Source organism: Schistocerca nitens, chromosome 1 (genome assembly GCF_023898315.1).
Source record: "Schistocerca nitens isolate TAMUIC-IGC-003100 chromosome 1, iqSchNite1.1, whole genome shotgun sequence".
Classification (NCBI taxonomy): Eukaryota; Metazoa; Arthropoda; class Insecta; order Orthoptera; family Acrididae; genus Schistocerca; species Schistocerca nitens.
The window spans coordinates 1,001,067,331-1,001,184,972 of record NC_064614.1 but is presented as its reverse complement, the minus strand read 5'-3'; the positions used below and the strand labels follow the sequence as shown (position 1 = coordinate 1,001,184,972).

General features: G+C 42.2%; 1 protein-coding gene across 4 annotated transcripts; it reads left to right on the top strand.

Annotated features, from left to right (window-relative positions):
• Nucleotides 1–21,965: 21,965 nt before the first annotated feature.
• LOC126195417 (uncharacterized) lies at nucleotides 21,966–107,152 on the top strand. 4 transcript variants are annotated; one of them, XM_049934023.1, is made up of 7 exons: nucleotides 21,968–22,417; nucleotides 40,406–40,491; nucleotides 61,016–61,052; nucleotides 62,381–62,425; nucleotides 78,844–78,929; nucleotides 87,815–87,964; nucleotides 106,611–107,152. In XM_049934023.1, exons 2-7 carry the CDS (start codon nucleotides 40,411–40,413, stop codon nucleotides 106,737–106,739), a joined length of 528 nt encoding a protein of 175 aa, XP_049789980.1. In that variant the 5' UTR covers nucleotides 21,968–22,417; nucleotides 40,406–40,410; the 3' UTR covers nucleotides 106,740–107,152. The 4 variants fall into 4 exon arrangements, with proteins under 4 accessions (XP_049790004.1, XP_049789980.1, XP_049789995.1 ...); XM_049934038.1 differs by having other exon boundaries at nucleotides 21,973–22,417; nucleotides 87,815–87,968; XM_049934030.1 differs by lacking the exon at nucleotides 21,968–22,417 and adding an exon at nucleotides 25,166–25,286.
• The last annotated feature ends 10,490 nt before the right edge of the window (nucleotides 107,153–117,642 follow it).

Sequence of the window (117,642 nt, the reverse complement as noted above, 5' to 3'; positions counted from 1 at the left end):
CTACATTTCTAAATTTCTTTCCTCTGCCTATTTGTGCATTGAAGACGCCTAATAGTAATATGGTGTTCATCTTTGGAATTTTAGGTATTTTAGTTTCTAAACGATCCCAGAAATCCTCAGTTTTTTTGAGGGATTTCCGGTTGTCTTCATTTACTGGTGCATGGCAATTAACAAGTGTGTATATCTTGTTTTTGCATTTAACTGATAGGAGAGTTACTCTTTCTGGGGTGGATTTACTTTCTTTAACATTTCCTGTTATACTTTTGTGGACATATAAAGCTGCACCCAATAATGTCATCTGATTCAGACGTAGCAACTAACAGCCGAAACTATAAAAGTCAACTAACATTAAGAGCTTCTTCAGATTGTAGTATTCCTGCTCAGTAACACTTATAGAAACAATAATATTTGTGAAGTGCTTAATTTTATCTGATGTTGGTGAACTCGACCTTGAGCCAACTGAGAGGTCAGAAGATGTGGGAGTTGGGGGGAGGGTGAGGGCTGTGAGGAGTGTTTTTTGATTGTCTTCCACTGCTGATAGTTCGTGGGAATGTGTGTTTCATACCGATCTGCTGCTGTTCTACAAATTTCAAACGAAAATAACATGGATCCTGGAATGTGTGCCATTGGGACAGCGACCTATTTATTTTAATATTTTTATTACTTATTTATTTATTCATCCGTGGAACTATATATATTTTATGGATGTCATCAGTTTATAATACATGAGCACACATTTACATTTACAATGAAAGAGATTTCTCATATTTTGTGTAGTTTTTATAACTAGTCATACACACATTTATAAATACATCGTATTTTGGTGATAATGTCATATGTTGCTGATAATCTACATCTATGTTAAATATTCTTTTACAGTATGACAACTTTTACTTACTAAGAAGGTTTTAAGCTTTTGTCTGAAAGTGAGGGGCTCATTTATTTCTTTAATTTCCTGTGGTAATTTGTTATACAGTTTTATCCCATTATAAAATATAGTTTTTTGCATCTTTGCCTTGTTCTTTTTATCTAGATGGAGGTGGTGACGAGATCTTGTTTCATGGTCGTGTATTAGGCTGTTTGTGTTATCCACGTTGAGACTTTTCTTAATGAACATTATGTTCTGAAAGATATACTCACAAGAAACAGTTAGAATGCCTAGCTTTCTAAATAATTCTAGACACTGGGCCCTGTTGCTGTTTGTTACTATCCTTATTGCTCTTTTTTGTACTTTGAACACAGTTTGTATGTTACTGGCACTTGTTCCCCGAAACATGATCCCATACTGAGGACTGGGTGTAGATATCCGTAATATGTTATTTTAAGACAGGTATTATTGCATAACGGTGCAAGGATTCTAAGAGCATAGCATGCTGTGGATAATTTCTTTGCCAAAATGTTGACATGGTTTGTCCATTCAGTTGGCTGTCTACATTCATCCCTAAGAATTTTCTACTTGTTACACATTCTAATTCATTATTATTAACTTTTATTCTAGTGGCATTGTGTTTTTTGTTCAATTGGAAGTTAATATAGTTAGTTTTCTTTACAATTAGGGTTACTTTATTTTTTAATGACCAGTTGTGGACATCATTGAGAGCTCATTTGCTCTTTCTGACAGTTGTGTTGGATTTTCACCTGTTATTACTATGTTGCTGTCATCAGCAAAAAGTATTTTTTCTCCATGTCTTATACTTTGTGGGATGTCGTTAATGTATATAAGAAACATTATTGGGCCTAATACACTTCCCGTGGGACGCCTATATTCACATGTTCTGGGTCAGACAGGTGTTTTACAAGGGAATTGTTTGAAACTTGTGATATCTCAACTCTTTGAACTCTGTTTTCGAAGTATGATTTGAACCACTTCTTTGTCACACCTCTTATTCCTATTTGCCCTAATTTATGAAGTAAGATTTTGTGGTCAACTGTATCAAAGGCCTTTGACAAGTCTAAAAAGATACCACTTACATTTTCACCTTTGTCCAGTGCTTCTAAAATTACTTTAGTGAATTGTGCTATAGTAGATTGTGTGCCTTTTCCGCTCCGAAAACCAAATTGGTCATTGGAAAGAAGGTTATATTTATTCAGGTAATTTAGCAGTCTCTTTTTGACTAGTATTTCTATTATTTTAGAAATGATAGACAGTATAGAAATCGGCCTGTAGTTCTCTACATTTTCCACATCTCCGTTTTTAAGGATAGATATAACTTTTGCTTGTTTTAGGTACTCTGGAAAGTATTCAGATTCGCAAGATCCATTAATTATGTCTGTTAATGGGCCCTTTATGGAGTCTATACATTCTTTAATTACGCAGACTAGGATTTCATCAAGTCCTACTGAAGTTTTATTTTTTTAGTTGGTGTTCTACTAGTGCCACTTCCCTTTCTGTAGTTGGCAACAGCACCATTGAGTTTGTTGGCTGGTTCTGAGTAGGTAAATCATACGTATCTGGAAATTTCTGCTGTAATTTTTTTGCAATACTACTGAAATATTTTACAAAATCAGCTAATTTTTTTTGGGGATACCTACTGTTACATCTTTCTTTTTAATATGTGGACTGATGTCCTTTTTAGCAGATGTGATACTTACTTATAGGGAGGAATACGAAATTAAATTAAGGGTGTTGTAATAAAACGCAATAAGTTGAAGAAAAATGGCATTCTAAATATTTGGTAAACATTAGTGATTGTCTCTAACATTGCACTTAAATATAAGAGCTAGTGATGGGCTAAACTGCGATTTTCCGATATCAGTGATTTCTGTATCTGTTATTCTTAACTGTGATTTGTCGCAGTTAAGAGTCGCAGTTAAGGAACCTAAGTCGCGTATCCCTCCGCCACTGCTATTTCTGCTACCTCCGCGATTTCTGAGACTTCTGCTACTTCTGCGATTTCTGTGACTCCTGCGATTTCTGCGACGTACCACCATATGAAAAAGTTACATCTGTCCACACAGCAAATTGCATCTCAACAAACCTGTCATTGGTAAGTATGTTTTACGTTTATTCTTCCGTTGGCTTTAATTTTGTATTAAAGAAACAACTGTGAAAATATTAATAGTGTAATTAATATGTAAGTAGCCGCACAGTACCGTAATAGTTCGCGTTTAGAAAATGAATTCTAACATATTGTTATGTTCATAGGTACCTGAACTACATTTCAGTCACTCAGTAAAGTGATTCAAAATATCATTGTCAACAGATCTGAAGAAATTGCCAGTCTTTAGACCGTTTTCGTCAGACGAGAGGTTAGTTTCTAAGCGTTTTGATGGACTTAATTACTTCAGTGAGATCGTTCTTGCGAATGTGATATAGCAAATATTAGCAAATGTGATATAGCAAATATTAGCAATCTACTCTGTCAATTATATTGCTAGTAATTAGTGACAGCAAAAATTGTTTAATAATCCTTGTGTTTTTGCAGACGCAGTTCTGACTGATTACTGGTTGCTGTACATATCTATCCACATCAAGACTGTTGAGAGAGACTCGTGAAGATTCAAGACAGCTCTTAGAGGATTTGCAGTTTAAAAGTGAAATAATTATGAAATAAGTGTGTGACTGATTAAAGTGTTTTATTGAAGTTGTTGTGCGATTTTAAAGGAATAATAAATGTTAAATACATTGAGTGAATAATAAAAATCTCATTTTCCACATGTTAAGCCGTCCTATACCCGTAATTTTCCGCCACTTATTTATTGGTAAACACTTGTTGGATACCAACGTGCCGCCCCCCCCCCCCCCCCCCTTTCTCCACAATCTTGGTGTGACACTGACCTGTAACATATCCCGAAGTCTACAATATGCATTTTGAGGCTGTTGATATGAAAGTGGGAAGTACAGATCTTCCAGTTAAATCAGGAATAGCTTAAGTGCATTACTTGAAAGTGACACAGGAAAAGCTTACTTATGTAGGTGGTAGTAGTGTCGGCAAAAAGTTCTTGTGTGTGACGTTGCCATGTAGAACACCAGGTGTAAAACTTTTCTCCCGAGTCTTGAACTGTGTCTGAACAAAAGTGAGGCATTCATATGACTGTTTTCATTTCTCTACACTTATACAGATGTCTGAGTTCTGCTGTGTTAACATTGCAAAGTCCTGTAGGCATGTGGAGTATTAACCAAAACTGTCATATTGGAAGCAGAATCAAACACATCTGTTACGTTACTTGATATTTTCAGGAGAAAAAGGCAATGTTGCTTCTTATTAATATAATACATTCAGAGCCACAGCAGTATTTGACCAACCATAACTGATGCTGAATGTGCATGTTGTCATATAATATGAAGGGCTTATTTCAATAGTGGTACAAGTCCATTACCTACACTTTTCTGTCTATAATGCTTCTGAAATTAGTGATCCAAACAAACTTAAATAAAGGTTCATCTCTAGCAAGAAGCCATATGCTTGAATATTTCTGGTATCTCAACTGCAGATTTTTCAGCGCTCATTTAACTTTACGACTCTATATCTCAAAATTAACAAAAATGGACTTGTACCACTATTGAAATAAGCCCTTCATATGCACACACAGCACATCGATCTCGTGAGGCACAAGGCTCTCATAACGAAGTACGTACGTCGGTCAACAGATGACACTAGGAAAAGTATGTTAACTGCGCTTTTTAGTTGCTACTTGCGACTCTTAGTTGCGATTTGTCACAGAAATCGCAGTTTGACTCGGTAGCGAATAGCGTAGTATGAACTTTGCTCAACAGATGGCAGTGCTAACTGCGCTTTTTAGTTGCTACTTGCGACTCTTAGTTGCGACTTGTCACGGAAATCGCAGTTAGACTCCATAGCGTACCGCAGAGATGGGCGTAGTACGAACTTTGACCCACAAATGGCACTGTTAACCGCGCTTTTTAGTTGCTACTTGCGACTCTTAGTTGCGACTTGTCACGGAAATCGCAGTTAGACTCCATAGCGTACCGCAGAGATGGACGTAGTACGAACTTTGGCCAACAGATGCCACTGTTAACCGCGCTTTTTAGTTGCTACTTGCGACTCTTAGTTGCGACTTGTCACTGAAATCGCAGAAAGCAGTGCTAAATTAGACCAATAGATGGCTCACGTCTTTGAATGTGAAATGCTACTTGCGACTGCTAACAGTGACTGAAATCGCAGTTAGATTCTGTAAAGTTGCTACTGTGATATCTGTGACTTCTCAGTCACTGCGATTTCTAACAGATACGCGATTTCCTGCCCACCACTAATAAGAGCAGTTACTGTTATTAATCAGTTAATCACGTGCTCGCTCAGGCAATAACACTTCGTCAAGCAATTACAATGTCACAGCTTTGAAGTCGATGAGGTTGGCAATATCTGAAACAGGGAACAGTAGACACAAAATGTTCCTAATAGTCATAGTGCCGACTTTTAAAGATTAGTACGTGCAGAGGGCAGGGGGAGACGGGTCAACTTATAACGCCCTTAATGTAGCTAGTGTACTTGGGGCTCATTACATAATAGATTACAAGTCAATAATAAGATGGGTGCGTATGCTGCCCGAGGTGCTGCCCCTCAAAGTCAGTATTTGCTCTCGAGTAAAAATGGTTGACGATCTTTTTCTCTTGTCATTCACTGCAGTGCTGGTTTCATCACTCGCTTGAATGGATTTCGAAACAAACAATAACCTATAAATATTCATCTTGTGGTGTTGCAGTTCTTCATATATCCGTGCTTGCTAAGAAAATTTGATGAGGAACTCCGTCTTATGCAAGACACCTTTGAAGCTTTGTTGTACCCAGGCTTCTTTCAAATACTTTTTGTACTATCTTCAATGGGTTACTTTATTTCCTTTCTGTAAATTTGTTATTACACATTAACATTTAGAGTAAACATTTGGCACAAAATATTTATATTTGTAAATGAAGTGATTGTTGAAAAATATTGTACATGGTTTGTTTACAGTTCGCTTTGAGATATGTATTGTGGGCTGACGCATTGTATGTTGGTTATTTCAATATGTCTAAAGTTATGGTTTTTCAGCTTCTTTGGAAAAGCGGGTGTATCTATGCATTAGTTTACACACCTTACATGAAGCAACTGAATATTTACGTTGGTAGCTGTAAGTCTGCTAACCAATGTACAACTTATCATCACAGCACAACAAAGGAACAAACACCACAACATCAAAGCCACAAGTAGCATGCAAAATAGCGCGTTGCATACTCATTTTCGTTTGGAAATGTGTAATATACAAAAATAAAATTACGTTTTGCTGTTTGCAGTTGACAAGTTGTAGATTGGTTAGCAGACTTACAGTTACCAGCACAAACATTCAATAGCTTCATTTAAAGTATCTAAACTAATGCATACATCCACCCTTTTTCCAAATAAGCTAAAAAACAATAACTTTAGACATGTTGTAATAAACAACATACGAGGGTAATCCCAAAAGTAAGGTCTTCAATTTTTTTATAAGTACATAGACTTGTTTATTTCTACAATGGTTTACATCAGTTTACAGCTGGAACATTTAGCTATTTTTCGACATAATCACAATTTCTGTCGATGTAGTTTAGTAGGCGCTGTGGTAGTTTTTGTATGCCCATGTCATACCAGCTCGCCGCCATGCTGTTCAGAAAGTTATGAATCTCTTCTTTCACCTCGTCGTCGGAGCTGAATCGCTTTCCGACCAAATGTTCTTTTAACCTACGGAACAGGTGATAGTCACTGGGTGCCAAGTCAGGCTTATAGGGTGGGTGGGTGATTATGTTCCACCGAAACGGTTGCAGGATAACAATGGTTTGCCGAGCGATGTGTGGGTGAGCGTTGTCATGGAGACAACCCATTTGAGTTTTTTCAGAGTCTTACAGCACCTGTCAGCTTTAATTGTGGTCCCAATGGGCATAAAGTGGACAAACAATACCCCTTTCTGATCCCAAAAAACGGTTGTCATGACTTTACCGGCAGACTGTGTTTGTTTGAATTTCCGCTGCTTTGGCGAAGAAGGATGTCGCCACTGGCGTGATTGTTGCTTGGTCTCAGGTGTAATGTGGTATGCCCAGGTTTCGTCACCCGTGACAATTGAGTCCAGAAAGTTCTCCTGTTCGGCTGCAAGGCGGTGAAGCAATGCGCGGGAAGCATCAACTCGTTGCCGCATGTGGTCCTCAGTCAGCATGCGTGGCACCTATCTTGCGCACACCTTCTGGTAGTTGAATGTTTCCGTTAAAATTCTGTGAGCGGTGCTTCGGGAAGCCTTTGGAAGCAACGAGCAGAAATCATCCAGGGTAATCCGCCGATCTTCACGAATGCTTTGCTCAACCTTCCACACTGTCTCCTCAGAAACTGAGAGTCTCCCGCTCCTTTGTTCGTCGTGAATTTCGGTCCGATCAGCTGCAAACTCTCTACACCAATTACGAACATTTTTGACATCCATGCACGACTCACCATACACTTCCGTCAATTGGCGATGGATTTCAATCGACGCAGTGCCCTTTGCGGTCAAAAACCGAATAACAGCGCGCAATTCGCACTTGGCGGTAACATCCAACGGGAGCTCCATTCTCAACGGCTGCCAAGCCAAGACTGAGCGCCTCAGCGCGGCGTGCGCATATTTACACAAAGCGCGAGAAGCACTCTTCGTAACAGTGTGACCAACTGCCACACAAACGGAGTTCTGTACTTATATATATAAAAAAAGGAGACCTTACTTTTGGGATTACCCTCGTACAATGTATCAGTCCAGCAATACTTATCTCAACTGTGAGCTGTAAACAAACCATGTACAATACTTGACAACAATCATTTCATTGACAAATGTATTTTGCATCAAATGTTTTCTCTAAACGTTAATATGCAATAATAATTTTACAGAAAGGAAATAAAGTAACTCACTGAAGATAGCACAAAAAGTGTTGAAACGAGCCTGGGTACAGCAAAACTCCAAAGGTGTCTTGCAAAATGCGGAATTCCTCATCGAACCTATAAACCTATATTGCCTCACATCTTCCGCTATAGTTTCTTCCTCCTTGTAAAGGACTTCAGGGTGCTCTTTCCACTTATCCTTTCTTTCACCAGAGGTTGTTTTGACTTTTCTAGAACACTTCTTTCTCGATTTCTTCACATCTGTGCTTCATCAAAATGAGTTTTCATTAGAAGCTTGCCTTTCTAAACTGCTGTGAAATGTATTATGAAGCTTTGGTTATCTTTAGTTTGCTGGTGTTAACATATGTAGTATCTAGAGGAGCCATGTTGGTCACACTAAAGCTTTTTTTACTCTAGTTGTGGCCACCATATTTTCCAGTTCTTCAGAAACCATAATTTGACGTTTTTCCTTTTCTCTGTATTAATAAAGTCTCGAAGGAATGTAACTATGAAAAGACATTAAAAACTTGATTTCAACACTGTCAAAGATAACTTCTGCAACAAGAAACATTAAAGCTATCAGCAACATACGATTTTTGTTCTGTCCGACACAGTTATCACACCGCAAAATGAGTTTATACAATATTCAAAGTACTGCTACGGCAGGTGCTCACACGAGGCACGGCTTACAACAATCACTGCCATTAGGCGCGTGGCACGTTCAGTATTCATCGTGCCGCTGCCGATGGAACATCCATTCTCCTGCACCTCTCGGACGTCTTGTGAACTAAAAGGAAACCTTTTCGATACTTTCGACGTTTTCTATGTAACACGCCTTGGGACATGCAACGGTTTCCAACTAAAATCTAATATTGCACAATTTTGGCACTTTCAGCGTTTCCGATTTCCAGTCATCTATTGTGCTTCCTTCTTTCGTGTTTCTTCTTTCACCGAATGTTTCTTCACAGTTTTCTTTCCAACTTCTGCTCTTTTCGGAGATGTCTATTTCCTATCAGTTGAACAACCTACTGTGATATTCGTTGTAGCAGAACGGACAACTTTACAGAACTTGAAATACGCCTCATCACTGCTCACTACTTTAGTACCTCGTTTCTTTCCACATTGATTTTCCGGTCGATTCTCTTAAACTTCGGTCTACTCCTCATCATTACTAAATTCTGATCTGAATCTACAGGGTGTTACAAAAAGGTACGGCCAAAGTTTCAGGAAACATTCCTCACACACAAAGAAAATATGTTATGTGGACATGTGTCCGGAAACGCTTACTTTCCGTGTTAGAGCTCATTTTATTACTTCTCTTCAAATCACATTAATCATGGAATGGAAACACACAGAAACAGAACGTACCAGCGTGACTTCAAACACTTTGTTACAGGAAATGTTCAAAATGTCCTCCGTTAGCGAGGATACATGCATCCACCCTCCGTCGCATGGAATCCCTGATGCGCTGATGCAGCCCTGGAGAATGGCGTATTGTATCACAACCGTCCACAATATGAGCACGAAGAGTCTCTACATTTGGTACCGGGGTTGCGTAGACAAGAGCTTTCAAATGCCCCGATAAATGAAAGTCAAGAGGGTTGAGGTCAGGAGAGCGTGGAGGCCATGGAATAGGTCCGCCTCTACCAATCCATCGGTCACCGAATCTGTTGTTGAGAAGCATTCGAACACTTCGACTGAAATGTGCAGGAGCTCCATCGTGCGTGAACCACATGTTGTGTCGTACTTGTAAAGGCACATGTTCTAGCAACACAGATAGAGTATCCCGTATGAAATCATGATAACGTGCTCCATTGAGCGTAGGTGGATGGACATGGGGCCCAATCAAGACATCACCAACAATGCCTGCCCAAACGTTCACAGAAAATCTGTGTTGATGACGTGATTGCACAATTGCGTGCGGATTCTCGTCAGCCCACACATGTTGATTGTGAAAATTTACAATTTGATCACGGTGGAATGAAGCCTCATCAGTAAAGAGAATATTTGCACTGAAATGAGGATTGACACATTGTTGGATGAACCATTCGCAGAAGTGTACCCGTGGAGGCCAATCAGCTGCTGATAGTGCCTGCACACGCTGTACATGGTACGGAAACAACTGGTTCTCCCGTAGCACTCTCCATACAGTGTTGTGGTCAACGTTACCTTGTACAGCAGCAACTTCTCTGACGTTGACATTAGGGTTATCGTCAACTGCACAAAGAATTCCCTCGTCCATTGGAGGTGTCCTCGCCGGTCTAGGTCTTCGGCAGTCGCGAGTCATAGGTTGGAATGTTCCGTGCTCCCTAAGACGCCGATCAATTGCTTCGAACGTCTTACCGTCGGGACACCTTCGTTCTGGAAATCTGTCACGATACAAACGTACGGCGCCACGGCTATTGCCCCGTGCTAATCCATACATCAAATGGGCATCTTCCAACTCCACATTTGTAAACATTGCACTGACTGCAAAACCACGTTCGCGATTAACACTAACCTGTTAATGCTACGTACTGATGTGCTTGATGCTAGTACTGTAGAGCAATGAGTCGCATGTCAACACAAGCACCGAAGTCAACATTACCTTCCTTCAATTGGGCCAACTGGCTGTGAATCGAGGAAGTACAGTACATACTGACGAAACTAAAATGAGCTCTAACATAGAAATGAAGCGTTTCCGGACACATGTTCACATAACATCTTTTCTTTATTTGTGTGTGAGGAATGTTTCCTGAAAGTTTGGCCGTACCTTTTTGTAACACCCTGTATATCTGCTTCTGGTGTAATTAGCCAGTTGATAAGAGTATCGAAATCCTAGTAATTAACTGCTGAATGATTCGCAACAGAGTGCCGCGATCCTAAAAAGGCTGCGGAGCTCACTTTGTGTGAGGCACAGAAAGACGGTTAAAACCCGAAATTGGTAGCAGTGAGACACTTGGGGAAAGTTTAAGTATACTCGTATACCGAAAGGATAGGCTAAAGGTAAATGGGGGTGGTGTATTTGTCGTAGTAAGCAAGAAACTCAAATCCATCGATATAGGAATTGAAACTGCGTGCGAGATTGCTTGGACAAGACTCACTGTTCAGTGAGGGCATAAACAATTGGATCCTTTCATCGACCATCAGACTCACCTCTAGTTGCAATCGGATCTTTAGAGAAAACCTAAGATTAGTCAGTAGTAGGAAGTTGTCCAATCATACGACCATCATTGGAAGAAACTATAATCGCCCAACAATGAGTTGGAAAAATTATAGTTATTTAAGTGGAGGGTGCCGCGTGAAGCATTACTGAACACGTTCGCTCAGAACCAGCTAGAACAGATGGATGTGTAATGGAGCCAGTATCAACAAACAGACCTGACCTCTTTGAGATTGTCCGCATATAAACTGATATCAATGACCGGGCAACAACGGTAGAGGTAAATGAGCATAACTATGACAACAATGATTATTAAAGTGCAAAGGTCAACTGAAACAAGTAGGAGGTTTTATATGTTCAGTAAGCTAGATAAAGAGGTAATAACGACATATCTCAGCAAGGAACTCGAAACATTTAACTCTGGGGAGGAGTATGTAGAACTGAGGCTGAGATTTGGAAGAAGACCATGCACTTTACAGACATGTACCTGGTAGAACACTTCATGAAGGGAGGGGCCCTCATTTGTATACAGTCACTGTAAGGAAACAGAGACTACTGTATCATAGATGTAAAACAAAACGTAGGGCTACGGATAGGGCGATGCTGAATAAAACGCATTATGTCCGAAGAGGGCCATGTACAAAGCCTTCAACGACTACCGTAGCAGAATATTGTCGAAGAATCCCCCACAAAAACCAAAGAAAATCTGGTCGTATGTAAAGACCGTTAATTACCATAGTTAGTGTCCAGATACTCATGGACAAGAAAGCGACTCCTCCTCTCGTGACATCCTTCTGGTAGTACCTTGTTGTGCCCATGGTGCAGGCCGTTGCTGTTGTTGCTGCATATAGGCGATGCGTCGTTGCGTCAGAGGTGGCTTTCCATTTTGCTGTTCTTCTGCATAGCGCTGGCTGGCTGGGGTGCCTCTGACGACAGTTGTTCTTCTGATTCTTTCCCTGGAGCTGAGTGGAGGCAGGACTCTCATCTGTCGACTAGCATCTTTATGCTTCGGACCAGACTTGTAGCTTGCAGGGTGGTTACCCCCGCAAAGTCCACATTTCGCAGGTTGCTTCTTAGGAACCGTGCACTGCCTGCTGTCGTGGGGTCCGCCATTTTTAACGCACACCCAGTCCATTGTGCAGAGTGTGGCGACATGGTTGAAGCCTTGACAGCGGAAACACTAATATTTCCTCAGAGACTTCCAGAGCGAAGAGTCTGTTGATCTGGAAGATTTTTCTGCTGTCTGGGGATTCGGGAAGGGCGACAACCGTTAGGCCAGACTTCTGACTGGTGCCAGGCATCCTGTGAAAGTCTACTACGTGAACGGTGTAGTCCAGACGTTGCAATTCTTCTTTGACTTCCTCATTTTTGAGTGAAGCGACGACTCCTCGTAGTACCACCTTCAGTGTGGGTGACCGAACAGCTGGGAAGGCATACATGGGTACACCCCTGGCGCCGACAAGCTCCATCACGCGGACGTAATCTTCAGTAGAGGAGACAGTTAGTTTCAATTTGTCCTCTCCAGTCTGTTTGGCAGAAAACGACTGCTTCATGTTTTCCTTTAGCCAGTCGTACAGTTCCTTATAGGTGTCGGGGAACTGCATCACGATAGATGGAGTTTTCTGTACCGGTCGTGGAGGTTGCTGCGGCTGTGACGTCATGCTGTCGTCCGCTGCTGTAGTCGCGTCCGCGATAACGTCGTATCTGTTGCTGGTTTCGAGCCCTTGCGGCATAGGCAATTCCTGCTGCTTCGCTTGCCGCTTCCTCGGCGGGTTGCGGAGACCGTCGTCCATCAAAGGTTGCTGCTGTGAGGGGCGGCTATAGTCGCCTCTTTTGCGGCTCGTGCAACTGCCGCCATTTGCATTGTCGTGTTCCATGACTTTCGTGAGTCGGCCGCTGTGTCATGCTGCCGTCCCTGTTCGACGTGTTGTGAGTGATGGAAACATCTTCAATCTCCATACTCTCGTCAGCTAGTTGAGATGCTGCCAGTTCTTCTTGCTGTTGAGATGCAGCCTACGCGGGTACAAACAATTCCGGAAATGGTTGCCTTGCTCTTGACCTTGTCAAAAAAAAAAAAAAAAATGGTTCAAATGGCTCCGAGCATCTATGGTCATCAGTCCCCTAGAACTTGGAACTACTTAAACCTAACCAACCTAAGGACATCACACAACACCCTGTCATCACGAGGCAGAGAAAATCCCTGACCCCGCCGGGAATCGAACCTGGGAACCCGGGCGCGGGAAGCGGGAACGCTACCGCACGACCACGAGCTGCGGACTTGACCTTGTCGATTGCTGTGTCGTCATATGCTCGTTATCCTGCCTCCTTTGCCTGTTCGTCATCATTGGGGGTCGAATGGGGCCACCGACGAAGCGAGCTCCGCCGGACGGCGATCCGCCACACCCTTCGCCGAGTTGCCGCCCGTAATCATCGCAGCGCAAGCGTCACGCGTCTGCTCGCAACGGAATACTAACTCGAACTGACATTGTATTCAATGGCCCTTGAATATCCAATGGTACGTGGGACCTCACCTCAGTCCTGCGAGGGTAGAATAGGCCAGTATTTCATAACTTCTAATTGGAAACCCCATTCGCAATGTTGTATTGCTCCAACATATCGGACAGGAAACTACTCAAGGCGCCACCGTGGCCATATAGCGAACTACGAGGTATCATCACTGGCTGTACATTGCGACTGGAGTGCACTTATCATTCAGACATAGAACAGATAGCGGCTCTAGCGCAGTGTTTGTTGCCTGCACACATGTCATTACATTCTTGCACACGCTATAAACATCGCATTTTTAAAATTACTTGATTGTCGTAAAGTTTCTACAGAAAAAGAAAACTTGTTTCACAATCATAAGAGGTTCGTTCTCATAGTGCAATTTGCCAGTAAACCACGGGTAGCGCATCATTTAGCCGAATATTACTCTTCAACAATCCTGCCGAACATCTAACCCTCAGTCTCTTCTTCCCCACCCTTACCGTCACCTGTGCCACCACTTATGTCCGCCGGCCAGGGTGGCCGAGCGGTTATAGGTGCTGCAGTCTGGAACCGCGTGACCACTACGGTCGCACGTTCGAATCCTGCCTTGGGGATGGATGTGTGTCATGTCCTTAGGTTAGTTAGGTTTAAGAAGTTCTAAGTTCTAGGGGACTGATGACCTCAGAAGTTAAGTCCCATAGTGCTCAGAGCCATTTGAACCATTTATGTCCGCCCTAGTACCCCCATCCCCTAAGATTTCCTGGCCCACGTTGACCGCACCTTCTCCACCTACGTGACTGCCGCTGACCTCAATATCCACAGCCGTGCTCCTGCCGAACTCCAGTTGTGGCTTCAGTTTTTCACCACCCTCCAGGGAGGCCTGGTTTCCTCCCCACCCCCCACCCCCAGCACTCGACCCGTATCCAACACCACTCTCGACGTGATCCTCGCCTCTCCCAACCTCCTTGGGCGCATCGCCGTGGATGTACTTGACCTCATTGGCAGTGACCATGCTCCCGTCCTCCTCACTATCTCTGTCAGTCGCCATCCATGACCTGCTCCTCACCCTGACATACCTCCTAAATTTGGTCATGATTACTCCTGCGCCAACTGGGATGCTACTGGGACTCCATACACACCCAGGTCGAACGCCACGACCTTACCCTCCAATCTCCTGATGACGTCTCCCGCACTGCTGCCTTCCTGCACCAGACCTTGTCTTGTGCTGTCGCCACCCATATCCCTACCAAAGCCATTAACCCTCACCGCCCAGCTCTGCCCCCACAGGCTGTCCTTCTCCTTCGCGAATCCCTCCGCCTCTACTGCTCTTTCTCCACACTCGTAAACAGGACACACTCACCTGCCACTGGCAATTACAACGACACGTCCACAACATGCTTACTGCAAAGAAACGCCGTGCTTGGCGACAGACATGTACGTAACTCAACACCACGCTCCCAATAAACTCTTCCAAGTATTGGTCTGGTTTCCACCACCTTACAGGGAACCACCCTACCTCCCAGTGCCCTCTCCTCCTTGATGACTGCCCCTTTCCTGACCACCTCAGTAAGGCCAACCACTTTGCCTTCCACCTATCAGATGTTTTTCCCATCCCAGATGATCCCCAATTTGATTATTCCCTCTTCCCTGATGTCATTTTACCATTCGGATACCTCTGTTCCTCCCCTTGCTCCTACCTTCCAGTACTTGGGCCAAACGCCACCATCTGAACTTAACACTCCCATCACTACACAGGACATCAGCTTACACTCCGCACTAAACGCAACACTGCTCCCGTCCATGATGTGTTACCTACCGCTATCTCAAACACTACCCTCCCTCCTTCCTTGCAGTCCTTGCCACCCTCTACAATGTAATCCTTGCCACCGGCTTCTACCCCGACCTGTGTAAAACCTCCGGTATCCTGATGTTCACCAAACCCAACAAGCCTCCATCTGATGCCTCTTCCTATCGCCCTATATGTCTCACCTTGGTGTTCAGCAAGCTCTTGGAATCCATCCTTACTCGGCGCATCCATCACTACCTCCACTGACACCACCTCTTCCCCAACACCCAATGTGGCTTTCGACTTTCCTTCTCTGTTGATGACCAACTCCTATGTCTCACTAATCTCCTCTCCCTCCGGCTAAACTCCTGTTGCTCCGCCATTTTTGTGTCCCTCGACCTCGAAAAGGCCTATGAGCATGTCTGACATCCCGGTCTCCTGACCTATGCCCTTCCTATCAACTTTGTCCATCTGATTGCCTCCTTCCTCTCCCACCGTCCCTCCTATGTTATCATCCATAATGATGATTCCCACACCTTCTACTCCTCCACGGCCAAGTACACAAGTGACGAAAATTGACAAAAGTAGGGTCTATTAAATACTGGAATCGGTAACTGGAATTGACTTAAACAGGTAGATTCTAGTTACCGATTCCAACAAGTCCACGGTTCGTTATTTAGACAGTTTTAACAACAAGTATGTGCGCTAAAGTATTACAGGATTCCTACATATGGTATTTCTGTCTTCACTTCTATGAAAAAGAGAAAAATTTGGAACCTGCACCTACAATATTTATTACTTTTTCGTAGTAGTTCTGAGATCAATAAGAAATCTAGAAACCCCACAAAAACATAGTCCACAGATTTACTGCAAATATGTCCAGAATTATGAACCATCTAATAGTTGGAATCATTAACTAGAACTGACCTCCTATATAGGTCAGTTCTAGCTACCGATTCGAGGCATTTGATGATGTATTTATTAGATCGTCTTTTCAGTGCATACAACAGCAATAATAATTTACATATGAATCATGGAGCGGATGGAGTCTGTAACCGGAAGTTACCTACATAGGTTAATTCTAGTTATCGATTCCAATTTACTTTATTTTTTGTAGATATTCGTTAGCCACGTACTGGTTTTTCTTTTAAAATTTAGTGTGTCGGTTTCTCCACATTTCATGCTACTGTTTTGTATTTGATGTCATTCACTTAATTTTCAGTTTTTTTGTTACACTTTAGTTTCTCCCCGCTCCAAACCCCAACTTTCGTGCGCTTCTCCCGTTAGGTTCAATAATTAATAGTAAAATTAATGCTCTTTTATAGCTATGATTTCACCATGCGCTTTACTACAATGCAATTTAAAGGTTCTCTGTGCTTTTCCACTCGAACAACTTATGCGAATACTTCTTATCAGACATAAAAATTTGTTTTTAATTCTCGTTCTTAATTATTTTCATTATCTTCAATCCATTTGGATATAATTCATGACCAAGCAAATAACTGCGTGAATATGATTGTTTAGGAAAGAAATTAAACAGCGCAGTTTAGGAAAGAAATTAAACAGCACAATTCTAGCACATTGGATTACCAATCACAGCTGTCAATTATAAATTTTCACCAATCACCAGAAATTTTATCTCCACGAAGTTGTAGCTCAGTCCTAGGTAATTGCATTGATGAATTAAAGTCACCCAACCCAGTTGACATAATCTGCCTCTCTGAACACCATGTGACCACTGGTATAGGAACTAGGCCTAAGCACAATGAGAAACTCAGACAGGAGAGTACTGCAAATGTTAGAATAAGGAAAGGTTCTCATAAAAGTATAATTAAAAGTACTGTAAGTATATTTCATCAAAATATTGGGAGTTTAAAGAATAAAATAGATGAGCTTCTGGTTTGTTTAGAAGATTTAGAAGCTGAGGATGAAATAGATATACTATGCCTATCTGAGCATCACATTGTTACTGATATGGATAACGTAAACGTAAGTGGATATAAGCTCTCTCCACATGTAATGAGAGAAAGTATGGAGAAAGGAGGAGTAGCCATATATGTCAAAAGTTATCATTGAGCAAAAAGTATAGAAACAAAAAAGTTTTGTGTAGAGAAACATATAGAAGCATGTGCCTGTGAGCTTAAATTAAAGAAAGGCACATTTATAATTGTAACTGCATATAGGGCCCCATCAGGAAATTTTCATCTATTTCTGAAAAATTTGGACTCCTTGTTGTGTTGTCTGTTAGACAGGGGGAAGCAAATTTTTATTTGTGGGGACTTCAATGTAGATTCTCTGAAAGAGGTAATAGGAAAAATGACCTTGAAGTATTACTCGAGTATAGATTTAAGTTTCAGGAAGTCTTTTCTGAAAGTATATGTATGGAGTGTAGCCATGTATGGTTACAAGTGAAACATGGACAATAACTAGTTTGGACAAGAAGAGAATAGAAGCTTTTGTAATGTGGTGCTACAGATGAATGCTGAAGATTAGATGGGTTGATCACATAACTAATGAGGAGGTACTGAATAGGATTGGGGAAAAGAGGAATTTGTGGCACAACTTGACTAGAAGAAGGGATCGGTTGGTAGGACATGTTCTGAGGCATCAAGGGATCACCAATTTAGTATTGGAGGGCAGCGTGGAGGGTAAAAATCGCAGAGGGAGACCAAGAGATGACTACACTAAGCAGATTCAGAAGGACGTAGGTTGCAGTAGGTACTGGGAGATTAAGAAGCTTGCACAGGATAGAGTAGCACGGAGAGCTGCATCAGACCAGTCTCAGGACTGAAGACCACAACAACAACAGTTTTAATATTATGCACATGTAGTTGGCATAATATGTTATCGTTTTGAACGTAATTCTAACATGAAATCTGCGAAAGAAAGTACAGAGTTTATAAGAAACGCCGCCCCCCCCCCCCCCAAAAAAAAAGGAAACGAGACGAATTTTATTTATTCTGACACATCCTCAGTAAGTACGTTGCCTTTGTTTTGAAGAACCTTATCAACTATGGAAGAATGGTAGCCATTTTTTGAGGCAATCTGGCACAGTTTATGAGTAGCAAAACCATGGGCCCAACACTTCGGCCGCCGGCAAGGTGTTCATGCTGTCACAATGCAGCAACTAGATTTAGCTGCTTCAGGGAGACCTCTACTGACCTTCGCTTGTCACCGGTTGCTATTGACGCAAAGGGAAACGTTTAGTTTACGTGGGTACATTAAAGTTTGTACAGCAACTTTCTATCTCCATTCACGTATGACATGGGTGGGCAACTGGCGGGCCTGCGACTGATTTCAGCCCAGCATGCGAAACGAATTCGGGGGAGAGAGCGTGAGGACCTCGCCTTGTACAACGCAGTGGACACATTTTCTTTTATTTCCTTCGATTTGCGGCTCGTCTCGGGTTTGCAGCTCATGACGCAGACTAGTGAAAGTTTTGTCGACTCCTCCAAAAAGTAAAGTTACGCAATAAATTATTAGTCTGTTTGCAATTACCTATCTGCAGTTCTGGTGCATATCGAAATCCCCGCTCCAGTATCGTAGCACACCGACAGAGGAGCCGAAACAAAATGGCGGGACACATGGATAAAGTTTCTTTAGTCTCCTCTGTCGACGTGCAACGGTACAATGGGGTGAAGATTTCAGCGTATACCTGCAAATAAACAAAGAATTTATTCTGAGGAATACCACTTCATCTACATCTACATCTACATGGATACTCTGGAAATCACATTTAAGTGCCTGGCAGTGGGTTCATCGAACCACTTTCACAATTCTCTATTATTCCAATCTCGTAAAAAGCGCGGAAATCTTTCCGTGCGAGCTCTGATTTCCCTTATTTTATCGTGGTGATCGTTCCTCCCTATGTAGGTCGGTGTCAACAAAATATTTTCGCATTCGGAGAAGAAAGTTGGTGATTGGAATTTCGTGAGAAGACTCCGTTGCAACGAAAAAGGCCTTTCTTTTAATGATGTCCAGCCCAAATCCTGTATCATTTCTGTGACACTCTCGCTCATACTTCGCGATAATCCAAAACGTGCTACCTTTTTTGAACTTTTTCGATTTACTCCGTCAGTCCTATCTGGTAAGGATCCCACACGGTGCAGCAGTATTCTAAAAGAGGACGGTCAAGCGTAGTGTAGGCAGTCTCGTTAGTAGGTCTGTTACATTTTCTAAGTGTCCTGCCAATAAAACGCAGTCTTTGGTTAGCCATCCCCACAACATTTTCTATGTATTCCAGTTTAAGTTGTTATTACCGTGTCTGACATTTTGTCCAGCGTAGTGCAGCAACTCGACGTGACATGGACTCAACAAGTCGTTGGAAGTCCCCTCCTGAAATATTTAGCCATGATGTCTCTATAGCCGTTCGTAACTGCGGAAGTGTTACCGGTGCAGGATTTTGTGCACGAAGTGACACTTCGATTAATTCCCGTGTATGGCGATCTGGGTGTTCGAGTCATTCGCTAGCAATGTCCCGATGTCCTTCAAACAAATGTGAACAATTGTGGCCCGGTGCCACATTGCATTGTCATCCATAAAAACTCCATGAATGGCTGCAAATGGTCTCCAAGTAGCTGAACATAACCATTTCCCGTCAATTGCTGGTTCAGTTGGACTAGAGTACCCAGCCCATTCCTTGTAATCACAGCCCACACTATTGTGGAGGTGCCACCAGCTTGCACAGTGTCTTGTTGACAACTTTAGTCCGTGGCTTCGTGGGGTCTGCGCCTACTCGAACCACACTACTAGCCCTTATCGACTGAAATCGAGACTCATCTGACCAGGCCACGGTTTTCCAATAGTCTAGGGTCCAACAGATATGGTCACGATTCGGGAGAGGCGCTACAGGCGATGTCGTGCTGTAGCAAAGGCACTCGCGTCGGTCATTTGCTGTCATAGACCATTAACGTCAGATTTCGCCTCATTGTTGTAACGGATACGTTCATTGTACCTCCCACACTGATTTCCGTGGTTATTTCACGTACAGTCGCTAGTCTGTTGGCACTGACAGGTCTACGCAAACGCCGCACTCATGATTGTTAAGTGAAGGCCGGCGGCCACTTCGTTGTCTGTGGTGAGAGGCAATGCCTGAAATTTGGTATTCTCGGCAACTCATGGCACTGTGGATGTCTCGACATTACGGATACGTTCGTTGTACCTCCCACACTGATTTCCGTGGTTATTTCACGCACAGTCGCTAGTCTGTCGGCACTGACAGGCCTACGCAAACACCGCACTCTCGACAGTTAAACGAAGGCCGACGGCCACTTCGTTGTCCGTGGTGAGAGGCAATGCCTGAAATTTGGTATTCTCGGCAACTAGTGACACTGTGGATGCCTCGACATTGAATTCCGTGACGATTTCCGAGATGGAACGTCCCATGCGTCTAGCTCTAACTTCCATCCCTTCTGTTAAACGCCATCGGTAATAATCACGTCGGACACCTGTTCACCTGAATCACCTGAGTACAATCGACAGATCCGCCAATACACTGCCTTTTTACACCTTGAGTACGCGATGCTACCGCCATCTGTATATGAGCATATTTCGAGCACATGGCTTTTGTCAAGTCAGTGTATCTAAGGTACGAGCATATGGGATTGGTTCCCAAATATGCGACTGGCTCGAAGACTTCTTAAGTAATAGAACCCAGTACGTTGTCCTCGATGGTGAGTGTTCATCGAAGGTGAGGGTATCATCTGGAGTGCTCCAGGGACGTGCGGTGCCGGCCGGTGTGGTCGAGCGGTTCTAGGCGCTTAAGTCCGGAACCGCGCTGCTGCTACGGTCGCAGGTTCGAATCCTGCCTCGGGCGTGGATGTGTGTGATGTCCTTAGGTTAGTTAGGTTTAAGTAGTTATAAGTCTAGGGGACTGATGACCTCAGATGTTAAGTCCCATAGTGCTCAGAGCCATTTGACCCATTTTTTGAAGTGTGGTAGGTCCGCTGTTGTTTTCTATCTACATAAATGATCTTTTGGATAGGGTGGATAGCAATGTGCAGCTGTTTGCTGATGATGATGTGGTGTACGGGAAGGTCTCGTCGTTGAGTGACTGTAGGAGGATACAAGATGACTTGGACAGGATTTGTGATTGGTGTAAAGAATGGCAGCTAACTCTAAGTATAGATAAATGTAAATTAATGCAGATGAATAGGAAAAAGAATCCCGTAATGTTTGAATACTCCATTAGTAGTGTAGCGCTCGACACATCACGCCAATTAAATATTTGGGAGTAACATTGCAGAGCGATATGAAGTGGGACAAGCATGTAATGGCAGTTGTGGGGAAGGCGGATAGTCGTCTTCGGTTCATTGGTAGAATTTTGGGAAGATATGGTTCATCTGTAAAGGAGACCGCTTGTAAAACACTAATACGTCCTATTCTTGAGTACTGCTCGAGCGTTTGGGATCCCTATCAGGTCGGATTGAGGGAGGACATAGAAGCAATTCAGAGGCGGGCTGCTAGATTTGTTACTGGTAGGTTTGATCAGCACGCGAGTGTTACGGAAATGCTTCGGGAACTCGGGTGGGAGTCTCTGGAGGAAAGGAGGCGTTCTTTTCGTGAATCGCTACTGAGGAAATTTAGAGAACCAGCATTTGAGGCTGACTGCAGTACAATTTTACTGCCGCCAATTTATATTTCGCGGAAAGACCACAAAGATAAGATAAGAGAGATTAGGGCTTGTGCAGAGGCATATAGGCAGTCGTTTTTACCTCGTTCTGTTTGGGTGTGGAACAGGGAGAGAAGATGCTAGTTGTGGTACGAGGTACCCTCCGCCACGCACCGTATGGTGGATTGCGGAATATGTATGTAGATGTAGATCTACTTGTTCCAGTGTGACCAACTTGCGCTCTGCAGCGTCGTCTGCCTGTCCTGACAGTAGTGGCTGAGACGAACGTAGCAGAAGTTGCGCCGAGTCTGAGCGCCAAAGCGGAAACTCGGCACGCGTTCACCGCGGACGCTACAGAGGACGTTATCGGGAAGTAGCCTGGAGAGGCGTTTAACGGTGTGATTGGTGAGCGACGTTGCTGCCCCCTTTACAGTTAGTGCTCGTACTCGCTCATGCGGGAAGGCTCATCTCTCGCTACGCCACACTTTGCCGCCGGCGGCCTCCGCGCTTGTCTCCAGGGAGCTCCTGGCTACCTCGCCTGCTCCCGTCTGAGCCTCCGTCTCCGTCACCGCCACTGCAAAGTAAGTCGCGCAGAAGGCAGCGACGCGCGCGCTTCTTGTGATGGTCTGAGGTCATCGCGACCCAGCAGCTGCTGATAGCACAGACGGCCGGCTGAGTTTTTCCTCTGCTGTGCGTCCTTGGCTACTGTTTTTCTGCTGCTAGTGTTACGAATACTAGCAATTATAAAGCGGCGGCACAACGACTTGTTTCTTTCTTTCCGCATAGCAATGTGAGACGTGACTGTCGTACCCTAAAACTGGGAAACTGTATTACACATTTAACAATTTTTGTAACATAATCTTTTAAAATGTGCATGTATTGCGAAATTTAATTTCCACGCAAAGGGCATTTTCTAAATTTTATTGTTTAATTACGATGGAGATACAGTTTTTTTATGTTCAGTGAGATATTTAGATTTGGAATATTAGTTGTCACAAAGTCCTCCGTCCCCCTTCCCCTAGCCCCACGACGCAGGACAAGATTGTGACATGAAGTCTAAAACAGGGAAAGTAGATTTAAATTAATCCACCACAAAGATAAGCTGATCAAGCGTTTCTTTACGACACACAGTTATGAGTTCGTTAGAAATTTATCCAGTGTTTCATCTACTTGCAGAAAAACATACGTCACAAATTTTGACAATATGGTGAATTTATTTTTAAAATTTTCTTAAAATCCAAATGATTATAGGCCTATCACCATTGAAATGAGATAGGAAGAAAAAGTCCTGAACTGCATTAAACAAGATAATAAAACAAAATATTACACACTGATTTACGTTATCACTTCAGTGGAACTGCATGAAAAAAAGACACACATCACAACACTTACATTTAACACAATATCCCCCAAGTAACGTAATTAATTCATACTGTTAGGCACTTTCTTCCACGTTCAGTAGTATGAGGAAAAACCAACTACTGACATTTAATACAATATTCTGATCAAATGTATCTTGTATATACATTGAAAAATAAACCTTTAACTCTTCTACTAAACCATTCAAAACTGTCCCTAATTCCAGTAATGAGGCTTGATGTGCTGTAACGAAGTTAATCCTATGACCTAAGGCATTTGCTTTTTCCGCTCTGCAGTGGCTGAACAAAATTATAGTAAAATTTAACTCTTATAGAGACTCAGTCAGCTCTTCAAAGTTTTCGGCAGCAGAAGAAAGTTTCCGAGAAATCCGCAAACATGTTTTTCACCTATGAGCATAATGGCCTTGTGGCCAGCTCAGGTGTGTTCATGTGCTTGTAGTTACCACTTCTACTGGCAGCGTTATGGAAGAACATACTGTAGCAGAGCCATCTGTTGAATGTTACTGCGACCTATAGTGGATAAGAAGATATAGCTACAGCGCTCTGTTGCCACAAAGTAGTACCTCAGTCACGAAGTTTCCCAGTTTTATGTTACGTTTGTCGTGATGGGTGTACTTTCTCTAGTTAACTATAACATTTTTTCATTTTTTTCTTATTGAAGTTGTTACCTATTTAATATACAATGAACATTTCAGTTGGCGATAGTTTTGATGCTGTCGTGATAATCACTGATAGATTGAAACTGTGTCGAACTGGGGCTCAAAACTCGACCAGCGTTTTTCATGTGTTTTCCGCAGAACAGCGAGTCCAGCTCCAGGACACGGCTTTAATCAGTCAGAGAGATATCATTAATAACTTGAAGGTATGCATCAACGTGGATAAAGTTTCATTTGCGCATTATAGTACGTTGTACACATACTGCAAGGGAGAATATGGACCATCCTGATGGTGACGAATGTCATCTTCGGTAGCGACTTGATGATGATGATGGCTGTTGTGTGGTCATCGCTCCCTTCGAAGACTGAATGATCAAAAACAGTCGATGATGCGGAGGAAACAGATTGCTGGTAATGAATAGGAGAATAACTAGCTACAATTACGATCTACTCGATAAGAAATAACACATAATAGTGCAAAGCAGTATTTTTCCTAAATTTATATATTTAAACGGATATAAAAATGCCATTTAATAAATAAGCATTCAAGATTTTGATATTCTGATTTTGACTCTTCCTTAAGTGACTGCCATCTCACCCATCTCACCTCGGATCACCGGCAGCAGCATCAATACTTGTACACAGCTGACTCATTATGTCCATCCTGTTGGCCAGTTTATCTGAATGGCTTACTACCCTCCCACAGACGTGCTATACCATCATACTGAAATGTAGCTGTCTGTCAGGATTGTGCTCGCTTTCCTCTTTGGAGCGTTTACTAAGTGGGGTACAGTTTTTGGGTTCAGAGTTTCCGTGCTCAGTACCTGGCTCCTAGTCTGCCCACAGCACGGCTTAATAGCCTCTACCGCTGCCCCACACGGATATGGCTTTTGTACACGACCGTTTTAGAGCTATGTGTTTGTAATTTCCACTGTCGTACTTGCACCCTGAATTAATATTTAACGATATAAATTTAAAAGCTCAGTAATTTCAACTAAAGCTCAAGATCAACCTGAAGAAATGGAAAAACTGAAAAAAAAGGGGGCGGTGAATTGTAGCTGTGTTACAAGAAGTTCCTAGAAGCCTGCCGCCGTCGGCTCTCCTTAACTCTGCCAGTGTGATATTATTTAGGTTTACACACATTTTTACGTGATAAGATGAAACAGTAAACATAAACTCAAATTTAGTTGTGTTTCCTTGTGGCTTCTTATCGTTCTGACTCATATCTTGGGTTGCGTCATCAGACTTTGGTTATTTTGCTGTTCTGGGATGGAATCTACATAGTGGAAAAAAACTGAGTGAAGCGTATTTCCCTAAAAGGAGACGCATCGAGCAACAGCGTTTTTTTTTTTTACCCAAAAAGATACTGTATCCCGCTGCCAGCCCGGGTTGTGTTGACGCTGTATTTGTAACGTGTAAGTGTTTTTAATGCTTCTTATGAACATTTCAAACGTTTCTTTGCTCTTCTTCTAAGAGAAGATGTTTTGCTTTTCTGTTGATGCATTCTGAATGATATGAAACACCTTCTTTATACCTAGCTTAGTATTTGACCCCAACAGATTTTGTTAACTGAAGTGTAGTTACATCATCAGATCTACTATGCTCTTTCTGGTGTTTTTATTCTGATAGCCGCCTGTCATGTCTTTCATTAATAGCAAGATGCGTTTACAGCTACTACCTAACTCACTGTTTTTGTGTTGCACTTTACTGTAGCATCTTGTACCGTCATCCATAATTTCCGTTTTTCCCTCTTTATCCTTCAATCGAAGTCTTTATTAATAGCAAAATGCACTTACATCTACAGCCTCTCTCCCTGTTTGGATGATTCACGTTACTATCCCATCTCGTACCGTCATTCATAATTTCTGTTTTTCTTTATCCTTCAGTTAAAGTATTTATTAACCTGATTTACCATTCTTTTGAATTCCTTCTCTAAGTTTTCCTTTCTTTTAGTTATATTTGCTGTAAGTTCATCAAAATTCCATAGACTTATACTTCTGCTTTCCATTTTTACTCCTGTTCTGAAATTTTCTTTTACTCGATCATTTTGTATACAATTGAACAATGTGATAAGTTTTGGACATCTCTACCTTACGTTTCCCGTGTTAACTATTTTTCTTTCTTAATTTTTTGTTTTATTGCAATAAATTTTTGTAGTATGCACCATAAATTACTCATTCCTCACTAAAGTTAATTTCTATTTTATCTTATTCAATTTTACATTCCTCACCTTTTCTGTAGACCTATAAACAACAATGGAGGTATCCAAATATTTTTAAAAAATGTTCAAAATGTTCAAATATGTGTGAAATCTTAAGGGATTTAACTGCTAAGGTCATCAGTCCCTAAGCTTGCACACTACTTAACCTAAATTGTCCTAAGGACAAACACACACACACCCATGCCCGATGCCCGAGGGAGGACTCGAACCTCCGCCGGGACCAGCCGCACAGTCCATGACTGCGGCGCTTCAGACCGCTCGGCTAATCCCGCGCGGCAAATATTTTCAAGCCACCTTTGTAACTGCATACAAAAATCTTCTTTTTCCGCTGTGAAACTAACATTTAACCATTAACTTTTAAGTTATACTTTTTATTTTTGGATATATGATTACAGCTAACAAAAAATGAGTATGATTTAAGATTGGTGATACGATGACTTTAATGTTTATCTTCTTGTGTTTCTTCTCTCATTATTTACTGGAAAAGAATTGTTGATGGAAACAGTTTTCCGCATTCCACATTGAATAAACTTTTCCTTCCCACATTTCCAATGGCATAATGTAATTCTGAAAATAAGTTTTGTCTCTCACGCCTCACTTCAATCTTTATATGCTATTGCTACTGCACGGTTATAGAAGATGACAAGAAGAGGAAGAAAGGAAAAATGTCAAGAATTGTAGATAAATGTCCTTGTATATCAGCAAATCATTGTGAAGCAGTATTAGAAATCTATTGCAGTATTCTTCTCATTTACCTTTTCTGTCTTTTACTTGGACTGAAATCAAAAAACTGCATGGCCAAGATTAGTGTGGAGAGTTGCATCAAACAACTTTTAGGACGACATCACAATAACAAGTTGTACAGATCGACACAATTATATATCACACGTTATTAAATGTAAATATGGAATATATTCTGAGAAATATTGTGCGGCATACCCTTAAATACCATGCATTTGAATCTACAGGTGTTATCGCTTCTTTTTTAAAATTATTGTGAATCTGACATAAGAGATGATATTACAATTTTTGCATGTATGGAACACTTTCAAAACAGAAGTAGCAGTCATAATCATTCCCACTAATATGATGTAGAATCTGTGAGACTGGAGACATATTATCAGATTTTCGAAAGAAAATCATCACCTTAATCCTGAAGATGGCAAGGGAGCTGGTAATAAAAATAATAATCAGAATAACAAAAAAGAAGACTGAAGATCTGTTATATAACTGTTAGGCCTTAGCAAAGGCAAAGGCATTAGAGAGGCAGTTACGACGTTGCAATTTATAATGGAAGCAACACTTAACGAAAGTCAAGACGCGTTCATAGGATTGTCGACCTAGAAAAAAGAGGTCGACAATGTAAAATGATGCAAGATGTTTCAAAATCTTAAAAAAATAGGTGTAAGGAAAAACTGGTAGTATGCAATACGTACCAAAATCAAGAGGCAGCAGTAAGAATGGATGATCAACAACGAAATACTTGGATTAAAAGGGGTTTAAGAGAGGGAAGCAGTCTTTTGCCCTCACCCCTTCTCCCACCCCCAACTCCTCCATCGCTCACTCTGTTCATCGAAGAACCAATGGCGGGAATAAAAGAAAAGTTTTGGAGTGGGACTGAGATTCGGGGTGAAAGGATATCAGTGATGAAACGAAAAGTGTGTGTGGCTAGCGCCTCTCGTCAGATAGACCGCTTGCCTGGTGCAAGCCTTTGTAGTTGAAGCCACGTCGGCGACTTGCCTGTCGATTAGGATGGAATGATGATGGAGACAACGCAACATCCACTCCAAGAGCTGAGAAACTTTCCAATCCAGTCAGGCATCGAATCCGGGCTCCTTTGCATGGCGGTCTGCCACGGTGGCAGGTCAAATGTGGAGGTGGACATACCAACGAAACGGCTCGTTGATGATATTGCTATCCTCAGAGAAAGTGAAAAAGAAGACTAAAAATTTATAAGGTATTGACGAGCAATATCAACAGCAGTCCAGCACTTGTGACGTCACAGGGGATAAATACAGTAACCAAATCGATTTTATTCTGGTAGTAGAAAGATACAGGAATGGAATCAAGAAGGTGCAGATATTAATAGCGACCACAACTTACTTATGGCAGAAATAGAAATAAGAATGAAAAAACTGAAGAAGGTGACCATGGTGAAGAAGTGGGATCTAGAGAAGATAAGACCCGACATAGAACAAATTACAGAAATGCTGTCACTTGAGTTTCTAAAGACACAACAAGACAAAGAACCACCTGATAATGTCAATGAGTACTGGAATATGCTGAAAGAAGGAATCATTAAAGCAGGACAGCAAAATGTAGGATATATAAAAGGGAAAGGGGCAAAAAACCATGAGTCACACAAGAAATGATTTCCAAGATGGAGGAGAGAAGAAAATTTAAAAGCAAGAACACTGAAGATGCAAGAAATGGGTACCGAAGGTTAAACAGTGAACTGCGAAGATAAACAGAGCAGGCTAGGAAAAAATGACTAAAATAGGACTGAAGAGCTGGACAGGAAGGGGAGATACGGCTTACTATCCGACAGAGTAAAGACTATGACATGGGATCAAAGCAGAGCAGGAAGTACAAGTATGGAAATTTTGAGTAAAGACGAAGAGGTAGTGTACAAAGATCGGACGATGTCCTCCAGAGATAGGAAGAATATCTAAAAGAACTATAAGACACAGATCGTAAACCAGAAACTCTGGAACTTGAATCACTCAACAGTGTAAGTGATGACGAGAAGGGACCAACCAACATAATGGAAGAAGTAAAGTCTGCCATAGCTGCAATGAAAAATGGCAAAGCAGTAGGTGCAGATACGATACCGGGAGAAATATTAAAATGCTTGAACCAAATGGAATAAGAGAAATATTGAGGTTATGCAATAAAAAATATGACACTGGTGAACGGCCTGAAGACTTTCTGACAACAGTAATGATTCCATTACCGAAAAAACAAGGAACGAAGACACGCAGTGAGCACAGGACAATCAGCATCATTTCACATGCAGCCAAAATGATGTTAAGAATAATTAATAAGAGACTTGAAAAATTAATGGAGAAGAATCTTGGCGAGGAGCAGTTTGGCCTTAGATGGAATACGGGCACCAGAGATGCAATAGGGCTCCTACGAATCTTGGGACAAAGGTTTATTGAAAAAGGAAGAGACCTCTGCATGTGCTTCATCGATCTAGAAAAGGTATTTGACAATGTGACTTGGGAGAAGCTGGCGGCTATAATGAGGGAAAAGAGAGTGGACTGGAAACCAGAAGACTTATAAACTTATTATATCTGAATCAAAAAGCCTCAGTTAAAGTGGGAGGTGAAAGTACAAACTTTATCGGACTAGGAAAAGGAGTAAGACAAGTATTATCACCTATCCTTTTCAACCTCTACATGGAAAATATGACTGACCAATGCTCATTAGATGACATAGTAGAAATTGGAGGAAAAAGAATAGGTTGTTTGAGGTTTGCTGATGACATGGTCCTTCTAGCCGCAGGGGAAAAAGAATTACGGGATTTAGTGGACGCCACTGAAGCTAACGGAAAAAAATTATGGAATGAAAATTAACACAAAGAAAACAAAAGTATTGGCACTAGGAGGAAATAAAGAAATAAAAATTAAGCTGAATGGACTAAAATTAGAAAAGGTGCAAAATTTTAAGTACCTTGGGAGCGGGATAGACACCGACTGGAAGTGCAGCACAGAAGTTAAAACAATGATGGCAATTGCAAAAGAGGCATTTTATAAGAAAAGGAGAATTTTCTGCAGCAATCTGGACAGAGAATGGCTCATAAAATGTTTTGTATGGCGCGTTCTTCTGTATGGCGCTGAAACATGGACTTTGAGGAAGGAAGACAGAGAAAGGCTTGAGGCTTTTGAGATGTAGACAATGTGGAGGATGGAAAGAACAAGTGGGGTGGACAGAGTAAAAAATGAAGAGGTACTGAGAAGAGTGGGAGAGAAAAGATAGTTACTAGATGTAATAAAAAGAAGAAAAAGAAAGTGGATTGGGCATATATTAAGAAAGAATGAGGGACTGACAAAAACAGCTTTAGAAGGCTATGTAGAAGGGAAAACGAAGCGAGGAAGAAGAGATTTCAGATATCGGATGACGTGAAGGACGGTACAACATACAGAAGCCTTAAGAAGGCTGATGATGATGATGATGTGCTACAGAAGTAAGCCGAAAATTTTGTGGACTGATAAGATAAGAAAAGAGGGGAATTTCCGTAGAATCGGCGAGAAAAGAAACATACGGAGAACAATGACAAGAGGAAATGACAGAACGAGAACACATATGTTACGGCGCCGGGGAATAACTTCCAAGGTACCAGAAGAAGCTGTGGGTGGTAAAACTTGTAGGGGAAGACAGAGATTGAACTGTATCCAACAAACAGCTGAGGACATTAGGTGCAATTTCCACTGTGATATGAAGATGTTGGCCAAGGTGAGGAAGTCGTGGCGGACCGCATTAAGCCAGTCAGAAGACTGATAAAAGCACATCTCTTCTCCTCCTGCACAAAACACGGTGTATCGTCGCTGCGAATGAACAACACTGGTTCTCACCAAAGTAATAACAATAAGTTAATGAGAACTTACAATGGACCATTTGACCTCGCCGAAATAAGAGTTATATCAAGTCCTAGGATAATCGTGGTAGGTGCAGTACGGCTTCCAAGCGGATCTTTACCAAATTCAGCACGACTCAGGTAAGATGAGCGCCGTGGTATACGAGTGTTGAGCGTGCCTTGTGCCTTGTAGTAGTATGTCGTTGACTACCTTTACATGAGGCTTTCGTAAGAAGCAGTTTGTCGTCAGCGGCGTGAGCATACGACAGGAGAGCAGAACATACTGTCTCTCCACATAAGTGCCACAGAAGCACTTACAGTTACGTTACTTAGTTTACGAACAATACTCTACACACTCTAATGTGATTTGCTACTGCGTAGCTCGGTGAACAGTTCAAAACAACCCCAGTCATTTAATAAGCTATCAAGTGTACAATTGTACGGTAATTTTTGGGTGGTGGGTACTTGACAGTCTGCTTGGTTGTACAAGTAGCAAGGATAGGAAAAGAATGCCAAGAGTCAAAAAATGGTTCAAATGGCTCTGAGCACTATGTGACTTAACATCTGAGGTCATCAGTCCCCTAAAACTTAGAACTACTTAAACCTAACTAACCTAAGAACATCACAAACATCCATGCCCGAGGCAGGATTCGAACCTGCGACCGTAGCAGTCGCGCGGTTCCTGACTGAAGAGCCTAGAACCGCTCGGCCATCCGGGCCGGCCACCATGAGTCAACTTACACTATTTGATCAAAAGTATCCGGACACCAGGCTGAAAATGACTTATATGTTCGTGGTGCCCTCCATCGGTAATGCTGGAATTCAATACGGTGCTGCCCCATCCTTAGCCTTGATGACAGCTACCACTCTCGTAGGCATACGATCAGGTGCTGGAAGGTTTCTTGGGGAATGGCAGCCCATTATTCACGGAGTGCTGCACTGAGGAGAGGTCGGTCGGTGAGGCCTGGCAAGAAGTCGGCGCTCCAAAACATCCCAAACGGTTCTGTAGGACTGAGGTCAGGACTCTGTGCAGGCCAGTCCATTACATGGATGTTATTGTCGTGCAACCACTTCACCACAGCGCGTGCATTATGAACAGGTGCTCGATCGTGTTGAAAGATGCAATCACCATCCACGAATTGCTCTTCAACAGTGTGAAGCAAGAAGGTGCTTAAAACATTAGTACAGGCCTGTGATGTAATAGTGCCACGCAAAATAACAAGGGGTGCAAGCCCCCTCCACGAAATACTCGACCACACCATAACACCATCACCTCTGAATTTTATTGTTGGCACTACACCCGCTGGCAGATAACGTTCACCGAGCATTCGCCGTACCCACACCCCGCCATCGGATCGCCACATTGTGTACCGTGAATCATCACTCCACACAACTTTTTTCACTATTCAGTCGTCCTATGTTTACTCTCCTTACGTCGTTTGGCATTTACCGGCTTGATGTGTGGCTTATGAGCAGTCGCTCGGCGTTGAAATCCAACTTTTATTACCTCCCACCTAACTGTCATAGTACGTGCAGTGGATCCTGATGCAGTTTGGAATTCCTGTGTGATGGTCTGGATAGATATCTGTCTATTACACATTACGACTCTCTTCAGCTGTCTGCGGTCTCTGTCAGTCAACAGACGAGTTCGGCCTACGCTTTTGTGCTGTACGTGTCCCTACACGCTTCCACTTCACTATCACATGGGAAACAGTGGACCTAGGGATGTTTAGGAATGTGGAAATCTCGCGTACAAACGTATGACACAAGTGACACCCAATCACCTGAACACGTTCGAGGTCCGTGAGTTCCGCGGAGCGACCAAAAATGGCTCTGAGCACTATGGGACTCAACTGCTGAGGTCATTAGTCCCCTAGAACTTAGAACTAGTTAAACCTAACTAACCTAAGGACATCACAAACATCCATGCCCTAGGCAGGATTCGAACCTGCGACCGTAGCGGTCTTGCGGTTCCAGACTGCAGCGCCTTTAACCGCACGGCCACTTCGGCCGGCGCGCGGAGCGACCCATTCTGCTCTCTCACGATGTCTAATGACTACTGAGGTCGCTGATATGGAGTACCTGGCAGTAAGTGGCAACTCAATGCACCTAATATGAAAAACGTATATTTATGGGGATGTCGGGATACTTTTGAACGCATTGTGTACCTGTCTGGCAGCTGAGCTAGTTTCCCTGTGAATGTTTCGCTTTCTGACGATACTTGTCGTATCAGCGGAAATATTATTTGGAGAAGGAAACACAGTCGATTTTAAGTTATTGCTTAAATTCATTGTCATACTCGAGAATAGCCCTTTCTGTTATTTCTTTTTAGTGTGTTGTCATGCATCTACTTTCACATTTCAGACTTACAAAAATTGTCAACGTTTCACTTTAACGTTTGTGTACCTGCATTATTCCAGTGGTTTCGCGTTGTTTTTTTCATATCAGTTAACTGGGGGTTGTGTGGACGCTTACACTCACACACACACACACACACACACACACACACACACACCCGCGCGCCGGCAAATGTGTGTGTGTGTGTTTGTACGTGTGTCTGGCCCAATGGTTGCTTCTCGAGAACCACACGCGAAGCACACTACATTACAAGAACAGCTCTGACAGAAACTAAGTTAGAAATAATGGGCTAGAGACTCAGGGTGCTGCAGAAAGCTAAACAATCTTTTATGACTTCAAACTTCACATACCAAAAAGTCTTACGTAAGTAGATAAAATGTAGCAGTACCCTAAAATAAAACAAAAATAATGAATGATCATGTAAGGAGATCATCGGTCAAAAGGAAATTTTTGGGTGTGATGTAATAGGTAATAGAAAGTAGAAAAAAAGAGTAGGAGAAACTAATTACGATATCTATTGCGTGTTAAGTCTATCATAGCGCTAAAGATCACATAAAACTTTAAACAAGTGAAGAGAGGGCGATACGCATTTGTTAGTCGAAATGGTGGTCTCTTCATTGCTTATTCGGAGAGCGCAAGTGATATATTGCCTGACGGCAACGGAGAGGAAGCGAGCAGTATAGCGTCATGCCGGCGTATCAGATGTTGTTTACATCCGGCAAGACCGCGAACTGTGTCGAGATACACGGCATATATTGAGTTCTCTCCGTCAGTTACTAGTGTATGTAGCAACGGCCCTTCAAACGGGAGACATCCAACCGTTTATTTCCTATCGTTGATTAAAATGTGAACATGCGTGTAGACATGGGTAGAGAAGTAGTGTCTAATACACCAAGTTGAACAAATGACTGTGAATACGCAGACTCATGTCATAGTGTCAAGGAACAACAAATAAACTCTAGGGGTTATAGAATAACTTAATAATAAAATCCGTCTACTGCCTTCTCAATAGAATTTATACTTAGTCAGTATACATTTCGAACCACAGCTTTATCATACGAGCTCCAGTTGGTACCGAAGAATGCAATGCCCGCACAACAAAAGGTTTGTGAGTAACAAATGAAATACAGCCAACCAGTTACAGAATAAACCATTCGTTTCTGCGACTGACTGATTGTATTTCACTTTATCCTCATTAGCTGCATCCAGTCATGTTCAAGATTTAAACATAAATAAATAAAAATGCGTGTCTGTAAGACTTACAGTACTTTCTTAATTGTAATTTGCCAAGCTGTGGCGTAAAATATACAGGATAGAGAAAAATAGGTGTCGATTTTTCCTAACACTAATAGTATTGGTATATCTGAGGATTTTGCTGATTGTTGTACAGTATTTGATCAAAAGTAAACGTTAATATGAGGTGTGTCCACGTTTTGCCTTTATGAGGACTTGAACGCTGCTGCGAACATTTTCAGTGACATGTCTAAATGTCTCAAGAGCCGAAACCAGAGAAGAAACTTATCAAAAAGATGTTCCATTGCGTTCAGGTACGGACTCTGTGCAGGCCAGTCCATTTCAAGAATGTTATTATCCATAAACCATCCATAAAACATTGCCTGACAGATGTTGCTTTATGAGAGGAAACGCTTACATGCTGATTCAATCGTCGTTTCGAAACTGTTCCTCTATTTTATGCAGTACACAATACTGTAAAAATGTTTTCATATCCTTCTACATTCAGCGTTTCCTTGAGCGCAAAAAGGAAACCACACCCCAATTACGACAAACACGAACCGAGCGAGGTGACACAGTGGTTAGCACACTGGACTCGCTTACGGGAGGAAGACGATTCAATCCCGCGTCCGGCCATCCTGACTTAGGTTTTCCGTGTTTTCCCTAAATCACTCCAGGCAAATGCCGGGATGGTTCCTATGAAAGGGTACGGCCAAATCCAATGAGACCGATGACCTCGCTGTTTGGTCCTCGTCCCCAAAGCAACCCAACGAAAAACACGCCCATGACGTAACACTGCCTCCTTTGTACTTCACTGTAGGCAGTATACATGATGGTAGGTAATGTTTTCCCGGCGTTCGTCAAATACATACTCTTCCGTCGGCTTGTCACAGAGTATAGCGCAATTCATAACTCCTAATTACGCTTTTATAGTTATCCTCTGTCCAGCAGCACCACGTCAAGCGCCGTATACCAGTGACTGTAGAAGTGTGCGTTGTTATAACGTCCTAGGCAGAGTCATTGTGCTAACTAGGTTGCTGGTAGCACTTTGGAACTCGTGCACTTTTTTACAACCAACATCCGCAATACTAGACGGTCCCTGTTCCCCAGTATGTGAGACGTGCCTGGTCTTGCTACAGCTGTGGTTGTTTCTCCACTTTTTCACTTTACATTCGCATCATCAACAGTCGACTAGGGCAGCTTTAGAAGGACTTAAATGTCGTGAGGAATTTGTCACTCAAGTGATGTGCAATGGCTTGTCCATTTCGGAGGTACTGAACTCAAGTGACCGTGAGATACTTCTGGTATTGCTTCTCTACTGATAACACGGCACTCCCCGTCTCCTTTTATACTAGATACAGATACGCTTGACCAGGTAGACTATATGACATGACATGACATGACAATCAACAATGTTTACTTCATTCTGTGAAGATACATTGCTTTCAAAGGTGACAATACAAGCATGAAACAAAATCGCAAATTGCGTAGATATTGCAGTGGAACAAATAATAATTAGCATACATGTTATACAATTTAATATTAAAAAAAATTTCCTTACATATTCGATGAAAAAAGTGATAATGTCGTCGATTCTTCTCAGTTGTTGAAACTAAACATGAAAATTACTATTACCGCTCGCAAAACATATAACGTGAATTATCCATCAGAAAATGCTCGAACAAGTGCACTAACGGAGACTGAACGTGAATTGAGTTTACAAGGTCTGAAACGCTTTCGGAATCGTGAAGAAATAGTGAAAATGTGCCTTGTTAGGATCGAGAGTCAACAGATATAAGAAAGTACAACATAGAGCAAGTGAGAGAGATGATAACATAAAATCATCGACTATCTCAGAGACTGATAAAGGAAGGGTTGAGAAGCAGCAAAGAATGTTTACCACATCATTCACTCAGATTTTGGAAAATGTGGTAGCAATGTCCGATTTGTATTTCACAAATTAGTAAACGATCGGGACGCAATACGGCTGAAAATTGATAAAGATGTAATAGATACTGAGATCCATATTTTCTGCAAATCATCATTTCAGCCAAGAAATGGTAGGCAATATCAAAAGGGTCCGAAGAGTGGTCGGTATTTCTTTACAATGTAATCTAAACTGCAGAGAGATTATTCGATATTGTAACAGACACCATTGGGTGTGAGAGCCGTAACAGCGACGAGTTGTTAGTCTAGAGCTGTAATGTTGGTCAGTGGCAGCAGAGGGTGGTTCCGAGCCCGCTTTACGTCGACCACCAGGTAGGAGATGCAGTGACTCAGAGCTGATGCCGCCAGATTGATTCAGAGCCTGACAATTAGTGGAATAGTGTCCACCGGCTTCCTCGAATCCGTAAAAGAGTAACCCCCAAATGTCGACGATCCAAAGAAAGCGATAACGTGATACAATGTGAATTCATGCTAGAAAGTACTTCAGCTACCCATTCCGGACACCTATACGGCGCTACTTTAAAACTGTTCATGATAGGCATCTGTTATAATCGACCGTCGTTCTAAACGACAGCTAAGTGCGTCTCCTGCACGACAAAACCCGACCGCATCCTGGTACCTTTGGGCTCGACTTTTTGGCTAAGTGCCATTTCTGGAACGTTGGCCATGACTCCCATGTATGGTAACGGCAGACTTCTTTTGGTTCTCCTAAAGAAAAGGAACCCCGAAAAGAGTACATGCTTGAAACACACTGCACCTCCAAAGAATCGAGCGAAGTGGCGCAGTGGTCGACACTAGTCTCGTTTTTGGGAGGACGGCATTTCAAACCCCATGTAGCCAGCTTCACTCAAGATTTCCGTGCTTTCTCTAAATCGATTAAGACAAAATATCGGAATGGTTCCCTCGAATACGACATGGATGATCTCCTTCCCTGTCCATCATCAGTCCGAGTTTGTGCTGTATCTCTAATGATCTCATCGTCGACTGATGTTACTCCATAATCCACATTCTTTCACATCCAGACATGTGTTACGTCGGATGCCTCGAACGACTACACAAGAAGGCCTTCGCTGAAACATTTATAAACGTTAAGGAAGTGTGTTGTGGCTACTGGAAATAATTATTTTAAGATATAACCGACAGAATTTTTCAGATGTACATTGTGTGTAAAATACTATCCTCATGAAGCAAACTACTAATTTAATCGAATAAATTTACAAAGAAATTTGTAACTTCCTGGCAGATCAAAATTATGCGTCGGACCAGGGCTCGAAACTGGGACCTTTCCTTCCTACTCAACTATCCAAGTACGAGTCACGATCGGCCCTCACAGCTATAAGGCAAAGTATTAAATCCCTCACAGCTGTGAGGTAAAGTATTAAAGAAGGGTGAGTAGTGATGGGATAGCCCGCTCGGTGGAGCACTTTCTCGCAAAGGCAGAAGCCCAGGTTCGAGGCCCGGTCCGCCACATAGTTTTCATCTTCCAAGAAGTTTCAAATGAGCGCACATTCTGCTGCAGAGCGAAAATCCATTCTGGAAAGAAATTTGTTTTGACAGGACGCTTTAGGTCTGGGCAAAAAGCTTGATATGAATTTTTGGAATCTGTAAAACACCATTCAACATTTAAATACACGCTTCTTCCACACATATCTTTCCGAAGTTTATTTGCACGGAACATAAAAGAGTTCTTGTTTTGTAAATAAAACTGCCTTTTGCTGCTGCTAGTTAATTTATTTATTCCATACGCGTTTCGCCTTTTCCTGTTCTAAGGCATCATCAGTGGGACCTACAATGATACAGTTTTGTTAGTTTTAGATTATTAAACAGTTCACGTCACGATTTTGTTTGTAAAAAATTAATTACTTACGATTTGCTGATCTGCATTTCCTCACGTCTGCTCTGGAGGTCGCACTACCACTTTTATTACTGCCACATAATCACAACTTTGTGTTCTAGCCTTCATGACACTGTTCACCATGTTTCTCAATCTTTTTGTGGTGTACTATTGTCCTTTTGTCACTCGATACAACTATTTCGCCGGACAGTGCTTTTCACAAAGTAAATATTGTGACTCCATTACGTGTTTCCTCTTCTTAGGCATGTTTTCTTATTTGTTGCCTACCTAACGAAGTATGTGTTCGAGACTAAATTCTGTTCGTGACGTTTATATCGTGTGTGTGTGTGTGTGTGTGTGTGTGTGTGTGTGTGTATGAGAGAGAGATGTGATACGAAATTCATTTCGAGTCTGGGACAAAGCTACTCATGTTTAAAAAACGTATGATTGATGGCACAAAAACTGGCAGGCGGAAATCGCAGCCAGAGATAAACTCCGGTACAGCAGAGATGTGAAACAAATTCAGTATGCCATAATTTTTTATTTTCCGCGGGAGCATCGATATGAGAAAATATTACTTCAAAAATTACAAGAAACCGAGCTTGTCAGTATTCTAGGTCTGTTCCGAGAAGGCCTAAAATCTTTTGTACAAATAAAATATGCTGGTATGGAAGTTTGGCTACAAACCAAAGAGAGTCGCCCTGTGTTTGATTTGATTGATATTACACGTAACAGACTGATAGTCTGTTGCGGATAGGTCTGCAAGCGCAAACATTTGTTCTATAATTACCAGTGACAGTACACGAGGGACGACAAATGCCTCTACCCCATCGCTTTCAGACAAGTCATATTTTTCACGCACTATGCCTCATCGTCAACAGGCTATTCGTGGCTGCGTCATTGCTCCTACAGAGGAAGGGGATCGGACACCGGGTCATGGTATGGCATCCTGAGCGCACCGCGTGAGGATAGGTAAAACATTATCGAGATGCTAGAGTACTCAGTAGGCGTGTGAGAACTGGACTTTGGTGCATAATAACATCTGTCAATCATGAAGATCTTGTCAACGCATCACGGCAAAATCTGTTTTTAAACGTGGTGCAACTGAAACATACTGGCGGAACGTGACATTTTCCGACGACTCAGTATTGTCCTCAGCGAATGATGGTCCCGTACGGGTATACAGACCGAGAGGTGGCTGTTTCGACCCCGAATACATCCAAGAGGCATGTCGCAGAGGCTGTGTATCTGTGGCAGGGGCTGGATATGTTCCTGTGGAGTTGCAGTGGTTCTTGGCTCCACATCACGAATTGAACTGCCCTTACTGGATTTGCAATTCTACAAATGACTCGGCGCAGTTTTCTTCCCTGCCTTTAGAGGTACGTCCTTAGGTTAAGCGTGAAACAGTTGTTAATCCTTCTACCGCACAGACACACACACACACACACACACACACACAATTACAAATGTTATTTACGTTTATGAGCATATCTGTACATCCGGAATGTGACTGACAACGTCATAACATGGTGGGTAATTTAAATTTTTTGCCATTTTTTTGTGCTGTTAGTAATATATCCTATAACGACCTCTTCAGCTTGTGTGTTGCTTCATTAAGAGCTTGTAAAATCTGTTACACAAGTTTGCCACAGGTTGACACTTGGGTTCTGCAGAGTTGTTTATAAAATACGCGGATCATGATACACGAACCACAGCTGGACAGTTGTTCTCACGTTCTTTGGGTCGTTGTAGTACAAGATGAATAAATCTTCTGCAGTTGTCGACTATACTTTTTGTAACTTCTCTTGCAGTATCTTAACGTACTGAAAACAAGTCACAGTCCTCTACACGAGAGGCTGTCATGACTCCCCTTATCACCTCGGCACCATCTCCCGGCTTCACTCTCCCTTGTATTTACATACATATATATTTGTACACAACGTAAAGAAAGAAAACTCAGAGTTTAACGTCTCGAGGATGGCATGGTCATTAGATATAGATAGCCGAGTCCATTGTCTAAGTTGCATGTGCCTCTTTGCCAATGATAGCTATTTATGTTTGCACCCCAGTCACAAATTTGGAAGACATTCTTACCAAGTCTCGTAAGAGTTCGGGGAATATATTTGCATTTAGAAAACTTTTCCATAGACCTTTCTGGGCCATAGACCTCCTTATTCTGTAAAATGAAGTGATATTTCGCTTCAGTTTCATTATTTTCGTCAGGAACGTCATGTCTGTAATCTACACACGAGGTTCTGTGAGTGTCAGAACCTTTTGTACATGGTTCCTGCCTTAACCTTGCTATGGTGTATGTAGAAAAATATTTTATGACATATTGCAAGCGAATTTTATCTTGTTGCAGGAACGATGGTGGTGATGTTGAAGAGATGCTGTTGCCACGGGTGTTCTCTCAAGACAGGTGCCATCATCATCGGCGTGTCTGGCATTGTACGTAACGTTACGTCATTACATTTCTTGCACCGTTAACTAACTGATATTGGCTGCCAGGCTATTGGCCTTCACATCTTTTCTTTATTATGTTGATGTTCACAGGGAGGTCCTCACACTGGTTGAGATCAGGAAGCCAAAGCATTTTCGGTATTGCCCAAACTGACAGCCAAAGACAGAGTATGTTTATACACTCCTGGAAATGGAAAAAAGAACACATTGACACCGGTGTGTCAGACCCACCATACTTGCTCCGGACACTGCGAGAGGGCTGTACAAGCAATGATCACACGCACGGCACAGCGGACACACCAGGACCCGCGGTGTTGGCCGTCGAATGGCGCTAGCTGCGCAGCATTTGTGCACCGCCGCCGTCAGTGTCAGCCAGTTTGCCGTGGCATACGGAGCTCCATCGCAGTCTTTAACACTGGTAGCATGCCGCGACAGCGTGGACGTGAACCGTATGTGCAGTTGACGGACTTTGAGCGAGGGCGTATAGTGGGCATGCGGGAGGCCGGGTGGACGTACCGCCGAATTGCTCAACACGTGGGGCGTGAGGTCTCCACAGTACATCGATGTTGTCGCCAGTGGTCGGCGGAAGGTGCACGTGCCCGTCGACCTGGGACCGGACCGCAGCGACGCACGGATGCACGCCAAGACCGTAGGATCCTACGCAGTGCCGTAGGGGACCGCACCGCCACTTCCCAGCAAATTAGGGACACTGTTGCTCCTGGGGTATCGGCGAGGACCATTCGCAACCGTCTCCATGAAGCTGGGCTACGGTCCCGCACACCGTTAGGCCGTCTTCCGCTCACGCCCCAACATCGTGCAGCCCGCCTCCAGTGGTGTCGCGACAGGCGTGAATGGAGGGACGAATGGAGACGTGTCGTCTTCAGCGATGAGAGTCGCTTCTGCCTTGGTGCCAATGATGGTCGTATGCGTGTTTGGCGCCGTGCAGGTGAGCGCCACAATCAGGACTGCATACGACCGAGGCACACAGGGCCAACACCCGGCATCATGGTGTGGGGAGCGATCTCCTACACTGGCCGTACACCACTGGTGATCGTCGAGGGGACACTGAATAGTGCACGGTACATCCAAACCGTCATCGAACCCATCGTTCTACCATTCCTAGACCGGCAAGGGAACTTGCTGTTCCAACAGGACAATGCACGTCCGCATGTATCCCGTGCCACCCAACTTGCTCTAGAAGGTGTAAGTCAACTACCCTGGCCAGCAAGATCTCCGGATCTGTCCCCCATTGAGCATGTTTGGGACTGGATGAAGCGTCGTCTCACGCGGTCTGCACGTCCAGCACGAACGCTGGTCCAACTGAGGCGCCAGGTGGAAATGGCATGGCAAGCCGTTCCACAGGACTACATCCAGCATCTCTACGATCGTCTCCATGGGAGAATAGCAGCCTGCATTGCTGCGAAAGGTGGATATACACTGTACTAGTGCCGACATTGTGCATGCTCTGTTGCCTGTGTCTATGTGCCTGTGGTTCTGTCAGTGTGATCATGTGATGTATCTGACCCCAGGAATGTGTCAATAAAGATTCCCCTTCCTGGGACAATGAATTCACGGTGTTCTTATTTCAATTTCCAGGAGTGTAGTACGATATTGCATCCACGTCCTGAGGAAGGCCGCTGCAACAAGACCGAAACGTCGGTTGTATTTTACCATTTTAAGATTTTTATAAGATGGCGGCCAACAAATTCTGAAGGATTTTAGCTAAAATGTTATTGGTGGCAGAGATATACGCGCTTATAACAGTGTATATACTAGTTAACACCCTCCACGTTTAACGACAGGTGGCACCGTTAATAGTATTACGGTTACTTCTATCCTACCTTCTTACAACAAACATAATCATTTGATACTTATAGTCCAAGTTACAGCAGGGGTGATTTCCATATGATGATCAAGTATGCTGTTATTGAAAAGAATCAGCTAGTACTACATTTTGTGTTTCGTGCAGTATTTGTTGCTTCTAGGATAGAATACATTAGTACACACAACTGCAGCTTGCTAGAGTACTTGGGACTGTTGTTCGACGTAGCCCTAAGTATTGTGATATCACGCTGAGGCGCGCAAGGTGTGCCACGTTAGGGTGAGCTTTACTCTATAATGAGTACAGAAACAAAAATGAAATTTGTGACTAAGGGGTGAGGAGAAGAGGAGAGGGGGAAGGGGGAAAGGAAGGAGGGGGAGGAACCTGGCAATGCTATACCCTACCCTACAGAAGCTGAAAATCTGCGACAGGAAGATATGCGAGCAGTTTCCGCAGATCGTCACATAAATGGAATACCACACCGTGGTCGTGATGTGACATGAAGCTGGTAACCCTGCTGAGCTAGACTGGCTTTAGCTGTCGCAGCGGTCGCACGCTCCTCAAGTTTGGTCCGTGAACGTTCAGTGTTTACGCCAGTGTTTTCGTGTTTCGTGATCGTTTATTGGCGTTTTGCACGTGAATTAAGCGTCATCAATTGAGCATTTGGTATTCGTTCGTGTCGTCTTTCTACGTAGTGCCGTTGGGATTTCGGCGTTGTCCGAGATTTCTTCGCTGCAGAACACCATGGCAAACTCCGTGAGAAAAAACATCGTGATTTTCACCTTCGACAAGTACACCCGTCGAGTACAGCCCTCTGCACTTGAAATACACGACTGGATTACCGAGGTAATTGGCCTTCATTCTGAATCTGTTCATACCATGCAGCTAGACTCTGATGAATACTGCATTTTTGTAAAGTTTAACGATTCAGTGAATGTAGACCGCTTTCTGGCAAAATTTGGTTATGAAACGGAATTTATACACCGTGATGGTACTAAAAGTACTGTAAAACTCCGGAATTCCGAGTCTGTAATTAGGAATGTTAGGGTTTTGAATATTCCCATAGAAGTAGACAACTTGAAAATTAAAGATGTCCTTTCAAAGTATGGGGTTGTCAGGCAAATAGTCAACGAAAGGTGGGCTTCGCATTTCAAGCTGCAGTGCTTTAACGGCATTGCCAGGATTTCAGGATACTTTTCTTCTCAAGCTCTTTGTTTAAAAGCAGTGAAAATTTTTCTAGGGAGCACACAGCTTGTAAAGATCGTGACTTGTAGAGAAGCACGTTGCTGCTATAAATATACCGATCCTCATCCCAAATAGCTTCTTCTGGTATGTCTGTGATGCAAGCTTATGGCATTACTACTATTAACATTAATAAAATACAGTCACCCTTGAAATTGGCAGCACTAAAAGAATTCTTGTACCAGTCTGGGACAGATATCGCGTTGCTACAAGAAGTTGCGATAACTGAATTTCGGATCCCAGGCTTTTTTGAAATTGTTAATGTTTCTACGGAAGTCAATATCGGTACAGCCATTCTTATAAGGGAAGGCATTCCGGTGACTGAAATCGAACGACTAGAATCAGGAAGAGCCATAGGCATAAAAATTTTCAATGTGACAGTGCTTAACCTTTACGCCCCATCAGGAAATTCCCACAAATTGGATCGTGCGAAGTTTTTTCAAGATGAACTGATTTATTTATTGAGGAGAAATCCGTGTTCTCTTATACTAGGTGGAGATTTTAACTGTGTTTTGAGCCAGAAAGATCAACAACCCAATTTCAACTACTCGCCACAGTTAAAAAAGTTAGTAAGTGATCTACACCTTAAGGATGTGTGGGAACTTCAGCACCCGACGTCAGTCGGGTTCACGTATATAACCAACCACTCCCGCAACAGACTAGATAGAATTTACGTGTCACCAAATTTGCAAAATTATTTATTAAACGTTGAAACTATTCCCGTGTATTTTAGCGATCACTGTACACTTTTAACTTGCTTTAATTTAAGTGTACAGCCAACCCGTCGATTCAGAGGCCAATGGAATTTAAATCTCTCTGTTTTAACTGACGAAGAACTGAACAGGAAATAAGAGTAGCGTGGACTATGTGCCTCCGCACAGTAGACAAGCACCCAACAGTCATTGACTGGTGGACTAGGAGGGCCAAACCAAGGCTGCGGAAAGTTGTCATGCAGTTTAGTGCAGGGAGGCACAGGGAGTTGAGGAATACAATGGAGTTTTATTATAAAGTTTTAAGAGACTTATATCAACAGGCCCATAATGACGAAATTCGTCTGAAAGATATAAAAAAAATAAAAGCCAAGTTATAAAGCATTAAACGGCAACAGATGGAGGGACTAAACATTAAATCGAAAGCCACATGAGTTGTAGCAGATGAAACAGCTTCTCTGTATCACTTGGTGCGGCATGCTAAAAACAGACGTCAAACTTTTATTGATGAAGTCGAGACGCATACTGGTACGAGGCTCACATGCCAGAAAGAAATAATGGACGAAGTCCACAGGTACTATGAAACCTTATATGCCCCTACCGAAGTGGAAGATGCAGCTCTCGAGGACTTTCTCACTATTTTAGGTCCACAATTGTCGGGAACAGACAACGCTGACATCCTGTCACCTACACTCCTGGAAATGGAAAAAAGAACACATTGACACCGGTGTGTCAGACCCACCATACTTGCTCCGGCCACTGCGAGAGGGCTGTACAAGCAATGATCACACGCACGGCACAGCGGACACACCAGGAACCGCGGTGTTGGCCGTCGAATGGCGCTAGCTGCGCAGCATTTGTGCACCGCCGCCGTCAGTGTCAGCCAGTTTGCCGTGGCATACGGAGCTCCATCGCAGTCTTTAACACTGGTAGCATGCCGCGACAGCGTGGACGTGAACCGTATGTGCAGTTGACGGACTTTGAGCGAGGGCGTATAGTGGGCATGCGGGAGGCCGGGTGGACGTACCGCCGAATTGCTCAACACGTGGGGCGTGAGGTCTCCACAGTACATCGATGTTGTCGCCAGTGGTCGGCGGAAGGTGCACGTGCCCGTCGACCTGGGACCGGACCGCAGCGACGCACGGATGCACGCCACGACCGTAGAATCCTACGCAGTGCCGTAGGGGACCGCACCGCCACTTCCCAGCAAATTAGGGACACTGTTGCCCCTGGGGTATCGGCGAGGACCATTCGCAACCGTCTCCATGAAGCTGGGCTACGGTCCCGCACACCGTTAGGCCGTCTTCCGCTCACGCCCCAACATCGTGCAGCCCGCCTCCAGTGGTGTCGCGACAGGCGTGAATGGAGGGACGAATGGAGACGTGTCGTCTTCAGCGATGAGAGTCGCTTCTGCCTTGGTGCCAATGATGGTCGAATGCGTGTTTGGCGTCGTGCAGGTGAGCGCCACAATCAGGACTGCATACGACCGAGGCACACAGGGCCAACACCCGGCATCATGGTGTGGGGAGCGATCTCCTACACTGGCCGTACACCACTGGTGATCGTCGAGGGGACACTGAATAGTGCACGGTACATCCAAACCGTCATCGAACCCATCGTTCTACCATTCCTAGACCGGCAAGGGAACTTGCTGTTCCAACAGGACAATTCACGTCCGCATGTATCCCGTGCCAGATCTCCGGATCTGTCCCCCATTGAGCATGTTTGGGACTGGATGAAGCGTCGTCTCACGCGGTCTGCACGTCCAGCACGAACGCTGGTCCAACTGAGGCGCCAAGTGGAAATGGCATGGCAAGCCGTTCCACAGGACTACATCCAGCATCTCTACAATCGTCTCCATGGGAGAATAGCAGCCTGCATTGCTGCGAAAGGTGGATATACACTGTACTAGTGCCGACATTGTGCATGCTCTGTTGCCTGTGTCTATGTGCCTGTGGTTCTGTCAGTGTGATCATGTGATGTATCTGACCCCAGGAATGTGTCAATAAAGTTTCCCCTTCCAGGGACAATGAATTCACGGTGTTCTTATTTCAATTTCCAGGAGTGTATTACTAAAGATGAAGTGCATGAGGCAGTGCGTAACTCACCTCTCAAAAAATCTCCGGGACTTGATGGCCTCCCTGAGAGTTTTATGCCCGCTACTGGTCTATAATTGGGGACAAGATCACTTCCATGGCAAATGAGGTCCTGAACGGAAAAACGGTCCCTGCAGAGTTTATGGAGAGTAAAATAGTACTGATTCCTAAGAATAAAGGCAAAACCAACTTAAACAATTTTCTGCCTCTTTCGCTACTAAATTCTGATTACAAAATAATTTCGCGTATTATCAACAAAAGACTCTCTTCCTTTTCCAACAAAATATTGAGTCATCATCAGTGTTGTTCTCCGACCAGAACGATATTCGAAAGTCTATATGCATACTGAGACGTCATTGCAATTACCTCAGTGACAAGTATAAAATGTGCTTTAATCTTTATAGATTTCAACAAAGCTTTTGACCGCGTTAGTCATAGAAACCTCTTTGCGACGCTGTCAAGAATGGCTTTCCACCCCCAGATTGTCAACATGCTAAGAAATATTGCAACAGGTATAAATGCGAAAATAGCAATCAATGGCCAAACATCTAAACCCATACAGATAAGGCGAGGGGTTCCACAGGGGAGTTCCTTATCTATGCTTCTATTTTCCGTATCTTTAGAGCCCTTCCTCCGCACTGTCCACGCAAGATTAACAGGCATAACATTGAGTGGTGAGAAAACTGTCATTCGAGCTTATGCTGATGACGTGGGCGTTGTAATAAGGAATAAGGAGGAGACAGTTACACTGGAAAGAGAAATCCAAAGGTATTGTCTAGCGTCGGGGGCGACAACAAATGAAAACAAAAGTAAAATATTGAATCTACGGGGCCTAGATCATCTCCGACTGGCATGGGCAAAACAAGACAACAAACATAAAACTTTGGGAATAACCTTAATGGCATGTCCGATGAGGATGGCTGCTTTTAACTGGACGGAAACTAGGAGGAAAGTTCATGGTACTGTAATGGAGAACATCCATCGAACTATGGACCTGGTGCAAAAAGTCAGATTCATCCCTGCGTTTTGTCTAAAGCGTATTTCACTGCGCAGGTATTTCCAATCCCTAAACTAGTAGCGAAAGGGATCATGTCCACTGTTACCAGTTATTTATGGCGAGGAGACATATTCAGGGTTGGTGCGACTACCGTTATACTGGATGTCAGAAACGGGGGCCACGGTTTGGTGGATATTCGCAATAAAGCGTCTGCTCTGTTCCTCAGCCGGACTTTCCATATACTCAGAGAACTTCCACAATGTATAACCGCAAAGCTCTTTGAGGCTGTGACACCCCATAGCCTGCAAGCACCGATTGATGTGCGAAGGATTAATGCCCGTCTGCAGTATGTGAAGAATTTTTTCCTCGATGCAAGTTATCTTAGTGACGAAATCAGAAGCAACACACGTATCACAGCGCGCGACATCATACTTCAAAGGAAGTTAAATGAGGGCAGAAACAAAATTGAATCGAAATTCCCAAATTGTGACTGGAAAGCTGTATGGCGGAACATCAGCTATGCCGGGCTATCTACAGACGCTATTTCCGCATGGTACAAAACAGCTAACAATGTCATCAGCACCAACGAGAGACTATATGGGATCGGTTTAAACCAGACACACCTTTGTGGAAAATGCAATCTGGTGGATACACTCATCCACAGATTCACCTGTGGTGGCAACGTGCATAACTGGAATTGGATCACGCAACAAACTGCCTTTCTCACCAGATCCACTACGGAATATATAACGCCATCGCTCCTCCTGAGACCAGACATGACATACTTTCCGAAATTAAAAACCAACGCCATTAGCTGGTTACTGGGAAAATATGTTAGTTACGTCATCCACAAACTTGGGTCGGACAACGAGATAGAATTCCGCGTTTACATGAAGTGTGAATATGCAAAAATCAGGACGTATCGCAACCACAAGAAGCACTACGGCAACATGCTGAAGATCATTTTTGAAAGAATGGGTGTTGGTTAAATATGTGGAACCACTACAACACCTTGAACGAGAACGAACAGAAGAAAATTAAAAGTCACTTGGTTTCTTATTATTATTTACTATTACCTTGCTTCCGGAACTTCTATGTTACACGAAAAGTTTTTTTTTCTTCAAAACATTTTGTTCAGAATTACTCGTGTTCGACTTCCAAAGTATTTATGTGATTCAAGAAGAATTGTTAAGTTTTTGTCAGTGTTCAGTTTCTACTCAGAGAAGAGGTTTCTTTGTCTTTCTTACATCGGAGAATGGGAATTTTGTGTTAAGATTTCTGCACACTTAGTGCTATGACCCAACAGGGAACATGAAAAAAGGGGTGGGAGGGGTTAGGACCTCGACGCACTGGCAGTGCCGTGAAGAGACCCCAGTGCAAGTGCTCCGTGTACCACGCCCTGACCATCCTAAATATAAAAAAAATAAAAAATAAAAAAAAGTTTTTTTCCTAGGCAAGATGACTGCTACGTTGTGCATTCAGACTTGTGATGCCAAGTGAGGAGCAGCTACGGCTCCATGGTCTGGAAAGTCAGTAAAACGGCCGGGAGAGCGGTGTGCTGACCACGTACCCCTCCATGCCGCATCCGCAAGACGCTGCAAGGCAGAGGACGAAATGGCGGCTGGTCGACGTCCAATGGGCCTTCACGGCCTGGCGAGGAGCTCATTTATACAATATTTGAAATGTTGGAAATGCTGCGTGAGAAGACTTTAGAAATATGATGGGGGAGATGTAGAAAACACTGGTAATTTACCTTCTGAGCGGACCTGAGAATTGTCTGACGAACTCTGAGCATTTCATACTCCGTCTGAATGGGTAGTTGTCCCAAAAACGGTCCTCCACGCCCCCACCCCCCCTTCCCTCCCTCCTCCCGGAAATAGCAAACAAAAAAAATCATAAAAATGAGACTTTTTACTGACAAAAACCACAATAAAATTCAAAATCATTCTTAAGGTATTATTTATTTAATAATATATGCTATTCATTACAAAAAAATCACTGGCAAAAAGTGAGCTCTCCTTTGAGTGGTGCGAAATAAATGTATTTAACAAATCGTCTACATCTGTTTTATTGGTAATGTCGCAGCAAACATGCAAAATATCGATATGACGATCTCGCAACATTGCCCATCGTAAGTTATAAATCGACACAAAAAAGAAAACCTTCGTTCGTTAGAAAATGATGATCAAGGAATGGTAATAAACAAATGAACAAAGCTCTGAACTCAGGAAGTGGTCGTATTGTCCATTAACATCTTTTAAAAACTCCACAATTTTCGTAAATTATTGTGCCTTCTCATTTTCTCTTTTCAGAAGTTATAAAAACATGTCTCTGTTGCTTATCAGCCTCTCTCCTCATCAAATACCTTTTCTGTAACATTTTACAATTTCATAGAGGTCTGTAGGTTGTTAAAGAATAGATATTTCCAGAGATTTAAGGTTCTTTGATGAATCGACTCTTGAGTGACGCAGTCAACTGCTCGTTAACTTCAAAATACGATTTTCTGAAAAATTCATGTAGTTTTAATTCTTTTTATTTATTACGTTTAGTTTTCAGACCCAGTAGCATATTTCTTACTGTGTAACTAGTTTTCATACTCCGGGACCAACGTCAGATATATGTAGGTGCGTCGGGAACCAGTGGTATCTTTATCAGAACTACACAGCCGAATTTTGATGCGCCAAAAGACGAGTAACCGGAGCTTAAACACTGTTGGACGAAAAATAATTTCACTCAATCTTTTTATATTGCGAAACTGGTAAGCAATGTGTCAGCTTATAAGCGCTTAATAGTCTGAGAAACGGCTGGTACTGCTCGTCTACGGAAAGCGCTCACAATAAGCACTCGATTTCCGTGAAATTGCCGGCCGAAGTGGCCGTGCGGTTAAAGGCGCTGCAGTCTAGAACCGCAAGACCGCTACGGTCGCAGGTTCGAATCCTGCCTCGGGCATGGATGTTTGTGATGTCCTTAGGTTAGTTAGGTTTAACTAGTTCTAAGTTCTAGGAGACTAATGACCTCAGCAGTTGAGTCCCATAGTGCTCAGAGCCATTTGAACCATTTGAACCATCCGTGAAATTAAAAAAAAAATGCAGAAAGAACTTATAGCGCTTCTCTGCGACACTGCCCATCTTTCCGTTTTTTAGGTTAGTTATTTCTAATGTATATATTCATAAATGTGATCGAGCAGAACGTTTGCTGGGCTGCAGTCCTATTCAGAACGGCTGCTGTATGTACTTCACGATGATTACCAGCGGTCTTAGGTTTGAGCTGATGTTCCCTTTGGGACCGCAGCGTTCCCAAAAGCGCAGCAGCAGCTACGCCAGTACATTGTGTTAGGAACGCCATCACACGCTCTTGATGCACCTACCACAATTTGGAGTGGCTTCATTAGCGCTTAGAAGAGTATCTCCCCCGAAAGTAGGAGAGAACTCGAGCTGAGCCGTAAATACGTCACTGTAACTGCAGTTAGCGCAGCTGCTCCGCGAAAGTTCTCTTAGTATACATGTATTCCCTGAAATCTAGAGTGGGTATTTTACCCGTTCTGAATTGTTTGAGTGGGTACACCTACCTTCTATACCCTTAATAACCGCCCGCCCTGTTTGTAAGTGGGGCATCTCATCCACAAGACTGGCTGAAACCTCCCCGTGTCTATCTGCACAACTGCCAAAGTTGTCTTTGGCGAGGGATTGTCTCTGTGAAGTCTCCACCGGCCGAGGTGGCCAAACGGTTCTAGGTGCTTCAGTCCGGAACCGCGCGACTGCTACGGTCGCAGGTTCGAATCCTGCCTCGGGCATGGATGTGTGTGATGTACGTAGGTTAGTTAGGTTTAAGTAGTTCTAAGTTCTAGGAGACTGATGACCTCCGATGTTAATTCCCACAGCGCTCAGAGCCATGTGAACCATTTTTTGTGAAGTCTCCATCGTGACTGACGATGCCGCATCATCGAGCATGGCCATGCAATTTGTGTGATAAGGCAAGCGACATGTGATATGACGTCGAAAGTACGAAGTTAACTATGGTACTCTTTGCAGGTAACGTACAGCATGGCATTTCACTGCAGAGATTTTTTAAGCAACTGCAGTAACTTTTCGCTGGCTCGCTCCATTATCAGGAAGATAACGCTTGGTCTCTCACAGCAACCAAATCAAAGGCATGCCTGCAAGCCAAATATCCAGTTCCTGATCTTTATCTCACAGGACGTGGGGAAATAATAAAGTTTTAAATATCACAACCAATAATTAAAGTTCCGTAATGTCTATGAGCCCATTGGTAAAGTGGATTATCGTGCTGTAATTAATTTCCTGCATCTCAAGAGAAACAACGCTGCAACAATCCATGCTGAGCTGTTGGAGGCATATGGCAGCAATGCACCATTATACGACAAAATGAAGACGCGGACTTCTACAAGCAGGGTCTCCGGCAAGTCGTCTACCATTCTGAAAAATATGTCGTATCCCCATGGCTTTTAGGAGGCTAAAGAAGCCATCTGGATTGGCGTGAAGCAGCTGAAACATTTACGTTGCTCCCTCGCTGCGATGAGCTCTTTGAAAGAGTGTGAGAAGTCGCTGAAATCAAATGGTGACGACTTTTGTCACATGAAAAATGTCGTGCAAGATACTCAAAACTGATCCATGAATGGTTTCCAACTTTTTTTCGGTTGTGAGACTTCGGCGTTCGAGTACCAATGTTTCCACGTCTCTTGCGGCTTCCGAATTTCCTCAGAGAGATGTTGTGGCTTTTCGTTCTGCGCCATCCAGTTTTTTCTGACTACCAAGCAGGCGTCTGTGCCACGTAACCACTGAGCCAATGATGGTGTATTGTTGCCATACATTTTCTCCAACTCAGCGTGGATTGTTGCAGTACTGTTCCTCTCCAAATGCGGAAAATTAAAATCACTGCACGGTAGTCCCTCTCTATCAACGACTTGCGACGTTTTCTTTTGGCTCCGCTGTTGGTGTGAAACGGTTGTGTGCGTAATGATTTCTGTGTGTACTTGCAAAAAAACAAAAATTAATTACGTAACTTTATGTTTTGGAGGTGATAATTAAAACTAAATATGCTAGTCACATAACAATAATGTTGTTACATAGGTCATTTTCTCTTTATTTCTTTCCAAAGATACTTCTTTTGTGATTACATCTACTATTGCCAATCTCTAATTACTACATTTATAGATTGCTAAATACTCTTACCTATCAATCAGCATTAAAATAAGGTAAAAAAGCTTTAAGAACCTTGTTCCTTTTTCTTCGTTTGTACGTTAAGAAAAGTAATGTACGAGGGTAATCCTGAAAGTAATGTCTCTTATTTTTTATGAGTACGTAGACCTGTTTATTTCTACAGTGGTTTACATCAGTTTACAGCTTGAACATTTAGCTATTTTTCGACATAATCACCATTTCTGTCGATGCATTTTTGTAGACGCTGTGCAGTTTTTGTATGCCCATGTCATACCAGCTTGCCGCCATGCTATTCAGTTATGAACCCCTTCTTTCACGTTGTCGTCGGAGCTGAATTGCTTTCCGGCCAAATGTTCTTTTAACTTAGGGAACAAGTGATACTCACTGGGTGCCAAGTCAGGACTATAGGGTGGGTGGGTGATTAAGTTCCACTGAAACTGCTGCAGGAGAGCAACGGTTTGCCGAGTGATGTGTGGGCGAGCGTTGTCATGGAGAATGTGTACGCCCTTGTTCAACATTCCTCTTCTCCGGTTCTGTATTGCCCGTTTGAGTTTTTTCTGAGTCTCACAGTACCTGTCAGAGTTAATTGTGGTCCCAGTGGGCATAAAGTCGACCAACAATATCCCCTTTCCGATCCCAAAAAACGGTTGTCATGACTTTACCGGCAGACTGTGTTTGTTTGAATTTCCGCGGCTTTGGCGAAGAACGATGCCGCCACTGGGGTGAATGTTGTTTGGTCTCAGATGTCCAGGTTTCGTCACCCGTGGCAATTGAGTCCAGAAAATTGTCCTATTCAGCTGCAAGGCGGTGAAGAAATGCGCGGGAAGCATCAACTCGTTGCCGCACGTGGTCCTCAGCCAGCATACGGGTCACCCATCTTGCGCACACATTCCGGTAGTTCAACGTTTCCGTTAAAATTCTGTGAGCGGTGCTTCGGGAAACCTCAGGAACCAACGAGCAGAGATCATCCAGGGTGATCCGCCGATCTTCACGCATGCTTTGCTCAACCTTCAACACTGTCTCCTCAGAAACTGACGGTCTCCCGCTCCTTTGTTCGTCGTGAATTTCTGTCCGACAAGCTGCAAAATCTCTACACCATCTACGAACATTTTTGACATCCATTCACAACTCACCATACACTTCCGTCAATTGGCGATGGATTTCAATCGGCGCAGTGCCCTTTGCGTGCAAAAACCGAATAACTGTGTGCAATTCCCTCTTGGCGGTAACATCCAACGGGAGCTCCATTCTCAACGGCTGCCAAGCCAAGACTGAGCGCCCCCGCGGGGCGTGTGCAAGGTAGCACAGTGCGCGTGAAGCACTCTTCATAACAGTGTGACCGACTGCCACACACGCAGAGTTCTGTACTTATAAAAAATATAGGAGATCTTACTTTTGGGACTGCCCTCGTATTTATTTTCCTGAAATTCTGTTTCTAATTCTTCCAGCAATTGGAGCTTTCTTCCTATCTTTCCCATGTTCAAGATTTCTGTCATCTATTCCTTCTACAGCGTGGCCTTGGTCTGTTTTGTGCACGTGACAGCTACTTCTAATTTGTATTTCCTAACCCTGAAAGCGTCTTTACGTTCCTTGTATCTGATCGAAAATGGGCTCCCCGTGGGTCCCACATACCTTGTATCACAGGATGGGACGTATTTTATATACTCTCGACTTTTGAAATTTTCTTTAATCGCTACCGACAACAAGCCTGAGCCAATGTCTTACTAAAGTATTAGTCTGAAACGACTCTATGATGTCATGAGGCTTAAAAGTGTTTACTGACTTTTGCTAGACGACATAGTGACCACCATCATTTTTGCTCCAGAAAAGTATCAACCTCCTAACGATGCTAGGTTTGCCTCTCAAAATGCGTTGTTATATTGCGCGTAGTATTTTTTTTAAATGTACTGAATGGTACTACTTATTACGTTTAGATTATAGCAATCCTACCTCGCATCCACACAATTGGAAAATATTAATTTGTTACTCAGTTGGACCAGATGAGAGTGAATATAGTATCGTGTATTCTCAGTCCAGAGACTTTGTAGGCATAGCTGGAATTAAACTGGATGCGATAGACAACAATTTGTTTTCAGAAAATCATTTTTTCCTCTCCTTCAGTAGCTGTCATTATGGCAATGCAAATCCACGAGTCTCAATTTGAGCTTCTTACACTTCCATTATCACCTACGTGAGACTTGGGCTTTTTGCCTGATTTGTCTCTTCGTAATTCCTCTCTCCATCTCTTCCTAGATCTTCCCGAAGGGTCGTCATTCTTTTGCTACGTACTGGATTCTTGTTCTCGTAGTTTCCAGACCCCTATTTTGGGCAAAACCAATCTGATTCAGTCTCCATCACTTACGTTATATTCCTACTGATTGTTACGAAGGCTTGTTGCTAATCAGTATCCCCCATTTTGCTCCATGTGTTCTTTCCGACAACTTCTGCATATCTGTGATATTCTTATTCTATGCAATTTTTTAAAAATGTCACTGGGTGAACGAAAAGGATATTGTGAGATCTTAGCTTCTCCTCGCCTATACATTGTTCAAATAACTTACGGGAAAGTAGCCGGCTGGCGTCGTCCCCAACCACCGATACTTCGCCAGCAGCACGCCCTGCCATTTTCGAGACAAAACTGCAGTAAGTAAACGCCGTGCAAGCTCAATTAAAACCTCGGTTTTCAGAGAAACTCCATAAAGAGAAGACACACACACACACACACACACACACACACACACACACATTGTAAACACTAGCGCTGTCACAAATCAACGATGATAACTTCAGAAGTTATCGATAGTGAAACTACCAGCCCAGAAAGTAATACACCGCACTTTTTTCCTTCGACCTTTATTGAACATAATGAGGACTACACACACGAAAGAATGGTTTTTTATCTAGACACCCTATTTTTTCACGTAATCTCAATCCCGTTCTATGACCTTCCTCCAGCGCGAAACAAGGGCATGTATGCCTTATTGGTACCAATCCTTTTGAATATCCAAGAGTGCGGATAAATGTATCCACACTTCCTCTGCTGATTGACAGATGCAGCGCCAAATTCAGAGTCGAAATGCGCCTGTCCTCACGAATTACATCAGCTCGCTGCAGCATGTCAGGTGTGACAGCCGTGGATGGTCTCCACGACCTCTGCAATTCGTGGAGCTCCGCCGAACCGGCTTATGATGACCTCACCCTCTGTGCCCAGCGACTGACTGTACTTCTGTCGACAGCGGATGCTCCATAGACTTTGCACAAGCGTTTGCGAATATTCCCCACAGTTTCTTTCTCTGAAGTGAGAAATTCGATTGCGGCACATTGCTTGTAACGTACATCACCTACAGACGCCATTTTGAAACTGACCTGCAGCTACACTATCTGTTGGAAGTGAGGTGAACTTGGAGAGCTCACTCAGGAGACTTCAAATAATACATACGTAACATTTCGCATTCGTAGTGTTGTTTTCGGATGAGGAAAAAATGCGGTGCATTACTTTCTAGGCAACCTTCGTAATAACCGACGGGTAAGGTAATATGAACTCTGTCCCTCTGTTTTTTTGTCAAGCGAGAGAGCAGGATTCCAAGCAGAACTTGAACAAAATCCGTCACCCTAGTAATAAACGACGGGTGAGGTAATATGACTCTGTCCCTCTGTTTTTTTGTCAAGTGAGAGAGCAGGATTCCATGCAGAACTTAAACAAAAACCGTCATCTCTGTTTCCAAGGTTACTTGCTAATATAATTTCAACAGATTCGTTAGTGAGACCATCCCAATAGCTGGAAGTGTACGCAAAAATTTCTGTGTTGTATTTCATAGGATAGCTGGCGCCAAGACAGTGTTCTGCAATGGCGGATTTGCCCAGCTGTTGTAAGAGTTTGTGCCTCTTATAAACTCAGTCATATATTGCACAGACTATCAGAGCAGTGGAGGATCGGTATACAAGATGGAAGTTACGTAAAAATATACAACGGTATTCATCAAAATTGAAACAAACACACAGTAGGTTCAAAATGGCTCTGAGCACTATGGGACTTAACTTCTGAGGTCATCAGTCCCCTAGAACTTAGAACTACTTAAACCTAACTAAGGACAGCACACACATCCATGCCCGAGGCAGGATTGGAACCTGCGACCGTAGCGGTTGCGCGGTTCCAGACTGTAGCGCCTAGAACCGCTCGGCCACCCCGGACGGCTACAGTAGGCGAGGAGAGCAGAATTATCGACTAAATTCCTGTCTTCATACATACAACTGTTGGTTTATCACTACAAACAATATCTACTGAATAACAGAAAATGAAGGTCCATAAACCATGGACCTTGCCATTGGTGGGGAGGCTTGTGTGCGTCAGCGATACAGATAGCCGTACCGTAGGTGCAACCACTACGGAGAGGTATCTGTCGAGAGGTCAGACAAACGTGTGATGCCTGAAGAGGGGCAGCAGCGTTTTCAGTAGTTGTATGTGCAAGTCTGGATGACTGACTGAGCTGGCCTTGTAACACTAATCACAACGGCCTTGCTGTGTTGGTATTGCGAACGGCTGAAAGCAAGGGGAAACTGCAACCGTAATGTTTACCGAGGGCGTGCAGCTTTAATGTATGATTAAATGAAGATGGCCTCCTCTTGGGTAAAATATTCCGGAGGTAAAATAGTCCCCCATTCGGATCTCCGGGCGGGGACTACTCAGGAGAACGTCGTTATCAGGAGAAAGAAAACTGGCGTTCTATGGATCGGAGCGTGGAATATCAGATCCCTTATCGGGCAGGTCGGGTAGAAAATTTAAAAAGGGAAATGCATAGGTTGAAGTTAGATATAGTGGGAATTAGTGAAGTTCGGTGGCAGGAGGAACAAGACTTCTGGTCAGGTGAATACAGGGTTAAAAATACAAAATCAAATAGGGGTAATGCAGGAGTAGGTTTAATAATGAATAAAAAAACAGGAGTGCGGGTAAGCTACTACAAACAGCATAGTGAACACATTATAGTGGCCAAGATAGACACGAAGTCCACACCTACCACAGTAGTACAAGTTTATATGCCAACTAGCTCCTCAGATGACGAAGAGAGTCATGAAATGTATGATCAGCTAAAAGAAATTATTCAGATATTGAAGGGAGACGAAAATTTAATAGTCATGGGTGACAGGAATTCGATAGTAGGAAAAAGAAGAGAAGGAAACGTAGTTAGGTGAATATGGAATGGGGGTAAGAAATGAAAGAGGAAGCCGTCTGGTAGAATTTTGCGCAGAGCAGAACTTAATCATAGCTGACACTTGGTTCCAGATACATGAATGTAGGTTGTATACATGATAGAGGCCTGGAGATACTGGAGGGTTTCAGATAGATTATATTATGGTAAGACAGAGATTTAGGAACCAGGTTTTAAATTGTAAGACATTTCCAGGGGCAGATGTGGACTCTGGCCACAATCTATTGGTTATGAAATGTAGATTAAAACTGAAGAAACTGCAAAAAGGTGGGAATTTAAGGAGATGGGACCTGGATAAACTGACTAAACCAGACGTTGTACAGAGTTTCAGGGAGAGCATAAGGGAACAAATGACAGGAATGTGGGAAAGAAGTACAGTAGAAGAACAATGAGTAGCTTTGAGGGATGAAATAGTGAAGGCAGCAGAGGATCAAGTAGGTAAAAAGACGAGAGCTAGTAGAAATCCTTGGGTAACAGAAGATATATTGGATTTAATTGATGAAAGGAGAAAATGTAAAAATGCAGTAAATGAAGCAGGCAAAAAAGGAATACAAACACCTCAAAAATGAGATCGACAGGAGGTGCAAAATGGCTAAGCATGGATGGCTAGAGGCCAAATGTCAGGATGTAGAGGCATATCTCACTAGGTGTAAGATGATACTGCTTACAGGAAAATTAAAGAGACCTTTGGAGAAAAGAGAACCACTTGTATGAATATTAAGAGCTCAGATGGAACCCCAGAAATAAGCAAAGAAGGGAAAGCAGAAATGTGGAAGGAGTATATAGAGGGTCTATACAAGGGCGATGTACATGAGAACAATATTATGGAAATGGAAGAGGATGTAGATGAAGATGAAATGGGAGATAGGATACTGCGTGAAGAGTTTGACAGAGCACTGAAGGGCCTAAGTCGAAACAAGGCCCCGGGAGTAGACAGCAGCCGGCCGAAGTGGCCGTGCGGTTAAAGGCGCTGCAGTCTGGAACCGCAAGACCGCTACGGTCGCAGGTTCGAATCCTGCCTCGGGCATGGATGTTTGTGATGTCCTTAGGTTAGTTAGGTTTAACTAGTTCTAAGTTCTAGGGGACTAATGACCTCAGCAGTTGAGTCCCACAGTGCTCAGAGCCATTTTTTGAGCCAGTAGACAGGATACCATTAGAACAACAGACAGCCTTGGGAGAGCCAGCCCTGACAAAACTCTACCATCTGGTGAGCAAGATGTACGAGACAGGCGAAATACCCTCAGACCTCAAGAAGAATATGATAATTACAATCCCAAAGAAAGCAGGTGTTGACAGACGTGAAAATTACCGAACTGTCAGTTTAATAAGTCAGCGCCACAAAATTCTAACGCGAATTCCTTATATACGAATTGAAAGACTGGTAGAAGCCGACCTCGGGGAAGATCAGTTTGTATTCCGTAAAAATGTTAGAACACGTGAGGCATTACTGTCCCTACGACTTATCTTAGATATCAGACTAAGGAAAGGCAAACCTACGTTTCTAACATTTGTGGACTTAGAGAAACCTTTTGACAATGTTGACTGGAATACTCTCTTTCAAATTCTAAAGGTGGCAGGGGTAAAATACAGGGAGCGAAAGGCTATTTACAATTAGTACGGAAACCAAATGGCAGTTACAAGAGTCGTGGGGCATAAAAGAAAAGCAGTGGTTGGGTAGGGAGTGAGACAGGGTTGTAGCCTATCCCCGATGTTATTCAATCTGTATATTGAGTAAGCAGTAAAGGAAACAAAAGAAAAATTCGGAGTAGGTATTAAAATCCATGGAGAAGAAATAAAAACTTGGAGGTTCACCGATGACATTGTAATTCTGTCAGAGACAGCAAAGGACCTGGGAGAGCAGTTGAACGGAGTGGACCGTGTCTTGAAAGGAGGATATAAGATGAACATCAACAAAAGCAAAACGAGGATAATGGAATGAATTCGAATTAAGTCGGATGATGCTGAGGGAATTAGATTAGGAAATGAGACACTTAAAGTAGTAAAGGAGTTTTGCTATTTGGGGAGAAAAATAACTGATGATGGAGGAAGTAGAGAGGATGTAATATAGACTGGCAATGGGAAGGAAAGCGTTTCTGAAGAAGAGAAATTTGTTAACATCGAGTATATATGTAAGTGTCAGGAAGTCGTTACTGAAAGAATTTGTATGGAGTGTAGCCATGCATGGAAGTGAAACATGAGGATAAATAGTTTGGATAAGAAGAGAATAGAAGCTTTCGAGATGTGGTGCTACAGAAGAATGCTGAAGATTAGATGGGTAGATCACATAGCTAATGAGAAGTTATTGAACAGAATTGGGCAGAAGAGAAACTTGTAGCTCAACTTGGCTAGAAGAAGGGATCGGTTAATAGGATACGTTCTGAAGCGTCCAGGGATCACAAATTTAGTATTGGAGGGCAGCGTGGAGGGAAAAAATCGTAGAGGGAGACCAAGAGATGAATACACTAAGCAGATTCAGAAGGATGTAGGTTGCAGTAGGTACTGGGAGATGAAGAGGCTTGCATAGGATAGCATGGAGGGCTGCATCAAACCAGTCTCTAGACTGAAGACCAGAACAAGAACAGAAAATTTTTTTAAAGTGATATGGCTATAGAGAGGGCTAATTATGATAACGAGTCTTTGGAAAGTTTCGATATAATGCAACATGCAGTTATAGGTGATGGGTATCACTCATATTATGTAAATAGATACTACCAAGTGTAGTGTGACGATAAAACATTTTTATTTAAGTACTCTACGACACCCAAGTTGGAAACAAAGTACGTGAGGACTCTGTATCAACATTCATGGCTGTGTGTGAGAGAACTGACCCGTGACTGCTGACATAGTGGCTAGTTGCGAAGGCAACAGGAGACGAGCTGAGCTTTGAAATCATTCCTACCATTCCATAGCCGGTTTTCCTGTTCCTAACCTCAAAACATGGCTTGGTGGTGGAGGGAGGGGGATTATTCCCAGTTTTGTTAATATAATGGAAATAATTTCTGTTTCGAGAGAATAAATAAAAGGTAAGCTCAATGGATCAAGTACATTAAAGTCAATGGAAAATATCATGAGAAATATGATTTTACCTTTAATTTTGTACCAACCTCGTTATCTTATCCTCGTAATTCTCCAATTATGAAATGAATTTATGTGTGATGGACATTTGAGATGTTAATTATGTTATTCTTTTGTCTTTATCGGACACTGTGAAGTAATCGTTGACGACGTTGAACTGATGATACTTCCGTTTCTTTTCAGGTGTACGGCATTGCAATGATAATCGAATACCTCTATGGTAAGTCTAATTTGGATTCAAAAGCGCATCAGTTTACAGCAAAGAATATTTAAGATGGTAGTAGCTTTTGTATGCTTTCATTAATTACAAAATTAATTTGTGGGAAAACAGTGTCTTTTAATTTATTAGTTCTCGGGACGTGCTCACACAGCCAACTGAACGTTGGAAATGTTATATTACAGATAACAGTTTTCTCTGACAATTCAAAGTAGACATTAGTGTAAGTCGTACCCTGGTACGAAGTTGCATTGCTTTACAAATGACCAACAGCGACATAAAACAAGTTTTACAATCACAGTATAATGAAGCGAGTAAACAAGACGAAAATGTAATAAAGGATGCACAGAGGTAGTATGTTCTAAAAATCCTTATGGGAACAAAATAAGAAATGATAAAATGACGTTGATACGCTTTTGAGATATTCTCAATTCAATCCATGTTGATGACTATTTATCTAAACTAACAGTAAAATGTTCTTTTGTATGTCCTGCAATAATTGTATTAAAAACTGCGAATAGAGAACTGAATATTTGTGTAGGTGTGTAAGTACCATCTAGACAGATCAGGAGTATAGTTTACAAGAACCTGCTTTGGGCACTACAGCCATACGATTAGTTACACCAGTATTCAGGCAAATGCATATAGGAGGTACATAATAACGTACATTTAGAGCTTGAGCGTTCCATATTCTGCTGAGTACCACGTGGGAAGATGGTCAGTTAGTTGAGCTTTAGATTTCCCCTGGCAGTCTGATTGCTAAGAGCATTACATTAGCAGCCCAGGGAGCTATTTCGGGGTGTTGGCGCTGTTGACGAACACGTACTGCAGTTTATACTTTGCTATATCGTTGGATGCTAACCCTATGTGAAGGTTGCTTGGAAGATGATGTCCATGGAGCCGGAGATTGCTTGCAATCACGTTAATATGTGTGTGTGTGTGTGTGTGTGTGTGTGTGTGTGTGTATGTGTGCGTGCGTGTGTGTATCTTCTTCCTCTCCGCAAAGATGTAGAGGGGTGGCGCTTAGGTTAAGCCGATAATGGTATTTCTTGAATTTCCAATGATTAAATTTCAGCCGTGCTATAATTGTCGTGAAGCTACTTGATGTGTGCTCTTGTATTCGCCTAAAGTAGTAGTTTTACAATATACTATAGCCTCTTTGTCATAATTATTGATTTACTAATGTTCATAAGATTACGTCTTTCTTCAGAACAAGGCATGTTTGGCTCTAGACAAACAATTACGTAATAGTTCGCACGTTCTATTATGAAAACTTTTCTTTATTATTGTTATTATTGTTATTGCTGTATACAAATACTTTTCTTTTTCAGTTATGCCATCGACATACTCGGAGCTGAAGTACAAGTGGAGCTTTGGTAAGCAAGAGACAAAATGCCCTTCACATTCCGTGGAAAAACGGATGAACTTTCTTTTGTGGAAAACATACATCTGCATCTTGATAAAATCTGAATCTATATCTTAAACTATCAGGAGTAGAAAGGTCATCATTAGATGTAATAATACTGTAAAGCAAAGAGGTTTTAGATGGTTCAGAGTGAATACACTTTTGCTGTTTTTAATAAACTGTAAACAATATCTTGTTACCTTGCTTGCCACACACTATATATATATATATATATATATATATATATATATATATATATATAGGGTGAGTCACCTAACATTACCGCTGGATATATTTCGTAAACCACATCAAATACTGACGATTCGATTCCACAGACCGAACGTGAGGAGAGGGGCTAGTGTAATTGGTTAATACAAACCATAAAAAAATGCACGGAAGTATGTTTTTTAACACAAACCTACGTTTTTTTAAATGGAACCCCGTTAGTTTTGTTAGCACATCTGAACATATAAACAAAAACGTAATCAGTGCCGTTTGTTGCATTGTAAAATGTTAATTACATCCGGAGATATTGTAACCTAAAGTTGACGCTCGAGTACCACTCCTCCGCTGTTCGATCGTGTGTATCGGAGAGCACCGAATTACGTAGGGATCCAAAGGGAACGGTGATGGACCTTAGGTACAGAAGAGACTGGAACAACACATTACGTCCACATGCTAACACCTTTTTATTGGTCATTTTCACTGATGCACATGTACATTACCATGAGGGGTGAGGTACACGTACACACGTGGTTTCCGTTTTCAATTACGGAGTGGAATAGAGTGTGTCACGACATGTCAGGCCAATAGATGTTCAATGTGGTGGCCATTATTTGCTGCACACAATTGCAATCTCTGGCGTAATGAATGTCGTACACGCCGCAGTATATCTGGTGTAATGTCGCCGCAGGCTGCCACAATACGTTGTTTCATATCCTCTGGGGTTGTAGGCACATCACGGTACACATTCTCCTTTAATGCACCCCACAGAAAGAAGTCCAGAGGTGTAAGACCACGAGGACGGGCTGGCAAATTTATGCGTCCTCCACGTCCTACGAAACGCCCGTCGAACATCCTGTCAAGGGTCAGCCTAGTGTTAATTGCGGAATGTGCAGGTGCACCATCATGCTGATACCACATACGTCGACGCGTTTCCAGTGGGACATTTTCGAGCAACGTTGGCAGATCATTCTGTAGAAACGCGATGAATGTTGCAGCTGTTAGGGCCCCTCCAATGAAGTGAGGACCAATGAGGTGGTCGCCAATGATTCCGCACCATACATTTACAGTCCACGGTCGCTGTCGATCTACCTGTCTGAGCCAGCGAGGATTGTCCACGGACCAGTAATGCATGTTCCGTAGATTCACTGCCCCGTGGTTTGTGAAACCCGCTTCATCGGTAAACAGGTAGAACTGCAACGCATTCTCTGTTAATGCCCATTGACAGAATTGCACTCGATGATTAAAGTCATCACCATGTAATTGCTGATGTAGCGACACATGAAACGGATGAAAGCGGTGACGATGCAGTATGCGCATGACACTACTTTGACTCAGTCCACCGGCTCTCGAAATGTCCCGTGTACTCATGTGTGGGTTCATGGCAACAGCAGCTAACACACCAACTGCACCCGCTTCTCCTGTGACGGGCCTGTTACGGACCCGTTTGCGTGCTACGACCGTACCTGTTGCATGCAGTTGGCGGTAGATGTTTTGCAACGTGCGGCACGTTGGATGCTCTCTGTCCGGGTATCGTTCTGCATACACCCTGCAGGCTTCAGCTGCATTTCGTCGACACTCGCCATAGATGAGTATCATCTCCGCCTTTTCAGAGTTCGAATACACCATGGTCACAGTTCCTACAACACTACACTATGACAGACGTCTGGTAACACTGTGTACTACAGTTGGTCTGCGTGCGGAGACGAATGCAGAATAACAATAGCAGCAAGCGCTACATGCGGACACTGCGACAGCTAGACCAAACCACAACAGTGCACTACAGCCACACTAGTAAACACGGTCGTCATCGTAAACATGTCCCTGCAGATGCTGCTCGCCGACCGTGGCCCGTGTTTGTTGCAACACGCAACTGAACGTCGGAGGTTTCAAGCGTCAACTTTAGGTTACAATATCTCCGGATGTAATTAACATTTTACAATGCAACAAATGGCACTGATTACGTATTTATTTATATGTTCAGATGTGCTAACAAAACTAACGTGGTTCCATTTAAAAAAACGTAGGTTTGTGTTAAAAAACATACTTCCGTGCATTTTTTTATGGTTTGTATTAACCAATTACACTAGCCCCTCTCCTCACGTTCGGTCTGTGGAATAGATTCGTCAGTATTTGATGTGGTTTACGAAACATATCCAGCGGTAATGTTAGGTGATTCACCCTATATATATAGTGTGGCAAGCAAGGTACCATGATATTGTTTACAGTTTATTGAAAACAGCAAAAGTTTATTCACTCTGAACCATCTAAAACCTCTTTGCTTTACAGTATTATTACATCTAATGATAAGAAGACATGTGGAGTCACATTATTTAATTTATATGATATTTGAGAGGTAATATAACAAAAAAAAAAAAAAAGAAGGAACCACGTGCATGTTCATGAAGTTGTAGTGAACTTCATATGTTGTTTGACTATTTACTATTTTTAATTTTCAACGACAGGGGCAGGCTAGGAAAACACAAGTCGGACCTCGAAATATAATGATGCGAATGATATTATTCACAATCAGTAGTACAGGCTTCAAGACTTTGCAACTAAAAGTCTAAGAAGCCGACCTTGCCTAGGGTACTGGACAGGTGGCGCACAGTGAATCTTCCATCAGATATGGTGGACAGCTGCAAATACAGAATAAGCTTTCCCGGAGCAAGGCAAAATAAAACCAAATTCATTTGGGTCTCTCTTATAGCAAGCGGCAAAGAGGTCAGCGTCTGTTCACCAGTGGTGGGGCTCTAATTCATATTCTGGAAATAACCCTTCCGGTCGTAACAATCTGAGTTCATTCAGTGAGTCTGCTCAGCTCCACCTGATTCCGGGTACAATCATCACGGAGAATTTTGATAATCACAATATTACCCCAGGTGGTCAATCCACTGGCGCAACTGCTCTTTCGGATTCTGGGGCGGCCAGGTTAAATGGCTCTGAGCACTATGGGACTTAACTTCTGAGGTCATCAGTCCCCTAGAACTTAGAATTACGTAAACCTAACTAACCGTAGCGGTCGCGCGGTTCAAGTCTGTAGCTCCTAGAACCGCTCAGCCACTCCGGCCGGCGGCCAGGTAAAAATGCAATGTGATTCAATAGAGGAAGTCGGAATCCTCTGGCCAACTTAAAATCAAAACAAATACTTTTTTTGTGCAGCACTTAACATACACTTTTGCAACCAAATAAACTTCATATCTTGGGAGATACATTAAAAGAACAGATGATTCAGATTTCGGCACTTCAAGAAACATGAGTGATTGAGAATAACACCATGGATTTCGGCAAATTATCGTCTTTTTAAAAGCAAAACTGAAATAATACACCACATCTGCGAGTTGCTTTTGCAGTCTATAAAAATATTTTAAATTCAATAGCGAAGGTAAAACCCATTAATAGTAGACTAACGACAATTTCCCTTAAATGCGCAAATAGAGCAAACACTTTAATTAATGCCCATATGGCAATCAATGAGAATAACGGTAAAAAACCTGAAGAAGTTAACGAAGCTTGGGATACGTTAGAAAGCATCATCTCGAAAATTCTCTCAAATCACGTTAAAATTTTAATGGGTGATTTTAATACTCAGTTAGGTAAAGAGAAAAAAATGTAAGAAAACGGTGGGTAGATTTCCTGTGCGAAAATGGACAAACCAAAATGGCCAAAGACTTGTTGAAGCGCGCAATGCATTTTAAAAAGAACCCTTCTCAACAAAAAACTTGGCGGCACCCAATAATTTCATCAGGGAATTTCATATCGATCATGTAGCGATTTTATACCCTATCTACAACGAAATTTTAAACGTCCAAGTTAGGAAAAGGGCTAATACTGATTCTGGCCATTATCTAATACGAATAAAAGTAAAACTTCAACCTCAAAAACTCTTCAAAACAAAAAATGTTATCCCAAAATTTGACACTGCTAAAATAACTCCAACTCTAACAAGCGAACTAGACAAAAAACAATCCAACAATTGGCAAACCCTAAAAGAAAAGTTAATGAAAACAGCACAAAATTTAATTCCGCTTCGAAAGAAACAAAAGCACCCTTGGTGGAACATGGATTGTGAAACAGCAGTTAAGTCTAGGCATGAGGCATTTAGAAGTTCGAATAGTAACAAAACTGAAAATACATAATGCCCAAATTTTAGAAATCGAAAAAGACTTCCAAGAGAACAATACAAGAAACTTTTATAAAACATTCAAAACAAAAGTAAGAGTTTACCAATCTCAAAGGCTTTGCTTCAATAATGCAAATGGCAATTTGGCTCTACAACCAGGAAAATTGTAAGGTATTTGCTAATTATTTTGAAAAACTGTTAAAATGTCAAGAACCAGCGAATAAATTTCAACCACAGCAAACTAATAACACCAGCCGTAACTCTAAAGAACCTGATGGAATCGAAATAACTAAAGAAATTAAGGGACTTAAAAATAATAAAGCATCCGGAGAAGACGGTATAATTGCAGAACTACTAAAATCAGCTGGCCCTAACGCTATGAAAGAGATAACTCAACTAATATGACATAGTTGGGAACTGAGAAAATACCCGAGGACTGGAAAACTGCTATAATTAATCCATTGCATAAAAAAGAGGATAGAACCGATGTTAATAATTACGGGGGAATCTCTCTTCTCCCGGTCACATAAAAAATTCTCTCGCTATGTCTGCTTTATCGATCCCAGGAACAGTTAGAATCTAAAGTTGGTGAATACCAAGCAGGCTTTAGACCGAACAGATCCTGTCCGGAACAAATTCTTTATTTAAAACTAGTCGTTAGGTACCAAATAATTTCTAGTAACAATATTGCTTGTACATTTGTGGATTTTAGAAACGCCTACGAGTCAGTTGATCATGAATCTCTTTTCTAAATTTTAAAGGATGAAGGGCTCGATAAAAAAACTCTAACAGTGATTAAGGAAACGTTAAGAGACACTGGCTCTAAAGTTAATTTCACAGGTGAAATTTCTGAACCATTTGATATGAAGTCTTGTGCTCGGCACAATACTGTTTAACTGTGTTTTGGAAAAAGTAATTGCAGAATGGTGAGAGCAAAATTCTATTCAAAATATAGATCAATCAATCAAGTCAGGTGGAACTAATATTAGAGTAGATTGTCTCGCCTTTGCAGTCTATCTGGCAATTTTAACTAGCGTATTATCACAGCTCAAAACAAATAGAAATTTTTAAAGAAGTAGTGGAAAAAATAGGACTACAAATATCATTTGAAAAATGAAATATATGACATGCAACAAAGAAGTACCAAAATTTTTGAACACGAAATATGGAAAAATAAAAAGGGTTTCTCAGTTTAAATACTTGGGGGGAAATCATACAAGAAAACGGCCTGGAAAAAGATGCAAGAGGAGTTCGTTGTCAATAAATGGCAACTGCATTCAGATTGACACAAAATATTTAGAATAAAAAAACACTTTCTAAATTCAGTAAACATAGGAATTGCAGCACTGTAATCAAACCTGAAGATCTTTATGGAACTGAAAAGTTAATTGTAAATAGAAAGAGGGATATTCAAGAAATTCAGAAAAAAGAAAGAAAGATTACTAGGAAAACATTAGGCCCCAAAATTACTGATGGAGGAACTTATAGCATTAGATGTAATAAGGAAATAGAAGAATACACAGACATACATGGTGACATGAGAAAACAAAGATTTAAATTTTATGGGCACTTAAAAGGAATGACGCCCACTAGGTTGACAAAGCAAATAGTGGAATTGTACAAAAACAGAAGCCATGCCAAAACTGAGCCACTTAAATGGATCACTGCGATTAAGGAGGATCTTAAAGTAGCCGGCATAACTCAGGCAGACATTATAGATAGAATAACATTCACGCCAAAGATATTTGACTGGAAAGCTGGTGAGAGGGAAATCAGAAAACGGACTGGAACACCGCGGGCTGATGACAGAAAGAGATATCATTCTCAAAGTATGAAACAAATTTGGACACAAAGGAAGGCCAATAATCACAAGTGACATTGATTGATGGTACCTCGTGTGGTCCCATTGAGTCCATACGTGAATAACAATGAAAATAATACAGTAAGTCATAATGAGTCAGACCACAAGGGTAATGATGTACAATTTACTCGTCGGATGTGCTCTCGACATCACACGTTGCGGGATGGTATTTATCATAGAAACAAGGAAAACATAAATTGAAACCGCAACTACCGCATAGAATGAAAGCAGTTTTCCCACATTTACAGGTATTGTCCAGAGTTTCTAAAGGAAAGCACACCTCATAGGCATTTTGAAAAATTTCTTTTTCTTCTGGTAGCTTGGATGCAAACCATGAGTAATCCAAGATTTTGTCAGATGTAAGTGCAGACAGTTGTGATGTACGATGGAATGGATTTTAATAGCATCTTCACGAGAAGCCATATCTCGTTCGTTGTCGATCAGAAATGAACAGTTCTGAAGGTTTTCGATAATTTTTTTTACTTGTCGATAGAAATAAACGCTGCATGGTTGGCAAATCAGAGTACATTTTGGTGTATGACTAACTGTGCAAGTTGGGAGACCTGCGTCATCGGTAAAGATGTAATTGTATAAAGGAGGATGCGTTTCTTCGTTTACTAATCGACAGCTAGATATGTGTTTTTTTATACTAATTATATTTAATTAAAAATAAAAAGAAGTCAAATAACACGAAATTCACTTAAACTTCACGCAAATACACTTGTTTTTAATTACATTACCTCAAAAATGTCATGTAAATTAATTAATATGGTCAGTGATAAAAAAACGTAGATTAATAATTAAGTTTGAGCGGGAGTCGAACTGTCGCCTCACACGCGTTCGTCTTACGTAGCTCGAACACTAAAGCACTTCGTTTCATTTTGTTCGTTATTGTTCGTTGCATTTGGTCGTGGCGGACTCCACATGACACCTGTTGAAGTTTATCCCTTCACTCTTGTTTTATTTGCAGAGAGCAGTCACTTATGTGACCGAGCACACTGCCGACCGACGTGATCACCATGAACTCTAAATCTGTGATCCCAACGTAGTGGTCCCACCTTGTGAGATATTGAAGTAACTACTTTTTTTTAAAAAAACGGAACGGTATACTTTTTATAACTGCATGCGATAGCTCTTGCAAAGACAAGAACAATGATACAGCGTCTGTTAATGTTGACGTTGAAACCTGTCGTACAAAAATTCGAGAACATTGTAGAATGTGACAGCTTGGTGGCCGGAGACGGCATTTGCTGTGCAAATATTGCCAAGTAGGTGTCTCGGACCACGCTGCGTGGTAGTATGCCGTAAGGTAGACTCAAAATGATTCAAATGGCTCTGAGCACTATGGGAATTAACATCTGAGGTCATCAGTCCCCTAGAACTTAGAAGTACGTAAACATAACTAACCTAAGGACATCACACACATCCATGCCCGAGGCAGGATTCGAACCTGTGACCGTAGCGGTCACGCGGCTCCAGACTGAAGTGCCTAGAAACGATCGGTCACACCGGCCGGCCGGTAAGGTAGGCCTGCCCTACGAGAATAAAACTCTATTTCTACTACCTGGATGCAGATTCATTTACGAATGTTGTGTATGGAAATACGACATACGCTAGAACCTAGGGTATCACAAAGGGCTTCGGAAAACTATTTACATTTGTGTATTCTCCCAGGTTTACGTGGGCTTAAACAGATAAACCAACCGGTTATTCATCAAAAATAAAGGATCTTATCCGCTGCAAAAAAGCAACTAAATATCTAAATTTCAGATGGAAGATCTATATATTTTCCTGTACGTGGCTCTACGCTTCTTTGTTGACATTGCAGTGCAACTTCGTACACACGCAAATGAAATAAACAATTAACTAACAATGATTTCATAACCAGGCAAATCACATAACATAAGTTTTGTCGTAAAAAAAAAATGAAAATAACTTTATCCTTAATTTAACCATGTGTTCAAACTGTTGACCATGGACTGAAAGACACATTTACAGTCTTCTTTAGAAATAATGATGAGCAGATGCAATTACAGCGGATGATATGGTAGAGCAAACACAGGCGCTTCGAGTTGGGTCTGCGTCATAGACAACATCTTTGAGTGGTCCCCAAAAAAGAAATCGAGAGGAGCCAAATGGGGCGGTGTGGCAGGCCATTTGACAATAGAATTTCGTCCTATCAAACGTCCAGGAAAGTTCTCATTCAGTATTTGCGTTGCAACACGGGACGAGTGAACTGCACATTCATCGTGTTGCAGCCACATACACTGTCGAACATCCAGTGGCGCCTCTTCTAGAAGAACCGGCAGGATGCTCGTCAGAAAGTGTGGGTACGAAGTCAATTTAGAAGGCCTGAGATGAAGTAAGGTCCTAAAATGTAATTTCCAATGAGGCCGCACCATATGTTTTCGCCGCACGACCGTTGCACCTGAAAAAGCCAGTGTGGATTCTCGGCTGCCCAGTAGTGCAGGTTATGCAAATTACATTAGCGTGGTTAGTAAACGTTGCTTCATCGATAAAGAGCACACGCTGGAAAGACGTAGGGTCGTCTTTCAGTTGATGAAGTGAACTACAAAATTCGGTTCGACATTCCAAATCACAGTCTTCGAGTGCCTGGTGTATTGACAGATGTTAGGGATTGAAATTCTGTGGATGCAGGATGCGAATGACACTCGTTTGGTTGATTCCAGATTCCTTGGCAACATTTCTCGTACCATTGTGCGGTGGGACTCGAACCTGTGACCTTAGTGTTTCGGGGGCAAGTGCTGTACCAACTTAGCTATCCAAGCATGATTCAAGGCCCCCCCCGCCCCTTTTCCCTCACAGCTTTACTTCCGCTAGTAGCTGATCTCCTACCTTTCAGGAGTGCTAGTTGTGCGAAGTATGGGGAAATTCTGCAAAGTTTGGACGTCAGGTCGTATTTGTTTTCGTTCCGTTCCAACATCTGACCAAAACTGAGGACAATATGGAGAATGTTATGACCCAGTAAAAAGAATATTTCGTACACTGATACAGCTTAGAGCGACGTGCAACTTTAAAGTGGCATTCACGCTATTCCTACAGAATAATACTAAAAGGTAGACACGACAATGTTTCAGCAAACCTACAGAATGAAGCACAGCATAAATCATGACTAATGAGATCTCTATTTTTTCATATCAGAGTTAGAAAATTTAAAAAAAGTCTTGAATGATGGATTCCTTACTTTCTAGTAGTTTAAACATAGATATAAAAAAAGTTATTAAATTGTAGAGCGACCTGCATTTGTATATAAGATGTGTAACGTAGCATGACAACGTGGAACGGCATGGGTCATTAAAGCAAAATTCTCAGTTAGGTGCCAAAGAAAATGACAAACAGAGGCTATATTGTTTCCCAATAGCATACCAAATGGAATCAACAAACAAATTTATAATATGAAACAACATAACATGAAATGCAAATTGTAAGAATAAGCGGGAAATTTTTCAATTACTAAGACCTCTTCTTACATACAAAACTACTCGTAGTTTTTGCTTAATAAGCCGTTTTCGACTGATTACCCAGAAGAAGGTACGATACGCTTAAAAATGGCAGCCACTGTACACGATGTGCTTGTTGTTGTTGTTGTGGTCTTCAGTCCTGAGACTGGTTTGATGCAGCTCTACATGCTACTCTATCTTGTGCAAGCTTCTTCATCTCCCAGTACCTACTGCAACCTACATCCTTCTGAATCTGCTTAGTGTATTCATCTCTTGGTCTTCCTCTACGATTTTTACCCTCCACGCTGCCCTCCAGTACTAAATTGGTGATCCCTTGATGCCTCAGAACATGTCCTACCAACCGATCCCTTCTTCTAGTCAAGTTGTGCCACAAACTCCTCTTCTCCCCAATCCTTTTCAGTACCTTCTAATTAGTTATGTGATCTTCCAATCTAATCTTGAGCATTCTTCTGTAGCACCACATTTCGAAAGCTTCTATTCTCTTCTTGTCCAAACTATTTAACGTCCATGTTTCACTTCCATACATAGCTACACTCCATACAAATACTTTCAGAAACGACTTCCTGACACTTAAATCAATACTCGATGTTAACAAATTTCTCTTCTTCAGAAATGCTTTCCTTCCCATTGCCAGTCTACATTTTATATCCTCTCTGCTTCGACCGTCATCAGTTATTTTGCTCCCCAAATAGCAAAACTCCTTCACTACTTTAAGTGTCTCATTTCCTAATCTAATTCCCTCAGCATCACCCCACTTAATTCGACTACATTCCATAATCCTCGTTATGATTTTGTTGATGTTCATCTTATATCCTCCTTTTAAGACCCTGTCCATTCCATTCAACTGCTCTTCCAAGTCCTTTGCTGCCTCTGACAGAATTACAATGTCATCGGCGAACCTCCAAGTTTTTATTTCTTCTCCATGGATTTTAATGCCTACTCCGAACTTTTCTTTTGTTTCCTATATTGCTTGCTCAATATACAGATTGAATAGCATCGGGGAGAGGCTACAACCCTGTCTCACTCCCTTCCCAACCACTGCTTCCCTTTCATGTCCCTCGACTCTTATAACTGCCATCTGCTTTCTATACAAATTGTAAATAGCCTTTCGCTCCCTGTATTTTACCCCTGCCACCTTCAGAATTTGAAAGAGAGTATTCCAGTCAACATTAGCAAAAGCTTTCTCTAAGTCTACAAATGCTAGAAACATAGGTTCGCCTTTCCTTAATCTTTCTTCTAAGATAAGTCGTAGGGTCAGTATTGCCTCACGTGTTCCAAAATTTCTACGGAATCCAAACTGATTTTCCCCGAGGTCGGCTTCTACCAGTTTTTCCATTCGTCTGTAAAGAATTCGCGTTAGTATTTTGCAGCTGTGACTTATTAAACTGATAGTTCGGTAATTTTCACATCTGCCAACGCCTGCTTTCTTAGGGATTGGAATTATTATATTCTTCTTGAAGTCTGAGGGTATTTCGCCTGTCTCATACATCTTGCTCACCAGATGGTAGAGTTTTGTCAGGACTGGCTCTCCCAAGACCGTCAGTAGTTCTAATGGAATGTTGTCTACTCCCGGCGCCTTGTTTTGACTCCGGTCTTTCAGTGCTCTGTCAAACTCTTCACGCAGTATCATATCTCCCATTTCATCTTCATCTACATCCTCTTCCATTTCCATTGTATTGTCCTCAAGAACATCGCCCTTGTATAGACCCTCTATATACTCCTTCCACCTTTCTGCTTTTCCCTCTTTGCTTAGAACTGGGTTTCTATCTGAGCTCTTGATATTCATTCAAGTGGTTTTCTTTTCTCCAAAGGTCTCTTTAATTTTCCTGTAGGCAGTATCTATCTTACCGCTCGTGAGATAAGCCTCTACATCCTTACATTTGTCCTCTAGCCATCCCTGCTTAGTCATTTTGCACTTCCTGTCGATCTCATTTTTGAGACGTTTGTATTCCTTTTTGCCTGCTTCACTTACTGCATTTTTGTATTTTCTCCTTTCATCAATTAAATTATCTCTTCTGTTACCCAAGGATTTCTATTTGCCCTCGTCTTTTTACCTACTTGATCGTCTGCTGTCTTCACTATTTCATCCCTCAAAGCTACCTATTCTTTTTCTACTGTATTTCTTTCCCCCATTCCTGTCAATTGTTCCCTTACGCTCTTCCTGAAACTCTCTACAACCTCTGGTTCCTTCAGTTTATCCAGGTCCAATCTCCTTAAATTCCCACCTTTTTGCACTTTCTTCAGTTTTAATCTACAGTTCATAACCAATAAATTGTGGTCAGAGTCCACATCTGCCCCTGGAAATGACTTACAATTTAAAACCTGGTTCCTAAATCTCTGTCTTACCATTATATAATCTATCTGAAACCTTTTAGTATCTCCAGGGTTTTTCCATGTATACAACCTTCTTTCATGATTCTTCAACCAAGTGTTAGCTATGATTAATTTATGCTCTGTGCAAAATTCTACCAGGCGGCTTCCTCTTTCATTTCTTAGCCCTCATCCATATTCACCTACTACGTTTCCTTCTCTTTCTTTTCCTACTGTTGAATTCCAGTCATCCATGACTATTAAATTTTCGTCTCCCTTCACTACCTGAATAATTTCTTTTATCTCATCATACATTTCATCAATTTTTTCATCATCTGCAGAGCTAGTTGGCATATAAACTTGTACTGCTGTAGGAGGCGTGGGTTTCGTGTCTATCTTGGCCTCAATAATGCGTTCACTATGCTGATTGTAGTAGCTAACCCGCACTCCTATTTGTTTATTCATTATTAAACCTACTCCTGCATTACCCCTATTTGATTTTATATTTATAACCCTGTATTCACCTGACCAAATGTCTTGTTCCTCCTGCCACCGAACTTCACCAATTGCCACTATATCTAACTTTAACCTATCCATTCCCCTTTTTAAATTTTCTAACCTACCTGCCCGGTTAAGGGATCTGACATTCCACGCTCCGATCCGTAGAACGCCAGTTTTCTTTCTCCTGATAACGACGTCCTCTTGAGTAGTCCCCTCGTGGAGATCCGAATGGGGGACTATTTAGCCTCCGGAATATTTTACCCAAGAGGATGCCATCTTCATTTAATCATACAGTAAAGCTGCGTGCCCTTGGGAAAAATTACGGCTGTAGTTTCCCTTGCTTTCAGCCGTTCGCAGTACCACAACAGCAAGGCCGTTTTGGTTAGCGTTACAAGGCCAGATCTGTCAGTCAACCAGACTGTTGCCCCTGCAACTACTGAAAAGGCTGCTGCCCCTCTTCAGGAACCACATGTTTGTGTGGCCTCTCAACAGATACCCCTCCTTAGTGGTTTCACCTACGGTACGGCTATCTGTATCGTTGAGGCACGCAAGCCTCCCCACCAACGGCAAGGGCCATGGTTCATACGGGGGGAACGATGTGCTAGCGTGATTAATGGGCTACAAATCGTTTTATTTGTAAACAATTACGAATTGTAGCATATTGTGAGAATATACACTGCTAGAAAAAAAAACTGTACACACTTTTAGAGGTTTTCAGTTCACTCAAGATTTATTGTTGCAACAATGCTTATAGAGTACAACAAATGATTACATTTATAGATAATCAGCTCAAGAGGTTCTGAGGTATCAGATATCGACACATGATGAAACACCAATATTAGTACGTGTTGTAGCCTCCACGGGCGGCAATGCAGGCGCAGACTCTGGCATCCAGTCGATCGTGCAGACGGCGAATACTGTCCTGGGATACGTTATGCCACTCGTGTTCGGTCCGTTCACGTAGTTCGGTAAGAGCTGTTGACAAGTCGCACGGGTCACTTCTTTTTCCATGACACACCACACGCGCTCGATGTGAGAGAAGTCCGGAGATCATGCCTTCCAGGAAAGTTGCTGCACATCTTGCAGAACACGTTGAGTATCACGGAGAGCGTATGGGCGAGCATTATCCTGTTAGAATAACACGTCACCTTCCTATTGTTAGTTGGACAAAAGAACGGGTCTAACAACATTCTGCACGTACCGAGTGCTGGTCAGCGTACCCTCAAAAAACACCAAAGGTGAACGAGAGCTGTAGCTTATCTCAACCCAGACCATGAGGCGTGGGATGGGAGGGGTGTGTCTTGGACGAATGGGCTCTCTGGGGGCAGCGCTCACCAGGTCTACGTCGTACGCGCAAACGACTATCACTCTCATTATGGCACAACCTGCTTCCATCGCTGAAGACCACGGCGCGGCATTCCATCTTCCAAGTGATCGTCAAACGGCACCCGTCGAGGGGTGTACGTCGATGCAGTGGCGTGAATGAATGATGGGCTAGAGATGTGTGTGCCCGTAGTCCCACAGCTAATGAGCAGCTTGCAGCAGTTCGTGTTGACACATTTGGGCTCACATGCCCTCTTATCTGTGCTGTGGTACCTATGCAACCTGCCAGTGCTCCCCTTTCAAGATGACGATTTTGGTAGACGTATATGTAGCATTGATGTTCAGAATCTCATCTGAGAGTGTGGAAATGTTTACGTGACCACTGATACTAAAATTTTTATCACTGACGCAGCATGTAGGACTTGTGTGGTAGTTCTCCGAAAGGAGCATCCCGCCACCCCAAAGGCCACAATTTGACCTCTTTCACACTCGATCACATGGCTGTAGGAAGCACGAATACGTCTCCCTGGAATGGCTGCCTGCTTGCTTCACACGTTTGTACCACACTGAGCCTTCTGACTGTGTGTATTCCCTATTAAAGGGTAGACACAGATGGCGTTCTGGTTACTATGCCACTCCACTATCTGTTCACGGACGACTTTGAAACCATTATCAGTACATCTACTACCCCTAAAGTGGCATATGTCGACATCCATGAAAATCGACATCGTCTTTCCAAGTGTATTAATTTTTTGGTTCCGGCATTGTATATTCAGCATACTCTTTACCAACAATGTACACTCATAAATTAAGGATAATGCTGATACATTGTGAAACAACGCTCTGGTGGGCGGTTTGCGGGTTTAAATCACGTCAGGGTATGACCTGCGGTCTTCGCACGGTGGCGTTGGCAGCAGCCCATATACGCAGAGGTGTGTTGGTACATGTCAGAGTATGGTGCAGCGAATAAGTGTGCAGACGTTTTCAGACGTGCTAATGGTGATTTTGTGTTGAAAATGGCTCAAAGACCACATATTGATGACGTTATGAGGGGTGGAATACTGGGGCGACTGAAGGCTGGTAAAACACAGCAGGTCGTAGCACGGGCCCTCCATGTGCCACAAAGTGGGATCTCAAGATTATGGCAATAATTCCAGCAGATAGTAAATGTGTCCAGGCGCTACAGTACGGGACGTCCACAGTGTACACCACCACAAGAAGACCGATATCTCACCATCAGTGCCCTCAGACGGCCACAGAGTACTGCAGGTAGTCTTGCTCGGGACCTCACTGCAGCCATTGGAACAGTTGTCTCCACACAATCTACAGACGACTGAACAGACATGGTTTATTCGTCCGCAGACCTTCAAGGTGCATTCCACTGACCCCTGGTCACAGGAGAGCTCTTAAAACCTGGTGTCAAGAACAAAGTACATGGTTATTGGAACAGTGGTCCCAGGTTATGTTCACAGACGAGTCCAGGTATGGTCTGAACAGTGATTCTCGCCGGGTTTTTTCATCTGGCGTGAACCAGGAATCAGACACCGACCCCTTAATGTCCTTGAAAGGGACCTGTATGGGGGTCGTGGTTTGATGGTGTGGGGTGATATTATGATTGGTGCACGTACACCCCTACATGTCTTTGACAGAGGAAGTATAACAGAAGAGGTGTATCGGGACGTCATTTTGCACCAGTATATCCGCCTTTTCAGGGGTGCAGCGGGTCCCATCTTCCTCTTGAAGAATGTTAACGCAGGGCCCCACCGAGCTGCCATCGTGGAGGAGTACCTTGAAACAGAAGATATCAGGCGAATGGAGTGGCCTGCCTGTTCTACAGACCTAAAGCCCATCGAGCACGTCTGGGATGCTCTCGGTCGACGTATCGCTGCACGTCTTCAAACCCCTAGGACACTTCAGGAGCTCCGACAGTCACTGGTGCAAGAATGGGAGGCTATACCCCAGCAGCTGCTGATCCAGAGTATGTAACCCGTTGCGTACAACGGGTTACATACTCTGGATCAGCAGCCTGTGTAAATGTGCATGTTGATCATATCCCATATTGACGTCTGGGTACATGCGCAGGAAACAGTGGCGTTTTGTAGCAAATGTGTTTAGGGACGGTTTTCTCAACTTAACACCAATACTGTGGATTTAGTGTCGTGTGTGTTCCCTATGTGCCTATGCTATTAGCGCCAGTTTTGTGTAGTGCCACGTTGTGTGGCACCACATTCTGCAATTAGCCTTAATTTACGAGCATGAGTGTAGTTTGTAAACTATTAAACACGGTAGCACGTCGTGTGTATTCGTTGCTGCAATATTTTCATTCATGTGACACTTAGGTATGTGTTAACACCAGAAAAGGGCTTCTTAAACCGAAACAAGTTCTGTAATTAAGAAGAGGTCTTAATGAACATGTGGTCAAAGTGGAAAAATGTCGCCTTCATTCGAGAAAAAAGAAGATGTACATTTCAAGCACGAGATTCACTGGGTGAGGATTGGATGTGACACGTGACCAGCAATTGGAATTACTTGGTGAGTCGCCAGCGTGTACGTTTGTTCTGTTGCAGACGTGCAGTTGATGTCGTACATCACCCTGTGTCTGGGCCTGCTCACACTGCTGATCAACTGTATCCTGATAGTGGGCGTCTGTACGGTAAGCAGTTGCGCGTTACTGGAACGATGATCACCCACTTTCAGTATTTCTCTCATGACACACTTTTCCTCAACTAGATTTTCATATCAGCATCTTAATTGCTGAGACTTCAGCCAATGACAAGAAACTGTTTTTTTAAGAATATTACACAAACGAAGTGAACATTACAATTGCGAACCATAATTATAAAACATTTTACAAATATCACCGCACTGCGCAGTTAATGAAAAATATTAATTGTGTCGGAAGTAGGCGTAGATGGCACAGAGGCAGCCCGAGAGTTCACCTGGCCTCACAGTGGCATACGTTGTTAAGGGTAAAATAGAACACCGGTTCTAGATCGACTTCTGATTATGCCATCGCCTGCTGGTTCAGGCATAGTGGTACTCATGAAAGTGAACGATTTCTGAATTGACAGCGTGCTGGTGGAATTAAAAAAGCAAATTAGCCTTGCTAGTGCGGAAAGTCTTGCTGGAAAGACTGCTGAATCGGATACAGTGGATGTCGGAGGCAGATTCTGGCTATGGGGAGCACCAAATTGTACAGCAGAGTATCGATTATCCACAACAACAGTAGACGCCGGTTATTTGGATATCCTACTTTTCGGATAACATTTAGTGAAGAAGTGTTCATAGGAATGTAAAACAGACACACAGAATTAAAAGCACAACTGTACATACATATTTTGCATCACGCATCTCACAAATACGTCGTAATACAGAAAACTGATTACCTTACCTATTCTGGGAAGTCAAAGTTGCTATTAAAATAGGTCTTCATTTTAGGAAAATAAGTCCAAAATACTTGCTTTAAAGTTCAGACTTTCCGCTAAAAATCGTAAAGAATTTATAGAGAATTGTAAAACATCACATTCTTCCTCTTCTAACAATTTCATATTCGTTTCAAATGGTTCAAATGGCTCTGAGCACTATGGTGCTTGACATCTGAGGTCATCAGTCCCCTAGAACTTAGAACTACTTAAACTTAACTAACCTAAGGACATCACACACATCCATGCCCGAGGCAGGATTCGAGCCTGCGACCGTAGCGGTCGCGCGGCTCCAGACAAGCGCCTAGAACCGCTCGGCCACAACGGCCGGCTAATATTCGTTTCAAGGTAGTGAAGTATTTCTCACTGGATGGTCCTTCTTCAGCACAGTCGTTGTCGTCGCAATGAAAATTGACTCACCGTCCGTCAATACTAAAATAATTAGTCCATCAGCATCTCATCCGAGGCAGTCTTAAATATTATCCTTATTGCGTTCATCAAATCCTGATGTTCCTTTAATCAGTTCAGCCAGTTCTGATACGAATTTTCTGTCTAGTGGCTTTTCAAGGTGCACTCATATACTCATACGCTATGAGCAGCGTCTAAATCTCGGTTTTCTGTCGTTTCCAAATTTTTTGCTGGCAGGCTTCCATGTTCACTGAAAAGTGCACACACAAATTTTGCAATACCATTCTTGTCCTTCCTAATGTCAAATATTTTTGCTATGGCAACGCGATATGGAAGATCTAAGCTTAACCACTAGCACCTTTTTTTCAACTGGCCCGTTATTTCTAGTGTACCGGAAACACTAAGAACAAGGCGTCGACATTGAATCTTCATTGCGACCGGTGCAAGAACAGCATGATGTTCTGACGTGAAAACAGAACTGCGACAATGACAGTTGGCAAGGAGGACGAAACCGCTGAACTGCCCACCCAGCGACAGCAGGGCTTTTGCATGGCACACAAGCAAATTTCAACTTTCGGAGGGGAAGTCTTTCGGTTAATTATTGTTTCATTTGGTCAGTATTCGGATAAACGACACTCTGTTGTACTCAGTAAGTGCTTACAAAACGAAATTTTTTTGGCGTTATGATTGGCTTTCGATGTTACATTGGTGTTCAGTTTTACAGAATTAACCGGGCTAATGCTTTCTTTTTTTTTTCAGACTGATACTGACCAGGGAAGTCTGCACTCCTACAGTTTATATCTTTCACTCCTACAGTTTTCAACCTTATTATCTAAGAGTTCTTTGTTTCTAGCTCAACTGGTTCTGTACTTGTTTGTGACGTTTTTGTGTGGTTTCTGATACGCCTCCCTTACGTACAATGACTACGCAAGAACTGCCTACAACTCGTAGAAGGCATTTTGGTGAGATACGACATATATATCTCTGTTTTACTATCACAGATACATGGTATAAAGTCTGTGTGTGTGTTGGGTGGACTCTCTGACCTCCTTTCACTAGCCGTATCCTTCGCCACATTGTGTCAGGTGACATGCTAGTATTTGAAAAAGTGCAATTATTCGTACTTATGTAATCAGTGTTACAGTTCTAACAAATTGTGATAATTGTAAAAAACTTTGAAATATTTACGGATTTCCAGCATGCCGGAATAGCTTGGGTCAGCAACTTCCGTTAATCAGTAGCACAAACAACCAGTAAACGTTGCTAATTTCTACTTTTTGTGCATTAGATGACTAGTTTCGGGGCGAGACTCATTTTCAAATAATCATTTTTTTTTTGGTCATCAGTCTACTGACTGGTTTGATGCGGCCCGCCACAAATTCCTTTCCTGTGCTAACCTCTTCATCTCAGAGTAGCACTTGCAACCTACGTCCTCAATTATTTGCTTGACGTATTCCAATCTCTGTCTTCCTCTACAGTTTTTGCCCTCTACAGCTCCCTCTAGTACCATGGAAGTCATTCCCTCATGTCTTAGCAGATGTCCTATCATCCCGTCCCTTCTCCTTATCAGTGTTTTCCACATATTCCTTTCCTCTCCGATTCTGCGTAGAACCTCCTTATTCCTTACCTTATCAGTCCACCTACTTTTCAACATTCTCCTATAGCACCACATCTCAAATGCTTCGATTCTCTTGTGTTCCGGTTTTCCCACAGTCCATGTTTCACTACCATACAATGCTGTACTCCAGACGTACATCCTCAGAAATTTCTTCCTCAAATTAAGGCCGGTATTTGATATTAGTAGACTTCTCTTGGCCAGAAATGCCTTTTTTGCCATAGCGAGTCTGCTTTTGATTTCCTTCTTGCTCCGTCCGACATTGATTATTTTACTCCTTGGTAGCAGAATTCCTTAACTTCATTGACTTCGTGACCATCAATCCTAATGTTAAGTTTCTCGCTGTTCTCATTTCTACTACTTCTTATTACCTTCGTCTTTCTCCGATTTACTCTCAAACCATACTGTGTACTAATTAGACTGTTCATTCCGTTCAGCAGATCATTTAATCCTTCTTCCCTTTCACTCAGGCTAGCAATGTCATCAGCGAATCGTATCATTGATATCCTTTCACCTTGTATTTTAATTCCACTCCTGAACCTTTCTTTTATTTCCATCATTGCTTCCTCGATGTACAGATTGAAGAGTAGGGGCGAAAGGCTACAGCCTTGTCTTAAACCCTTCTTAATACGAGCACTTCGTTCTTGATCGTTGTACATATTTTATATGACCCGTCTCTCCCTATAGCTTACCCCTACTTTTTTAGAATCTCGAACAGCTTGCACCATTTAATATTGTCGAACGCTTTTTCCAGGTCGACAAATCCTATGAAAGTGTCTTGATTTTTCTTTAGCCTTGTTTCCATTATTAGCCGTAACGTCAGAATTGCCTCTCTCGTCCCTTTACTTTTCCTAAAGCCAAACTGATCGTCACCTAGCGCATTCTCAATTTTCTTTTCCATTCTTCTGTATATTATTCTTGTAAGCAGCTTCGATGCATGAGCTGTTAAGCTGATTGTGGGATAATTCTCGCACTTGTCAGCTCTTGCCGTCTTCGGAATTGTGTGGATGATGCTTTTCCGAAAGTCAGATGGTATATCGCCAGACTCATATATTCTACACACCAACGTGAAAAGTCGTTTTGTTGCCACTTCCCCCAATGATTTTAGAAATTCTGATGGAATGTTATTTGACCGTAAGTCCTCCAAAGCTCTTTTAAATTCCGATTCTAATACTGGATCCCCTATCTCTTCTAAATCGACTCCTGTTTCTTCTTCTATCAAATCAGACAAATCTTCACCCTCATAGAGGCTTTCAATGTATTCTTTCCATCTGTCTGCTCTCTCCTCTGCATTTAACAGTGGAATTCCTGTTGCACTCTTAATGTTACCACCGTTGCTTTTAATGTCACCAAAGGTTGTTTTGACTTTCCTGTATGCTGAGTCTGTCCTTCCGACAATCATATCTTTTTCGATGTCTTCACATTTTTCCTGCAGCCATTTCGTCTTAGTTTCCCTGCACTTCCTATTTATTTCATTCCTCAGCGACTTGTATTTCTGTATTCCTGATTTTCCCGGAACATGTTTGTACTTCCTCCTTTCATCAATCAACTGAAGTATTTCTTCTGTTACCCATGGTTTCTTCGCAGCTACCTTCTTCGTACCTATGTTTTCCTTCCCAACTTCTGTGATGGCCCTTTTTAGAGATGTCCATTCCTCTTCAACTGTACTGCCTAGTGCGCTATTCCTTATTGCTGTATCTATAGCGTTAGAGAACTTCAAACGTATCTCGTCATTCCTTAGTACTTCCGTATCCCACTTCTTTGCGTATTGATTCTTCCTGACTAATGTCTTGAACTTCAGTCTACTCTTCATCACTACTATATTGTGATCTGAGTCTATATCTGCTCCTGGGTACGCCTTACAATCCAGTATCTGATTTCGGAATCTCTGTCTGACCATGATGTAATCTAATTGAAATCTTCCCGTATCTCCCGGCCTTTTCCAAGTATACCTCCTCCTCTTGTGATTCTTGAACAGGATATTCGCTATTACTAGCTGAAACTTGTTACAGAACTCAATTAGTCTTTCTCCTCTTTCATTCCTTGTCCCAAGCCCATATTCTCCTGTAACCTTTTCTTCTACTCCTTCCCTGACAACTGCATTCCAGTCGCCCATGACTATTAGATTTTCGTCCCCCTTTCATACTGCATTACCCTTTCAATACCCTCATACACTTTCTCTATCTGTTCATCTTCAGCTTGCGACGTCGGCATGTATACCTGAACTATCGTTGTCGGTGTTGGTCTGCTGTCGATTCTGATTAGAACAACCCGGTCACTGAACTGTTCTCAGTAACACACCCTCTGCCCTACCTTCCTATTCATAACGAATCCTACACCTGTTATACCATTTGCTGCTGCTCTTGATATTACCCGATACTCATCTGACCAGAAATCCTTGTCTTCCTTCCTCTTCACTTCACTGACCCCTACTATATCTAGATTGAGCCTTTGCATTTCCCTTTTCAGATTTTCTAGTTTCCCTACCACGTTCAAGCTTCTGACATTCCACGCCCCGACTCGTAGAACGTTATCCTTTCGTTGATTATTCAATCTTTTTCTCATGGTAACCTCCCCCTTGGCAGATTCGAAAGGGGGACTATTCCGGAATCTTTTGCCAATGGAGAGATCATCATGACACTTCTTCAATTACAGGCCACATGTCCTGTGGACACACGTTACGTGTCTTTAATGCAGTGGTTTCCATTGCCTTCTGCATCCTCATGTCGTTGATCATTGCTGATTCTTCCGCCTTTAGGGGCAATTTCCCACCCCTAGGACAAGTGAGTGCCCTGAACCTCTATCCGCTCCTCCGCCCTCTTTGACAAGGCCGTTGGTAGAATGAGGCTGACGTCTTATGCCGGAAGTCTTCGGCCGCCAATGCTGATTATTTATCAAAATTTAGGCAGTGGCGGGGATCGAACCCGGCACTGAAGACGTTTTGATTGTGACTCAAAGACGCTACCCCTAGACCACGTGTCTATGGCATTTTCGAAGATGTCACAAGCCTGCAACTAACATTTACGAGGGGCGTTTGAAAAGTCCGTGCAAAAATAAAACCTAGTTACGTATTTGGGGTAACCTTTCTTATTTTTCGACATACTCTTCTTTCCGACTTATACACTTCATTCAACGCTGTTCTAATTTGTTGACCCCTTCCGAATAATAGGAATTGTCCAAGTCTGCAAAATAGCTATTAGTTGGTGCAGTCACTCCTCATTTGAACAAAATCTTTGTCCCGCCAGCTATTTCGTCAAATTGAGAAACAAATAGTAGTCCGAGGGAGGCAAATCTGGAGAATAGGGGGGATATGAAACGAGCTGGAATCCTATTTCCATTAATTTTGCGACCACAACTGCTGAGATGTGTGCTGGTGCACTGTCGTGATGGAAAAGGACTTTTTGCGGTCCAATCGCCTGCGGTTTTCTTGCAGCTCGGTTTTGAAATGGTCCAATAACGATGAATAGTATTCACCTGCAATTGTTTTACCCTTTCCCAGATAGTCGGTGATTATTATCCCTTGCGAATCTCAAAAGACAGTCGCCATAACCTTTCCGACCGAAGGTCTGGTCTTCGCCTTTTTTGGTGCAGATTCTTCCTTGGTTACCGATTGTTTAGATTGTTCTTTGGTCTCAAGAGTATAGTAATGTATCCATGTTTCATCCACAGTGACGAAACGACGCTTAAAGTCCTGCGGATTCTTCCTGAACAGCTGCAAACCATCCTTGCAACACTTCACACGATTCCGTTTCTGGTCAAGAGTGAGCAATCGTGGAGCCCATCTTGCGGATAGCTTTCTAATGTCCAAATGTTTCTGCAAAATATTATGCACCCGTTCAGTCGAGACGCCCATAGCACTAGCAATCTCACGCATCTTAACTCTTCTGTCATCCATCACCATATCATGGATTTTATCAATGATTTCTGGAGTGTAACCTTCACAAGGCGTCCAGAACGTTCAGCCCATATGGTCACTCCGAAACTTTTGAAACTACTTATAAACTGTTCTAATCGAAGGTGCAGAGTCACGGTAATGTATATCAAGCTTCTCTTCAGTCTCCTGAGCTGTTTTGCCTTTCCTAAAGTAATGTTTAATCACCACACGAAATTCTTTTTCGTCCATTTTTTGACAATCACTCGACTTCCTTGATTCACACGAATGCCAAACACAAAGAAATAGACTAATATGGCTGAAACTTGGTGTGCGTTCTTTTCAAAGATGCTACCAACTAGACATGACTTCGATACGCGCGGTTGGTGCCACCTCTCGGACTTCGCACGGACTTTTCAAACGCCCCTCGTATAGTGCATACAGATAACTAGTCGTCGAGCGAATAAAAGGTGAAAATTTGCATCTTGGACTGGTTTTTCGTACTACTTTTTAAAATAAATTTAGTTTTGCGAGCGAAACACAATTGAACGCTTCGGTTTTAACCCCTTCCCACTTCACACTCCCCCCCTACCCTTCCCTCCCAGAAAATTCAATTTAATCCCTCAGGGGGCAATTCCTTCCAGGTTGGGAACCACTGCTGTAGTACAGTGCGAGTTACTTCCTGATATGTAACACGTATCCCATCATCCAGACCCTCTTTCTTTCCAGTATTTTCCATTTGGTCTTTGCCGGTTCTGCAGACCTCCCTTCCTCATTCAAGATGTTATCAGTCCAACTAATTTTGAACGTTGTTCTGTGGCATCACATCTCAAAATTTTCGGCTCCTTTCTTTTTCGGTTTTTCCACAGTCAGTGATTTAATACCATGCAAAAATCTGCTCCAAACGTACGTCCTCACAAATTTCTTCTTCAAATTAATGCCTCTGTTTAATACTAGTAGATTTCTTTTGACTAGGAATGCCCTATGTGATTGTACTAGTCTGTTTTCATGTCGTCCTTGCTCAGTCCGTCATGTGTCACTTTCCTTCCAGGATAGCAGAATTCGTGGTCACTAAGTTCGGTATTAAGATTATAGTTAACGTCAATTCTCCTATTCCTCATTACTTTTGTCTTTTTGTCGGTTTACTCTCAGTCCATATTCTGTGCTCTTCATACTGTTCATTTCATTAAGCAGTTCTTGTAATTCTCCTCCGCTTTCCCTGGGGGTGGTAAGGTCATGAGATAGTCTTATAACTGATGTTCATTCACTCTGAATTATAGTCCCACTGCAGAATCTTACTTTCCACCACTGCTTCTTCGATGCATAACTTTAACAGTAAGAACGAGAAACTGCATTCCCGTCTTACAAGCTTCTTAATCAGATTGCTTAGTTTTTGATCTTCCTTTCATATTCTACTCCAGACTCCTCTTGGTTCTTGTACATACTGCATACTACCCACCTTTCCCTATACCTTGTTCCCGTTTTTCTCAAAATTTCGAAGATCTTAAAGCATTTTACATTGTCGAACCCATTGTCTGTGCCGCCAAATCCTATGAAAATCTTGATTTTTGATTGTTATAAGGAGCAATATTTCTTTGGCAGTATCGATCGGCATTTAAGGCATTTGTTATCATAATTGCTGCGCGGAGTGACCGCGCAGGGTGAGGCGCTATGTCATGGATTGTGTTCGAGTCCTCCCTCGGGGATGTGCGTGTGTGTGTCTTGTTGTTAGTTTAAGTTAGTTTAAATAGTGTCTAACTGTAGGGGCCGATGACCTCGGCAGTTTTGTCCCTCTGGAATTCACACATGTTTGAACATTTTATTATCATAATTATCATATGTATTTGCATTGACTGACAAGCGAAGTGGATGTTACGAATTCATTTAATCCTTTGGTATTCGATGGGACGTTGTCAGAGATTTAATTTGAAAAATTTAATCCGAACCACCAGAAAAAAGCACTTTTGGGCTGTGTTTGTCTGGTATATCTCTAGAACGGCCTTAATCAGGTTCCTACAAAGACACCCAGCTTTTTAATAGATAATATGAGCCTAACGTTGTTACAAGACCGTTTACGCGGCGATTTTACAAATTTATAGGTAAATCTATAGTTAGTAGAAATGATTTGTAAGGCATGACTATTTAAAAATTAATGCTTTCAGCATCTTTAAAAATTTATGGAAACCTCGAAGCGAACGCTATAAGCTCAATTGCTGTTTCAGGAATCCAAGGGTCCTTTGCTGGCGTGGACGATTTTCACAGCCGTAGTAACAGTACTGGGAATGGCCCTTTGTCCCTTGACTGTGGAAATATACTTCTGGGACAACAATGTCAACCTAGCCATCATCATACTGTGCAGCGGTTTCACAAATGTAGGTGGGTGCCAATGTTATATACATTCTAATCCTTTTCAATTCTCTATTCAATCACACAATTCTTAATTTGGTTTTACAAAATCACGGAAATCGAGGAGTGTGCCGATTTTTCTGACTCATCTTATCATCCCTGTACTGTAAACTCGTCTCAGTACATCGAAGGTAATATGAATTTAAAATTCCTGATCACATATCGACTACCATGATTTCGTAATAATGCATTTTTATTGTTAATGCAGGTTGCCTCTACGTATTTCTCAAAGAGATAGTTGTTTTAGTTTTAGAATTTTCGTAATGATTCACTTTAAGAAAGCATGTGTTGAACTGTTTGGGGGCATAGCCGCGTTGACGAGTTTGTTCTGCACGCAGTTTTAAAACTGCAGAGCTAGTCTTCTTCAAATGGTCCGAGCGGTAATCTTGATCTCAAACTGTGACGTACTGTTGATGTTGCTCTTTTACCGAGCAGTAATCTTGATCTCAAACTGTGACGTCCTATTGATGTTGCTCTTTTACCTGTAACTGAGCCCGATTCCTGCTACCCGCTAATCCGAAACCCCCAACCACACCCACTTCCAAATCCCGCCAGCCTCTCTTGCTGTTCGATTGTTACCCCTTGCCATGACTTTCCCGGGTGTCACCCGATCCTGTTGGGTAAGTTTCCCTCGAATCTCGATCATCTGATTGCCGGATCACACAAACTTTGTTTTAACTGAATCCTTCACTGCCGCTGTGTCCATATTTTGGGAAAGGACTCTGCCTCGAGGAAGCACATTTTCTTCTTATTCACCCATGTTTCAGAGAAATTTCACCATCATCAGTGTGTTTATTGTGTTTTCTTTATGTAACTGTCTGTCGTCTGCAGTATAGCTGATAGTTTGGTTCACGTCGTCATGACTATGGAGCTACACTCACGAACGCACACTATGTCACTATTTACGAAAAGTTTCATTTACTAAATACACTTTCCTGAAAGCGATAAGGACACATTTGATCTTTGATCTCAGGTGAATAACTGTTTGCATTGTTTCCCCTCACCTTTATTTTGAGAGTCCTTCATTAACTTCATTAAGCTGATTAATAACCTTTGAGTCAGCATCAATTGCGCAAACTTCGCGCGGCGCCGTAAAATTTGAAGCGCAGTGTGCTGGCCTGAAGACTGGGAAGTGACCCAGACCTGCATCGAATACGTGCAGCACATAAATCACGGAAGGTTCGGTGCATCAGCTAGCCGGAGTCTGGTTTCTTGCCAGTTTTTCACTCTCGTTTACGCCAGTGCTGGGGTGGTACCCCCTCTCCACCTCAAAAATAGAATACACAAACAGTTAAAATACACAGAACAAAGTTTTTCCGATTCACTACATATTGGTGCATAAAACTCACTTCCCCCTTGGGTTAAATGACGACTGTATCGAGAGTAAGGGTACCTGGCTACAAATTAAAATAAACCAAATTTGCCAAATTATGAAAACAAGAGACTCCAGGCGACGGGATAAACATTAGGAAAGAGAGGATGCACAGAGACAGAAATACAGCATTAATGTTTTATTGAAATGTTTTAATTGCAGTTGTTAATAATGAGGTTGACTAGTTTCAAATGATAAGCAACCAACACCAGAACTACTGAAAAGAAGAGACAGAATGGAAATAGGTACACTAAAATATGAAAAATAAAAAACTGCATCAAAATACAGTAGGCTTGCCACAAGTGACATGTCACAATAATGGTCTCAGAAATTACAAACTAATTTTCTTGCTTTAGCGCCACGATTAAAATGGCGGAATAAACTATATCAGTAGAAATTCGCAATAGAATAGGAAGAGAAATCGAAAAGAACCAAATAAAGTCCCTGAAAGCAGAAGTAATCGCTTCGTTCAAATGGCTCTGAGCACTATGCGACTTAACTTCTGAGGTCATCAGTCGCCTAGACATCACACACATCCATGCCCGAGGCAGGATTCGAACCTGCGACCGTAGCGGTCGCTCGGTTCAAGACTGTAGCGCCTAGAACCGCACGGCCACTCCGGCGGGCACAGAAGTAATGAGCTGATGAAAAAAGACCTTGATTCTAATGACAGGGTAGTTAATCTTTCTACAATTGTAGTTAACAGTGATGCTTACTATACAAGGGGCTTCAGTACAGAATTACTCCTCACTTCAACGCAAAGAAATTTAAGGAACTGCTAGATGAAATGAAAGAGAATGTTGAAATAGCTAAAATGAATGGATTAATTGTGACAGACAAATATTACATCAAAATACAGTCAACAAAAAAGTAATAATCTGCAGATAAAAATGGCTCTGAGCATTATGGGACTTAATATGTGAGGTTATCAGTCCCCTGGGACGTAGAACTACTTAAACTTAACTAACCTAAGGACATCACACACATCCGTGCCCGAGGCAGGATTCGAAACTGCGACCGTAGCGGTCGCTCGGCTCCAGACTGAAACGCCTAGAACCGCTCGGCCACTCCCGCCGGCATCTGCAGATCCTTGATGAACCAGAGTACTGGAGTCTGGCGATCTCTCTGGTGGATGGTGGAGGAGCTATTTTTCAGGTATCACTGCATTTTATATTTTACAGAAGCGACGCGCAGTACTTAAAAAAAAAAGCTTCGCAATACAACCACACCAAAGGGCAACATACGTGTATACACTTTATAACAAAAACCTTAGAGCCAATTCAAAGGAACAATACAGCACCCTGCACTGCCAGGACGTTGTGACCACACAAGACATCACACGGCCGTCTCAACTTTCCACAGTCCAAGTTTTAGTTTTTTATAAACACAATGTACGAGCCAAGTGACAACGTGACAGACCACCAGTACCTCCCCCTTTTGGGTTACATCAGTAGCAACAACTAAATACGGCCGGCCGCGGTGGTCTCGCGGTTCTAGGCGCGCAGTCCGGAACCGTGCGACTGCTACGGTCGCAGGTTCGAATCCTGCCTCGGGCATGGATGTGTGTGATGTCCTTAGGTTAGTTAGGTTTAAGTAGTTCTAAGTTCTAGGGGACTAATGACGACAGCAGTTGAGTTCCATAGTGCTCAGAGCCAACTAAATACGGATGATCCAGAATCGCCAACCCTTGCGATTAATGAAATTTTTGTCGCCAACGTTGCCACCGGAAGCAATCCTTACAACATTTCACAACGGCTTCCTCACACACGACAACACAAGGAGAATCAAACAAACCATCTCTAGAATGGTGGCGGGTACCCTGTAACCGTCGTTTCCATCACTTTACTACGGTGGACATGCTTTCGTAGTTCTCCTTACCAATAAGAAGATAATAAAGCACAGCTATTGTCAGAGCCAGTTCTTGCAATAACTCACAACGGCCGCACCACAAAACAGGGCAAAGAAATCAACACATCGCACACAGTTCAAGAATAACGCTAACAATTCGCAGTCGGTACCGCACTTTAATACCATAGAAAACACCGTCAAGAAGCTAAGGGACCAACATTCTCGTATTCAGCCTCCATTGCAATACCACACAGCTTCTTATGGTCGGCGTGGTCTATCGGCATTGTCTTATTAAAGTAGAAGTAAACGTTACAACGACCCTATTCACCACTTAACCAAACCCGACTGGCAACGTTGAAGAAAGACAACGGGAACGATCAGCCGAGCCTAACCACAGATCTTTGCTACTCTCTCCAGTATCTTGACTGAATCCAACTAATAATCAAAACGATGAACAGCAACTTAGAACTAAACCACTACGGACGCATTTCAACACTTTCGCAGAGCCTAACGCCAACGGATACACTCGCTGTCGGCAGCATAACTCTGCCTCGTCTCTGAGACTGTAAACACCTGCAGTCAAGAAAGGAGCGCCAGGCCTACCCTGCACTTCTACTTGTTGTCACCTTTGACGCCGCTAGCGCCACCGCACCGTCACTCGCGCACCTAGGTGTAACCAACCGTCTGTGGAATACAGAGGAACTTTGGTAGAAACACAATGGCGCCAAATACAAATTGCCATAGGAGGAAGACAAGTGGCACAGCACAAAATCAGTAAATATACTCCTCCTCCTCTTTTTTCTCCTCCTGCTTCCTGTTCAAGGAGTGAGTGTATGCCAGTTTTGAAATCCCCACTCCCTTCTCTCTCCCACTTGCATCTTCCCACCACCCCTTCCCCCCTGCCTTTCCCCTCCACTCAGTGGCAGCCCCCCCACTCCCCCTTCATTGGTGTGTTGGTGTCCTCCTTCGCCAATGATTGTCGCCACAGTGGTTCGGTAAGCCAGTGTGTTTTAAACAGTGTTATCACGTTTTGTCATCATGTTTTTCCCTACATATTTTTTACATTGTCTTCTGTTGTATCTAATGTTGTACCATTTGGCCGAAGAGCGGCGTATGTAGGCCACTGCCGGCCCGCCTCATATGAGGAACAAAATTACAATAAAGGAAAAACAAAACTTCATTTGCTAGGCTGCATAGCGGTATATTAAGCTGCTGCCAGCCCGAGGGGGGGAGGGGGGGGATGGTAATTCAATAAAGAAAAAGAAAAACTTCATTGGGCTTGGCTGTTGATATACTTTCCGGGATGTGAGGTCGTGGTCCAAGAACTTTTCTGCTCCTTACGTTTCGTCCAGAACTGCGCTGGACTTCCTCAGAGGCGCTGCTCCGCTGAGTCTTGCCGACTGCCTCTGAGGAAGTCCAGCGCAGTTCTGGACGAAACGTAAGGAGCAGAAAAGTTCTTGGACCACGACCTCACATCCCGGAAAGTATATCAACAGCCATGTCACCCGGCCGTGAAAGCCTTCATTCATTGGGCTTCATATACAGTGTGATTATACGAGGGTTGACTGAGAAGTAATGCCTCAACCTTTGTAACTCTTCAACAGTTGGCAGCATTGGTATGCAGCAGGTACTGGCTTGTTCCGTAGTCTCTTCCCTACAGCTCCAGTTGGCGAAAAGCCTTAGCACTGAACAGTTGTGTTGTTAAGTATGGAACCTGGAACAGACGGTCGGTCAATGCGATTTAAGCAACTTGGAGTCATTGAATTCTTGACATCAGAAGGTGTCACCCTAAAGGAGATTCATCAGAGAATGAAAGCAGTTTATGGTGATTTTGTTGATGCGAGTACTGTGCATCGTTGGGCGAGTAACTTTAAAGATGTTGAAGTGGGAATATCTGACCTCACAAAGAGTTGAACGTCCTGTGACAGCAACCACCGAGTTTCACAAGCAAAATGTTGACAGATTGATTGAGGGGGATCGTCGTATCAGAGAGAAATCGGCATTTCACAAAAACGTGTGGGTCACATTATTGCTTTGCTTGGCTATCAGAAAATCTGTGCACGATGGGTAGCCCGGATGTTGACTCCTGAAATGAAAGTGCACAGTCTTGAAATTTTCCAGGAACTCCTCTCGCGTTACGAGAATGAAGGTGACGCCTTTTTCCATTAAACTGTGACAGGAGACGAAACGTGGGTACACTATTACGACCCAGAGACGTTGAGAGAACTGTGAGACTGTGGTTGCTTAAACAGAGTGTTGATTTCTTCCGTGATGGCTTCCGAAAACTTGTTCATCGTTGGCACAAATGTATCCAGTTGGCTGGTGATTATGTGGAAAAGTGAATATTGGTAATTAAAGATCTCATTGTAAGAATTATTTCTGCGTTTGATTTATTAAAATATTCGCATCCAAACTCAATTAACGAAGGTGGAGGCATTACTTTTCATTCAACCTTCGTAATTAAAGTCAAACTATCAAACAGTTGTAGAAATAACACCACTGGTCAGAATGACGTCAAATTGCAACGGAATATTATCTGAGGAGGCGGAAAACGTATGGCAGAAAAAAAATAAATAGTTACAAAATGTAACAATAGATGGCGCTGTAAGCACCACAATTTAATAGTGGTCGACTAAAAATGACAAATGAATCATACAACAACGCGTAAGGTGTACGTTTGAAGTTAAGAAAATTGTACTACTCAGTAAGCATGGGTGTATAGGTGAGATATTATCAGTTATGTAAGCCCATCCACCACGGAAAGCTCATATCACATCGGATGGGAAAAACCGGTTTTTAATTGTCCTGAGGCCAAAAACCACATGAAAAGTATCACTCACATCGGTTTTTAATCGCCCTGATGCCAAAACCCGCATAAAAAGTATCAATCACATCGGTTTTTAGTTGCCCTGAGGCCAAAAGCCGCATAAAAAGCATCAATCAAAATCAAATCGGATTATTAATTTCCGTGTGACTGGCGAAAACGTGTTCAACATGCTGTCCACCGTTTACTGCAACAATCTGAAATCGAGAAAGAGCATGTTCCAAAACTGATCGAAGTGTTTCCAGGGTCAAGTTCCGAATGTGTTGCTCAAGGTGTGCCTTCAATGCAGCTAAGTTTGCAATCGGAACACTGAACACAGCATCTTTCATATAGCCCCACAGCCAGAAGTCACACGGATTAATCAAGAGATCGGGACAGCCAGGCTGCAGAGAAATGGTGGCTGATAATTCTAGCATTTCCGAAATGGCGCTTCAGCAGCTGCTTAACTGGATTTGCAATGTGCGGAGGTGCGCCATCTTGCATAAAAATGATCCCATCCACACATCTACGATGTTGGTGAGCTGGAATGACATGTTTGCACAAAAGACACTCATAGCGCTTACCAGTGTTGGTACAGGTAACGGTACTGGAGGCACCTGTCACTTCGAAAAAAATATGGCCCTATGTTAAATGATGCCGTAAACCCGCACCACACAGTGATCTTTTCAGGATGAAGTGGTACAGGTTGATTTGCTTGTGGAATTTCCGTTGCCCATATTCGACAATTCCGTGTACTAACATATCCTGTCAGATGCAAGTGGGCTTTGTCTGTCCATAAACTCTTCCACAGCCAATTATTGTCCACTTCCATGCGAAATTGTAAAGCAAAGGTCTCTTTTGCTGGCAGGTCAACAGAAATAAACTTGTGCACATGGCTTATTTTGAATGGACAGCAAAGAAAGATGTTTCGTAGGATTTTACGCACCATGCTCATGGGTATGTCCAATCTTTGGGTAATTCTCCATGCACTACACGTTTGCACACCACCACTCGTCTCCTGCATTAGTGTAGCCATTGCTTCCACTGACATCGAATCAATTCGTCTCCTCCCTCCACCAGGCTGCACACCAAAAGAACCCATCTTTTCGAATTTCCGAATCACTTTCTCCAGATCCACGGCAGTCATCAGACCAACGCCTTTTTTCAAACCCTTCAGTGTCCGGAACTTCTGCAGAGTGAAGTGTGCACAGTCATTATTTTCATAATTCAGCTTTACAAGCAGAGCACGTCCTGCATTGAGACAGTCATGACGAATATACTTATATGGATATGATGACCTGCAGCAGTCTAGGACGAAATTAGAATTATATATTAATACCTTCAGCTGCTGACAGAGGTTGATATATATCAATGGGGACAGGTGAAAATGTGTGCCCTGACCGGAACTCGAACCCGGTATTACCTGCTTACATGGCAGACACTCTGTCCATCTGAACCACAGAGGACACAGAGGATAGTGCGACTGCAGGGACTATCTTGTGCATGCCTCCTGTGAGACCCACATTTTCACCTTATATATCTCTTCAGCTGAGAGACATAAGCAGACATGAAGACATTTAAAACAACATACAGAAGAAAACATGACATAATATAGAAACAAAAAAGTAGGAAATGTAAGAAAAGAAAGCATGCAAAGTGGTGACTGTAAAACGGAGGTAAAAATCTAAAAAAGTATTTTACACAAAAAATACACCCTGGGTTAAAATGTACCAGGCAAAGTCGGGCCGGAGCATAAAAAGTTGCAGGGCGATTGAAATAGTCACATGACGGATGGCGTAGCATGGAACAATCATGCACAATAAACAGGTCGAGCACACAATTAAAACCACATCACTAGATGACACTGTATAACGGCACCAAAACACAAGCAACACTAACACAGCACACTAATGATGAATAAAATCCTGGGAGGATCTTCCAGGGGAGGGGACTAGGGAGAAGGGAAAAGGAGGCGAGGAAGAGGGGAGAGAAAGAGGATGAGGTGGGGCGCGCGCCGAAGAAGGGCCGGGGAGGGAAGGGATGGGATGGGAAAGGAAAACAGCTGAGGAAGGGGTACAGGGCTCAGGGAGGGAAGGAGGAAAATCCGCTCTGGGGAAAGGAGGGGGGAGGAAAAAGGAGTCCTGGGGAGGGGGGGAACAAGGCCATGTTATAGTTGGAAGGAGGTGTAGATGTCACAGTGAAGTTCAACATCTGGGAGGGGGGAGGTGCTGGAAATAGCCCTGATGAAGGAGATGGGGGGTGTGGAGGTAGAGAGAGGGAGGGATACAGCGATAGAGGCAGCAAAAGCCGTGTACCAGGCGTGTTTTACCAATTTCAATGGTTCATGCGCATGACAGGTGTTTTCATTTACTATTCTGACACATATAGCGCCATCTATTGATCAATTTTCACACTTTTTTCCTTCTACCATACGTTTTTTCCCCTTCTCCGATAATATTACGTTGCAATTTGTTGTCATTCTGACAAGCGGTCTTATTTCTAAGCGTCTTGAAAGTTTAATTTTAATTATAATCACCCTGTATATCCTGTCTTCCAATTTCCTTAATATATAATGCTTGCCGTAGCAGATGCTCAGGTGGTATCCGTTCAATGTGGGCATAGCGTCTTTGGGTAGTGCCCAGTATCCTCTACCAGTGTCGTTTTCATGTCTCATTGCTGTCTTATGTCTTTACTTAGCGCTCTGTTTTATAATGTCCGCGAAGTGACCCCAGCTCATCCAATTCTTTGTTCTCTCCTTTTCTTAGAATCCATTTCTCACAAACAAACACAAGAGCAGACTTAGCCACCCTTTGTGCCATGTTAGTGTTATGTCTTTCTCTATAATTCTGCCAAGGTAGCTCCTTAAACAACGATTTCTAGCGTTATATTTCATACCATATCTAGGTTATTTTCGTATCGATTCCGATATATTTAAACGAATTTACCTTTTCAGTTATCTTATTGTTTAGGACTAATATTGTGCTTCTTACATTTTTCCTTTCCATTTCCATTACTTTTGTTTTATTTGCAGATACAGCCAGTTGATAAATATCTAATACATTATTCACTTGAAGCACATTTCATTGTAAAGCGCTTTCACTGTCTGCTGGAAGAACTGGTCATCCGTAGTGTTAAGGACTTAGTACTGTAAACATAATTGATGAATGCTGTTTAAGACACTGTCTCTCTGTAGAGAATAGTAATCCCTAAGGAAAATGCACAACCATGAACATACATGCAGTACCTCAATGGAAGGGGCAAAAGACTGAGAGTTCATAGACTGTCGTAAAAATATGCGATGAAATTCGGAAACAGCAGCAATATCATAAATCGGAACAATATTCCTTCTAACATTTACGCCATAACTTGACGGGCGGTCTCCTATAAGAATGTCAGCCCACATAGGATCAGAAATAAACTCAACATGACATGGAATATTCCGCAGCAGCTGTGTCTGTAAAGTCTGCTAATTTCACTCCAAATCATCTTCACTTCGAAATGGCAAAAGCTGATGTCCCGTCCGAAGGAACAAATGTTCAAACGACAAAGGCTAGACCCTCGAAACGACCGAAACACAATGGGACCTACACATATTAAACAGTGCGTGAGCAAGAGAACTTCTCGGAGACATGTCTCTGAGAAGCAGAACTAGCAAATGTAGCTCATTAGATCGTAAGACGTTTTCTTATTGACTTATGACCATCGCCATGTCATCATCCATTGATATAGATAATAAAATTCTTCCACATATTATTCTAAACTATTCATTAATTGCTTCAGTGAAACTATGGAAACCTGGATGGCCAGACGCAGATTTGACTCACTATCCATCCGAATGATATCCAGTGTCTTTACCGCTAGGCCACCCTGGTCAGTACGGGCATGTTTAGTGATCAGCTGAGCGGGTGATTTACATTGATGTGCGATGGATTTCCACACCGCCAAGCCAAAAATGGGGCAAATAATTTGTTCGTTTTGCTGATTTGCAGATTTATTGATCACGAGCCACGTCTGCCAACTACCACTCTCATTATAATGATTTCTGTGTCCTGGATATTTCTTTTTGCAATTTATTAATTTATAGCTTCGTCTTTCTTCACGTCACCTATTCTACTTCTACTTTGCACAAAAAAATTAAAGGACCACTGTTTCGAAACCACATAATTGTCTTCCATTACAGCGCGTAAGCTTGTAATTTGGCATAATGTTGCCTACAAGATTCCTTTGAAATAGTGAAAAGCTATAGCGCTCTGCGACGTCACCCACGAGCTTGGCAACGTTTCGAACGGAAGATGTCGACAAAGGCGAAAAATAGGCCACTGCTGAAAAGTTCATGTGCGCTGTACGGTCGTTTAATGATGTCATACTGGCACCAGATTTCAACATAATTCTACCCAAAACAACGACGATAGGGTCATCACAGCCGCTCTTCCCCACGTTCCACCCCCTCTTTTGACGTCTCTGCGATGGAGTTTAGAACAACGACACCAAACGTTGAAATCATGATCCCGGCGGAGGTTCGAGTCCTCTCTCTGGCATGGGTGTGCGTGTTTGTCCTTAGGATAATTTAGGTTAAGTAGTGTGTAAGCTTAGGGACTGATGACCTTAGCAGTTAAGTCCCATAAGATTTCACACACATTTGAACATTTTTTTTGAAATCACGCGGTTTTCTTATGAGTGGCCGAGGAAAACATTTGAGACAATCGCCGCTCCGAGTCGACACGAAAAGGCCTCAGGGGATGGCATAAAGTGCCACAATGAAACTGCCCCTTCCTTGGGGCGTAGATTCCCACACATTTCGCAGTCGAAAACGACAGTTCGCAATGCGATGAGTAATGGGAAGATGTTATTGGCGTCCTTCGCCACTGCTGACACCCTCAGGCATTTCATCCCTTCTCTTAGGACATTGTGGGGCTGCATCCCCATTTAATGTGATCACACCCTCTTGGAGTGCACCGCGACGGCAATTTTTACTATCCTGCACAGGTTGGATTACAGGGACCGTTCAAAACATGTGAACGTTATCTAAAGCATCAAAGGGTAGTTATACTTTATCAGCCCTCCCATTTTCCGGCCTCCTATGGCGCTATCACGTGGGAGTGCAACGTTAACATGTGCGTGAATGAAACGACAAAGGCTTCCTCTATGAGCCCCCTGTTGAGCAACACCCTCGGTGGCACCTATTCACCTATTTTGAGCATGTTGGGAATGTACGTTTAGAAATTTCGACATTAAATCAGCCTGACAGGTACTCTAGTGCCTGAGGGTTAGGCAAACCCTTCGACAGCCCCTTGGTGCGGTTCGCCTGCCCTCAGGGCCAAGAGCAGTCGCCAGGCTGATTCGTTGTCGATATTTCTAAATGTACATTTCTGACGTGCTCAACAAAGTTGCGTGGGTGGCAGAGAGGTTGTCGCCGAACCGGGATGGTCTTAGAGGGACCCTTTGGCGTTTTATTTACACACATGTTAATGATGCACTCTCACTTGATCACGCCCTAACAGTGCGGAAAACAGGAGCACCATTTCCTACTTCGGATCACGTTAAAATTTCATCGGACGGTTTTGAACGATCCGTAGTGGTTACAACCTGTACAAGAGAGCAAAAACTGCAGTCGCGCTACACACCAAGTGGGTGCGATCACGTACAATGGGGATGAAGCCCCACAATATCCTTATAGGAACGTCCGAGGGTGTCGGCAGCGTCAAAGGTTGTCAAGAATATCTCTCAGTTGCTCATCGCACTGCGAACTGTCGTTTTCGAAGGGAAAACGTGTGTAAATCAACGCCCCAAGGAAAGGAGTAGTTCTATTGACGCCCTTTATGCCTCTCCCTAAGAGATTTTCCTATGATTCTGAGCGGCGATGTGTCTGAAATGTTTTTCTCGGACATCCATATGAAAACTGCGTTGTTTCAGCGCTAGGTGTCGTTGTTATGACCTTCGTCGCAAAGACTTCAAAGAAAATGTGGGTAAGAGGGGCTGTGACGACCTTATCATTGCGTCACGCGTCTACGGTGGCGTTGGGCAGAATTGTGGTGAAATTTGGTGCCAATGTGACATCATTAACCCATCTTACGGGTCATATGAGCTTTTGAACTGCGGTCTTTTTTTCGTATTTGACGACACCTTGTTGTCTGAAGCGTCGTCGAACCCGGGAGTGACGTCGCAGGGGCCATATTTCGCACCGCTATAGAGGAAGATTGCAGGCACCTTTGAGCCAAATTTCAAACTTCTGTGATGAAATGGGAGCCAATTACTGGGTTTCGAAAAAGTGATCCTGTAATTGTGTTGTGCAGTGTACTTCAGTACTACAGCTGATCTGCTAATGTTCAACAGCGGTATTATTATTCGAAATGAAGAAAGTAAAATTGCCTGTAAATTATTTTCACTTTTCATCTATATTTTGGTCTTAGACTCTCCGTCCATGATCGGACTATTATCTGAAACAAAATAAAAATCCTGTTCTTATGAAGTGAAAGCAATTTATATTCCATCAACAGCACAGTATTTTCTTTGTGATAAGCAGATTCGCCAGTGCATGGATATTTTCGGATCAGTTCAGAGTTACAAGGTAACTCGTCACAGATGTAAAGTGCCAAAGGTAAATGCTCCGTCTCTGCAACGTCTTCGGTGGGCATGGCGTGATACGAAGTGAAAGTTGCGTAGTTCTGTAGCAACTGCATCAATCGGAGAGAACTTTCCTCTTTGCATGATGCTACCGCTTAATCAGCATTCCGTCCTTCTATTCTTCACCATACCGTGGCAGGAATTCGACTGACCGATAAAGAATATGTGTTGCGAAGTAACTCCCGTCGGTGTACCTGGACCTTACTTTTCGACACCTCCGCAATAATCTATTCATGAGTCTGCGGATACTGCAACAATTTACGATTAATCCTGTTCCGTTCGAGATCAGATTTCCAACAAAAAATACCGTTACTTCAGTATGCCCGTACAGTCCTTGCCAAGTTTAACCGCACACTACCATGGCATCATTTATTATAAGATAAACCTTTTGCTGCTTTCCATATTATTCACGTTTAACGTCTCAAGATTTTATCGTAATGACTATTGTGACGGAGATCCTCTACAGACGTATGGTTTATGATCTCGGGCTTTGACTATCAGAGGTGCATGCTGATTATCGTACGTTGTACATAATGTATTGGCTGGAATCGACCATCAAAGTAACTGTAGCAAATAATGTATGTTGTGTCATTGAGTTAGTTATGTGTTTCTCTCATTAAAATCCTAACATAATGTTGGATACCTGATATAGTCTTGTGCTCTAGACATGTTGTTGTTGTTGTTGTGGTCTTCAGTCCTGAGACTGGTTTGATGCAGCTCTCCATGCTACTCTATCCTGTGCAAGCTTCTTCATCTCCCAGTACCTACTGCAACCTACATCCTTCTGAATCTGCTTAGTGTATTGATCTCTTGGTCTCCCTCTACTATTTTTACCCTCCACGCTGCCCTCCAATGCTAAATTTGTGATCCCTTGATGCCTCAAAACATGTCCTACCAACCGATCCCTTCTTCTAGTCAAGTTGTGCCACAAACTTCTCTTCTCCCCAATCCTATTCAATACCTCCTCACTAGTTACGTGATCTACCCACCTTATCTTCAGCATTCTTCTGTAGCACCACATGTCGAAAGCTTCTATTCTCTTCTTGTCCAAACTGGTTATCGTCCATGTTTCACTTCCATACATGGCTACACTCCATACAAATACTTTCAGAAACGACTTCCTGACACTTAAATCTATACTCGATGTTAACAAATTTCTCTTCTTCAGAAACGATTTCCTTGCCATTGCCAGTCTACATTTTATATCCTCTCTACTTCGACCATCATCAGTTATTTTACTCCCTAAATAGCAAACCTCCTTTACTACTTTAAGTGCCTCATTTCCTAATCTAATCCCCTCAGCATCACCCGATTTAATTTGACTACATTCCATTATCCTCGTTTTGCTTTTGTTGATGTTCATCTTATATCCTCCTTTCAAGACACTGTCCATTCCGTTCAACTGCTCTTCCAAGTCCTTTGCTGTCTCTGACAGAATTACAATATCATCGGCGAACCTCAAAGTTTTTACTTCTTCTCCATGAATTTTAATACCTTGTCCGAATTTTTCTTTTGTTTCCTTTACTGCTTGCTCAATATACAGATTGAATAAAATCGGGGAGAGGCTACAACGCTGTCTCACTCCTTTCCCAACCACTGCTTCCCGTTCATGCCCCTCGACTCTTATAACTGCCATCTGGTTTCTGTACAAATTGTAAATAGCCTTTCGCTCCCTGTATTTTACCCCTGCCACCTTCAGAATTTGAAAGAGAGTATTCCAGTTAACGTTGTCAAAAGCTTTCTCTAAGTCTACAAATGCTAGAAACGTAGGTTTGCCTTTTCTTAATCTAGCTTCTAAGATAAGTCGTAAGGTTAGTATTGCCTCACGTGTTCCAACATTTCTACGGAATCCAAACTGATCTTCCCCGAGGTCCGCTTCTACCAGTTTTTCCATTCGTCTGTAAAGAATTCGCGTTAGTATTTTGCAGCTGTGACTTATTAAACTGATAGTTCGGTAATTTTCACATCTGTCAACACCTGCTTTCTTTGGTATTGGAATTATTATATTCTTCTTGAAGTCTGTGGGTATTTCGCCTGTCTCATACATCTTGCTCACCAGATGGTAGAGTTTTGTCATGACTGGCTCTCCCAAGGCCATCAGTAGTTCTAATGGAATGTTGTCTACTCCCGGGGCCTTGCTTCGACTCAGGTCTTTCAGTGCTCTGTCAAACTCTTCACGCAGTATCTTATCTCCCATTTCATCTTCATCTACATCCTCTTCCATTTCCATAATATTGTCCTCAAGTACATCGCCCTTGTATAAACCCTCTATATACTCCTTCCACCTTTCTGCCTTCCCTTCTTTGCTTAGAACTGGGTAGCCATCTGAGCTCTTGATATTCATACAAGTGGTTCTCTTCTCTCCAAAGGTCTCTTTAATTTTCCTGTAGGCAGTATCTATCTTACCCCTAGTGAGACAAGCCTCTACATCCTTACATTTGTCCTCTAGCCATCCCTGCTTAGCCATTTTGCACTTCCTGTCGATCTCATTTTTGAGACGTTTGTATTCCCTTTTGCCTGCTTCATTTACTGCATTTTTATATTTTCTCCTTTCATCAATTAAATTCAATATTTCTTCTGTTACCCAAGGATTTCTATTAGCCCTCGTCTTTTTACCTACTTGATCCTCTGCTGCCTTCACTACTTCATCCCTCAGAGCTACCCATTCTTCTTCTACTGTATTTCTTTCCCCCATTCCTGTCAATTGTTCCCTTATGCTCTCCCTGAAACTCTCTACAACCTCTGGTTCTTTCAGTTTATCCAGGTCCCATCTCCTTAAATTCCCACCTTTTTGCAGTTTCTTCAGTTTCAATCTGCAGTTCATAACCAATAGATTGTGGTCAGAATCCACATCTGCCCCTGGAAATGTCTTACAATTTAAAACCTGGTTCCTAAATCTCTGTCTTACCATTATATAATCTCTCTGATACCTTTTAGTATCTCCAGGATTCTTCCATGTATACAACTTTCTTTTATGATTCTTGAACCAAGTGTTAGCTATGATTAAGTTATGCTCTGAGCAAAATTCTACCAGACGGCTTCCTCTTTCATTTCTTAGCCCCAATCCATATTCAACTACTATGTTTCCTTCTCTCCCTTGTCCTACACTCGAATTCCAGTCACCCATGACTATTAAATTTTCGTCTCCCTTCACTACCTGAATAATTTCTTTTATCTCGTCATACATTTCATCAATTTCTTCATCATCTGCAGAGCTAGTTGGCATATAAACTTGTACTACTGTAGTAGGCATGGGCTTTGTGTCTATCTTGGCCACAATAATGCGTTCACTATGCTGTTTGTAGTAGCTAACCCGCACTCCTATTTTTTTTTTCATTATTAAACCTACTCCTGCATTACCCCTATTTGCTTTTGTATTTATAACCCTGTAATCACCTGACCAAAAGTCTTGTTCCTCCTGCCACCGAACTTCACTAATTCCCACTATATCTAACTTTAACCTATCCATTTCCCTTTTTAAATTTTCTAACCTACCTGCCCGATTAAGGGATCTGACATTCCACGCTCCGATCCGTAGAACGCGAGTTTTCTTTCTCCTGATAACGACGTCGTCTTGAGTAGTCCCCGCCCGGAGTTCCGAATGGGGGACTATTTTACCTCCGGAATATTTTACCCAAGAGGACGCCATCATCATTTAATCATACAGTAAAGCTGCATGTCCTCGGGAAAAATTACGGCTGTAGTTACCCATTGCTTTCAGCCGTTCGCAGTACCAGCACAGCAAGGCCGTTTTGGTTAATGTTACAAGACCAGATCAGTCAATCATCCAGACTGTTGCCCCTGCAGCTACTGAAAAGGCTGCTGCCCCTCTTCAGGAACCACATGTTTGTCTGGCCTCTCAACAGATATCCCTCCGTTGTGGTTGCAGCTACGGTACGGCCATCTGTATCGCTGAGGCACGCAAGCCTCCCCACCAACGGCAAGGTCCATGGTTCATGGGGGAAGGCTCTAGACATACCATCCCAGAAATGAATATTTAGTAGTAACCTTTCGGAGAGAAAAACTTTGTTTGCTCCCTAGACTAGTGTGCAAAATATTATTTTACACTAGTGCTTCCTAACCTGGTAGTATTGACCCCTGAGGGGTAGTTAAATTATCTGAGAGGTAAAAACAAAGTGTTTTAATTGTATTTCAGTCACCAAACTAATTTTTTAAAGATCATTACTATTAACACTATTTTGTCAGAACTGTAGGCAATATTGATTACGTAAATTACCAATAATTAGTTTTGTTTTCAAATGCTAACATTAACACGGGAGTAATTTGGTGGAATTTAAGCTTGTTAGCGATTATATGAACATTAGATTCCTCACATTGTTCACCTGTTACAAGCATACTTTGTACTTCGGACTACGCATGTATTACAGCAATCCTGAGACATATACATCATATATGCTTAAATATCTCATGAAAATTCTCGCAATAGTCCAGAAATCACTTCGCTATTCACTTCACGACAATAACTGAAATAGCTGGCAGTTCAACTTGACAGTAACTACGCATTGGGTACTATACTGCTGTATAGAATACAGAGTATTGTTATGTATTATTATTATTATTATTATTTATTATTATTATTATTATTATTATTATTATTAGTAGTAGTAGTAGTAACAGTCATCGGACACAAAGCATTGGCAGCGTGACGTGTTTCAATTTCTGCCAGTTTAGTAATAAGGAGTCCGGTAATCAAGTGATTTATAGACAGTAAGTGTAGCATCTATTTTAATTTTGTTGATTTTAAATGGGAGTGCACAGTATGGATGGAGAAATTGTCACCAGAGAGAGAAATGATGTAGAAGAAGTATGTTTTGTCCCCCGAATGAAATTTCCACCCTGCAGCGGAGTGTGCGCTGATATGAAACTTCCTGGCAGATTAAAACTGTGTGCCGCACCGAGACTTGACTCGGGTTTGGAAGGTAGGAGACGAGGTACTGGCGGAATTAAAGCTGTGAGCCGGCACGGTAGCACAGCGTGTTCGGTCAGAGGGTTAGCTGCCCTCTGTAATTTAAAAAAAAAAAAAAAAAAAAACTGGGTGAATGGATCAATAACGAACTTCAACGGGCGTCAGGGGACGTCCGTCACGAACAAAATGAGATTAAAAAAAATTGGTGGAGCACTTGCCCGCGAAAGGCAAACGTCCCGAGTTCGAGTCTCGGTCTGCCAGGAAGTTTCAAGTATGTTTTGTCTTTCCTCAATATGGACAGTATTTTCTGAGAAGGAGTTATGGGTATTACCCGCAAAGCATTGAGAATTCCTGGAAATAAGTTGTTAGAAATCACCCGCAATGCATTGAGAATTGCTAGAAATAATCACTACCAATTGTGTCATTGACCCATTAACTCATGGTTTAATAAAACGCCTACAAAAACAAAAAATAATTTATCTTTCGTCATTTTGAAAATAAAAGTATTCATAGAAAATTCGTTTTCTAAAGGGTAATTAATCGCTGAAGTTGATGACTAAGAGAGACGGGTGGGGTACTTGCTGATATCAGACTGCACTCAGGGGTAATGGTCACACAAAGACCGGGAATCACTGTCTTACATCCTCAGCACTAAAGGTTCGTCCACCTCCTTTCTCAATTTGAATGTTAACTGATTCAGATAAATTTCAGATGCACCTAGCAACTTTTATTGTGGAGAGTTATGTTGTGTATAAATCCAAAATCTGAGTTGTTTGAATTTAAATGTTTCTGGGATGAGGTAATATTTCCTATAATATTCCTTCTGTATTTACTTACCATACTTTTTATACTTGGTACTTTTTGAAAGAGACAACAGTATCAGACAACATCTTTATTGGTCATGATACAAAAAGATGTTTTGGTAAATAGTGAAGGGAAGAAATTAATTGCTTTTACAGATGATAGGACTTGAAGACTATCACCAGACTTTCATTTTAACGATAATATTTTATAATGTACTTCGTATTTCTTTTTCAGCTCTCAATATATACTACCTATTGGTGGTGTACAGCTTCTACCGCACGATTGGAAATTCGTCAGTGGATGATGTCGAAATTATATGACCGTGGAATTTCTTATCCATTATTGCAACAAACAATAGGTTGATATCACTGAGTAACACGGTACATTTTTAACAAGCACGATCTACTAGAAACATCGAATATTGTTAACGCTAGTAAATAATTTCATTCAGACATATGGAAACTACTAGTAACAGAAAAAACATATTCGGTCACAGACTGCTTCGACGTCCTTCAACCACGCCCTATCGAAAGCCCCTTGCGCTGTTCCATTTAGCCTCTGTTATCTTGTGATCCCAAAAGTGAAGTATAACTAAGCCTTCTTCTAAACCTCACTTTTAGTTTTCTTGCTTTCCAATCAGTTAACTTTTATATCTAGCTTATTAGGATAAGTGTACATATTTACTTTATTATAAGAATATCACGTAAATAATAAGAGAACGTTAATAGCAAACTCGATTTGTAAGCTACAGCAAATAAAATGAGACGTAAAGGTAATTTCTTATGACATGTTGTGCTTCCATTTTTATGCGTATGTTGTAGTGACCTCGTTACGTCTATACTGTGTATGATTATTGAAGAAATCATATTCTTTAATATTTTTGTTGTTGTGAGGCAAATGAAATATCTGCAGCAATAAAAAGAGCTGTAAATATCTGTTTTGTTGCGACAGTGTTGCTAGATTTATTGCACGTAACCATCTCCTAAATTTCAGTTCCATCTGCAGAGAAAGTAACATCAGTTTCGTGTCATCGATTGTCGTCACCTGGGTAAAAATGTTTTTGTCCTGGTGTTGAACAGAAATTATTGTGTCCATTTGACTGAAGAAATATAGGTGTGATTTAAACAGAAAATTTCAATATATATCAGCTGGGTTTAGGAAACTGGAACATTTTCAAAAGGAATAATAAGTCTTTTAAGCGTTACCTACTCAGTATTCACAATTCATTGATTTTGTAGCAGCAGTTGAAAATTGCTCTTCACATACAAATGAAGTATTCATATCTACATATGTAGAGCAGTTGAGCTGCAAATGAGAAAACAGAAACAAAATGAAGGTGTAATACTAAATTAAAACGATATTTAACTTACCAGATAATTCTCTATGAAATTCCGGGCAGAAACAGGAGACACATTTTTAAATTTGGTACGCATATCATCAGCAAAGAGTGATAAGATAAATACCACAAGTATCTGCTAATTTTATTCAGAGCTCTTTTGGACAGCACTGCGTCCTTCATGTTGAAAATTTTAAATGGTTTTAATAACATTAGATCTTTATCAGGCGCTTTGACATCTGCACTACACACAAGTGCCATAGTTTAACATTGATCGTAACTATGAACATTGAAGCAGCTTTTAAACTATTCTCATTTCGATGCATGGTTTTAGTTTCGGTTTCAGTAAGAACATATTGGACAGTAAATTTCTCTTGCTAACCAGGTTGCATGATGCAGTGCACCGGGAGAACTTATTTTTAATTTCTTTTGATCATCTCCTTGAAGAAATGTAAAAACAGTTCTGTGGATTCATGGCAAACACTTGTCAGTAAAACTTCATGTACTTCATTACTATAAAATTCGACTATGTATTCAGTTTCCGAAGCATTAATTTCTTTCCGTATACTTATTACGACAACGAATGTTATTAGCAACGATATTTTACTACGTTTTTTCAACTATTTGTATGCAACGACTTAACAAACTGAGATATCTTGCTTTTAAGGACACTTCGCAAAGTTAATTCATCAATGTAATAATGGCAAGTAAAACAGATTTCTATGATTTTTTTCTAAATGGGAAAAATCTACCATTAAGGCGACCAGTGTTCGCACCGGTTGCGAAGTTGGAAATAATTTTGACATTGTATTTTAGTCATCCCTTTGAAAATGTAGTTCAAACAGCTTGTGCTTGCTCTTTACCGGAAGAATTTTCTAATTTTTGACGGTCATAGAGCTTCTCTTTGTACCCAAACGAAGCCACGATTGGAAGCCTTTCTTCGTTTGATTCCTTAAAATTTAATGCGGACAACAATTTGCCATCCATTGAACAGTCATAATGGTAGGAACATAATTACCAAATGCCTATTTAACAGCTTTAGCAGGTTTCTTTTTTACTTTCATCTGGATTTGATGAATAAATAATTTACTGATAGGATGGTCATGAGTAGTTTTACTGCATCCTGCAGCATATAAAGAGGCCATAACACTCAGTCAACATCTGTCTAAAGTTTTGGAGCCATAAAATCCGTTGAACCTTGTTTCGTAGCACCCTGACGTCAAGTAGGAAGTTACGACAGGAACTAATAAGTCATCAAACGATGAATTGTATGTTGCAGCTGAAGAGGCTTACGGTTGCTTGTGACTGTTCTTTTATTGTTTCTGTCCTTCTGTACTTCTCTTCCTCCTCCTCTTAGAACAATCTATTTTTCCTTATTATTTACCTGTTTGACAGTACGTAAACCATTAATGTTGTGAATTTAGCGTCGGTTCACTGATACATTTCTCATAACTTTCGCTTTGACTGAAAGTGTCCAGCACATGGGAAAGTACATTACATTTGGAGTAAGAATGCGATTTGCCTGAATGAAGTTTAACAGACGACATAAAATCTGGAGTGCCTCGTTTCGTAGCACCCTGACACCGGCAGAATATGTCAGGACTTTGCAATCTGAAGAATCATGCTTTCTAAGGCACACTGACTTTCGTTGATTAGTGTTTACAGCCTTATAAAGACTGCCGCCAGAAATCAGTTATACCCTATGAAGCATGTTCTGGAAGAAGATGTAGTCGAAACCCATCCATATGAGCACACTTATCGTTTCCTTGATATCAATAGTGTTGAATTAGTTAAGAGACACATGGGTATTGTCTGTTGTGAGGAACCAGTTGCAACAACGGTGTGCTTAAGGATACTATTACCTATATGTGCCCATGATTTACAATCTACTGCCCGGTGAATAAGGTATTGGCCTATATTTCATTTCACAGAATGTGCAAGAATTTCACGTTCACCTTCGTGGATGCACTACGTTAAATTCTGTCCTTGGACCGCAAAAAAATTTTTCAAATGGTCACAGAAATGGAATACATCATCTTCAGAGATCAGTCAATTGGTATTAAACATGATGATCTTGGTGACCAACTGACAGGGCTTTCTCTTCCGATACATCTTTCACAAAGATAGTCTTTAAAAGTATTATTAAAGCGGGCTGGTGCACCGTCGTGATAACAGCCCTTCGGTGACGTCAGTGTAAATTTCTGGAAGCTACTTACGCAAGATCTACAGTCCTAGAGAAATAAAAAACGCACAAATTCTTTTTAAGGTTCAATAACAAGTACACTGTTTTGTTCGATTGACTTTTTTATTTCAAACTAGTTTTCGGCTTATTAGGCCACCTTCAGGAAACAACTGACCAGCGTCTGAAAGGGACTCTATTTGTTAGGTAACCATATATCCTGTAATACTGTAAGATTGTGTATTTTAATTATTGTGTGTGGTACTGTCCATTGCCTAAAATTTAGTTTACAATGTTAAAAAAACATTTTTGTTGAACAATGTAAATATAGAGTGCTCCGTTTAATGGTTTCTCAGCCAATGTCAAGACCTCACAAAACCTGCAATATTGTGTCGCTTAATTATTTATTATAGTTAATATTGTCCATGGTGTAAGTTGCAATTTCAACATTAAGAAATAAGTTTGCTGCTCAACACTCTACGCAAGTAGAGTGTATCTTTGCTTATAGCGTGTGATTACCTAAGAACTAGTGTCCTTTCCAGACGATAGTCAGTTGTTTCCTGAAGATGGACTAGCAAGACGAAAACGAGTTTGAAATAAAGAAAAATCAGTGGAACAAAAACGGTGTACTTGTTATTCAGTCTTAAATATGGAGGAACTGTACTGCCAAAAGTAACGGAAGAATTCAGATATAAAATCATAATTTCTTGTATGAAGTTGTTTGCTATCAAGTACTTTCCCTAACTACAGCGAATAACAGGATGTATCGATAAATACGTATATGTTTGATTTGCGAAACGCCTGACAGCGTACATTCAGTTGATTACTCTGTAAACGAACATTCTGTGCGCAGAGGCAGGAACTTAAAGAGTACGTCTACAGCGTGTGTTATGACGCAATAAATGTCGCAGAAAGCAGGGCCTCTAGTACTCTCGTAATTGCAACCAGGCGTTTTCATATTAGCCTTACCATGAAATACGATGCGACGGTAATGAAAATGCCCGTCGCTGTAATTAACGGGGCAACCTTCCACTGTAGTTGCAGCTGTTTGATTGATTTAGCGCGTGGGTGGGAATACTCAAATGCCAGATGTGTTGTAGAGTAGAAAGTCGATAGAATTTAATCAGAGAAAAATACTAGAGATGTTTTTTCCTATGTTGTAATGAGAGCCGTTGCTCGTTAGGTAACGATCCCTAACTGCTCTATCCTGTAACAGTAACGCTTAGCGTTCTATTTTCTACATTTACGCCCACATCTTTACTCAAAAAGCCGCCATACTGTGTGTGGTGGAGGGTACTTTGTGTACCGCTGCCACTGGAAAAGGAAAAGGGAGAACCTTTTCATTTTCCAGTCACAAACGGTTCGTGGAAAGAATGATTGCTGGAGAATCTCGGTGTGGGCTCAAATCTCTCTGATTTTATCTTCGTGGTCTTTCCTCGGATATACGTAGGAGGAAGCACTACATTGGCTGACGCTTCGAGGAAGGTACTCTAGCGAAATTTTAACACTGGACTATTCCTTGATGCAGAACACCTCTGTTGCACCGTCTGCCACTGGGTTTGGCTGAGCGTCTCGAAGGCGCCTTTGCATATACTAAATGAAAACCTGTAACGGGATGTGCTGCTTTTTTTTATCTTCTCTATTTCCACTATCAACTGTAATTGGTGTGGGTCCCAACTGGTCAGCAGTATTCAAGTATTAGTCGAACAATTGTTTTGTAAGTTACTGTCATTGTTAATGGACTACATTTTCTGAGGCTTGTTACAATGATTCTCAGTTTGGAACCTCCCTAATCCACGATTAATTTTGTATGGTCGTTCTACTTCAAAATACTCCGCACCCTTGCTCATATATTTGCTTTGGAAGTCGCTGTAGCGACGCTTAACGCCTCCACTGTCAGTAACCAACATCACATTAGTGCTTCAAATATGCCTAACACACATGGGACAATTTTCTAAAAGACGGACGGCCTTGCTCCTACTAGCCAGCAGGAGATAGCCTAAGGGCTGCTAGGGGCTGCAAGCCGCGCAGACCTATTCCAGTCTGAAAGGCATTCTATTGAAAATCGGTCCGACTCTGTCCTATCACCGAGTGGTGTTTAGGGCAGCAGCCAGGTGAGACCAGACCAGTTCGCTCCGATTCCACAAGGATTCAATCATCAGTCAGGATGCTCAGGTGAGAGCGCCTCCGTGACGTCGCTGCCATTGACGTCTGATTCCACAACCACAGGAGCCACCACTGTGGACTTAGAGTGTTCTTGGCCTCCTCGCAGAAGAAGACGTCGTATATGTGAAAAATGAGCTGCTAAATAATCTTTGAAATTCATGGTGAAAACATTCAGTTGTATTTTATTTTGCGCAGTGCTACTAGGTTCGGTTGTAGACCATTTACAAGATTAACAGACATAAATGGCAGGTAAGGTTGCACTATGATGTGAACGATTAAAAGCTGCTGTTGCAGGCCAACCATAGCCAATAAAATGGTCAGCAATATAAAGATTGTACAGAACAGCTGTCATCAGAAGGCTTATTCACATCGAAAGTCAATCCTGAGTGTATGATAGGACTTTGACATTTATAAAATGTGCGTCTCTAGTGCACATAGGTTCAGTGACAATCTAACTGGCCTCCAGCAGCCTGAAGTATATTGTTCTATTTCAAGCGAGAATTTACTTATGTTTTGTTTGAGTCCACGTTGGAGTAGACGCACCATTAATCTTTGATAAATGAAGTTGTTCAATCAGTGGTACTTTTTGACTGCTTCCAGTGATCATTATCCAAACAAGTAAACATACGAGTGCAATAAAAGGGCTTTCTCTCTAGGTATTCACAATACGTTACATTTGTTTATGTTGAGGGTCGATTCGTACTCCGTACAACATCGGTCCTCTGCATTTACCTAAAATTTACTAGTGCTGCTACGTCTCTGTACACAACAGTATCACCCACGAAAAGTGTCATGGAAACTACGACGTTATCTACGAATACTACGTCAGTTCTGTACATTGTGAAAATTAATGGTCCTACAACACTCCCTTGGTGCACGCCCGAAGTCATTTTTAAGTCCGAAGACTTCCCTGCGTTCAGAATGACATGCTGTGTTCTGTTTGCTAGAAACTCTTCAGTTCAGTCACACAGTTCGTCTTATATTCCGTAAGCTCGTGTTTTGTTCATTAAGTAGCAATGCGGAACTGTACCGGGCGCCTTTCAGAAGTCTGGGTACAGGGCATCTACCTGGGCGCCTGCATCCACTGCTTTCTGTGTCACCTGGACAAACAGCGCAAGCGAGGCCTCACACGGTCATTGTTTTCGGATCCCATGTTGATTTCCACAGAGACGATTTTCGGCCCCAAGAAATGTCAAGTACGCTATCACAAAAAAGCACATTCCAAATTCTACAACAGAGTGACGTCAGAGATATAGGTCCATAGTTTTCTGCCGCTGTTTAACGCCACTTCTTGAAAATGGGAGTGGCCTGTGCTTTTTTACAGTCATTAGCAACGCTTCTCTCTCTCCCCCCCCCCCCCCCCCCTTGAGATCTACGGTACAGTGCTGCTAAAAGAGGGGCAAGTTTCTTCGCATACTTTATGTTGAATCGAATTGTTAGCCCGGCTGGTCCTATAGCTTTTCCTCTGTTGTGCAATTTCTGTTGATTCTCTATCCCTTTGTCAGTTATTTCGATATCTGTCATTTTGTCGTTTGTGCGAAGATTTAAAGGGGGAACTACAGTACGATCTTCCTCTGTAAAACAGTTTTGGAAAAAGACATTTAGTGTTCATGCCTTTCTGTGTCATCCTCCCAGTGTTATTATGATCACACCCTGTATGGATAGATGGCTCCGATTCGTTTACTGACTGAACATATTACCAGTACTTCTTAGGATATTCTGTCAAGACGGTAGATAAAATTTAACTTTCGAATTCGCTGAGCGCTTCACGAATAACTCTGATTACGCTAATTTTGGCATCGTTTCGTTTTTGTTTGTCTGCGAGACTTTGGCCATGCTTAAATTTGGAGTAAAGCCCTCTTTGCTTTCATAGTAGACCCTCGGTGGGTCTTTTCCGTCATTCACAATTTTGCTCGGCAGATACTTGTGTAAGGCGTGTTGGCCAATTCTCTTGAACTTTGTCAGTTGATGCTCAATAGTGTCAGCCTTGGAATTGAAGGTTTCGTGCTGACTTGTCAGATAATCTGAGATCTGTCTCTTGTCGCTCTTGCTAAACAGAAAGGTCTTTCTACTTTTATTTGTGTTCCTATTTACAGGTGTATCGAGTGATGCTGTAACCACTATATGGTCACTGATCCCATGTTCTACGCTGAGTCTAAAGTTCGTAGCAGCAGGTCTAAGATGTTATCTTTACAATTCTGTTCTCTGATTACTGCTCAAAATCACTTTGATGAAAAACACATCGAACAATTTCAATCGATTATCTTTACCTAGTAATCGACCTAACCACCTGAGTGTCCCAGTCCATAGCTGGCAAGCTAAAATCTCCACCTAAAATTAAAACATCACCAAGAAATCTACGCGAAATTCTCTTAAAGTTAACCCTCACATATTCCGCCATTACTGCTGCTTAGCTTGTAAAGCATTGGATGGCAATGTCTGATCCACCTTTAACATTTATCTTCAGCAGATTATTTCGCATTCCGAATCCATACAAATCTCACTAAATGTTATCGTATTTTTTTATCGCTATAAACACGTCTCCACCACTAGCGTTCAACCTGTTTTTCTGACATGCATTCCAGTCGGAGTTTAGAATTTTATTGCTGTTGATAACCGATTTCAGCCACCTTTCTGTCACTGGTATTATGTGGGTTGTGTTATAGCTTATAAGTGAAACTAATTCAAACAGTTAACCGATACTGTTAGCATGTTCTTTCTCCGATCTGTTATGACGAATACTATACAGTCTGGATTTACAATACGTCTTTTCAAGCGTGTCAAGGAATTTAGGAATTTCTCTATCCTATAAAACCCACATGTGCACGCCAGAGGTACTCCGCTACACTGTTAGCATTTCCTGCTGGTAGTGCACCCCTGACCTATTATGGAGAGGTCCTACATTTCTCCACCTAATAGCGAATCGTCTGAGCTTCTGATTTAAGCCTTCCTCTTCGCTCATAATTAGGGAACTGCTATCAGTTCTGGGAACGATCCTACAAAACGATAACTCTGTTTTCGCTGCGCGAGCAAGGCTAGCTGCCTTCACTAAAGCAGCCAACCATCTCTACGAACCGGGATTGGCCCTGACCCCAGACGGCAGGCGTCATCCATTTTGTGGATCAGTGATCCGAAACCTTTTATTACTCACGGTACATCCAAATGGGTCTAGACTCAACACAGCACACTAAAATGCCTGCCCCTTTAGAATCGTAATATAATTACGAATTATTTCCTCGTTATATAATCAGCTGTTTTTGTTATTTATTATTATCATTACAAAAGAGGAATAGACGCACGTATTCATATGAAATTTTTAACTTTAATTCACCATAGAAAATAGACAATCCAAATACGAATTTTAAAGTCAATAACTTCATTCACACCTTCAGTGGAATACGTGAGCCAGCTTAGCTGCACACTGGTGGCTGATTTGTGGCGGAATCGTTGACAAAGCAAGCCTCATTTCCTCACGAATGGATGTGAGTCTGTCTCTCTCTTTAATGTTTTAATTTCACTCAACGTCAAGAAGCCCAGTTCACAATAATATGTGGTTAAAATGGTAGTAACAGATGAACTGCCAACTCAGAGATAGGTAGGTATTCACTGCCCATTGACAACCAAAATGTATCCAAAGACACATCGAAAAATTTTGATTTCAATGTTCGGTGTGATTTCAGATCTGCCAGTTACACTTTTAAGCATAAATCTAAGTTATTCGGCAGATGTTTCTGATTCACGGATGGATCTCGAACCCAGTGTGAATCTTCAACATTCTCTCCAAAATATTTTATGAAATTCTGCTGCAAGAATACAAAATGTTCTTTAATTAAGCCCACCAACACCTTATTATCATTAGCATGGGGCCGTACAGTTAGGAACATCTCATACAATCAATTTTTAACTGTCTATATTTATAAGTTTAATTTATTATTAAATCCTTCAATATTATGTATACTAGTCACAATACTTTCGGTTCTACTTTGCATTTTTCTGTTTAGTTCATTTAAGCGTACAGATATATCAGAAGTATATGCCAACTTAGATACCTATTCATCATCTGCAAATAAATCCACATTCTCATGCCCATCAATAGCAAAAATTCAAGTACCTCATTTCTAAGTTCAAACATTTGGGTTAACCCTTACCTCGAGATAACCATCATACTGGTGTGGCACAGAACATTAAGAGGTAAGAAATTGGACATTCATGTTGCCACAGGCAATATCCAGTTAAGCCAGAGACAAAGGCTGAAGCAAGAAATGTGTTGGTATGTCGCAAGTGGGTCAGGCCTTTGACACATTACAACACTGCTGTCTGAGTGGGAATACGCATTCAGCAGTAAGAAGACTGCGACAGAAAGCCGAGCAAAGTGAGACAAGCATATTATTAGCTCGTAAGGCATGGCGCAAGAAACTCTACCTCTTACAGAAGAACATGTGACAAGGACCTGATACAGCAGTTAAAAACCTGTTAAGTGAATGTGGAAGAATAAGGAAGGCGCCGGCCGGTGTAGCCGAGCGGGTCCAGGTGCTTCAGTCTGGAACCGCGCGCCCGCTACGGTCGCAGGTTCGAATCCTGTCTCGGGCATGGATGTGTGTGATGTCCTTAGGTTGGTTGGGTTTAAGTAGTTATAAGTTCTAGGGGATTGATGACCTCAGATGTTAAGTCCCATAGTGCTCAGAGCCATTTTTTGAATAAGGAAGGCACCTGCACCCATTATGAACCAGGCTTTATGTCACAGCCTCATGCTAGCTGCCTTCAATACTCCAGTTTCCCAGCTCTCCTCAGTTGATCATTGGGACTGATGGCACTCACAGCAATAACACTCGAGTCTGTGCTTATTGTACTACATTAAATCAATGTTCTAGATGCTCCAGCACAGTCTATGAACTAGCCAAAGATGTACTCATGATGGTCTTCACCTAATGAACTTCGCACTGCTCACCATATGCCATCTGATGATGGGAAAACTTACTGTCTTCCAAAAACACCACATTGCAGAGTGCAGGCAGCACAGAACTTTAGTCCAGAAGCCAGTAACGGGTTCCCTTGTGGTCCACGCTCTCATCAACATGCAGGCGCTTCCAGGTGCTGTATTCTTTCCACCTATCCGCTCTCTCCTCTGCATTTGCCAATGGAATTCCCATTGTATTCTTAATGTTATCACCCTTGCTTTTAATTTCACCGAAGGTTGTTTTGACTTTTCTATATGTTGACTCAATCCTTCCAACGATCATATCTTTTTCGATTTCTTCACATTTTTCCTCTAGCCATTTCGTCTTAGCTTCACTGCACTTCCTATTTATTTCATTCCTAAGTGACATGTATTTCCGTATTCCGCAATTTCGCTGAACCTTTTTTACTTCTTGTTTTCATCGATCAGCTGAAGTATTTCTTCTCTTACCCCTGGTTTCTTCGTAGTTAGCTTCTTTTTGCCTATGTTTTTCCTTCCAACTTCAGTGATTTCCCTTTTAAGAGACGTCCATTCGTCTTTAACTTAGCTGCCTTCAGAGATATTTCTTATCGCAGTATCTACAGCCTCAGAGAACTCGAAGCATATCTCTTCATTCCCTATTACTTCC

Coding starts and splice junctions, on each gene's coding strand:
- LOC126195417 (XM_049934023.1), top strand. CDS start 40,411: ATGGTGGTGATGTTGAAGAGATGCTGTTGCCACGGGTGTTCTCTCAAG. Junction 62,426..78,843: donor GAAGTACAAGTGGAGCTTTG/GTAAGCAAGAGA, acceptor GTTCTGTTGCAG/ACGTGCAGTTGATGTCGTAC. Junction 78,930..87,814: donor TGATAGTGGGCGTCTGTACG/GTAAGCAGTTGC, acceptor TTGCTGTTTCAG/GAATCCAAGGGTCCTTTGCT.